Raw genomic sequence first — 144,179 nt, forward strand, 5'->3', positions numbered from 1 at the left:
TGAAATTCACATATTTTCAAGGGTCCAAAGACCACTTTAATGATTAGGTCACAATCCAGGGATTTATTCTCAATTTCTCCATATGTATATTTCTGAAATTACAAGTGCTTTAACTTGGAACTGGAGTTGTGGCTGGGTAGTAGGTTTTGACTGGGACTTTCCCATTTTTAGCAGAGTGCAGCTGCTTTTGATAGTCTGAAGATTCTGAAACCAAGTCCCACTTTCAGAATTGACGCCATGGTTGTGGTCACTACAGAAGCAGTCTGGATTTACAGTAGCTTTCTCAGAATCCGCAGGGTACTTACAGAGAAAAACAGAAAAGGACAAGTCTCTGGAGAGCTGGGATTTTCTTTGTATCCAGTAATAGGTATTAAGATACACACAGCATTCCCCCAGCTCATACAACTGTCTTGGAAACTAAACATCTGGGTGTGGCTCATTGGAAAGTCCATAAGGAGATTTATCTTCACATTCTCTTTACATGGATGGCATCTCAAAACAGCTATGTTAGGATGTAATAAAGAGTAAATCTCTGACTGAAGTACTGCTACAGTCAGAATGTAGTAGTTATTACCGTTCTGCTAATGTTTGATTTTAGCTTATTTTTTCTCTCAGGGGGCGCACTGAATATTAGGACTCATGGGACTATGAAGATGGAATGAGATAATCTGCAGAAAGCTCCCACAATGTAGAAAGAACCTGCCACATTAGCCCTTACTCCTTTAGGTTTATCAGTACCAGTTTAAGGAAGAAAAGAGAAACAAGGACATTGTTTGTAGTAAGCCCTCTGGTCCTTTAGGGCTGCCTCTGGAGGATGAAGATTCTGGTTTGCTTCCTAGTCTTTGCATTATGCCAGAATCAGCTATGGAATCTCAAAATGCACAAATTCTATCTCAAGCTCTCCAAATCAAAATTTCCAGGCTTGGGTTTGAGAAGTCCACCAAAATAACCACGTAGATAAGTGAACAACCAGGCAGGTAACATTGGATGGTAACATTGGGAATCTTCTAGGATTTTGCCTTTGCCAGTGGCAGTAAGTTTCCTGAATATAAACTCATTAGCACACTTATCCCAAATGACTGATAATGGATCTGAGTGACAATTAATAGTAAGCATTACACTGAACATCTGGTCCTCATTTGTTGGAGGTTCTGCATTCTCCAAATACCTATGTAAGTCAGTTTTCCATTACTGAAACAAAATACCAGAGCAAATTAACCCATAAAGAGGTTTATTTTGGATTGTATTTCTGGAAGTCTCACGCATGGTTAGTTGACCTGAATATTTGGTGCCTGTGTCAAGGCAGCACTTAATGGCAGAAGCCCAACTGCTCTCTTCACGATTAGAAGTAAAAGAGAAAGGAAGACCAAACTCTCTTTGAAAGCATGCCCTTCTTACCTGAAGATATCCCACTTCCCAGAGTTTATTGCCTTCTAGTAGCACCAAGCTGGAAACTCAGCCTTTACTACATGGACTTTTGGGGAGACACAGCACCAAAACTATAAAGAGTTGACCAGGAAAGCAATGACCCACAGGAAAGAGAGGTAGGTGATTCTGAGAGTCAGGGTCATTAAACATCATGAATGTGATACACCCAGCCTCCTCAGAAGTCATGCATAGTACAAAGAGAATAGCACATGGTCATAGGCTCAGATGAATCAACAGATTTTTATGTTTGGTTACATTCATCGCTAATGATGTAACCCTCACTGGCATCCTAAAACAAATCATTTTAAAACTATAAAATAAAGTAGATTATATTTTTCTACTTAAAAGAAATCACAATCTAAATGTCCAGAGTTACTAAGAATCATGGAAAAAATAGATACTTTTATACATGGCTAGTTAGTGGAAAATTAGTATAATCTTTTAGGGGGGCCTTTTGGCACAGAGTACTTGTAGCTGTTAGAGTATATGAAAAATAGTAGCAATTTCACATCCAAAAATAGAAACAGATCAATTTATTATTGCATATAGACACAATAAAGTGATTCATAGTTGTGTTTTAGGAAAAACCTTAATACACAAAAAATAGTTAAAATACACTCTAAAATTAAAAAATAGGCACACCTCTCTGGAAGAGTAATGGATGGGTGGAGCATGAGTAATTTTAACTTCCTCTTTTTACTAATCTACATGTTTGTTTTAAACCTTAATTCATATGCTAATTTTGTCATAAGAAAAAGCGAAACATTATTATAAAAGATTTAATCAACATAATTTGTCCTAAGGTTATATATGGATCACCATAATCACATTTTAGGTCATCTTCAGATATAGTATTGTATTGTATTATTTCTGTGAATAATGACTACCACCCATTACCACATTATCTGGACTAACAGACTCAAAGAGAGACTGTTTTTCTTCTCTTAGGTAAGGTATTTATTTTTTCTTAGGTGCACTGTTTCTTTTTTCTCCTCTTTAGGTACTTTGAGACAGGAGCTCTCCATGTAACTCAGGCTGGCTTTGAAATTCTCTGTATATTCCAGGCTAGTCTCAGGCTTATGGTGACCCTCCTGTTTCAATCTCTCCAGTGCTGAGATAATAGGTTAGTATTATCATGCCTTTTCAGAGGAGGCCATCTTCTTTCCAGTTTTGAAGTTTGTAGCTATTCACTCCAGATGCTGTCAAACAGCAACAATAATGAAGACATTTATCTAATAAACATTTGATGAGGACTTTCTTTGCCAGATTCTGAAAATATGCATTTGAACAATAGATCACTGCTTTAAAGAAGTCATTAGGGATGTTACAATGAGAGCAAATCACGGATGATTTCTTAGCTATAAGATAGTGGTATCCCAAATGAGAGAGCTTCTAATTTTGACTGGGGAGTCAGACATACGTTGTTAGGGAGGCCACTTTTAGACAGACTTTTAAGATAATGAGATGAGGAAGGAAGGAAGGAAGAAGAAAGGAAGGAAGGAAGGCAGGAAGGCAGGAAGGACATTTCTAGGAAGAATGAGCAGCCCACAGCCAGGCTGTGTGAAAAGACACAGTGTAGAATGTTAGGTCAGAGTGGTTGGCGCAAGACGTACTAGTGAGACAGGAAGAGAACAGAGATGGGAAAGGAAAATCGACTGGAGTGACAAGTTAGTGCTGGATAGTAAAACTTCTGGTGTGCCCTGTTACAAGATTTTAATCTTTGGAGCAATGGAAATTGACAGGGAAAGCGACTGATAAGATCAGTTTAAAGGACAGCACTGGGTGAGGCTTTAAGAATGGAAGCGATTAGGGTGAGAGGTCTGAGGCCTGAGGCAGAGCAGTTGGTTAGGAAGCTATCACTATCATCCATTATTGGGGAGAGATAACAAGGGTTTGACCTTAGTGAGTAGTTCTGGAAATGCCGTGGAAAGGCTTGATTTGAGAGCCCTCTAATCAATAGGGAGAAAAGTTCCACCACGCTTGTCAGGTTTAATTGTTTCTAATACATTTTCCATACATTTTCTGAGATGTAAATCTCTATACTGAACTCTGCCAGCTCAAACTTGATTAAATGCACCTGCATCTGACGAAGCCCAGTGGCTCCAAATTCCATTTGTATTGAGTGCATCACCCCCAAATGAGTAATTGCTGCAGTGTACAAAACAAAACCACCCCCGGCTCACATGTGCGCCTGTGATTCCTTAAGATGCAGGGAGAAGATGAAAACAGTCCCCAGTGTTGGTTTTTAAGAAAATGTCAGATGCAAAACATTCAGAGACATTCTCTATCTGACTCAATATGCCTTAGTTTTCAGCAAGACACCTTCAGAAATTATATAATATTTTTGATTGAGGTTGACTGTTGACTAATGGAGAAAATACAAGATTTGGATTCAGATAGGCCTGGGTTTGGAATAAATATGTAATGTTAGGAAGGTTAATTTTTTTAGTTCATTCACTCATGAAATTGAAATGTTTATATCATTTCTTCAGGACACTATAAGCACTATAAAGCATTGCACATCCTTGCTCTACAAAACTTCAAGAATTAGCTTTTTAGTCCAAGCCACTCTTGCAAAAATTTGTTCTTGGAAAACCATATGTTAAGGACTGTGTTTTTTCTGCTTATGACACCATAGGGAAGACAGTGATGAAACAAATTGAAACAAATGCTATTAGAAAAATAAACTGAAGATGCAGAGTCCAGAAATGTTTTCTTTGTGTGTGCGTGGTGTGTGTGTGTGTGTGCGTGTATGTTTGTGTTTCTTTGTAGTCTTGGCCTCCTGATAACTCTGATGTATGTTAGATACTCAAATTCAGCATCTATGTTTGAATGGTATGTTTCATTCTTTGGAAAGAAATAAAATATATGTATATTCTTATGATTTCAAGATTTGAGCCCTTGTCATGTAGAAGAGAAGATGTGTGTACATTGTTTTAATCATCAAAATAGAATAATTACTGAAGTGAATAAATAGAGAGTAAAACAGTATAATGAAAAGGAGTTGTTTTAACCCTGTTCAACAAGGCAACGTCCGGAGGCATCACCATCCCTGACCTCAAGCTCTATTATAGAGCTATAGTCCTGAAAACAGCTTGGTATTGGCACAAAAATAGACAGGTAGACCAATGGAATCGAATTGAAAATCCGGGTATTAACCCACACACGTACGAACATCTGATCTTTGACAAAGAAGCTAAAAATATACAATGGAATAAAGAAAGCATCTTCAACAAATGGTGCTGGCATAATTGGAGACTGGCATGTAGAAGAATGCGGATCGATCCATGTTTATCGCCATGCACAAAACTTAAGTCCAAATGGATCAAAGACCTCAACATAAATCCAGCCACACTGAACCTCATAGAAGAGAAAGTGGGTGGTACCCTTGAACGAATTGGTACAGGAGACAGCTTCCTGCACATAACACCAGTAGCACAGACAGTGAGATCCACAATTAATAAATGGGACCTCCTGAAACTGAGAAGCTTCTGTAAGGCAAAGGACACAGTCAGCAAGACAAAAAGGCAGCCCACAGAATGGGAAAAAATATTCACTAATCCCACATCTGACAGAGGGTTGATCTCCAAAATTTACAAAGAACTCAAGAAGCAAGTCTCCAAAACAGCAAAGGACCCAATTAAAAAGTGGGCTGCAGAACTAAATAGAGAGTTTTCAATAGAGGAGTCTAAAATGGCTGAGAGGCACTTGAGAAAGTGCTCAACATCCTTAGCCATCCGGGAAATGCAAATCAAAACAACTCTGAGATACCATCTCACTCCTGTCAGAATGGCTAAAATAAAAAACACCAATGACAATTTATGCTGGAGAGGATGTGGTGAAAGGGGGACACTCCTCCATTGCTGGTGGGAGTGCCAACTGGTTCAGCCACTTTGGAAAGCAGTATGGAGATTCCTCAGAAAAATGGGAATAAACCTACCACAAGACCCAGCAACTCCACTCTTAGACATATACCCAAAAGATGCCCATTCATACAACAAAGATGTCTGTTCCACTATGTTCATAGCCGCTTTATTTATAATAGCCAGACCTTGGAAGCAACCTAGATGTCCCTCACCCGAAGAGTGGATAGAGAAAATGTGGTACATCTACACAATGGAGTACTATTCAGCAGAAAAAATAATGGAATCATGAGATTCGCAGGCAAATGGATGACACTAGAAGAAACCATCCTGAGTGAGGTAACCCAGTCACAAAAAGAGAAACATGGCATGTACTCTCTCATATATGGATTTTAGACATAGATCTGGGGAGTGCCAGCCTACAATCCTATGGCCAGACAGTCTGGGAAACAGAAACTACATTTAGTGGCTGGTTAAGTACTGAGCTGAACTCAAGAAAGCCAGTATCAGAGAGGGAGGACTGATGATCAAAGGGATTAAGACTGGGCTGGTTTAACCCCCAGAAACAGCTGACCAGACAAAGGTTAACTCTTGAATCCCAGGCATCAGCCTGGGAATCCAGCATGGGACTGATCAAGACCCCCTGAATCTGGGTGTCAGTGAGGAGGCCTAGGTAATCTATTGAGCCTTGGGCAGCAGATCAGTACCCATCCCAAGTATGCACACGGACTTTGGACTCCCATAGAACAATGTGAGGTGCACTCTCACCCTGACCTCTTGGGGAAGGGTCTAGTCCCTGCCCTATATGAAATGACAGACTATGGACACCCCCATGGAGGGCCTCACCCTCCCTGGGGGAACGAGGGGATAACGGGGGGGGGGGATGGGGGAGGGCACGGGAGGAGGGGAGGGAAAGGGAGAGGGACCTGGAACTGACTTGTGAAGCAACCTTGTTTCTTATCTAAATTTTAAAAAAAAGAATAAAAAAAAGAAAAGGAGTTGTTTTTAAATAACTTTAAAATTTTTATATATTCTTTTAAAATTCATTTTACATTCCAACCACAGTTCTCCCTCCCACACCTCCTCCCAGCCCCCTTGCCTTCTAACACCTCTCCTCAAATGCCCCCCAGCTGACCCCCAGTCCACTCTCCTCATGGGTAAGGTCTCTCCTGAGGAATCAACAATAGTCTGGCACAATAGGTTGGGGTAGGGCCCAGTTTCTCTCCCATGCATTAAGGCTGAGGATGACATCCCACCATGGGGGGTGGGCTCCAACAAGCTAACTCATGTACCAGGTATGTATCATGGTCCTACTGCCAGGTGCCCCTCAGCTAGTACAAGCTTCACAACTCTCTCCCACATACGCAGGGCTTAGTTCGTTCCCCTGGAGTCTCCACAGTTTTAGGTCTAAAGTTCACCAGTTTCCACAAACTTGGTTCAGCTGACTCTGTAGATTTCTCCATCATGATCTTGACCTCCCTTGCTCATATGTTCTCTCCTCTCTCTCTCTTAGACTGGATTCCTGGAGCTCTACCTGGTTATTGGTTGTGGATTTCTGAATTTGGTTCCATCAATTACTGGATGAGGTCTCTCTCTATGATGGTAGTTGGGGTATTCATCAATCTGATTGGGGTAGGCCAATTCAGGTATCCTTTCTACTATTGTTAGGAGTCTTAATTGGGCTCCTCTTTGTGGATTCTTGGGAGTTACTCTAGCACCAGGTTTCTCCCTAAGCCTGTGGCTGTCTCTATTAAGATATCTCTTTCATTGCTTTTACACTGCACCCCCCCACCATCCCCTTCCCTCATGTTCTCATCCCCGCTCTGCACCCCCATACCTCCCCCTCAACCCCCAATATACCTCATAGATCTCACCTAATTTCTCTTCCCACAGTGATCCATGTGTCCTTCTTAGGGTCCTCCTTGTTACCTGTGGAGCTGTGGAATGTAGTCTGGTTATCCTTTACTTTATATCTAGTATTCACTAGAGTGAGGAGTGAATACATACCATGTTTGTCTTTCTGAGTCTAAGTTACATCACTTAGGATGGTTTTTGTCTAGTTCATCCATTTGCCTATAAATTTCATGAGGTCATCTTTTTTTTACAGTCAAGTAGTACTTCATTGTGTAAAATGTACCATATTTTCCTCATGCATTCTTTGGTGGAGGGAGATCTAGGTTGTTTCCAAGTTTGGGCTATTAGGAATAATGCTGCTGTGAACATAGTTGAGCAAGTCTCCTTGTGGTATGATTAAGTGTCCTTTGGGAGTATGCCCAAGAGTGGTATGGCTGGGTCTTGAGGTAGATTGATTCCCAATTTTCTGAGAAACCACCATTCTGATTTTCAAAATGGCTGTACAAGTTTGCACTCCCACCAGCAATGGAGGAGTATTCTTCTGACTCCACATCCTCTCCAGCATAAGCTGTTATCAGTATTTTTGATCTTAGCCATTCTGACAGGTATAAGATGGGACCTCAGAGTCATTTCTATTTGCATTTCCTTGATGACTAAGGGTGTTGAGCACTTCCTTAAGTGTCTTTTGGACATTTGAGATTCTTCTGGTGAGAATTCTCTGTTTAGCTCTGCACCTCATTTTTTCAATTGGGTTATTTTGTATATATTTTTAAAAATATATTTTGGAGATCAGCCCTCTGTCAGATGTGGACTTGGTGAAGATCTTTTCCCATTCTGTAGGCTGTAGTTTTGTTTTATCAACTGTGTCCTTTGCCTTATAGAAACTTTTCAATTTCAGGAGGTCCCATTTATTGATTGTTGCTTTCAGGGTCTGTTGATTTATGTTGAGGTCTTTAATCCAGGTGGATTTGAGTTTTGTGCATGGCTATAGATACGGGTCTGTTTGCAATCTTCTACATGTTGACATCCAGTTATGCCAGTACCATTTGTTAAAGATATTTTATTTTTTTGCTTCTTTGTCAAAATCAGGTGTTCATAGGTGCGTGGATTAATGTGTTTGACTTAGTTCCATTGATCCATCTGCCCGTTTTTATGCCAATACCAAGATGTTTTTATTGCTATAGCTGTATAGTAGAGTTTGAAGCCACGGATAGTGATGCTTCTGGAAGTTCCTTTATTGTACAGGGGTTGTTTCAGCTATTCTGGTTTTTTGTTTTTCCATATGAAGTATTGTTCTCTCAAGGTCTGTGAAGAATTGTGTTGGGATTTTGATGGGGATTACATTGATTGCTTTTAGTAAGATTGGCATTTTTATTATGTTGATCCTACATATCCAAGAGCATGGCAGATCTTTCCATTTTCTGATAACCTCTTCAATTTCATTTTTAGGGACTTAAAAGTTCCTGTCATACAGGTCTTTCACTTAGAGTTACCACAAGATATTTTATATTTGTGGCTATTGTAAAGGGTGATGTTTCTCTGATTTCTTTCTCAATCCGTTTATCATTTGCATGTAGGAGGGCTACTGATTCTTTTGAATTAATCTTGTAACCTGCCATATTACTACAGGTGTTTATCAACTGTAGGAGTTCCTGGATAGTTTTTGGGATTGCTTATGTAAACTATCATACCATCTGTTAATAGTGATAGTTTGACTTCTTCTTTTCCCCTTGATCTCCTTTGTTGTCTTATTGCTCTAGTTAGAACTTCAAGTACTATATTGGATAGACATGGAGAGAGTAGACTGTCTTGTTTTGTTTCTGATTTTAGTGGAATCATTTTAGTTTCTCTTCATTTAATTTGATATTGACTGTCGGCTTGCTGTATTTTGCTTTTATTATCTTTAGATATGTTCCTTGTTCCTTGATCTCTCTAAGACCTTTATATCATGAAGTGGGGTTGGATTTTGTTGAAGGCTTTTTCAGCATCTAATGAGATGATTATGTTGTTTTTCTTCTTTCAGTTTGTTTATATGGTGGGTTACACTGATAGATTTCCGTGTGTTGAACCAACCATGCATTTCTGGTAGGAAGTGTACTTGGTCATAGTGGATGATGTTTTTATGTGTTCTTGGATTTGGTTTGCCCGTATTTTATTGAGTATTTTTGCATCAATGTACATGAGAGAGATTGGTCTGGAGTTCTTCTTTGTTGTATCTTTAAGTGGTTTGGGTTCAGGGTTATTGTAGCCTCATAAAAGGAGTTTGGCATTGTTCCTTCTGTTTTTATTGTGTGGGACAATTTAAGGAGTATTGGAGTTAGCTCTTCTTTGCAATTCTAATAAAATTCTGCACTGAAATCATCTGGTCCTGAACTTTTTTGATTGGAAGATTTTTGATGTCTGTTTTATTTCCATAGGGCTTATAGGTCTATTAAATTGTTTATCTGGCCTTGATTTAATTTGGGTATATAGAACCTACCCAGAAAATTGTTCATTTGTCTTAAATTTTCCAGTTTTGTGGCATATAGGGTTTTGAAGTATGATATGATGATTCTCTGGATTTCCTCAATGTATGTTGTTATGTTTCTCTTTTCGTTTCTGATTTTGATATTCTTTCTCTTTCTTTTGGTTAGTTTGGAAAAGGGTTTGTCTATCTTGTTGATTTTCTCGAAGCACCAGTTCTTTGCTTTATTGATTCTTTGTATTGGTCTTTTTGTTTCTATTTTATTGATTTCAGCTCTCAATCTGGTTATTTCTGTCATGTACTTCTCCTGGCTGAATTTCTTTCTTTTTGTTCTAGAGCTTTCAGGGGTACTGTTAAATCTCAAGTGTGACTATTCTCTAATTTCTTTATGTGGGCACCTAGTGTTATGAACTATGCTTTCATAGTGTCCCATATGTTTGGGTATGTTGTATATTCATTTTCATTGAATTCTAAGAAAGATTTAATTTCCTTCTTTATTTCTTCCTTGACCCAGGGGTGATTCAGCTGGGAATTATTCAGTTTCCATGACTTTGTAGGCTTTCTAGAATTCGTTTTGTTGTTGAATTCTAATTCTAAGCCCTTGTGATCTGATAGGATACATGGAGTTATTTAAATTTTTTGTATCTGTGGAGATTTGCTTTATGACCAAGTGTGTGATCAATTTTAGAGAAGGTTCCATGGGTGCTGAGAAGATGAATCCTTTTGTGTTTGGATGGAATGTTCTATAGATGTCTCTTAAGGCCATCTGAGTCACAACATCTGTTAGATCCCTTATTTCTTTGTTAATTTTCTGTCTGGCAGACCTGTCCACTGGTGAGAGTGGGTCTTGAAGTCTCTCACCACTAGTGTGTGGGGTTTGATGTACAATTTAAGCTTTAGTAATATTTCTTTTACAAATATGGGTACCCTTGTATCTGGAGCATATATGTTCAAGATCGAGACTTCTTGATGCATTTTTTCCTGTGAAGAATATGAAATGTTGTTGGGGAAGTCCTTTGTCAATAAAGCACTGCTGGCCAATAGGAATCTAGATAGGTGGGACTAGGAGTCCAGGAGGACTCTGGGAAGGAGAAACACAGGAGAGTTGAGATGTAACGCCATGGGGTAGGAAGCTCGGAAACTTCTCCGGTAAGAGACATACTTAGATTAACAATTATGGGGTAATTACTTAAGTCAGAGCTAGCCAGTAAGAAACAAGCAAGGCCAACAGCTTCATAATTAATATAGCCTCCTGTGTGTTTATTTGGGACTGATGTGGCTCTAGAACCAGGCTGGCGGGAAGGCTTCTCTCAAGGAAAAAGCTCCTCTTTACAAAATATCCTTCATCAACTCTTTTGATTACCTTTAGTTTGAAGTCTATTTTGTTAGATATTAAAATAGCTACACCAGCTTGTTTCATAGATCCTTTTGTTTGGAGAGGCTTTTCCAAAATTTTACTCTGAGGAAATATCTGTATTTGAAGTTGAGGTGGGTTTCTTGTAAGCCACAGAAAGATGAATCCTGTTTTTGTGTTCATTCTGTTAGCCCATGTCTTTTTATAGGTGAGTTGAGTATATTGATATTAAGGGATATCAATGACCATTAATTGTTGATTTTTCCTTTTTTTTTTGGTGGTGGTGTGTGGGCGTTTCCTTTTTTAGGATTTTCTGGTATGGGATTATCTATTGCCTGTGCTTTCCTGGGTATCTCTAACCTCCTTGGGTTGGAGCTTCCCTCCTGGTAATTTCTGTAGGGATGGATTTGTGGATAGGTATTTTTAAAATCTGGTTTTGTCATGGAATATATTGTCTTCTCCATGTATGGTAATTGAAAGTTTTTCTGGGTGTAGTAATCTGCATTGGCATCCATGGTCTCTTAGAGTCTACATAATGTCTGTTCAGGATCTACTGGCTTTGAGAGTTTCCATTGAGAAGTTAGTTGCTATTCTGATGGGCCTGTCTTTATAGGTTATTTGACATTTTTCCTTTGCAACTCTTAATATTCTTTCTTTATTTTGTATATTTTGTGTTTTGATTATTATATGATGAGAGGACTTTTTGGGGGGTCTAGTTTATTTGGTGTTCTGTAAGCTTCTTATAACTTCATAGGCATTTCATTTTTTAGGTTGGGAAAGTTTTCCTCTATGATTTTGTTGAACATATTTTCTGTACCTTCGAGCTGATATTCTTCTTCTATCCCTATTATTTTTAGGTTTGGTTTTTTTCATGGTGTCCCAGATTTCCTGGACATTTTATGCTATCATTTTACTGGCTTTAATTTTTTGTTTGACTGATGAATCTATTTCCTCTATCATATTTCCAACACCTGAGATTCTGTCTTCTATCTCTTGCATTCTTTTGGTTATGCTTGCATCTGTAGTTACTTTTCATTTACCAAGATTTTCCATTTCCAGAATTCCCTCTGTTTGTGTTTCCTTTATTGTCTCCATTTCAGTTTTTATGTCTTGGACTTTTTATTGCTTTTTCTTGACTTTCTTTAAGGGATTTACTGATTTCTTCCATTTTTTGTCTTTTCCTCCATTTCTTTAAGAGAATTTTCAGTTCTTCTTTAGGGGCCTCCATTATCTTAATAAAGTTATCTTTTAAGGCCATTTTCTTCTGCTTTTTCTGTGTTGGGATGTTCAGTTATTACTGGCATTGTACCACTAGGTTCTGGTGTTGCCATATTGCTCTTTAGGTTGTTGAATGTATTCTTGACATCTACCTATCTCTTCTTCCCATTGGTGCAAGTATCTTTGCCTCTTGAGTCATGACTCTCAATCCTCTCTGTGTAGCAGATGTCTGTGTCCCAGGGAACACCTGAGGTCATGGGGTTTCCTGGATTTGGGGGTGGAAATGGGGGTGCTGTTTGTGTAGCCTGCCTGCAGGAATTATTTTTGCTGACCTGCTATTGTTGCTGAAATGGGTGCAGGAAGAGCCTGGGATTTAACTCCAGGACCTAGAGCTGAGAAGCTGTTTGGTCCAGATGGGAAGCTGGTTACTCACCTCTCAGTTCTCTCTGTGCAGTTGAAAAGAAGTTGTTTTTCATGAGGAAAACTTGTCCTCTCCCATTGGAAGAATTATACTTACCACACAATTCATTACAGCATCAGAAAAAGTAATCCTAAAATATATATGAGCACACAAAAGAGCCACAATAGTCAAAGCAATTTTTAATAACAATGAAAAAGGCTCAAAGTTCACACTTCCTCATTTCAAAATATATCACAAAACCACAGTAATCAGGACAGTACAAAGTTGTAGTAAAATCAGGTGTGTAGACCAATAGAACAGAATAGAGAGTCCAAGGAGAAAACCATGCATCTATCATCAAGTGATACCCGAAAAGTGCCAAGAGTACAAAATTGGGTTGGGTGAGTGTCTTTTTGAAATATTTATTTACATGTGGGAAAATAAAAATGAATCTTTATCTCATGCCATGAACAAAACACAACTCAGCATGGCCTCAAGACATGAAAGTAAGACACAAGCTGTCTTATTATTAGGAGAAAACATAAGGAAAGATCTTCCTTGCCTTGGTCTGGGAATTTATATACTTCCACAGTAAACTTACCTGAATAGCCTGACTACAAAACAGGCATTAGATATTTCTTTTTAAAAATAATTCATTTATTAGCACATAGTTAAATAATTTAGCCTCTAAGGTCATATTCAAGATTCCATTTGAAAATTAACATCAAGTTACATAATTGACATTTGCTCCTATTGAAAACTTGCACATATTACTGTGGTTATAGCTTAGCGTGGGGATGTTAAGCATCAAGAAGGATGAAGCAAGGTCATTAATGAGAACAACCTGGGTTCCAATGAGATTTTGAAGGTAGCCTGGGGCGCAGATCAAGATCCTTTGTGAAAAAAAGTATTTCATTGAAATCAAGCAAAGTCATGTCCTTTCCTGCTCTATTATAATTTCTCAAGGTGATTGCTTTTATTTTCAAAAAGTTACTCTGTGAGCATAAATCTTAATAACACCAATGGATTATATGAGCTTTCTAGTATAAAACATTTAGCTTTTTTTTGGCAAGCATGCCAGCTCTCAGTCAGACCTCTAGCTCACCTAATGTTCTTACTTCCCAAGTGATGTGTTGCTTGCTAATGTGGAGTTTGGCCGAGTGCATTTTCCACTAACATCACACTTATAGTAATCTATGATGATTAGCATTAGTTGTCAATTTGATGGGGATCTGGAATCACCTAGGACAGTGGTTCTCAACCTATGAGTCACGACCCACTCAGATGGTTGAACGACCCTTTCATGGGGGTCACATATCAGATATCCTGCATATCAGGTATTTACATTATGATTCATAGCAGTAGCAAAATCACAGTTACAAAGTAGCAATTAAATAGTTTTATGGTTGGGTGTTGGGACATGAGGAACTGCATTAAAGGGTCGCAGTGTTTGGTAAGTTGAGAACCACGGCTCTAGGAGATCGGCTTCTGAGGCATTACAGGGTGGGAGTGGCTGTCTTCTGTTCATTGATGTGGGAAGACCCATTTTGATTTCCAGCTGAGTACAGGCAGTTATTAGTCTCTGCTTCATGACGACAGACAATGTAGCCAGCCACATTAGACTTCTGCTGCTTTGACCTTCCATGCAATAATCGACTGTATCTCAACTCTGAGCCAAAGTGCAGCCTTCCACCCTCATGTTGCCTTTGTCAGAGCATTTTGTCAGAGGCAAATGGATAGAAACTGAAGCAGGAGTCTATTGTGAACCCTGTACATTCAGGGAGGCACGGCAGCATGGTTCTCTGTACCAGGCGCATGTGCTGTGCCATTTTGTGCAGTTTCTGATGCCAGCTGAGCTTTAAAAAGGTTCTGACATTTTTCATCTTACAGTTTCTCACTTCTGTGGGTTCTGATTTCATTTCAGGAAGACTTCCGGTAGGAAGATTTATTATCACCCCCCCCACAGGGTGTCTTCCTCTGCTGTGAGGCAGTGAGCCAGCAGCACAAACATAAAAATAAATATCCTGAGATTAAAAACACGTGTCCTTCTCTGACAAAACTATTGACTGCACATAGTCTCTTACTGGTATAAAAATTAGACATTTCTAAAACATAAAGACATACAAGTGACCAATGGGTAGATGAAGAATATTAGTTATCACTACACATGAATGAAATGCAAATTGAAATCCTAATGAGCACTGTTCAGGAGACCAAAGCATGGGGATCTCAAGTGTGAAGACAGTCTGAACTACATAAAGTTTACAACTAGTCCGCACTACACAGTGAGGCTGTGTCTCAAAAGCAAAGCAAAACCAAACCACACACATACACGCTTCTAATTCTCTTCCAGAATAAGTTCAATATCTTAGAACTAAATTCCTGTATAACTAACTGAGGAAGTTCTGGGACAGCAAAAGAGGAAAGAGAATGTACTTCAAAGGACCTTCACACATTAGCTGGCATCAGCTGGCAGGAGTTAGAACAATCACCAATAGAGCAGGGGAGCAACTGATCTATGAACACAATTCTGAACCAACAAGACTCACTCCATTGGGTGCAGTTTCTCTTGGCCCAAGACACAACATCCAAGCAAGAATCCTAGGAGACAGAAATGAAGCAAATTCAATGCTAGGTTGATTCTTAGCAAGACAAATGGTCATAGCAGCATAGGCATATAATTCCAGCTACTTGGAAGGTTGAGGCAGGAGTATGTCAAGTTCAAGGCCAACTTGAGTTACAGAGTGAATTCAAAGCTTGTCTGGGTGATTTAGGGAAACCCTACCTCAAAATAAAAAGTCAAATAGTTCTGGGGGTATAGCTCAGTGGATGAGTCCTTGCATAAGCTCATTTGTAAGGGCCTAGGTTTACTCTCTAGTTTCTCAACATAAACAAACCAATGAACAAACAAATAAGCAAACAACCATAATCAGATATCAACTGTTAAAAAGCCATTAACAAAACCATGGAAGATTGCAAGTATTGGCAAGAATGTGGACAAAAGAGACACTTTGTATGTTCATGGTGGGGATGAAATTTAATGGGGAATTATTGTTTCCATTATAGGAAACAGTATGATGGTTCCTAAAGAAGTTAAAAATAGAGCTGCCTTAGGGTTCACAAATTCCAGTATTGCATATAAATTCAAAACAAATAAGCTCAGTACATCAAAGTGAGGGCTTTTTTCTTGTCCATTTTAGCAATATTCATACCAGCCAAGATGTGCACACAACCTAAAAATGGATGATTAGAGGGTATATATGAGATATATGTGCATATAATATATGTAGTTTATATACACATATAATATATATATGCATATATATATATGATGGGGGCATTCTTCTGTATATATGCTTCTCTTATTGATTAATGAATAAAACACTGATTGGCCAAATAGGAAGTGATGTAGCTGGGCAGAAACTTGCTACTAGCTAACTATAGAGGTCTGGAGGTCTGTACAGACAGGAAGTGACATAGCTGGGCAGAATCAGGATATAAGCAGGGACAAACAGAACATTGCTCTCTTCTCTGTGGAGATGCTTAGCAGTCACCATGTGAGCTGCCAAAGGAGTTAGTGGTCCAGATCTTTCTCCTGCTATTAAGACAGAGCTAGCCAATAAGAAGCCCTAGTCATTGGCCATCAATTTTATAATTAATATAGCACCTGTGTATTTCTTTGGGAGCTGAGAAGGATGGTGGGATCAGCAGGGACAAAAAATCCCCTCATGTTACATTAATATTTTGGCCTTTAAAAAGAAAGAAAGTATGTCAGTTTCAATAATATGGGAGAACCTGTAAAGTCGGTGGAACAAGTCAGGCAGAGCGTGGTCAATACTATACAATCTCCTTTATTATGAAATCTAAGGTAGCTGAGATCATAGACAGCTGGAAGGTGATTGTTGGGAGTTGGGGATGAGGGAAGTGGTATTGTGGTCAAGAGGTTATACAAGATAAATAAGTTATAGAGATTCAGTATCCAACAAGGGAGCCATAATAGTCTCTCCCTTTGTATGCTGGATATGATCAAAGATATTCCATGGATGCCTGAAACTGGAAATAACTATGCATTCCACATATGCCATGCTTTCTAATCCTCCATACATTTAACTGAAAACTTAAGTCCAGGCAAAGATTAACAATAATAGTTCATAAAAGTGCATTATAACAATTCACTTAATAAAAGCATGAATCTCATGGAACACAAAAGCATGGATAGGGAAGGACCAAAGTTACTGCTGTTGACTGCACAGTGTATTGGTGACTTAACACAGTAGAAGTCTATTTTTCATGTCACAATTATATTCTTGTTTGCCATCTATCTCACCTTCAACTATGCCATGTGGACAAGGAGGCTCCCAAAGCCACAGAGCAGGGGGAGAAACCAAGGATTATTATAAGAATATTATGTTATGATTAATATTTCCCAAGTCATATTTTTACATAATCCCTTGAGGTTAAGAAAGTGATGCTCTCAAATTGCTATCTTCCTTCTGAGGAATGGGCACATTTAACCACATTTTGCTTTACAAGGATGGGATACAGACAAATTGCTTAAGATGATGTGGTACAGTGTAGGCTCCTGTACTGACCACAGCTGAAAAGATCCACCTCTCAGAAGGCAGTTAGAAATTGGTGGGAGGGGTGCTCACTCCCTCAACCTCAGGGGACTGTATGAAATATAATTCTGGAAATATGGTTTCTTTACTCTCTTTTCTTAAGGGTGCTTTGATATCCATTATTGTTTAGTGTCCCAAGTATGCTTTTTCTGTGGAAAAGCTGAGCATATCTGGGGCATTAATTGACAGTCTAGGAATGGAATCTGTTGCCTCCTTCATTTTGGAATTTTTATACCCTATTCCTCTGATGTATGTAAAAGATTCTCTGACTTACTCCTTTTTTTCCAACCTTCTAAGCTGTGCTCCTTCAAAAAGGTTCATTGACCATTTCTTTTTCAGTGCACAGAAGCCCTGTTCTCAGTCAGCAATCATCCCTAGACATCCAGCAAATGCAATGCAGCCACCTGCAACGAGGAAGAGGCTTAATGTGGGAAATGGCTACAGCAGAGCTAAAGTGTATGTTTTCAGGAGAATTTTACTTTTGCATCTGGTCCCTAAAAGATCCTGACTCAGCAATAAACACATTGTCGAGATTTTGTATTGTGGTCATCTCTACACACATGTATAGCTTTTTCTCTTGATTATCGTGAGAAAAAGCAAGACAAAATCCAGAACATGGTCTTTGCATGTGTCCAAGACTACTAAACAAGAACATGTGAATTTAATCAGACTCTTTTCTGATAAAAGTTAGCAACTGGAACTTGGCTTACTCAGGAAAGAAATAAGTTACTTGTTTCTTTTTCCCACAGCTGTGAGAAAATAAGCCTTCTACACCATGGAAGATGATTGAAAACATTTGCTCCTCAGTATTTCAGGCTTGCTGGTGGCAATGTAGAGCAAACACAGTCTCCACACAATGCTTTCCCACGCCTTACTCCTTCTCAGGAGGCTCTCAGAAGCAGGTGCCAATGTTCGAGATGTACTTTTTGTTTCAATTCACGGAGAAATGAATTTGCAGATATCCTAGAAAAATGCTAAAATATGCTTTCAGAGAATGGAGCACGTATCCCTATAAAATGATGGGTTTTAAATTTCTTTACTAATGTAGGTAGTTAATGTACTGTTTATTGTCAGCTTGATATAAACTAGAGTCACCTGGGAAGAGGGAACCTTCAATTGAGGAATTACTTCCATCAGACTGCCATGCATGTGAGACATTTCCTATTTATTTTATATGATATCTATATCTATGTCTCTATCTATCTATATATCTATCTATCTACCTACCTACTACCTACCTACCTATCTACCTACCTACTATCTATCTATCTATCTATCTATCTATCTATCTATCTATCTACTGAATGTGTGCCTAGTGTCTGGGGAGGCCAAAAGAGGCCACTGGATTTCCTGGAAGTGGAGTTATGAGGTTATAAGGGGTTGTAAACTGTGACGTGGGTACTGGGAACCAAACCAGGATCCTCTGCTGAGTCATCTCTCCAGCTCTCAAACATGAGACATTTTCTTAAGTGTTAGTTTATGTGGAAGGGTCCAGTTCATTGTGCGTGGTGCCATCCCCAGGCAGGTAGACCTGGGCTGTGTGTTGAGACAGGTGGCTGAGAAGGCCAGAAGACAGCATCCTCCATGGTCCTTGCTTCAGCTCCTGCCTCCAGGTTTCTGCCTTGAGTTTTGGCTTGATTTCCACCAATGATAAACTGCTACCTCAAAATATAAGATGAAATAAACTTTTTTAAAACCACAGCAACAGAAAGCAAACTGGGAAAGTTAGTAAATTCCTTTTGTCACTATTCAAACATAAATTGATAAATTCCCTGTAATATGGAACCCTCCAATAGTAAATAAAAGTGTGTGTGTGTGTTTTGCTGTGAATCCAACCCAAAAACTTTGCGCTAGACAAGTCCCTTACTTACATTAAACAACTTCATAATTTTTCTTGTCAGTACACTTATAGTAGATATTATGGGAATGGTAATCTGGAGGATAAGGTCCTTGGGGGACATGGTACATAGTGGGTAAGGGTGTGTGTGTGTGTGTGTGTGTGTGTGTGTGTGTGTGTGTGTGTGTCTGTTCTGTCTGTGCTGGGGAAGTCCAACCTTGTAATATGTTGTGGGAAGTCACAATGAGTCTCACATAACCCAAAGATCTCACTAGGCTCTTTCCTTTCTTTAGCCCATGGGCAATCTTTTGGGACTTAATTTTTGTAATAAGGTGCAATTTTTTATCCTTTTGTATTATTATCCTTCTATGGATATTGATTTTCCATTTAGCTAATTTCCTTGTTGATTTCTGGCGAGGGCCTGGTTAGAAATTTTAGTCTTCATAAACTTGATCGGGAGAATTTTTCCCAATTTTAAGGTTTTCCTCATTCCATCAAGTCTAGATGTCTGTATTTCTGTTTGACCCCCAGAGCTCACACCCCCTTTACTTCCAGCCTGTACCACATTGCATATCAGTTTCCCCATTCTTAATCCAGGTCAGAGGCTTGGAACTCCAATTGTTGGTCACATTAAATCCTCAGTGTCGTGTCTGAGAGTAAACTCAAATTTTTCCCCTGTGACAATGCTCAGTGTTGGCAAAAGTTGTGGTAGGATGAAGATGAGAGAAGCAGAAAGAGGGAAGCACTCACAAGTGTCTAGGGGCACTCACCGGTACACACATGCCAGGAACACATTGAGCCTTGAGGCCCTCGAGCATCACTGTCCTATTTTATAGAAATGATAACTAAAGACCGCAGGTCAGAGAGACCCCAGGTCAAACACTTCACATGCACTGAGTATAGCCCATCCTTCCATATGAGGTTCAGTGCTCCTCTGGACTCATAATGGTCTCTGTGGCAACTTTCTGTTTTGCTGGTCACACGTTAGGGTGGATGCAGGTTCCTTTTCTGTTTCTCGTAGGAGTAGAAGAGGTAAGATTCTTTCCACTGTTCTGCTAATTACAAGACCACATCACCGTCTTTGAAGTGAAATGGAATTTCTCAAAGTCAGGAATTTGTGAATGGAGGTCACCATCAGGGTTTGTTGGTGTCTGCAACTCTTCTGGAACTCTGAGCTATTGCCCTAGTGTTCCCAAGAATGATAGTAGCCTGAAGCATCTTTTGAAGCTTGTTTCTTGAACATGTACCTGCTGATTAATTAATTGAAGAGAGCCATTGGAGCACAAATAATCTCACCCTGAGTTAGTCATTCCTGGATGGGGAAGGGGGGAATCATGTTAACATTAACAGTTTCTATTCTGCCCGTGTCTCTGGAGCCCATTTCTCTGGCTCACAGAGCATGAGCTCATGGTTTAATTGGGTTAGAAATTAAATGAATGCTTTTTCCTTCTAAAAGAGAAGGAGGGCCGCCCCACACTAAGACTAACAATTAAAACTACAAGATGATACTTGGCAGGAGCATCAACAGTGAGGAACACACTAAGTGGAGAGGAACAAAGGCTTTATCTCCAGCCAAGAGCCTGAAAGTTGGTGAAGAGACAGATTCTGGTATTGAGAACTTTGGGTTGGGGGATATAGTGGGTTCACAGCAATCTATTTTACAGTGGTGAGAGAAAAAGGAGACTAAATTATGCTGTAGTCATGTGTTTTTGTTGTATAAAAATCAAAGACACTTCTGGATGGAATGCTTAGTTAGCTGAAATGATTCTAAAGTTCCTTCCAAATCTGAATTCTATGATGTCATATGAAACTCAACCCTACTCAGCTGCTGATCTTACACAGCACATTTTTCTCATGGTGTCTGTTATTTCTGGGAGTTCTCAGATGAGTGTGCCATGTATGTCCCAAATACAGTCTGTCAGCCACACACATTGAAGTGTCTGTTACTTATCCACCTTTAGTGCCTAAAAATCCTTCAGAGAAGCATTCTGTAATAATGCTTACTTTGTGTGTCAGTGTTCACCAAGGGGTGTCACCTTTTGGCAGTTTTGAAAGCTGCCAGCCCTAAGCAAAGCTGAGGAGAATGTGTTGTTTGAATGGCAGCAGGTTCCCAAGGGGGTGGGAGCATTTGACTTCTGCTCTTCATAGCTTCTCAGGTGCAGACCAAGGGGTCACATAAACAATACAATGAACTGACCCTTTTCAACTGCCTAGGGTATAATTTTCCAGAAGTTGGGATACACTAATGAACACATAGACACAGCCAAAAGCATCTTCGATAGTTATATATTTGCAAAAAATGTTTTATGTCTTAATACATCACTTCCGGCTGGGCAGTGGTGGCACATGCCTTTAATCCCAGCACTCAGGAGGCAGAGGCAGGCGGATCTCTGTGAGTTCGAGGCCGGGCTGGACAGACAACCTCCAAACAATACAGAGAAACCCTGTCTCATAAAAACAAAACAAAACAAAATACATCACGTCCATCCATATTCCCTTACTAATTCAGAAAAAGACATAGTGGGGGATGTGGGGATGGCACAGGGATAAAGTCCTCCTTTACAAGCACAAGGACCAAGCTTTATCTTTTGAACTTATGTAAAAATTGCAGGGCATGGTGGTGGCAAGTACTATTTCAGTACAGGAGAGGTGGAGACAGTTGGCTATTTAGGGATAGCTGGACAGCCAGCCTAGTCTGCTTGTCAAATTTCAGGAGAATGATAATATCTCAAAATAATGATGGATGACATCTGAGGAACAATACCCACGGTGGTTCTATGGCCACACACATGTACGTTCGTGTGTGCCCACGTGTACCAGCTCTCTCCCTATCTCCCCTCCTTACTTATTGGGCTACCAATGTATGGGAAATTCTATTTTAGTTGATAGGAATGTAACAAAGCATCAGACAGATAAAATTCCTGCCTTCTAACTCTTTATTGTGGCTTAAGAAATTTGATATAAGCCACCCTTAATTAAAATGAACAGTGTGTTAATTGGTTGCTCTGGGTAAATAAACCAAGTGCTGAGGGAGTGCTGAAGGAGAGGCTGGTGAGAGAGTTAGTAAGTCCCCTTAGAGGTGGTGATGCTTGACCCCTGAAGATGGTAAGGAAGTGAGCCACACAGATGTCTGAAAGAAGATGGGAAGCCTTTCAGAAGAGCTAATATGAAGATTCAGAGGCAAAAAGGTGACTGGAATAGGCCAGTGTGAAGGCCAATGGACCACAGTGCCGAGAGAGGAAGAGGGGGATCATGGGTGAGGCCAGCCAGATCTTGTATGGCCTGGTGTTTCTTGTTTTTTTGCTTTTTTTTTTAAGCATTTGGTTTCAGTGAGATAAGGAGGCTGAAGAGTCATAATGGTCTAACTCATGTTTCAACAAGAAAAGGAAAAGGGTTTGAAGTAGGGATTCCAAGAGAGCTGAGGAGACACCTGAGGTGAGAAGCGGTAGGGGCTCGCACAGAGGGATGAAGGGATGTGGGGAGAAGGCAAGTGATTTCCTTTCAGAGTTCACATTGCTGACTCTAAAACCACATATTGTAACAGTTGGTGTCTCTCACAATGTGAGGTTTTGATTTTGACAAGAGGAAATGAGTTAGGGTATGTAAACTGCAAAGTTGGTCCCTGGCATATGATAAGCATTTAATTAGTTCTAGTTATTGCTTATTGCCTATGTTTCCTACCATGGCTATTGATAAAGAGCCATTAGTCAAATCTCTGCATCCATATACACAATTAATTAAAGTAAAAATAGAGACAAAAACAGTGTAGTTGTAATTGAACCAGAAATTAGATTATTATTATAATTAAATCTTAATTCCATCTCTGTGCTATGTGAAAGGTAAAACAATGAAATGCCATAACTCATAAGGTTATGTCTAATAAGAGGCAATATCAACATCAGTTTTCAGGAGACTCAGGCCTGATCTTGGTGTGGAGTTCCTATTGATTTTCAGTGCAATGGACTAAATAGATGATGTCCTCACTGGCAACTCAGTAGGCAATGCAGAGATTTCTTTTATTGCCACATAGTAGAATTATTAAATAATAACTCAGTAAAGCCATTAGGAAGACAACATGGTACAACTAAAGGAACACTAGATTAGTTCTTAGAGGGACAGGATGTGAGTCCCAGCTGTGCTTATGTAAGTGAAAAATAACCTCTTTGAAACTCAGTTTCAGCACTGATAGACTGGACCCTAATCTAAGACCCTCTCTATCTACCTGGTTACCATGACTGTGGCTTGAATCCTTGAACCCCAACTAGAAAGGACATACACACACACACACACACACACACACACACACACACACACACACACACAGAGAGAGAGAGGGGGGAAAGCCACATCATGGATTGACATACCACAAGTAGCAAGAACATTTAGCCAGAAGCAGAACCACAGATGCCAAAAAGCAAGGTTAGAACAATTATGGACTTCCCCAGAGCTATTGGCTTTGATTGACCATGTCTTCATTCTCTTTTGACAGGTGTTGTTGCCTACATGCTGGGTTGGTTCTGAGACCTTAATGGTAGTTCCATCATGACATCAATTGTGTTAAGTTTTAGAGGCTTGTAACACCATGTCCCAGGGTTCTACAACATTCTGAAACTGGACCACCTGCAGGGGATCAAGTATTTAAACACATTACCCTGTGGGGGATAATTCACATTCAAAATATGGCAGGGCTTCAACATAAAAATTGTTGGGAGACACAATCCAGTTGATAACAACCTACTTTTTATATCACTGAAGATATTCTGTAACCATGCATAAATGTCCTTAGAGTCCCCCACTCCACCCCTGTCCTGGGGTTTCCTTCTTCCTTCACCAAATTCCCATAAATTCCTTAGGATGCCACCTCCTCCAGGAATCTCTGCAGGATCAGGCCCGCAGGCGTGTCAAATTCCTTGTTCTTTTAAAAAAAATTTAGCATGAATCCAAGTCCCTTTAACTGCAGCAATAAAAGCATTATTTTTATGGTTAAACTCTCAATCTTGGGGGAAAGAATTGCATCTACATGTACTTGTCTGTCCTCTGGTTAATCTCTCCAGTGTAGACTGACATTACAATAGATGTGCATTCAGAGTATCTGATTAACATATAACCTAGCATCTCATCAGTATGAAGACTCTCACTGGTAACCAAGGCAAGTATGCATAAAAGAAGACAGCTGTTGTTAAGCACGCTTGTCCAAAATGTGACTTCCTTGAGAGCATCCTTATCATCCACTGATACCTTTCTTCTATGCTGAATCCTTACCTGCTGATAGAAGTATCTTAACCCATATGAGAAAGGTTAACATGTGGTACCCAGAAAAGTCACAGTTTAGTTCAAAGTGATGTGCTGAGTTACAATGGTCATCATCTGCAGTCATAGGTCAGTTCATTTGGAGATTTCTTTCTAAATTCAAGTTGACCAAACTGTCCAAATTGTCCACACACAATGTCCATCCAAAAGCAGCCTTCAGCCCTATCTTCTGTTCTTTCTTGAGACTGAATATGAGTCTGAGGGAGTGAGCTGTGGTTTCATTGATGGGAGTTTGTAAAATTCAGTCCTAGGAGGACTGCTTGTATCTTAGTTTTGTTTTAAATGCAATCACCCTTGTTAGAAAATAATGGCAGGCCATTGCTTCCAGTGCTATGTACATGCTCCCTGACCATCTGGCAGCTCTCTAGGCTGCTGGTGGGATTAATGGACATCTTTCAAAAGCAGGTCAGCAGAGTGGATAATAGCTGTGGTCTAGAGTCAGCCTGCCATTTGTCAGCTATCTGTCCTTGAGTAGGCCTGTCTCATTCTGTCTGTAAAATGGAATTAATGATAACAGCTTCCCCAAGCACTGTTGTGATGATTCCATGGGTATGCAGAAAGGGCTTAGAACACATCCTGGGAAACATCAGCTACTTACCCACCAAGTGGTGGGTATTGGTATTTTCTGTGCCTTTGTGACAGACTCCCTCCCTGACTCCAGCCCATGATGGTGGACTTGCTTCCATAATTCTTTGCTCAACCCTGCTAGGTATTTCCCCATCCTGAACAGGAGGGTTTTGTTTTTGCTTTTGTTTTTGTTTTTGTTTTCACAAAAGTGTTTTTGTATAATGCAGTATACACTAGCCATTTCCCCCGATTTCATCTCCGAGTGTGAATCACCTTGTTCCAGTATGGACCCCTAACTGACCCAGATCTGAACTGAGATCTGTACTCAGTAACAAAGAAGTCTCTTTAGAGTGCAAATCCAACTGGCACTCCTCTGCTGAAAATGTTCAGTTTCCTTCTACTGCACTTGAAATCAAAGACCTTTCTGCATGGCTCCCAGACTCTACCTGATCTGGTTTGAGTCCCCAGTGGTACTCTTTCTGATCTTGACAGGCAGAACACAGCTCCACCGCAGAGTTTACCTGCTTAGTTCCTATGTCGGAATACTCTGTGGATCTATGCAGGTGTAGTGCCTGGTCATCCAGGCTTCAACTCAAACACAGGCAGAGAAGAGTCATCACCATGGCATGAGGAATCTGACTGCCTGGGTTGTTAGCTCATGTTTTACCACTTCCTGGCTGTGTGGCTGTGTGAAAGTTACTTGACTCCAGTTTTCTTACTTATTATAAAATGACGACAGGGGTTGGGGGTTTAACCCAGAGGAAGACTACGTGCCTATCATGATGTAAAACTGTGAGTTTTGATCTCCAGCAACGCAATAAAATAAAAAACCAAGAAACCATCCGAAAGGAATGAATATATATATATATATATATATATATATCTTCATTGTATTTTTCCTGTTTTCTTTTTTTTAGGTTTGATGCACTTCAAAAAAAGAGTGATCCAACAGTCAAACAGTCAATACCACTTAGGTTATGTTTAATGAGTGAAATTGTAATTTCACTCCCAGATTATTTTCAGATCCATTCCAAGTTACTACCTTTCCCGTGAATGCCACTTAAAATGAAAGCATGTTACTTTTATTTTCTGCATTCTAATTTTAGTGGACCCTTATTTGTTCATGGTAAGAAAAATTCTATCTGCCTGTTCGTTATGGAGCTGCCATTCATTCCTAGCTCTAAGAACAGTGTTAGCACATATCCTTAATTAACATTGAGCACTCAAAAGAATCTGAGTTCTACTCATGACTCTACTGGGGCAATTGTTTTTATCTAGAAGATGCTCAACATTTCTAGGCTCAGTTACATAATGCATAGTAATACCTACAGCTACTAGAGGTATTGCATAGTATAAATGCCTGAGTGTTAATGCTGATTATCTTTGGAAGATGGAATTACAAGGGATTTATTTTTCTATTTTGTTCATTTAAATTAGTTTAAAAACAATGAGTGTGGTCTTATTTTGTGATTAATAGCCATTCACAATTAAATAATGTTTGTGAAGGATTTAACAGAGTGCCCGATTCACTGCAGGCACTTAATTACCGTTTAATTTATAAATTTATTTATTTTATTACCATTTATTTTATAAGCCTGAAAAAGCTTCCTTCCTCAATGGCACAGGGCCATTGCCCAGTACCCCAGTCTGAAGCTTGGAGCTCACTTATTTTCACATCTTAAGAGGTGAGAGCTTGCTTGCTTCTCTCAGGCTTAATGCCTGTTAGCCCAGGGGCTTTTTCTTTCAGAACAGCACATTCTCAGCCTATAGATCCCAGGCTCACACCCTCCCTCTGGTTGTGGGAGGATGAACTTCTCACAGCCCTCAGTACACAGCATCCCACTCCTGACAGAATGCAGAGAATATTAATATGGCAAATTCCATTGTTGGTCACACCCCTCCACCCCGCCCTTTCATTGTTGAGGAAAGAGATTGTGCCCAGCTGCTGGAATTTAATCAGGAGCTATGCTGCACAGTCCTGGGAAATGGAGCTGTCTCAGAGCTGTGATTCTTCAGCTAGTGAATTTCCAGGATAAGAAGGAGGCTTGTTTACCAAGGCCCAAGCCTGGAGGATGGACCTATGCTAGGAAAGGGAGGTAGGTTACCTCTTCTTCAGGGCTGAAAGCAGCGGCTAACAATTCTGGAGGCCAGGAAACTAGAGTGAAAACTCATCTTTCAGCAGGAATCCTAGAGCTTTTCTCCTGTCAGACTATCTGTCCATGCAGCTGGCTCCAGCCACGCAGTCTGGGTCCTAAAGATCTGCTTTCTGTTTGGCTTCTTTGACTCTGTTTTTGAAGACCACCTTGAGTGAATGTGGAAGTCATTGCTTTTGTTCCAAGTAAACCAAGGAAAACTATCATCTTAAAGGTTCTGCAGGTTTGGCAGATGTGCCTCCTCAGAAAAGAGGAGGCATCTCAGGAGCCGCCAGTTTGAAGGACAGATGACTGCTAGATGATTCTGCAGCGCCAAGGTTGTGCTACTGTGCTCAAGAAGCACAGATGACGATAACTGGGATTTCATTGGTGTTCTGAATGCCACTAATCCTTCACTGTGAATCCAGGGGAAGATTCCAGAACAAGTCCAAGTACTGTTTTAATGTGTCTGGAAAAGGCAGAGGCTTGTCTCATAGGAGCTATTCATGGAGTCTGGATCACAGGGAAGAGAGATTTTTAGGCATAAATTCTGCATTCCCTTTTATGGCAGCTCCATTCATCCGCCCATCCATCTGTCCACCCCATAAAACCATCTATCCACCTATCCAACAGAGCAATTTTATATAGCTGCTGCATGCATAGTGGAAACTAGGCAGGTGGAGCATGTATGCATATGAGCCCCAGAGTCACACTCTGGGTCCACAGGCCGTCACTATGCATATGTTGGCTCACTTGTAAAACAGGGCTTAGAGTCTGTTCCATAGTTTTCTCGAGAAGAAAATGAAGTGATTTATGTTCCATGCTTGGGAAGTTTTACACATCCCAAATTCTTCATTAATAGTCAGTAGTGTCACTGTTTTTCAGTGCAAGACACAGAGAAATTAAGGTTATGGTGTCTGACCTTGGGCAGAGGGTGAATGCACACAGGGGGCATCTTGGCACAGACCAGGATTCAGATGATCTTCTCTGGAGCAAGGGGCTTTCCTTATAGGCCGTGAACTCCCCAGACTACTTCTGGTGGTGGCCTAACTGCAGTGGATCCAGTAGCTGACCGCACATTCTAGTGATACTCTCTTCCCATAAGTCTTGAAATGCCTGTGTTCTGCCACTTCTTACTATTTTTCCCCTAGGGTTTTCCTTTTCTTTAGTTTGAGATAAAACAAAATGAGTCACCTGAAGCTGGGACTGAAAAACAGCCTGGCACTGTCGTTTGAAAATAAATTCCCTTGTTTATGCAGCTTCTTGGTGAGCGATTCCCTTTCACCATGAGCCTTTACTGGAGAAATGATGGACGAGCTAGCTTCTCTCTCTGTGGTTTATCTTATGTCTGGGCCAAATTACTGTAGGAAATCCTGAATTATAATTTGTGTGATAATTAATTTATCTAATTATAAATTCCTCACAAGTCATAGCACTGGAGAGAAATTACTAACCAGCCCATTATATATAATATGCAGCTTTAAAAAAATGATAGCTAATAAGTCATCTGAGATACCCATTGGTGAAGTAACTTACTAATGGAAGTCTTGATTTTCTTTTATTGAGTATTCTTGCTTTGATGATAACTGTTCTTTATATTATATAAGTACAAGCCCTACTTTCATTTTCACATTACCCTTTATGGTAGGTGCTGTTATAATCAGGTGGAAAAAAGCCGAGGTATAAAGAGAGAAGAGACTTGCCTAAGGTCACACAGTAAGTGTATGGTAGGCCAGCATTGTCTACATTGGTTGGTATTAGATCCTTTCTCTGACAGAATACTTGAGCAGTCTCCCTTTCCTGAATACAACAAATGCACACAGTGGTCCACTCAATGAAAAAAAACACCCAAAAGAAGAACTATTAAATCTGGTTTCCTAAGAAGTCCTTTCTCTTACCTAAGGACAACAGCTTCCTTAAGTACTGTTTGGCTCCTCATTTCCTGCTTCCTCTCGTGGGATTTGGGTTTTAATCGGTTTTGCTTCTTCTCCCTATATGACTAAGATATTTTCTTTACTGTTCTTAAAACCTCAGATTATTTGGAAATGTGATCATCAATCACAGCAATTTAGGAGGAAGAAAGGAGAACAGGCCGTTGTCCTGGTGGTTGATAGAAGGTGGTCAGTACCTCCTTCTCATCTTCACTGGAGCCCATTCTACCCAGAGGCAAATCAAAGCTGTTCTCAAGCTTTCTTCAATCCACTGGCCAGGTTGGTCTGTTGCCTCAAAGAGAATCCCTGTTTTAATCCTGAGAAGAATAAATCCAGCACCTCATCTGCCCAGAATCTCTCTTTGTTGAAGTGAGGTCAGTCCCAGGTATTGATTGGTATGGCGCAGATCTCAAGGTGAAAGGCAAAAGCAGAGAGTGTGAAGGGGACAAACAATTCCTAGAGCACTTTGGATTTTAAAATGATCAATACGGGATTCACAGAAGCACAGCGATACTTCCTAGGTTGCAACTGTAGAGAATAAGAGACTGTGGAGTGCTCAGCCCTGAAGGGGACATCTACATCACCCCACTCCTGCCCCACCCCAAGGCTCAGAGACAATTGAAGAAGAGGGAGAAGGAATGATTATGGGACCCGAGGTCTCAGAGGACTGCTGTGAAACAGTATTTTCTGAACACGATGGGCCTTCTGCACAGGTGAACTCATAACCACTGTGTCTGTGTAAGATCAAACCAGTCAAAATTGCAACATGGATGGCTCCTGTTGCTCCACCCCTGACTGAATAGCTATTGGTAGCTGATAGTTGCCGGGGAGAGGAATACTGGATTTCTTAAGGGATACAAGCCAGGATGTGTTGTCCATGCTCCAGTGGATAACCCTGTGCCATGTACATACTTATAGTAGCAACTGAATGCAGTGATTTTAATAAAAGTACATGAAGTTGGGAGAGAAAGAGATGTGGAGGTGGGGATGGGGGGGAGATAGTTTTAGGGGAGGGGCTGGAGTGGATATTACATGTATGAAGTTCTCAAAGAATAAATAAAAATGTATTTAAAATCATTTGGAGAAATATCCTATGTTGATCTCTGGCTTCCACATGTACACACATGCACATATACACATATGAACGCTTCCTCTTCCCACACACTAAATGGCTACCATGATCTCAGAAACACATCCCAATTTCCTGGTGACTTCCAATGTGTACACAGTCTGTTCCCTGCTGGATCACCTCCTGGATGCTAAATTAATTTGTCTTCTGCTTTTTGCTGAGGTGAACACATTGACTACTTCAAGGAGATGGGAAATCTCAGAGGAGCTAGCAGGAAAGACACAAAGGTGCTGGCTTCCTTCAGGGCTTTCTGTTCACCTTGCCTGTTCAGGTCACTCCCAGGCCTGTGTTTCAGATGGAAATGAAACTATCCCTATTCTTTCTATTCTGGTTCATAACAGCAAAGTGTTTGGTGAGCTCTTTATCAAGGACTGACAGGTTGGTGCCAACCGAAGGAGGCCAAGCCCATTAATCACTACAACTGGATTGTGCCCTACCCTGGAGACTGTGCCTACCGCTTGTCATTTCCTGGCAGCTCCCCATTCTGGCACCCAGGCTGTTTGTAATTGAAAATCTCCAGCTTCTGTGACCTTCAAGAGTGGCATGAAAAATGACCAATTGGTCACAAGCATCTCTGTGTGGCAATTGAATTTTCAGGCCTCGCTTGAACCAAGGTGTGGTGGTTTAGCCAGAAAAGGTCTGTAGAGAAGGTCAACTCACAGACTGAGAGTCATTGGCATCCTCTTTACCTCATAGGCCAGTCCTGGAGGGGTGAAAATGATAGGGATGGATCCAGTTGCAGAGTTTTTATGCAAGGACTTAAACTGCACACTTCGGAAAGAGGAGCTAGCACACTTGTTTTAATGATGAACTTGAAAAGAAAGCAGTTCTCGAAGTTAGATTGTTTAATGGAGTAAGTTTTGGGGTCAACTCTTTAGATGAGCATTGGTGTTCTTATTCAACATACTTCTCCCAGCTGCTCTGTGTGACATTTCCAGGGCTTCCTTGCTCTCTGGCAATTGAGTAGATGTGGCAGATATTTAGAGACAAGGAGAACTGGGCAAGCCAGAAGCATCTGTTCTAGCGACTCTTGCTAGTAGCATCTCCAGAAGAGTCTGCATGTGTACTTTGACCCTCACCACTGGACCACTCAGCCAAAGTCTTGCCACTTTGTTTGGGTTAAAGTAACACCTTTCTCTTTCTTTCCATCTCTGGGGTTGAAAAAAACATCCTGCTGTTTGTTATTTTGCTTTTGTAACACTGACTGCTGTCTTTATTTATCTCTTTTAACTTGGTGGCATGGATGCCAGTTTCCTGATTGGGCTTTCCTTCTCAAATAGTGCATTGGCACAGTAAGTAGGAATGGACTAGATGACATACATTTAGTAGAAGCAATTGGAACCTTTGATCTTTGCTAAGGAGATCAAGCATCTACTCATTTCAGATTGGGTATGGAATACAGACCAAAGTGACCATGCCACAAAAGTCCAGCTTGATGAATGGATATCTTTATTGATTGTTTATAAAAATATGGGTGAGGAGTTACTTCTAGGAGCATGGATGACTCAGAGGCAGGTCATTATTGAAAAGCCCACCATAGTCTGGGTACCAATTCCTGAAAGTTGCATCACTGGAGGTCTCCACATGAGTTTCAGGCAGCTTATTTGATCAGACTGTCTTCTGTCCCCAGCAGGCCTTACTGCTTATATGACTTGGGAAGGGATCCTGTCACCGTGTATGTTTTAGGAACTTCCTGAAACTTGTGTGTTGTATATGCTGACTCTTGCGTGTTTTGTTTTACTTTCTGAGTCCTTACGAGACCCACCCCAGGATAGAATATTCCAATTCTGAGGACATTTCTATGTAAAGCATCTTTTCACATACCACACTTCCTCTGCCAGACAGGCATGTGAGGCATGAAAAGAAAGGGTTGTTGTGACTTCATGGATCCTATAGGGCACACATTTTTCTTCCCAAACAATGTTGGTTTAGGAATGTTTTGAGGAAGGATGAGAGCAAGATGGTGTTCATTTGGGAGAGTTACAAATTAGAGAAAGAATCAGAAACCAGGAGAAAAACAGCAAAGTCATTGGTGTATTGCAAGCTAATAGTCTCATTATCAGTCTAATCCACTCCTCTGCTGACGAAGCTAGTCAGAAAATAGCTAAAAGGTACTATCATCAATCTTAGAAAGACAGTTTCCAAAGCAGAGTGTCCCAAATACATTTCACATGTCCCCACACAATGATAGCACAGAGGCAACCTTAATTTTATATATTTGTTGCATACTCAGTTTGTGATTAAGTACAAATATAAAAAAGTCTGAAGACTCCATCCTTCAAAAGGCCTCTGTTCTGGTGACAGAGGTATGGTGAACTCACCCCAAACATCTTTTTATATGTACCATGCTGCCAATTAGGGTGAAGATCTTGAAGAGGACAGGGAAGGCTTACACTGGTTTAACTCTAGAAAATTGCATTAGAATCACAGTGCACTAAAGAATGGATACTTTATAGGTATTGTTCTACTTGATTGTTTCTCCAATCCTGAGGCTCTATGTCATTATTCCTACTTCACAGAGACCTGAGACTACAAGAAATGACATATTCCTTATTTACATACCTAGCAAGTAGTAAAATTTGACTTGATGCCTATTTTATTTAATTTTGATCTCATTACATTTCTACCACTTCCTTCTGTCCATATTAACTCTGCTGGATCCTGGATACTTTGTATTTAACCAGTAAAGATATTGAAGTAGGATGGAACCTCCAGGAGACAACCCTGGGGAATCTGTGTTACAGAGATGTGCAGAGTGTCGTGTAAAGGACTAGAGGCAAAGAGATGAGTCAGAGATGAGTTAGGGGGCTATGATGACATTCCAGATAAGATTAGTTGAGAATGGAAAAGAAAGACATTTAGGAAGAAGATTGTCTGGCAGGTCTGGTTGGCTGAATGAACAAAGAGGATGAAGGGAAAGGATGGGGAGAATGAGCTTGGATGACTCATAATTGAAATATATCTGACTGATTTTTGAAAATAAATACCTTCCCCACTCTAAAATTGAATACAAAATGTTGTCTTTTGTCCCCCTCCAGGTAGAAAATGTTTTGTGGTTATTAAATAAAGAGCTGAGTTGTATCTGTGATTTATGATCAGGATGGTTTGCCAATCTGTCGACTCCATGGGCCAGCAGAGCTGCACTTTAGCTGTAGTTTGCTTCCTGGTAAGCAAAAGGAGGCTGGCTCAAGTTCATGCTCAGGAAAATGCAGTGCCCCACAAAGAGGCTTCAAATTAGACTCTGAGTAGTGGTGGTGGGAGTGGTGGGAATTGTGAGTATTTCCTGTCATGATTGTGCTTAGGAGATTAATGCAAGTGGATCCAGAGGTCAAGGCCAAACTGGGCTGTTTAGTGAAACCCTGTGTCAAAAACCAAAATAGTGAAACAAACAAGCACGCAACAGAAGAGTGTTTCTAGGTTTAAGGTGAAGTAGCTACAGAAAGGACCTCGTAGCCTGAAGTTTAGGGCTCACCAAGAAAGAATTAAGTCTTCTGAGTAATGAGACTGAGTAAATCAGCTAATTCCTGTAGAGCCCAAACACAAAGATGATAACAAACAAATGTATAAACACAGGCTTATTGTTTAATATGTAGTCAATAAGAATTGATTAAGTGACAGCCCTGTAATTTGCTTATCAGGATGGGCAGTGTGTACTGTGGCATGTGATGTCCTGTTATTGTTAGGTGCCCATTGTTTTGAAGAGGTGAGCAAAAATACCTATCAAGGATCCAAGATAAAAAGCTGTAGGTCATAGTATAAAATCAATTCTATCCCCCTTAATAAAGGTGTGGGAGGAGCCACACAAGTGAGCTGATATGAATATTACTGTTTTCACTGGGGGGCTTCAGTGTGATTAGGTCTACCAGGAAGAAGAATCTGCTTATGAGAAGAAACACTAGTTAAGCTGGGGATAGTCTAGCCAAACCCCTCATTTCAGAGACCAGGAAATAGAAGCTGAAAGGAAAACTGCTCAACAGTGGTGCTGATAGACTTTTGGGAAGGGGTCAGGCTGAGCGATGCAGATTTTGACTGAGAGAGAGGAGAATTAAGAAAGGAGAATGCTGATACTGAATGTTTGAGTTTTGAGAAATTCTTTAGAGAAGAAAAGATATACTGAGTTGTGTATTTACTTAAACAAGGGACAAGAATAGTTCAGCATAAAGAAAGTCTAAGGAAAAGATTTGAGAAGCAAAAGACTAGCTAATATCAAGAATTGTCCCAAATGGGAGAAAATAAGATGCAAACAGTTTTTGGTTTTGCAATATGATCTTTAAAGGAACAGTGTTCATTAAGTGACCCGAATGGGAGGACAATAAAATGGTGGAGTGTACATGTTGGAGGTGATGTGTGTGGGATATGGCTGTATGTATTTGGTGTGTTTGGTATATAGAGTGTTTATGTGGTGTGTTTGTTTACTGTATGAAGAATGCATCTGTTGTATGTATATATTTGTTTGTGTAGTATGTGTATGGATGTGTGGTATGGAAGTTTGTATACGGTTTGTGGTATGTGTGTAGTATATGGTAAGTGCATGTAGTGTGTGTGAGAGTGTGTGTGCACAGGTGTGTGTGTGTACATGTGTATGTATGCATGTGTGTGTAGCATGCATTTTATTTTCTGATGAACACAGAAAATTATGTCTGAGTCTTCCAGCCCTGACCAGGAGGTAGAGACATCTGAAAGAGAAGACTCCTGCATATGATGGGTCCTGTCAGAGCAGAAGTTGAGGGTGCCTCACCTTGACACCATGGAAAATGCCCAAATCAGGAACTTAGAACCAAATGGGGATCTGATTTCTGAGAGGGGGAAGTTAAAAAGAGCTCCAGGCTTACACACAGAAGCACACACTGCAAGCTTAAGATATAGAGCTAGAGAATGAGAACAAGGCAAGGGCAAGACAACCAGCCAGAGCTGATTCTGGATGACCTGATTGCACACAGCAACTGCAACATCTGCAAACACAGAATTCTGGTGGAATTACCATGTGTGGAAATTGATGACACAGCATACACAGGAATCAGCATGCTGCATGCATAACCAAGTAATCAAGGATGCTAATTACAGTCCTAGAGACCATCATTTCCATTCAACGAGGTTCACACAGAAAGAAGGTAACAGTGTGTTAAGAAAACACAAGTAAGCAAGGAGTGCCCTCATGCACCATTTCTGTATATTCACCAACGACTTACGTTATATACAGCACCAAAGAAAAAAGGGAAGGCGGGGCACCTCATAGCTTACCTTTCAGTTCTCTCCTGCTCATTAGCATAATGGTAGGAGTGCACATTAGCAAGCTTAGAATGAAAACAGAGTTTTCACATTTGTATAGTGTTCCTACCCACCATCGCTTTATTCTTGCAAGAATATTAGATGCATATACAAACAAGTAAATATAAATTGTAATATCAATGATTTCATGTGTGAGTTCAGGTCTCATTTTTTCATTTAATGCTAACATTATACACTATAAAGATGGATGGATGAAAACTCACACCGATAATTACATTTTACTTTTTACTTAGAATGGCATGTAAAAGTTATCATGTTTAGTCAAAAGAGAGACTTGGAAGAAAGCAAAAGTTTTAATAACCTTCAAAAGCAGGTTTTATTTTTTATTTTTGATGGACTTTGAACACGGATCTATCCATTTACATTTTGCTATGTTTTAGGCAGTTCTGGGTGGTTGTAGCATGAGTTCTAATATATCTGATCAGTAAAATTTCAGAGTGAGAATTAGGGGGTGAAAGCTGAAAGATCAGAGAAGCAAAGCAGCCAACTACTAGTTCTTAACTTTACCACAGGTGATCCTGTCCTCAGACTGCCCCCTCAAACTGCATCCTCAGACTGACGGCCTCAGTCTGCACTGCTCCTCAGACTGCCTTCTTCAGATTGGGGCTTCAGACTGCCACGAGCGCCTGTCTCCTCCTGCCTTATATTCCTCTCTCTGCCCGGCCATATCCCTTCCTGTCTCCTCCTCCTTAGTGCATGTCGTTCCAAGTGCTGGGATCACCTTTGTGTGAGCTCTGTTTCTCTTTTAGACTGAATCAATCTTGTGTAGCCCAACTTGACCTTGAACTAATAGAGATCTGTCTGCTTCTGTTTCCTGACTGTTGCGATTAAAGGTGTGTGCCACCACTGCCTGGCCTCTATGGCTAACTGGTGTGGCTAGCTCTGCACTCTGATCTTCAGGGAAGCTTTATTTGGTGTAGCATAAACAAAATATCACCACACTGGGTGGAATGTTTGGCTATGTATATGTGACAGGGGTTAAAAGACAGTTCTAAGATCCCAATAAATTGATGAAGGTAAGTCTTGGTTAGATACTCAGGGGCTCACCGGACCCCAGCGTTGGTAGTAGTGGCTACTAGTGGGGAGTCCAATGAACGACAACACATAGGAAACTATGGTCTTTCTTTTGGCAGCTCTCACATACTCCACTACACCTAACACTTCTGCTTCTGTTATCCTGGAACCATTCCATGTCACATGACTGATATTTTTCTCATGTTACTCCTGTCAGATCTCAGGCTCCAAACGATGGTCCTTAAGATCAGGGAGTGCAGGCTGGTGGAGGGAGGGTGTCAGCTTGGCAGACCCTGCCTGTGCCTTCCTGCCTCCTGTAGTCCTGCTCTGTTCTCCATCAGTGATGGATTGCAGAGGACGTGACTCAGGGGCCTCCTCCCAGCTGCTTATAGTTTTGGTGTGCTTCTCTGTGCTGCTCTCACCTACCTAAAAGATGCTCAGGAGACTTATCCACCCCAATGTGGTTATAAACCCAACCCTCTGCTGCTGACCTTCAGGTAAAGAAGTAGGAGGAGTAGATTGCAGAAGGATGTAAGGTCCCTAAAAGCTGAGCAGATGGGTCACACTCTTGTGATAAATTTGAGTGGATTGATAGATGGCAGCTACTTAGCTACAGATGGAATTTGGGGGAATAAATAGGATTCTTAGAGCCTAGACAAAGCAGTGATGAGAAGAGGGTCTGGGAAATTGAAATTAATGAGAAATGGAAGCAATGGCCTAAGGAGAATAAATATAAATGTAAGAGAAAGCTCTAGACGTAGTGGCATTTAGATGTCAAGGCAGATTAGGTACAGAAGTGAAGAACGCCTGTGTGTTTCCTGAATGATTCCTGGGGAGATGCAAATAGTCTGCTTCCTTCAGACAGGGCACTGTGGCAGAGCAAAATAACCATTCCATCTCAGTCCAACTTGGTGAACCAATCAGCTTCCTGGGATTACTTAGAGAGCATCCATGAAGTACTGCCTAGAGGAGTGTGGGTGACTCCAAACAGTGGTGTCACCAGAAATTCTCACCCCAAGCATGAATGGCATCTTAGTGGCTGCACAGATAGGACATTCTACAGTTAACTTCTCATGTATTCTATTACACTCGTACATACAAGGTGGTAAGAGGGGTACAGGGGGGTGTCTGAGATCTCAGATGAGGGTCTGGTGTCTCTCCCCATCCCTTCCCTCTGTGAGGGAATGTCAGTGTCAAAAAGCCCTATCTTGAATGTATCTCCTGAGAAATCACAAATGCTTCTGGTGAAGAGGATAATGAAAGTTATCGTGCTTCAAGGATGGTGCTCCACAACCCAGCTAGAGAAAGAAAAGGTCAAATTAGATGATGACAACTAACATTATATTAGTTAGAATTAGCAATGGTGTTATTGGCCACGTGAGAAGTGTTACAGGGGAGTGATGTGGTAGATGCTGAGCACTGAGGAGTGGGAGTGGGAGGTGAGGAAAAGCCTGGAGCAAATATAGACTTTTCACGAGGTTTGACTTCAAAGGGAGAAAAGAAACAGGGTACAGTTAAAGCAGGACCTGGGATCCAAGGAGAGTGTTGGCTTTGAGGTTTAAAAGTGTTGTTTAGCAGATTTAAATAAGTGTCTGTGTGTGTGTGTGTGTGTGTGTGTGTGTGTGTGTATCACAGAGAGAGAGATAGAGAATTGTTCCAAAAATGCTTTCATATTTACTTGCTTATTTAGCCTTACAGTTAATTTAGAAATTATCACCCCACCCCCTATTTTCAGGTAGACCAACCAAATGAAACACAGCATTTGAATTGAATTCACTAAGATTACATGTCAGGAAATGAGAGAGATAAGCCTAAGCTCAGGTTCCAGTAGATAGTAAAGCTTCAGGAAGAAAAGTGGATCTCCATCAGTGAAATCCCTTGAGCTCACCAGACATTCAAGGTACTGTAATTAAGGTACCTCCAGCTTCCCCCCTCCAGCAGGGAGGGGCCATCTGCAGCTCCTACCAGACTGAGCTAAGGCTTTAATGAGCAGCAGCAAGCTGCTATTTCCTGCTTGTTTGCCTTGCAAGTTGCTCTCTTAATTCACATGGAGGGGAGGAAAGGGGGATGAATATTAAAAGCTCACATCAAGGGACCTAGGGATGCAGAGAGACAGGGACTTTGTCAGTATGCAGAGAGAGAAGCCGGGCTTTGACATGAGGCAAGAGCAGCAGCCCCAGATGTGCTGATCCCTGACAAGCCTGGCCTTGGGGAATGTTGCTCACCAGACAGCTTGGCTGCTGGGAAGGGTTTGTTTTGGAATCATCTGCCCTGTGTCAGCTCACCCTAAGAAGACAACAGAAAGAAAGAAAACATATTTGAGACCTTGAGAGAACTGTTTGTTCTGAGGGTGGAAGCAGGGTGAGCAGAGTGTCTCTGGTACAGGACAAGTACTGGGAAGGGCATTCTGGGTGGTCTGGATGGTAGCGGAGTAGGGAAGATGGATAGAAACGGCCTCACTGTTAGTGGTATCAGTATTTTCTTTGGCTCTTACTCAATTCTGGGGCTCAGGTTCTCCATGTTAACTTCCTAATTGGTGAAAATCTTGTACAGAGATGATAAATGATTGGATTTTTGTTGTTGTTGAAGCTGGTCAGTTTGGAGGAAGGAGTCAGGGGTGTTGGGTGAAGATCAAGGTTGTTGGCTGATCTGGCTGATCTGGGTTGTTTTCTGTTGCTGTGATAAAATACTGACAAAATCAACTTGGGGAGGAAAGGGCTTATTTAACTTCCATGTTTGGATGACAGCCCATCATTGGGGGAAGCCAAGGAAGGAACTCAAGCAAGTCAGGAACCTGGAGGCAAGAACTGAGGCCTGAACTGTAGAGGATCACTGCTTACCAGCGTGTTCAGTTTGCTTTATAATACTGAAAGGTTCAGGCGTTATACTGGCCTGCCCTGTCTCCTGGCAGAATGCACTCAGGCAGCACTCTGGTCAGCGCAGGGTTCCATGAGTCCTTTGTGCTGCATCGCGCCGGCCCCGGTTCCATCTTGTGCCTTCGTCCTTTTCTAGTTTTTAAACTTTTACAAAAGAACAACAAATACAACACAAGACCACCTTACCAGAGGTGGTACCACCCACAGTGGGCTGGACCTTCCCATATCAATCATTAATTAAGAAAATATCCCACAGACCTGCTTGCAGACAATCTGATGGAGACATTTTCTCAATTGCGTCTCCCTCTTCCCAGATGACTGTGTCAAACTAAAAATAAATTAACCAATACAGCGGCTTTTTGTTGAGGCAAAGATTTTATACCAAACACAAGATGACACACAGTTGGCTTCTCCAAGTTCTGTCACAGTGCATGGAGCACGGTAGTACATGAAAGATCATTCTTCTTTATTCGAATGACTATGGCAAAGCAATTCAACACGCATTTACTAAGTTGCCACTAAGAAGAGCCCAACAGGTCATGTAAGGAGCTTGTCACACTGGTCACAGCATGTGCCATTGGTGTATGTATAGCTATTCCTTTGAAACTTGTTTCCTGAGCAAGCCTTCAGCTAATTACTGGCATCATCTGTGACTCCCTGGGCCATACAGGTTTCCGAGGATGCAGGGCACTGCTCAGCCTGTGCAAAGCACATGTTTGGGATAAGGCAAGTTGATGCTTCTGGGAGAAGTTTTGAGTTAAGGGAGTTGGGGGATCAATCCCTCAACTTCCTGATCTTTTATACAGAACAACCCTAAATGTGTTCTTCATAGTCTGCTAGATGGTCCCCAAGAAACCGAGCATATTCCCTCAGTATACAAATATTGACTTCCTGACATTCCTCATTCCCAACTCCTATACCGATGCTTTTAGGGAATGTCTTCCAAATAAGGACTTGTAGTCAAATTGTTGTGCTCAAATTCTGAACCTCAAAATCACCAAGAAGCCCATTTCGATGCACAAGCAAAGAGTCTTTTATTGTAGTTGTTTAGCGAGTTAAACCCATTAGCTCAGGCATTTCTTCCATTTACCATGGTGGATGGCCAGAGAAAGACCCCAAGAAGCTGCAAGGCGGGGATCTTAAAGGGCAGTGTTTAGGGGTATGAAACAGTCTCAGGATTGATGCACTTCCAGGTTTGGATGACATGCCCTGTGTTGATTGGTCAACTGGTTGTTATGGCCCATAGGCCCTCCCAGGATGGTTGCTATGCTCTGCACATCACTGTTGTGCATTTGTTCATAAAGCACATCCAGAGCCATAAAGCACAGCCCTGCCAGCTAACTTCAGATTGGTTCCTTGCCACGAGGAGGGCATCTGACCTCCTAGTGACCAGAACAGGAGCGGCAATGTCTTGCAAACACATGTTAGCCTGTCATGGCTGCTAAAGCAGGGGGCTGGTCACTCCACAATGTTTGTGTTAAGGCCCAATTTTTGAAGAACATAACTTAAAAGGCACAAAGACAAATAGAAAGTATACTGTGTATAGAACAAATTGTACTGTGAAAGGACATTTTAGTAGGATTGGAAAAGATGAGAATTTGCATCAAATGTTAAGACGCAGGACCCAAGATCACAACTGAATATTTGCATAAGAGCCTTCTTAGGAGAAGGGCCCTCTCAAGATAGTGCTGTGCTAGGTTGAATGGTGTTCCTGCAGATATATGTCCACTCTAATCTCAGAACATGACCTCAATATTTAAAGATGGAAATTACTTAAGATAAGCATACCAAATTAGCACACTCCAAACCCAAGGACTGACCACTAAAGGTGGAAATAATACAAGGATATATACCCAGGAAAAAGCCCATGCAATGACAGAATAGAGTGATGTAGACATATGACAAAGAATTCAATTGGCTTCTAGAAACCTCCAGAAACCAAGAGGAAGTATACAAAAGGATTTTCCCCAGAGTCTTCATGGGAAGCATGGCCCAAGTGGTAGCTTGATTTTAAACTTTCAGCTTCTAGAACCATGAGAAAATAAATTTGTGTTGCTTTAAGCCATTGGGTTTGTAGTACTTTGTTATGGCAGCTTGTAGGAAACTAGTACAGAAATAAAAACACAATAGACAAGAAACGTGAGAAAAATAGAGGGTTATATATAAACTGTAATGTAAAAACAAGGTGATTTTTTTATTATTATGATTTTCCTTTCAGTTACCCATTTCTCTTGCCTGCCCACAGTGTTCATTAATTAGGTAAGCAACCCTAGAGGGAATCTAACAGGCGCTTTCTCCTTTCTTCTGCCTCACACAGGCAGCCCTAGGGGCTGAGTCTGCAGTCAAGTCTGTGTTTACTGCAGGCAGACGCCTGTTCTCTGAGCGCCAGGACTAGGAGGATGGAGGACTTCAGAGAGTACTGAAGGCACTGAGAAATGTCAGCCGAATGCTCTCACAGTGTGTAGGGAGAATGCTCTGCTGCCTAATAAGTTTTGAAAAAAATTAGTAGGAAACATCAAAGCAAATGGCTAGGAAATTGGATAAGAAGCACAAGGAAGAGGAGAATACATTAGGTTAAGAGAGGAAAAAGAATGAGTAGGGTGGGGGAGGGAGACAACTGAGCTCCCATCTTTCTCCAGGGCCAACTCACTGTTTCTCTTTTGCATAGCCGTGCCTCCCTTCCATGTTAGGCCTCTGTTTTCTTTGGTCAAAGGCTGTGTACACTCAAGGGCTGTCGGACATGCTTCAGTGAGAAATGCACTGTGCCTCCAAAGACTTTCACAGTTTGCTACCTCCATCTTTCTTCATTTGCTGACCAGTTCTCACAAAGCAAACAAAAGCCCAGGATTGTGCATGCAAGCAGCTTAGGGTGGTAACATGCTGTCTTAAATGTTGACTCAGAGCAGGTTTGGAGGGAGAAGAGGAAGAGAGAAGGCAGATTCAGTGCCCTCTGCCTCTTCTCAGAAACAAACCTGAATAGCCTTCTCACAGAAGCTAAGAACCTAGAACAAGCTAATCATGCCTTTCAACCTCCAAATTCCTGCTCCTCAGTAACTCTTTCTCCATACAGTGGCTGCACTTTCTATTTCCCAGAGGAGATCTTGCTTGAAGCACTCTTGGAAATAGGAATGGAAGTAAAGGTTGAATCTTACTGAAAACCCCTTAAGTAATTATTATGCAGGCCTCTCTGTTCTTTTGGGAGTGGAATCTTGTCTACACTGAAAAGGTCTCTGAGGCCTGCTGAGCCAGCAGGACACTAACCAGTGAAGATTCATGGTAAGGGCAGGGAAGAAATGCTACAAGGAGAAAGAACACCTCACAAGAGCCAGGCCTGACCTGGACCTGAAGACTGTAGAAGTAAGACAGTGGTGGGAATTAGGAGGCAGGAGTTTGGGCAGACATGGTAGGGGACTCCCCCTCTTAACTGACTACATACCTCCTGGACTTTCAAACTGGATTTGATTGTTTCTGATAAAGAAACCTCCTTTAGTTAAAGGATTCATTTACTCAGACACCCCGAAGCACTTTCTGGGCAGGACAAGGAATGCCCAACTTTGAGTGGGCATGAGCAACTTGACTACCATAGAAACCAGGTAAGGAAGCCAAGCCAGGTGAGTCAGTGACCTGCCTCCTCTTTCCTGTTTCTTGCAGGTGAGGCTTTGGCTACATCAGCCCAATAGAGCCAGTGGTATTGTGAAAAATGTTCCAGTGGAGGCAGGAGAAGACAGTAGTCACAAGCCTCAAGTGTGTTTCTTCCCTGGGCACACTGAATCATTGCACCAGCCCAGTTCTAACTCTCATATTCCTGTAAGCCCAGAACCTGTTTATACCCTCATCTTGGGCACTCCTTGACCCCCTCAGGAGCAGCTGGTAACATCTGAAAGGAGAGACAGGACCTCCTCCAAAAGCAGAGTTTCTTCACAAAGAACTGCCACAATGATGAGGAAAAGCATGAACTTCAGTGTCGGTGACATTGGAATTTTTCATTGCCTACATCTTTTGGGAGTTTGATGTTCTGAAGAATTTTAAAAATCCAGGTCACCCTTGAAGTCCTAGGAGACTTTGATCAGTCCTTCTCCCCAGGTACTTAATGAAAAATCTGTTTCTCTCCATTTTAGGCTACCATGAGGGGGCTAATGTCTTAGGACATCCCTTGAGGGATGTGTAGAGGCAGGGAAGACCTAGGGACTTCCAGAGAAGAGTCACTGATTTTTCAAATATCAAGCTGTTTACAAGGACACTAGGAGCCTGTGTGAGACCTCAGTTCTGCATTTCTAGTGAGTTCTTTTTTTTTTAAAGATTTGTTTATTCATGTATTTGTGTGTAATGAGTGCTCTGTCTGCATGCACACCAGAAAAAGGAACCTGATCCCATTACAGATGGTTGTGAGCCAACATGTGGTTTCTTGGAATCAAACTCAGGACCTTTGGAAGAACAGTCAAGTACTCTTAACCACTTAGTCATCTCTCCAGCCCTCTAGTGAGCCCCTAAGTCATGAGTTCACACACACACCACACACACACACACACACACACATACACACACACACACACTTTAAAGAGACAAATAGCAAATATTTCCAGCATTTTAGCTCACAAAGAGGCCGAATAGGAAGGGCCAGATTTCCAAGCACATTTTCTGTCTTTAGTGAAAAGCAGGTTTTCGCAGGATACACATCCTAAGTTAGCATGCTTATGCCACCTGCTTCCTTCAAATTTTGGAAACCGATTTTTTCTAATTTAAATGTGCACAGAATGCCCAGCTAAGGTTGCTTCATGATCTTCCAAGGGTGGTGACAGTGACTAACTCTACCATCTTGTGTGGCCTGATTGCAAAGGGATTCAACATGTATGAGTAAGGCACTGGGTTGTGAACTGTCCTGGTGCTAGAGCTGAAGACCAGAAGGCATACACGAAAAAGTCCTGAGCCAGGCATCATTTCTACAAGGCTGCCTAAGCAAGCCTCCTGTATAAATTTTACTCCATACTTTCTTGAGGAGCTGCTCTGAGACCTATCCTACCGGTTAGCTACCTGTGCTGGAGCACAAACCCCAACATAACCTCATCCATTTGGTATTATTTCTCTTTCTCTCCTTCTCTCTCTCACTCTCCCCCTCCCTTTCTGTCTCTCCCTCTCTGTTTCTCTCCCTCTCCCTCCTTTCCTCCCTCTTTCCTTCCCCCTCCCTCCCTCTCTCCCTCTTTCCATCTGTCTGTCTGTCTGTCTGTCTGTCTGTCTGTCTGTCTGTCTGCTCTCTCTCTCTCTCTCTCTCTCTCTCTCTCTCTCTCTCTCTCTCTCTCTCTCTCTCTCTCTCTGTGATTTCTGCCCTGACTTGAGAAATCATGTCAGGCTGAGGTTGCAATTACTCAAAGCCACTATCTCTGTGGCTAATGAAAGTCGACGGAACCACAGCAGGCCAGACTTGACTCTAAATCCTGCCCTACACAATGAAAACATTTTGGTACGTTGAACATATTCTGAGCAGAGAATGATAAGGTCCAACCAACTTGAGGACTTTTCGACTTCCTTGGCAAGGATTACGAAGAGCTGTTCTCCTGGGTAGACCACTGATGGTAGAGTGCAAGCTCTTCCTACCAGGGTGAAGTAGATGCACTTGTTTTTGCCCACAGAGGACCCGGGGGAGACTCACTGCAGATGGAAATCTTGACCTATGAATTTTTCAGTGGCATTTATACTTTTTATTTTTTCAGTCCAGGAGAGAACCCTCTTCCTTGAGGCTGAGTTGTTATGTTAAGTGACCCAAAGGAACCTGACCTGCTTTCACTAATTTTCTTTCCCCTGAAAATTTCTCCCTGTATTGGTAAGAGAATGCAGGCTGTGAATTTTATAGTCTTTGGAGAGGTTCTAGAGTCCTACCTATACCCATCCTTTGAATCCAGGCATTGCATACTTCTGAATGAGCACATCACCTTTTCCCTAAGTCTGCTTGTCCTAGATCAGTCACCATGCAGAAACAGACTTCTTCTGTGGAGGAGGAAGAGGTTAAGCAAAACAAAACAAAACACCCCACAAAAGAACCCCAAAGGCAACTAATGCTGTGATTTAATTACATGTATCATTTTAGCATTTTGATTAAGAATTTAGGTTTTAGATATCACCATGATGTTTACTAGTTGTGTGGCTATTACCACACTGATTTAAAAAAATTTAAATCACAGACATGTATTTAACATGAAAAGTAAGATGTTTCCTGAATAAGATTGTGACTTTCTCACCCCTAGGATTATCTCTCTGTGTATATTTTCATTAATTGCCTTTCTCATTGCTGTAAACAAATACTTGACAGAAGAAAACTCCAGGGAGGAAAGTTTTGTTTTGGTTCACAGTATACCATGTCAGGATAGGGATGGTGGTGGTCCCAGTTCATCCAGACTGAGGAGCCAGAGAGAGATGGATTCTGACACTTATGTTTTCTGTTTTACTTTTTTATTCAGTTCAGGACCTCAGCCCCATAGATGATGTGGTTCACAGTCAGGTTGGGTGTTCCCTCCTCATTCAAACTTTTCTGGATATACCCTCACAGGCATATCTTTTAGGTGATCTCAAACACAATCAACTGAAAATAAAGATTAATTATCACCATGTTCAGCTTGTGTTTTTTTAAGTGGATATGATAATATTAAAAAATCCTCCCATGGTTTGAATGGTTCTTTTAAGACTCAAATCTTCTATCTTGAAGGGAAGCTTGTTAAGACACTGGGAGGTGAAGCAGTCTACCCTCCATTAAGCTCAGGAAGTATGCAATGCAACAGCTTCAGGAAACCATTGAAACTGAGCAGATTCACTGGGCTCCTCCCTCCCCAAGTGTATATAACACTAATGACTGCTATGAACACTTGCAGACCAACCAAACTGCCCGGGAGAAGCAGAGAGCAGCTGAACTGTCTGAGAGGCTCAGATCAACTGAGTTACATGGAAAGAGTACTCTCCAGACCCTTGAGTTGCCTAAAGGTTGTGCAAGGGGGGCCAGGTTTTAAGCTTTTATGTGTTGTTACTCAAGCTGGGTGGCCTTTTGGTGACACAACTGTCTTTGAGTCATTTCTGCTCCTATATGTTACCCTTCACACATATTCTTGGAATATGGTTTATTGATGCTGCAACGATAAACGGCACACTTACTGAAAGTAAAAATAAGTATTTATTGTAGAAATTACTCACAAGAGACAAACAAGCAACCCAGATGAGCTGAGTAGTTTTCCGCTGCTGAACTAGAAGCCGGAAATCCGGAAAAAAAGAGGTAGACTTCCGCTGTTCAGTCTTTTATACCTTTCTCCGTAACACCCCTAGCCATGCCCAAAAGTGGGCTTGGCTAGTGACATAGTTCACCGCCTATGTCCATATATGTCTTTAGTCATGCCTAAAGTAGGTGTGGTTAGTGGTGCGGTAAACTGCCCTTTTATTACCTCATCTGTATGCGCCTCTAATAAGTCACATGGTTAACGGCGGAACACTGTTTCCTCCTACAGTTTATGTATCCTTACTTTGGTCTGTCATTGGTTCCTTACTTAGAGTGAGTAGAGATTTGTCCATGTATCCACAGGAATAGTTTCAATGAACACTAATGGTCATACACTATCAACTGTTCTTTTGTTATTATTTGATTTGCTCTTTTATCACTACAATATCTTGTGCATCTTTTTGTATTAGTATATAAATATATCTTTCTTTTAAAACTGGCAAATGTTATTCTGATACACTATAATTTAATAAAAGACTATTTGTTTAACTCTTCAGTTGTAGGAACATGGTCCACGAACAAAGTTGTGTGAGGAGATTTCTGAGATTAGTAAGAAAACTCCAAATAAGCAATACCAGAGTCTTGTGATCTCTGTTCTTCTATTACATGGGTTATTCTAAAATGCACCTCTGCGTCCCTCCTCAGTAGAACAGGTAATAGTTAGCTTACTTAAGATTATTTATTGCAGTTGGCTATTGTTGTTTACTTATAATTTAAATGCCTCTATGCAAGACATGTGCAGCTTGTCCTGCAATTGTACACTTTATTCCAGTGACTCTCCTTAACTTGGAGATTTTCTAAATAAAGTTGACTATTGGCTGTTGCATAAGACTTCAGTCTGCCTCATTTTTAGGCTCCACTCCCAGGTTCATATCACCAACTAGAGTGACAACATTCAATTATCAATTTTAAGGATAGTAATAGTACCTTCATAGGGCTGTTGTAAAGGTAGAATTAATTTCTATTTGTAAGGGATTTAATATAGTATTTACTGTATTTTTAAAAGCTCAATGATTATAATTCTGTGTAATTCACATCTCATGTCTACATCTGAAGAACTTGTAAAGGCATAAATAGAGGTAAAAATGAAAATAGAATGCACACCTAGCAGTAGCAGACAGACTGGAAATGCTCATATCACTGCAAAGTGGCCCACTATATCAAGTTCCCAGATGTTAAGAATCATCAGATTAGCCAATGTACAAGATTTATCTGAAAGATAAAATTTAATTTGGACCTCAATCTTTACTGAATTTTTTTATTAGTGTAACATGGATATAATTAGAGGCATGACATGGCTGGATTCTTGGTTTGTGGTATGACTAATTATCCTAGTGAAGGTTGTGATCATGATTTTGATATACTGTAATAATAATAATGGAAAACACACTTGGTATGTATTCCTAAAACATGGACTTAGCCTGGGTTCTGAAACTAACAGACCTAAGCCCATGTTTTAGAATTATATTTTATTTTTATTATCAACAAAAATGTTTCTCACACTTTTTATGAACATTAAATCATGGAAATCACTGCAGAAATCTTTACCAAGATCACTAAGTTCATGCTGCAGTTAGGCAGGAAGAGGACATAACTGTTCAGGCCACAGTTCCAAGAATTCAAAGAGAGGATGTGGCTCTTCTGCTGGGTTCTGAAATGCTCTCCCTCAGGTCATTTGAGCTGGTCTAAGCTTCTGGATGTGGAACACGAAGCATATTAGACACACAACTGCCTCCACATCCTTTGTAGTAGCTGAAGGGCCTCTGTATATAACCAAAGACAAGTACAGCCTGACCTTTTAGATGATAATTTCAGAAATTTCTATTCAAAATAAGAAAATTTTACCTACAAAGTTGAACAGAGAAAGGATGTTCCTAGTAGATTCTCTGAACTGGGGTGTGTGTGTGGGATGGTGTGGTGAGCAAAGTTGGGTGGCCACAGGCCTCTCACCTTAGGAAGGTGAGAATTGGTTGAGACAGCTTACCTCTGGATCTTCTGAGATTTTAGTAGTCAACCACACCATAAGTGGTTCTGAGAAACAGACACAGATTTATATTTACTGGCAATGGCATATTGCATGGAAGGAAAGAACTTGGGATCATTATTCTTTCAACTAGTTAAGATACTTTAATCATTTCTATACTACTATAAAAGAAATAAAAAGCCTGTATTTGTTATGGCTTATGCTATTCCAGTATCTGTGATCTTATTTGAAAACACCATCTTTACATATTACAGAGGTATCAAAATGAAGTCATCAGATTATGTACTAGAGCAGTAGGACTGATGCTTACATAATAATGGGCATGGACACAGAGTGTGACACACATAGGAAAGAGATGGTTTGATGACTCAGAGAGAATGCTCACACGCAGACAGAACAGCAAAGAGATACTCGAGGCTACCAGAAACCAGGAGGCTTCAAAGATATTTTTGCCCTAGCACCTCCAGTGCCATCTTGGCCCTGCCAATCCTGTAGTTCAGACTCCCAACCTTCAGAGCTATAAGGCAATAGATTTCCACTACTCCAAGGTATCTAATTTTAGTGCTTTGTTATGGAAGCCCTAGGAAACTGTAAACACACGTTCTTGTACTATGTGTTGTGGCAAAGAGGTATACATGTAGAAAAATGAATAGTCCCTGCCATTTTGGAGTTGATAAAATATTCTAAGTAAGCTAAGAAAATTTTCAATAAAGCTTAAACGTGACCAGAATAAATGATATGCCAAAACACATGGGAAAGAAAGCTTATACACAGTAGGAGAATAAAATCACAAAAAGAAGACATATGTTAAGCATTTTGGTTGTTAAAGATGTTCGAGGCTTCTTTAGCCTTGAATTGACTTGTTGCTGCAGTTTTACATTTCTGTTTAGAAGATAGATCAAAGTTTCAGATAATAAAAAGAGGTCTTAGCTGTTGTTGCCCTGACTCTCTGATAGGTTTGGTAATTGGTGGGAGATGGAGGAGAACTGTTTGCTTGTCTAGGCTTCAGGGCAGAGACAGGATGTGGGTTGGGTTTCCACCACATCTACTTTGTTTTCAAGTTCACAAGCCCTGTGGGCAACACCAGAATAACTCTGCCCACAGTTAGGGAGTAAGCTCAAGCACTGATGTGTATGTGGTATTTGTGTATGTGCGTGCGCACATGCATGTACATGGACACAGAAAACATTGAGAACCCAGAGCAAAGGTGAATAACTTTATTCTATATTTTATTTATTTATTTCATTTAAACTTCTTTTTAAACTTATTCTTTGCATCTTTCACATCATGCATCTTGATCCCATTCATTTCCTGGTCCTTTTGTATCTATCCACCCTCTGCCCTTGTACACCGCCCCCAAATAAAATTTAAGATAAAAAGGAAGAATCTCATCATGGAAGCTGTAGTGTATACAGTGAGTCATGCAGTAAACACTTTCATTCATATATCCTTACTTGAAAGTGTTCATTACAAAGTCACTGGCCTATTTTGATGCCTCTGGTTTTCTCTACACTACCATTGCTGGTCCCTCACTGGGACTCCTCTTGGGTATCCTATTGTTGCCCTGTGTCGTGGAAATCCTGCAGCTTTGGGTCTGCAGTACCAGCCACTTCATGTGCTCCAGCAGATCATAGATGGGGTGGATGTTGGGGTGGGTCAGTTCATAAGCCTGGTTCTGGGCCTGGGTAGTTGTAGGGTTGATCAGCCAGCTTGCTCATCCTTGTTCTTACCACCAGGGTGAGCTCTCCAGCATTGTCCTGACTAGTTCACCCCTTGCTGTAGCAAGGGGCAGGGTCAGTTGTCCTGTTTTCATGTCCTCAGGGTTTGTTTTTCCATACTTGCCCCATCAGGGCCAGCTCTACTGTGTTGCCTAGGGGAGGTACAGGGGTCACTCTCCCAAGTGCTGCAGCTGATGAGAGGCAGGGCCAACTCTTCCTCTCTTATGACCTCAGGGCCAGCAGAATTTTACTTTTTAGAAATGATTCCTCATACAGTCAACCTTCGGAGTTGTTCTTTTCATATGCAATCAAAATTATTGAATTCTAGAGTTGGAAGATGTTTGGGAAATGTAGATGAATGACCGCATTTTTCAAAGAAAAAAATATGCCTGATGCCTATTGGAAGTAAACATGGTGTTTATATGGCATTATTTCCCTCATGTTCAGGAAGGGGACATAAACCAAAGGGGGAAAGATGTGGGGCTATGGGATTATCCTTAAAGATAAAATGACTCTGTCTATGGGGAGATATGCTCCACTTTGTATCAGGTGCTTGTCACATCACATTTAGCTTTCCCTCCTTTTGGAAATAAGCAAGGAGTATGTGTAAGTGAGCAGAGAGAAAGCCAAAAATCTCATCTTTCCCATGAGAATAAAAGGAAGGAAACACATTGCTTATGTCTGTCTCTATGATTAGTTGTGGCCAACTAACAATGCCCAAATGTTTCTTCTAGTGGTGATAAATTCAATCCAGCAAAATTCAATCCAACAATTTCTCATTAAGGACTGATTCTTAGTTAGTCAGTGAATCATATTATGGACACTCTCTGCCTTCAAGAAGTTTATGAATTTATGTCAAATACTACAGAAGAGATGTAGTTGAAGGAATATGGGAAGCAAGGGCCAGTGAGATGGCTCAGCAGGTAAAAGTACTTGCCATTGAGTCTGATAACCTGAATTTTTATTTCTAGAATCAATACAGTAGAAGAGAATCAACTCTTTAATTCTTACAATTGTCGTCTGACCTCTAAATGACTCCATGACATGTATGAACTCACATACATACATGCTCATACACAAAATAAATAAATTGATATAAAATAAAAAGAGAAGTATGAACAGTTAAAGTTCTTAGTCATGGCTCATGGGAGAACTATGTAGGATACTGTAATAACACACTGATCACCAGAAAAAGTGCATATTTAAGTGTTTGAGATTGAGCCCAGGTACAGATGCTTCTATAATCTCCTCACATAGAATGGTCAATAACTGAATAACAATTGAAATAGGGTAGTAAGAGGACTGAGCCCCAGTCTTCACATAGCTCAAAATCAACCATAAAATTCCTCATGAAAGAGTACTTACCGAGCCCGTGTCCTCCTTCGTCTCATTTTGTTGACCTGATTGTCCCTAGTCAGTTCCATTCAATCTATAATCCAGGTATCCAATCTCTATCTTGGCATCAGGGATGAATTGAGTCCTACAGTGTTGATAGAATTCACATGGATTAGCCCATGGAACTGTGATTTTTAAGTAGAACAGAAAATAATAAACCATAACATGAAAAGGCAATTTTTGATATGACAGATGGGTGGTAGTTGAACGAGAACGTCAGTGCCAACATTGTCATGGACCACTAAGCACATAGCTTCTACATCTCAGGGTTCAGATTTGTAAGGCCACATAACATTAAAGTGATATTCAAGATTTCATGGATGACTTCCAGTAAACAGCAGAAGAAAGGATGAGTTTCTGGTGCAGCCTTGGATCCAGTTCCCAAACTACAGTCAAGTGTCTGTGATGCCGCTGTCCTTGGTGCTGAAACAAAGACTACTGTTTTTTGTTTTTGTTTGTTTTGTTTTTTGTTTTTTTCCCCCCCAGAATTGTATCTATTGTCTCAGGCAGTGCCTGAGGTTAGTGGTGGGACACAATGCTTCACTCTGCTTTCATAGGGAATGGGGTATATGCTAAAATGTACTAGATGTGTGCCTGTTGGCATTGATTACTAAGAGTGGCCTGGGAAGTTGATCTCTACAACTCTATGCTCCTCTGAGTCCTAACAAAGCATGTACACTTTTCAAGAACAGGTCTTATCATCTAGTGTTTAGAGTACAAATATCAACCCCATGCTGTTGCTATACAAAAGATGTGCTGTTGCTATTCCTTGTACGTGTGGCTGTCATGGTGTTTTGGTTGTGATTTGCATTTAAGGACATTAGGCTGACATGTTTAGAGATCGCCCTTACTACATAATAAGTCCTATCAGAACTTTTTTTATTTATATCAATATTTAATAAAACATTAGCATATGTTGGATATCCAGTGGATTCTTTGGAAATAAAAATAAACAACTAGCTTTTGATTATATGTTTAAAGAACCTAGAGCAAATTTATAAGTCTTGTTTTCTAGTAAAATTTATTTCATGTTATTTAGTCCTCTTTCTAATATATGCTAACAGATTAAATAGGCTAGAGAAATGATATCTAAAGTGGGGTATAGAGAGTATAACTTACCAGAATGGTCAATTAAATACTTGTTTTTTTACTTGAAAAAAAAGAATCTAGGCCCAAGATTATTAACTCAGGAAGATTACATTTTTCTCTATAGTGCCTCTTCTTAATAAGAAACCACATGGACTTGTGATGTGCATAGCATCCAACCCCGTCAAATGCTCGTTTCTTCACTGTCCTGTCTCCAGCATGATGGTGGAATGTTGGATAAGAAGCTAAAGGCAAAGAAAGTTACCCAATGGTTCTGGTATAACATTGTTGAAAGTCTGCATTCCTTTTCCTTTTCAATGTTTTGATCACAGAAACTTGGAGATTAGTACCTGCACCAAGCAGGGGAATATTTATAAACATGCAATAAAAGAGAGACTGAGAAACATTAAATGTTTAGCCAACAAAACAGTAATTTATAGCTTCTCTCAAAGAGGCAATTTAAGTTCCTTCCATTGCTCAGTAGCTGTCAAGGCACTGTTGAAATAAGCCTGATGTGTCTTGGCTGTTCTACTGGGACCTGTGGAGATTGGGGACCTTTAAATGAGGTTTCCTGATAGGAACCATTCCATCCCAGTAGTAGATATGCTTTTCTCTTTCATGGGAACGAACAGAAACAACTGAAACACTCAGCTTGCTGCTGCCTAGTGTTATTTATTCTAGATAAACCACATCTCTTGCCTTAAAGCCATTACAGCTTATAAGTTCTTCATTTTTGGTTATTACCTTGGCCTTTCTTACATTTAGGACTATTGCAGTGGGCTCCAGCACTAACCATAAACAGACCTATGTTATATTGTGTGCTTCTTACTTATTCATTTCCAATATTTAATGACAAAATTTCCCTTTATAGGTAGACTTTATTTCTTGTAGAGAATCTATGACAGGGCTCCAAAGTGACTTGGTCATGATGGGACTTCACAGTATTGTTGGAAGATTCTCTATAAAGTTGTGAAATGTTGAGTCATGATCAGGATAGTTTAAGACAAGAGGAGATTTATCATAAAGAAGTTCTTGACTGACAGTCAAGTCAGTGTTGTAGACAAGATAGCTGTAGTTTTAAGATACTGCCTATTGCTTTCAGATATTTAATTGGACTAAGCCTAGCTAAAGGAATATATTGTATTTCCATAAAAATTCAATGAGAGAGAGAGATGGGGAGAGAGAGAGAGAAAGAGAGAGAGAGAGAGATATGACAGGATGACAGGCAGAGAGTTTGGAGATTAAAGGAAGGCAAAGAAATAGATACCAGTTTCACCTTAATCTCATGAATTAAGAACAACAATTTCAAGGTTTTGAGACAAAAGTAAACTACACTTGTGTTTTAAGTATTAAGTATGAAAAATAAAGACACAGGCATTTATTTATCTAAAAATCCTTATTGATCCAGGTAGAGAATGATAAATACCACAAGTTCTCACTCATACATGGAAGTAAAAATAGTTAATTATCCTAGAAGTAGGTAGGTAGATTAGTGGTTAACAGAGGTTGATACATGAAGGAGATAGACAGACAAATATTAGCCAATAGTTAAGTTAATCTATCTATCTATCTATCTATCTATCTATCTATCTATCTAGAAAAGGAACGGTGTCATATACCTTTAATCTTAACATTTGGGAGACAGATGCAGGTGGATCATTGGAGTTTGAGGTTAGCTTGGTGTATTGAGTCATTTTATGTCCTGCCATCCAGCTCCCAAATAGTAACATGAAACTTATTATTAATTATGAATTATTGGCCTTAGCTTAGGGTTTAGAAAAAGCTAACTCTTATAACTTAAACTGATCCATTTCTGTTCATCTACCTTCTGTCATATACTGCCCATCCTTCTTCCTCAGTGTCTCCCATGCCTCAGTTCTCCTCTTCCTCTCTCTGTCTGGAGGTCCTGTCTATCTCTCTTGCCTAGTTATTGACTGTTCAGCTTTTTATTATACCAGTCACAGCAATACCTTTTCACAGTGTACAAATATCCCACACAGCTTGGTCTACATAGTGAGTTCCAGGCTAGCCAAGGATACACAGTGAAATGATTAACTTCTAGTTTTGTACACAGAGCAAGCATGGGAACTAATAGTAACAGCAACCTAGTATATTCAATAGCTAGAAAAGAGAATTTTGAATATTTCCAACTAGAAGAAATGATAAATATTTGATGTGATAGGATATATTCTGATTATCCCAATTTGACTGCTTCATCCTGCAACTTGTATTGAATTATTTTGTACCACATGGCACAAATGTGAATAATGATTGTGTCAATTAAAATTTTTGAAACTATAAAATTTGAATATACTGAGAGATACCATGGATTGTCACATGAAGAGCAAAGAGTACATAAAAACACAACAAGAAAGTGGCCAAAGACAAAGATTTAGGAGAAAAAAAAGACTACTGCTATCTTGATCTGGAGCTTTTGATCTGCAGATGCATGAGAAAATAAATCACTTGCTGCTTAAGCGAAAAATCAGACAAACAAAATCCCTATTGAGTTCCCTTGTTTCCTCTAATGGGCAAGCTAGCTCTCCTAGTTGCCATGGTTCCTGAACTCTTGGATCATACAAACCAGAAGTAGGATATATAAATTTCTGAGGTTACGCAGAGGAGAATACAGCATGTACCTCTTTAAGGGTTAGGAAAAGTAGTTTAGAAGAAATAAATTTTTAGTTGAGATTTAAAGTTCAGGTAGGAATGGAGGGTGATTGGAAATGTCAGATGATTATTTCAAGCAGAGAAAACATGCACAGTGGCCCACAAATGAAAAGCATATTTTAAATAAGAGATGTATAGTTTTCTAGAGCCCGCTGTTTGAGGCAGGAAGTCATAAAGCTGTAGCTGGAGAAATAAATAGGGACCAGATCATACACAGCCTTGGGTTTTGAACAGAAAAGCAGGGCCTACCCAAGAGGGGAGATACACACTTCATTTTTTACAGATTTTTATAATTTAAATTAGAAACAAGCTTGCTTCACATGTCAATCCCAGCTCCCTCTTCCTCCCTTCCTCTCCCACCCTCCCCAGCTTTCCAGCCCTCCCACACAATCCCCACTCCATTTCCCAGGAAGGGTAAGGTCCTTCATGGGGGATCTCCAGGGTCATTTCATTCATGGCAGGGCCTAGGCCCTCCCCCAAGAATCCAGTCTGAGAGAGCATCCCTCATTGTGGGATGGGCACCCAAAGTCCACTAGTATGCCAAGGATAAATACTGAGGGGAGATATATATCTTAAAGGCTGTTTATCAGAGAAATAGCATGAGCCCTGTACCCTTGAAAGACCTCTCAAGGTACTTTGTGAGGAGTAGAACGGAAGGGACAGCTATCCCAGCTGGGGGTGTATAACTATATTCACTTAGGCAAAAGCTAATGGTTTGAGGAACTATGAGTCATGGAATTGGTGGGTTTGACATATCCTTGGGAGTCAGACTATAAGATTAATTATGGGTTGAATGTAGAATGTGAGAGAAATGAGGAGGGAGTGAGGATGCTTCAAATTTCTGGCTCTTACTGCATCACACTTTCTTTTTGTGTGTGACTGACTCATCAAGCAATTGGATCCCAGTATTGAGTCTCTAAGTGGTTCATTTGGCTGAGTGATCTGAGGATGTATGTGTACCTTCCCACTCCCAGTACCCACTACTGTTCTCATCTCTGAATTCTGATTCTTATTTTCTCTCCTGAGACCTTACCTAAATTCCAGGAAGACCCAGAAAGGGGATAAGGAGTGATACAGGGGAAGACTAGGGAATTAAAGATGACCATGTGATTTAATTTGCTTTTTTTGTTTCCAAGAAAACAATCTGTCTTCTGACTTCAGTATTTGCTTGAGCTACAGGATAAATCCCCTGTCTATTTTAGTCTGCCACTTAGTGTCAATCTTGGGATACTTGGAGAAGTAAACAAATGTTTTCTGCATCGTAGAAGGCAAGGAAGACCTTGCCTTAACTATTCATTATTTCCTTCCTTTATGAACCCACAGTTCCTGTCTTGGGCATATTGGAAAGGGGAGCTGAGGAAAGCAGATCTGGCCTTGTGAAACATCCATTGTCCTCTTACTAGTTGGCTGAAAGTCTGTCAAAGGGTAAAACAAACATCGGAGTAGAACCATCGTCTGCTAATCAAGATGTGTAGGTGAAAGGAAAGTCTGGGGAGCAGGAGAGAGGTGCTTGACAGATAGCTCAGCTTTCCACAGACAGAGGGCACCTGGACCACTAGACAGAAGCCAAGGGATGCAAGAAGGCAATTAAACAGTACCCAGCTCAGGCTTCTGGCAGATCTGGACAGGGGATGCTTGGGAAGCCATCTTTTTAGATAGCACCTTCAAGCTGCTACAGTTATTTTAGGGAAAGCCGGGATGTTTCTCTAACCATTCCCTTTCTGACTTAGAAACAAGAGGATGTTGCTTTCAGCCTGCAGTGGAAACGACAGTGCAGTAGGAGGCATCACTTCTGGGAGTCTCAGAGGCTGACTAGATGGGTTCCAAAAGAGCCTTTCCACAAGCTGGGGTGGAGTGTGACAGAAGTGTGACAGAGACCCTTGTTTCCATCAGCTTTTCAAAATATTCCCAAGAAGTTTGATCTTGCTTGGCAGGAACTTTCTACCGGCTGTGCTGGTAAAATAAGGAGGACTCACCATTTTGAGCTGTTTTTCATCCTGGTGACACCTTTTGAAGAACTACATCATTAGCCAGGCTGGAAGTGGTTTTCAAAGATTTCTTTGCTCAGTCATGTGAGGCAGGGTTAGAGAGGCTGCTGCAGGGAGGGCAGTGACCTTGGAACCACGTGGAAGAACCCTCCTTGGGGATGCATTGTCTCCAGAGTTGGCAAGTGGTGAGACAGAGGTCCTCAGTGTCCCTGGAAAGAGCAGATCCTTTGTGGGTGCATCACCCCAAACAGGACTGGAAGAGTAGTAGCAACACTATTGATGTGGCTTGAGGTGCTTTATGGTGTTTAATCTTGCCTTTTGACTTCACCTTTATGTCTCATCAGACACTGACGAGCTCAGGTCTCTGTGAGAATGCGCTGATTGCAGAGATTTCAAGACCCAAATTCCTGGTTTCTATTCTTAAAATATTGACTTTTTAAAAAAGTGGATTTTTCAGTCAGACATGGAGGTTTGCATTTATTATGACAGCTGAGATATGAGTATTGTCCTCAGTGTTAAGGTAGCCTGGGATACAGGATGCATTCCAGATGAATCTGTGTTACAGAATGAGATCATATCTTGCCCCCTCTCTCCAAAAGAAGAGTGGAGGTCTCAGAGCTAGCTTTAGAGTTCCTGAATCTGATTATGTCAGGAAGCAACCACCTGCATTCTTAACAAGCCTCTGGAGGGCATAAAATGCACACAGACATTTGGAAAGTATTATGTTTGAGCATCTGTTCCTGAGCATTCTGTGCTCCTTGGCTCTCATTCTCTAGCCAGGGGACTTGGAGTGTGGGTGTGTGCCACAACAGCGGTGTTGAGAGTTCCCGCAGAGAAATGCAGGAAACCTAGGTCCAAAACAGAGACCACCTCAGGGTAGCAGCCAGGTCGCTGCTGGAGATTCAGAGGGAGCTGTCAGGCTCCTCAGCCAGCTGGGAGCTCATGCTCTGATTCTGAAATGTCAGGGCTTCTCAGGATGCCTCTCTGGAGAGCTGACTGCTCCCAAAGAATGAGATAATAATTGCACTGAAAATTCAGGAGAAGCAGAAGGCTTGTAGAACACATTGGGAATTTTAATCACTTTCTCAGAATGGCTTTGATTAACATCCCTTCTAGCCTTTCCTAGGTGTGTCCAAAGCCTCCCTCATTTTAGTTGACAGGTAATTAGTGCTCTGGCTGAGAAGGGAATGGCAAGCTGCTCAGATCAAGGAAGACAATGCACACAAAGACACTGCAGCAACTGTGGGGGCTGCGGCTGGAAAGGGAAGCTCCTGACCCCAATGCAGTTCAAACTGCTTTCACCCAGAGCCTCTCAAAGACCCATACACATCATGTCATCTGACACTATTGCTCAAGCTGTCTTCTTCCTGTCCAGAATGCATGGATGATCTGTGCTTTTGCTGCCCACAAACTCCACTCATTTTTCAAGGCTGATTTCATAGGAAATTGCTTGGGAGCAATCCCTTTCTCCCTGGCAGAATCAAGCACTCATGCTTTCCTATATTAAGGTGTTTTGAAGAAGGCTACATTTTCTGGCATGTAGTAACTACATGATAAATATCCCTTTCCTTTAGCTCACAGTTGTTTCATTCTTTGCATGTCTGTCTCCTCCAGCATAAGAAATGAGCCTCTTATTCTTGATATTCAACAATGACTACACAAAGCCTGGCTAATGAGTGCTCAACAAATGTTTGTTGAATTAAAACAGTAACATTAGTGAAATGAGATAACCTGGAAAATGGGAGAGGGAAGGAAATGACTTGCTGAGCTGGGAGCCCTCCAGGAACACCAGTTACTCTGAGTTCAACCAAGAGCTATATGATAAAAGGAATACTTCTTATTCTAATGCATAAACACTAAGAAACCCTCACCAGCATACCTATATTTTAATAGTATGCAGTCTTGTTCATCACTGGTGGTGTTTTGTGTTGCATTAGTTTAGTGTTCTAAAGGATACACTGACATGTCACTTTAGTCCTCAGTTGTTTCACCTGCAATGAGGGACACAGAAAGTCATGACCTTTTGAGTAATCCTGCCTTTTGTCCCCTCCCACACATCTTTAGAAGACAGGTGTCGGAGGGGTGTGTTTGTATAGTGTTTCAGAAACAGAGCCATTTGTTACAAGTGGGAAATAAGAAGGGTGGGCCTGGAGATGGAGAAGAGACTCATAGTTGCTTTCCTCTTGTTTTTCCTCAATTTTCTTTGATGCCACATGCCATGCTGACTTGTTCAAACCTGCAAAGAGAAGAAGAGAATAACATCCCTGCTAGCATACCGCAAAGGAGCTCTCTATTCAAGGCTTTGACCAACAGTTTTGGCATCACCAGGACCTTCTTAAAATGCGTATTCTTAGATGCAGGTGTGGTGGCACACACCTTTAATGCCAGCATGCAGAAGACTGAGGCAGAAGGATCTCTGTAAGTTTGAAGACAGTCTGGTATATATAGTAGGTTCTAGGCCATCCAGGTGAGACCCTCTCTCAAAACAAACAAACAAACAAACAAACAAACAAAACAAAACATACAAGAAACCCCAAACAAAGCTACAACAAACTCCTGGAATCTCAATCTCTGTCTAGACCTACTAAGTTAGAATATGTCTTTTAATAAGACCCACAAGTACAGGCATGGTGTAGCATAAAACATTTGTGAAGGTAAAGAGAAACAGACAAAAACATGCAAATGATGTTAAAAAGGTATTATGTTTACCAAGGTATGTGCGTGTGTGTATATATATGTATACAAAATTTTCCTTCAGTAGTTGGTGTTTGCTTCTTATAATGTGTTTGGAAGATAGTCCTAACCTCTATTTTCCCATGTTTATATAATAGTATCATTTTTGCCTAAATATTTGACTTACTTTACCATTGAACTATCTGGGACTACAGTTTCCTTCGTGGGAATATTTTCAAACATAGCTTCACGTTATCCCACTCATTATGCAGAGTTGCAGCTACTAAGGTTTTTTTATTGCTTCCCCCTTTTCAGAGGCTATGGTCAAGATGTAAGGTGAATAATTAGTAAAAATAAAAAGATTTTTTGTGTCAGGTACACATTTTAGTAATTTTCCATGTAAATTGTCAAACATTTGGCATGATTTTGTTTACTATATTGCCCACCTTTTCCTTTTACATGTGTAATATAGATAGGGATACCCTCTCATTCTTTCCTGAGATTAGAAATTAACATTTTCTCCTCTAGTTCTCTATCAATATTTGGATTGCTATTGTCGCCTAGAAAATTAACCTTAATGCTAGAAGCTGAAAACCACCCATTTAGTTTGTGGCTCAGAAGTTTTAGAATAGTTCAAGTGAACAACTGGAATCCTCAGTGGAGCTGTATTTAGCTGTCAGAGGGGTGTGGTCATGTCAGTCTCTAGGCTGGATATCCAAGATGGCTTCCTCAAAAAGCTGACTATTGATGCTGACTATGGGCTGCCAGCTTGCTCATCAGCTGTCTTCCTCCAGGGCAGGAATCTCAAGCGAATTCAGGTGGAAGTTAATTTCCCTGTTCTGATACAGTTTGGAAGTAAATAAGTGCCACATCCACCAAATCCTATTAGTCTTGAGCAAATCTTCAAAGCAAGCCTTGAATAAGGGGAGCTAGTACAGGCTTTGTCTTTTGATGAGAAAAATAGAGAAAAAGAAACCCATTCAAGTTGTTTAGCCTGGCCAATCAGTACAGGTGGTGGTGGGGATTATCAATTTCATTAATATTTTCAAATAATCAATGTTTTCATTGATTCTTAACTGCTTGACCATTTTTATGTAATTGATTTCTTATTATTTATTTCTATTAACTTTGAATTAAATTTTCTCTTTGATTTCAGCTTATTAATGTGGGTGTAAACTTGGGTCCCTGATTTTAAGGTTTCTTCTTGTTCTAATAATGGTATTTAAAGTATTTGAAGCTACAAAGTTCCAAAGCATTACAAGTTTGAAGAATTTGTAACTTACAAAATTGTAAAGATAACCACACACTCTTCATGTAGAGCCATTCAGTGAGCTATTTAAGGTTTCCAGAAGGCATAGGAGTTACATTTCCCAGGAGAGCCGACATTTTGCATGGAATGTTCTTCAAAGTCTGGTCAAGCAGTTAGAAATTCTGTGCCTGTAGAAAAGCTAGGATGCTTCAGATTCAGAGTTTAGTTACCTTGGGCTATCTTGGTCTGCTTTGAGTATTCCTTTATAGTCCAACTGTGTATATCACCTAGCAACATATATGATGTGTATATGTATATATGACCTTAACATTGTAAGTACTTTTGGCATGCATAAATAGACTCTAGCTTCACAAACTCAAAAGCTAAGAATGCCATCAGATAACATTTGAGGCCTATAACAAAAGATACCCTGTTTTGCTGTTACCTACTTGATGTATTCACCAATGTATTTGAAATGTGTGTCAATCTATGACTTACTTTGTTTAGTTACTCAGAAAACTTCACTGGAATTTTATATTTTTGGAACATGGAATTTGTGGTAACCTAAATTAGTATTCCTGGGCCATGGACACTAATATTTGGCTTCAGAATAACACTGTCTGTCTCCTTTAAGTAAGAACTCTTTTGTTTTCTGTTGTCATTGTTTGCTTGCTTGCCTTTTTAAAATGTAGACAGGGCTGAATATACCATTCTGTTTTCTAGTGTACAGACCAGGAGTAAAGGCCCAAATATTGTCTGTATTTAAGCCAACCTCGGCATTTAGGAGTGGAGTGATTCTGGCCAATTACTAAGCTATTTGTACTTCCATTTCTTCTCAAATAATACTATTTCCAGATTGTTGACAGACTGTGTGTAAAGTGCAAATGCATAACACTATATATCTCAAAGGTTAAGAAGTTTAAATAAGTTAAGGCTTGCAAAGCACTCAGCTTAGAACCAAAAAAAATTCTCAGTATCTTTGCTGCATTAACATAGGAGGACAAGAGAGGGCCTCATCATGCCATTGGAATGATTTTACCTAGTATGCGTCAAGCAGTAGTGCTGGACATTCGTTTTCTCATTTAAAATCACTCTAAAGCTTTCAAGACTTTAGGATTATAGCCATTAGTATGTTCTGTGTAATTTACAGCTACTTTTTGTGGCTCCCGAATCCATAAATTGCCCAGTGATTACTAAATCTCAAGTACCATTTAAATGCATTACATACAAATATCTCTAAGGTTTCCAAATTTGAGGGAGTCTCTAGACTAATTAGCTCCTGGTCTCCTTGAATGTAGGCCTGATCCTCAACTCATATTCTAGCTTCTTATAAATAATAGCTTGGCTAGTTTTCACTCCAAGCCTCTGGGGCTGCCTAATCTTTCCTCTGTTCACAGCTGACTGAAAATGCAGTTTTAAGCCTAAGCAGACAATAGAGCTCAGGTGTTAGAAATACAGTCCCAGCAACCAGACACAACTAAGTTGAGTCCTAAGCTACCCTTTGTTAACTGTGTGATTTTGACATCTGGTCGACCATCCTTTGACTTAGTACACAAATATTATAAGCAGTGGGTGTGATGCTAGGCTCTAGGCTCCATCCTGCACTACAGGGTAGGAAACAAGTAAGGAGAGAGAAGAATCTATCTAAGGAAACCTCATATCCTGGTGGCTCTACAGCTTTCTTATACAGTTGTCCTGAGCAAAATTGACATAATGCAGGTAACAAACTTAGCACAGTGTTCCTGGAACATACTTAAAAGGTTATACTATCAAAAAAATGAAAACTTGTTAAACTTCATATTTTCAAGATATTTTGTTTGACATAGTAGTGTAGAGAAGCTGCCTGACAGAACAGCATAATTTCTTCATATAGTCAGAAGGATTTTCTTTATTGGTCACTCTTTCAAAGACCAAAAGAGGAAAAGCATACCTAATATATTATAACATTTAAAAATATTTTTGACAGTATCTAAGATTACTAAGGTGAAATTTTACTTATATCTTAACCAAAAAGACAAGGATTATTGGTTAAGTATCCCTGCCAATCCTTCAGACAGATGTTCTACATGAAACTGAGAGTCACTGATGATTTCTGAAGCTCATTTTAAATCCAAATATTATTGTCCTAAATATGACCACATACATAATAGTAGTAGAGGATCAAGTAGATTAAGAATAATATATAGTCAGGCAGTGGTAGTGCACAACTTTAATCCCAGCACTTGGGAGGCAGAGGCAGGACGATCTCTGTGAGTTCAAGGCCAGCTTTGTAAAGCAAGTTCTAAGACAGCCAGGACTTTTACACAGGACTTTTAAACTCTCTCTCAAAACAAACAAACAAACAAACAAACAAACAAACAAACAAAAAACTAAAATGAAAAAAAGAAAGAAAGCAAAAAAGAATAATATGGAATGAACCATTTTACACTTCTTAAGAGAAACCACCTATACCTAGAGAGTTAGTACCCTTTACTCCCATTTATTATAGTGAATGGGCTTTACCATCATACTGTAAAATATTAGTCCTTTGAATCTGACTCTGCATTGTCGTCATTCCGGCAGTCACCTGTTTCTTCCTAGTAGGATATTGCCTTCTTAGAGGCAGGGACCATGTGCCACATCCTTATGTTTCTTGCTTGTATTATTATGTCTGGCACATAGTTGAAAATGACTGTATTTTGAATTGAACTGGAACATTTATTTTGAGTCATATTTGAACACATTATTGACAGTCTAAAATCAATTCTGTCTAACTTTCTTCTGGGTATATAGGAGCTACCAAAACCATCAAACCAATTTTGGCATATTTATTTTTAAAATACTTTTAATCGAAGTAAGCTAAACCCCAAGTTAAAAACTTTAGTTTAAATATTTTTGCAAATATTATGTCATCCCAAAGTAACAAGTTTATAATAGATTACTATAAAGATAACTAACACTAAAATAAAAAACGGAATCTACTGATAGTAGGCATGATTCCAATAGTGAAATTCAAAAACTATTATTTTAATATCTATTCCTTTTGTTTGGCTTATTAAATTACTTGGCATAAATATTAGATGATAGAATTTTACAGTATTTAGTTATAACAAAGAGACAGATATCATTTTCTATTTAAGGATATTGAGTAATTTTCAATTGAGTGCTAAATGAAGAGACTGACATCTGCTTAAGCCTTTTGATGATTATTTTAGGAAGATTAGTGAAGGGAGAATTAATAAAGTAGGAATAATTGCACTTTAATATGCAAATTGGGGAGCAGAGGCATAAACTGAAGAATTAAGGGCTAAAAGTAATTTGACAAATATTTATCGAGAACCTCTTCTATTGTCTATAGGACCACGTAGGTCCTACAGAAAAATAGAAGCCTGGTCTGTGGAATGGGCCTTTAAGTTGAGGGAACATCTCTTCAAAGAAGTCCTAATAAAGCTGAACCTCAAAATATAGGGATTTGGTTCTCACTACTTTGCTTCCTGGAGTTTTTTGGCATAACTAAAATTTGCTTAGTTCTTTTCCACTTCTGAGTTCCAGAAACTCAAAGAAATTAGGAGAGAACACATGGCCACACACAAAGCAGGTGCTGTTACATAACATTCCTCAGGGCTGAAACACCAGCTTTTCTTACATTTAACATAAACAAGAGAGGCTACTCAAATAACTCTTCCCTGAACAGAAAGTGTGTTCCAGGGTGACTATCGTGTTTCCAGTGAGAGTTGGCTGGCATCATCCCTGCTAAAATAAATAAATCAAAATAAGTGCTGCGACATAAAAATATTTTTCTGTCTCACCAGGCATCTACATAATATGAAAAGCAAAGTAGATGCTTCACAGTGTCTAGATTGGTGCCTGGTATAAAGCAGAATTAAATGCGTGTGTGTTGCACACCCCCACCATGCCTTCCTTCCTCGGCTACTTGGGGAAGTACATGGCCCTGCTTCTGAGACAGAATATAAGTAAGGCCCCTTATCATTTAGCATAGGCAGCTGGCCTCACCTCCTGCACATCTGGTATGTAAAGCATGTGAGTCTTCCTTTAATCAACAATTCAGAATAATAGCATTTCCGACTCTCATCAGAAAATCTGAACAGTAACTGATTGCAATGCAGCTCCTGCCAAATGTTCTCTGGGACAGTTGATGCTCCAGAGAAACTTACTAATGGATACGTTATCTATATGTGTTCTTCTCTAAGCTTTTTCTTTGAATTTAGAGGTCATTAAAATGTATCTGGACTGTATTATAGCAATTTTACATAAAATCATTTTCCAATTTGAAATGTTCTGCTCCTTTATCTGCTTTTTAGACACTATATACTAAAACTACATATTTAGCCTGGTACCATAGATCTGCAATAAATATTTGAATACTGGAATAATAAATATTTTGATGTATTTCTGGGTTTTCTCCTCCAATAAAGGCAAAAATGAAAAAAAGTCTATTAAATTTCCTTTATATCCTGTTTTTCTTTTGTGACCATTTCTTCCCTTCAGCCTTCACATCTAGCCTCTGTCTGTCAAGTTATAACATCTTTCTTTGTTTCTTAGACAGGAGTCTAAGTTTCTGCCACCTTGGTCCTAGTACAGTTAGTGGCCAAATACCTGCTTTTGTAATTGTTTGTACTCCTGTTTCCTTGCTGGCTTGACTGTGAGCTGTTTCAGGACATGCCTGTGCCTCCTTCATCTTTGGAACGGCAGCATATGGCACAGGGCCTTGCCCAAAGTAGGTTAATAAATGTTTGAATGTCAAAAGAAAGAATAAAGCAATTCAGTCTCACTTATATAACCAAATGAATATTTCTCCCTTGAATTTGGTTAACAGAGAAACTTACTTTCAGCACATTTTAATGGGTTCTTGCTTTATACAATATATATATCATGAGGTATCATCGTGGTTCCTGCCACTCAGATGATCTCCATCAGGCAAAGGAGACATACACAGCATGCCTATAAGCATATGCAAAGATATCTAGATTAAGTATTTAAATACCAGCATAACGAAGGTGAATAAGAGAGTGGCGGAGATGGAGATGACTCAACTAATTTCATTGTGAGTTAGAGATTTGTGTCTTGAGGTTGACTATAAATGAGTGGAATTTTAGCAGACAGGCATGGGTATGGGAAACTTATGCCATGTAGAGGAAATAGCTGTCATTTATGTATCAATTCATCCACTCATTCCACAAGATTTAATGGAGGACTGAGGTTTCTAGTAAGCAGACACTAGTTTCATCTTTATATTCATGAAGAATTAGTATGATCCTGGAACCTGATAACTTTTCAGTAGATACTTACTGCAAAATAGTTTATGATTAGAGAGGTAAGTAAGACAAGAAAAGACAGTTTAAACTGAAGTATGAAGGATCCAGTTCTGCTTGTGTGGGTACTCACTCAGGGTTCTTGACTTGAGGAAGGATACAGTCACACCTGGTTAGAGGTGAAGGATGGATTATAAGAGAAGAGTTAGGAGACACTGGGTACACTTTCTGTGTCTCCAGGCCACTTGCTTGTGCTTTTAAACCTAACCGAAGACCTTAGAGCATTTCCGGGAATTTCAATGACTTCCTGTTGAGGACAAAATACGCATGTTTATGCACACAAAACTCAGTAAGGTCATCAGTCTTGAGCTGGACATCAGCAAACTGGATGTAGAAGTCATCAAGCCTCACCCAACCATAGGGGTTTCACCCTATTCCTTTAGTGTTTCATTCCTAAAAAACAGGTTGAAAGCAAGGAAGCTAGACATGCTAGAAAAATTTACAACATAGAAGAGTAAGGGCCAGCAAAATGGTTCAGTGGGTAAAAGAACTTGCTGAGGAAGTTTGATATCCCTAGTCTGATCTTTGCAATCTCCCATAGAAAAGGGAAGCGCCTCCTGGAGGTTGTCCTCTGGTTTCCATATGAATGTGCTCACACTCACACATATATGTCATATACATACAATAATAAATGAAACAAAAATTTAAAAAGGAGGAAGAAAATAAGCAACAGAAACTCCCTTTAAAGAGAGCATCCCCAGAGACAAAAATGCTTAAAAAGCAACATAATGATTTAAAATGTGCTCATGCAAATTCATAATATAAACAAAACTGGCAATTTGAAAGAAGCAAAGAAGTTTTATTGAGAAAAGAACACAAAGATAAAATGATGTACACACTGGGAGATCCCAACATCGCCTAATAAAGACTGTGAAAGAGGGAGCAGAGAAAGTGAATAAAATAGAATCACCAAAGAAATATTTGATGGAGTTTTTCACATGTGTATAAGATGAGCATTTGTGTGTATATGTGTATTTGCTGCTATGTTAATGCATGTGTGTGCGTGGGTGCACTTGCTTATGTACACATGGCTCTGCAGTCTCAAAATTGATGTCAGTTGTCTTCCTCAATCAATCTCCACCTTATTCATGTATCCCTGGTTGGGATACATGTCTGCCTTAGTTTCAGGATTCCATCTCTGCTGGAATTATAGGGGCACCTGTTCAGCAACCCAACTTCTTATGTGGGTTCTGGGCTTCTACACTCTGTTCTTCATGCTTATACTGTAACTGTTTCTAAGCCATCTCCCATTATTGACAGCCTTTTGGAAAACAAAACCATAGATATTTAAATTAAAATTCCAAAAACCATTCCCTCAAAATATAACTTTTTTTTCTGAGACACGGTTTCTCTGTGGCTTTGGAGGCTGTCCTGGAACTAGCTCTTGTAGACCAGGTTGGGATTAAAGGCATGCACCACCACCACCCAGTCAAAATAAAACTTATTAAAAGGCCACACCAAAACATATACTTATGAAATTTCAGTACACTAGAGATAAAGAAAAGAGAAACATGTTCTAAAGGCAAAGGACAAGCTACTTACAGAACTTCAGTAGTTAGCACCTGTTTTAGAAACCAGACATTAGTGGAGAATTATTTTCAGTATTATAAAGAAACATTATTTCCTGCCTGGGAATATATGACTGGCCAAACCATTACTATGTACCACAGATATATTTTAAACAAAGAGTATTTTCAGCAAAGTTGCCTCCAATGTATTGTGTCTCAAAACCCTTAAGACAGCATTCTCCACCCAACAACAAAGACATGAAAAACACAGCAGAACGGATGCCATCAGGAGAGAAGTACAATGAATTCTCAGGCTGGATGTGAGGGTGTATGTGAAGGGGCTTTAAGGATAGTGGCTGTGTAACTGTTTCAGAAAGGAAGTTATCTACAGAGTGGGAGGACCAAAGGAGGGGGGGTACATCTTTAAGAAAAGCAATGGCATGCTCAGAAACTGGATCTGAGAAGCTGTTGAAGGAAAGAGGAAGGTTCAGCCAGTTACTGATAAACAGAGTACTACGAGAACTGAAAAAACCAGGAGGTCAGTGGCAACTATGCTAAAAACCTAAGGCTGCAAAAGGAAGCAATCAGAGGTTGGCACCCTGCTGTTGGATTCAGAAATGGGTATTGAGTACACGGTTCTGACGAGATAAATGTTGACTGTTTGTGCAAAGAAAATCACAGTGTAACTACAGAGAAGATCAAGAAGAAAAGCCGTGGCGAAGGCTTGCGGGGAGCTTGAGGAAATCAAATAGCCTTACACTGGGACATCAGCACACGAGTATATTGGAAAACCTTGGGCAAACACTACAAGCTTATTTATGTAGATTATGAAGATAAATACTAGCTGATACAGCTAAAAGAGTTGAAAATGGTTTCACCCCGACTGTGGAGACTGTGGAGGTTTTTTTGTTTTTTTGGCAGTGAGTGGCTCTAGAGGGTACAGTTCCAATCCCAGGATGCTGTCTCTGACTTACAATGGTTCAATTGTGTTACAGTGAAACCTAGTAAATAAAAACTGTGCTTTCAAGTTGACCTTTGTTTGGGCCCACAGACATAGGACAGTTTCTTAAAATGCTTGGTAGCATCATTAAGACTTGAAGCCCCAATATCATTCCTCATCATAGGTGATGGGTACTCAGCTATGAACTATGATACCAGTATTTTCTGTTTTCACATGCCATCATGTCTACAAAATACCCATCTGTGCATATACGGGGGGCATGCAGCAATTTGTTGTTAAACAGACTTTGTGTTAGATGATTTCACTCAAGGCTAACTCAGATGTTCCGAAGTTAATCTTATTAAGTTCTTTAAATGTCCTCTGGCTGAAGATATTCAAGCTATTGATGGATTTACCTGACTTCAACCTTGTTTGGAAGTCAAGGAGCAACTGAACTTCACAATTCAAGTTGTGCTCTCTATCTGTTGGGGACAGGACCAGGACTGGGTCAGGTTACTTTGGGATGGGGTTTGATCTACATGTTTTAAAAAAATTATAATTGCTTTCCTCTTACATGCATGTGTTTGATATTCTTTAGAAGTCTAAAATTAAAAAGGGAGAAGATTTGAGATGTGCAGTTTAGACAGAATCATCAAGATTTGGCAACTCGAGAGACAGGTAGATAAAAAGAAGAAAGCAGAGAATAATCTGCTAAATAAAGAAAGAAGAAAAGAAACAAGACAAAAACCACAACTAGGACAACATTAAATTCCCCAAACAGTACCATAAAAGTGAAAAACAAAACTTGCAGGGGACATGGTGGATAATTGCGCCACCTGCTGGTACATGATACAGACCTTGTGTCTCAGCCCCATGGTTCCTGCTGCTTCCTCATCTAAAAATGAGGGTGAGGATACCAACTCTACAACTCACTCTGGCTTCTGCTTTTATGAAATATAGTGAAAAAATTGCCGGAGTAGATATTCTTATGAAATTAGTATGTCCAAAGAAGAGGTTATGTTACCGAAAATTGATTTTGTTTTCAAAATTCTGTAAGTTATTTCCATGATCCTGGGAAAGACAGCTCTTCTTATAGATGTTGAGGGGGCTGGATGACATTTTCTTGATGGAGAGATGGATCTTGGATTTTAGGATCATTTTTGGAGACTCTCAGGCAAATTCTCCGGCCCAGAGGAGTAAGTGCAGGAGACGAGTACAGAGAGCAAGCAGCCTCCTTTTATTTGCCAGACTCAGGATGAGGCTCTTCCCTGCTTCATGACTCTGTCCCTGTAGTAGACAAACAATGGAGGCCTGAACGCAAGCTCTTCATTTAGTCCAGGGGGACTTCTCAGCAAAGATAGACCACATCTTGAGACTCAACCCAAGGTGAAACAGAGATGTCTGGAAGGAGAAGTAGTCTGGATGGAATGCGGAACAAATTTACTGCTGTCCATCTTTTACTCTAGCTCCAAGAAGGAGGGCCCCCATAGTGATCAGTCCCTAGTTGATCCTGCCTGCCATTTCACAGTCCCAGGTGAATCCAAATCCCTCTTCCCTCACTGCCATTTGGTTTCATGGAATTTACTAATAATGGCTACACTCAGACAGCAGCTCAGTAGACACCCCCACCAGGAGTGAGGTGCTGAGAGATGCACCTTTTGTTATTTTTCCATTAGGTGGATATCACCAAGTATTTACATAAACCTAGGCAAGTAGCCTAGTGCACACCTAACCTTTCAGGCATCCGTTCCAGAATGGGGAGGTCTTACCCATGCTGCAGATTTCTTCTGGAAAGGGATTCCCTCTCACAGGCAGCTTATCTAGAGTCTCTTTCCTTTTTTTTTTGTTTTCACATCAACTCACAGAATTAACAATGAGCTCAGAATCTCTTAAAGCACCCAGTATTTGCAGAATATTAGACCAAAATCGGGCCTGCTCTTTCTGCATTGGAAACTCTGCATTGTCCTTATGGTCTTGCTGCTGATGCAGCTCAGTGCATCTCAGGTCATCAGAAGTTACTCCACATCTGATATGAGCTCTCCTGGATGCTGGGTCTGTGTTCTTGCTTTCAGTGACTTCACAACTTCTGACATTTAACAATTCTTCTACAAGATCACAGTTAAATGGGACATGCCTGACTAGAGATAAATAGCCATCACTGGTTTTTTACTTCATGGTCCCTAATCATTTTAAATTTTGTTTCTAGGCCAGTCACTCACCGTGGTCACTTAAAGACAACATTAACACTAGATCCTGTTCAATCAGAGGCCACAGTGAACCAAACAACACATGGTTAAGTCAAGCCGTAAGAGAACATGATGCTCAAGTGTGATGAATGATGTCAGGGATAACACAGCACATTGTTCTCCGGAGCTCTTTATTTCTGTAAATAGAAGGAGTACACTGTAAGACAAAAAACACTACTAGGAGAAACACAAACCAATAGTAATTTAGTATAATTATGAAGAATTTTATATTTTATATAATTATATGAGGCTGGTGACATAGTAGCACTAATTGTACTTACCAGAAACACCTTAAACAGATGACCAATGCATTGCCTTAGGGTGTGATATCACTGAAGTTATGATGGCATTAGAGGAAAGAATATTTCAGCTTAAGTATAATATTGGCCCTAACATAAATGTGACCCACAACTGACTTAAATGTTATGTGATGCATGATTGCACTGTATTCCATGTACTATTCTCAGCAACTCCATTCAGAAAGCCATTTATATATACACACATTCACATTCAATATGTTTGTATGTGCATGTATATAACTATGTATGATCTTGTATTGTTTGGTCCATCACAGCCTCTAAATTTTACTTAGAGTCCAAATGAACAGGATTCACTGATGTTGTCAGTAAGAGCCAAATTGGCTCCTCAATCCAGTCTCCCCAATCTGGCACCAAGTCACAGGGAGAAACCAGTGAGGCACTTAGGGACACTGCACTCTAAACATCTCAGCAGGCTTGATCTGAGCTGGACAAACTGACCCTTTGTGTTTTAACCATAGGTAAAATACTTGCTCTAGCCTGGGCAGTGGTAGCTCATGCCTTTAATCTCAGCACTTCAGAGGGAGAGGCAGATTAATTTCTGTGAGTTTGAAGATAGCATGACTTACAGAGAGAGAGAGAGAGAGAGAGAGAGAGAGAGAGAGAGAGAGAGAGAGAGAGAGAGAGAGAGAGAGAGTGGGAGGGAGGGAGGGTAGGAGGGAGGGAGGGTAGGAGGGAGGGTGTGTTCTGGAACAGCTCTACATGGGAGACTCTGTCTCTGGAAAAAATATTTCCTCATCTCAGAGACTCTGAGCACTTTAAAAATTTAATGACTTATATCAGCTCCTCCTCCTTCTCCTCATGTCCAAAATTCATATTTTTCTTGGCAAATTTCTTCTCTTTCTTCATGATTCTGGTTGACTGACACTGTCCATGAGAAGCATTTTTTGGATCAGTTAGACAGTAAACCTGGAGACAAGATGAACATAATTTTGGGAGCCTGAGCTGCCCTCACATGCATGTATGAGAAAAGGGCACGTGGATCAGCTGAGCGATGGACCAAAGGAAGAACTCTGGAGTAACCACAGCTACCCACACTGTAAGAGAAACATTTTGGAGGTCAATCAGGCCACCAGATTTCTGGTGAAGTATTTAACATCATTGAACATGTCATAAATAAATTTAGCAGAGAAAAAGAAATAAAGGGGACATTCAGCTTCAATAGGATGCTGGGTTTCTCCGACCTCCTGGCTATTGATGCTCGCTTGCGAATGCTCTGGGATGAAGATATGTGGACTCCAGACACACGTCTTCTGGGTACTATGAATAACACTGCTATGAGCATGCAAATACAAGTGTCTCTTGGGCCTCTGATTTCTGGTTATTCTGGGTATACACTCAGAAATAGATAGATCATATGGTAATTCTATTTTAAATTTTTCTGAGTTATGCTGTGCTGTTTTCCATAGCATCTACACCATTTTACATCCCCATCAACAGAGAAACTGTGCTCCAATTTCTTCACATCCTTACTACTAACACATTTTTCTTTTCCTTTCTATATGGCAAGATTTTGCTAAGGAAGCCCAGGGTGGTCTTAAATTTGTGATCTTCCTGCCTTTGCCTCACAAATTCTAGGATTGAGGACTGTGATTAAGGGTGACTCAAACTATCTAACTGTGCCCCTGAAAGCATGAGAAACAATTGTTCCACGTGCCCCCCTCTTCTTGCAACTTCCTGCGGTTCTGTCCAATAGCCTCCAGTGAGAGAAAAGCACTGACTGTGACTCCAGAATAGGGTTAAGGTGGGTGGTGGAGTGAGCAGGAAGGGGCTCACAATGCATAGGAAACCGTCCTTTAGGAGTCTTCTAGTTTCTGGGACTGTCCTCTGTGATATGCTGTGGATATGCAAACAGATGTCATAAGATCATTCAAAATCATCATTCAGTCATCCTATTTGCAAGTCCCCATTCAGAGGGTCCGGCATGCACTCTAGACTGCAGAGTCTATATATAGAAGCTTTCCTATCAGGACCCTGGTAAACATAAAATGACATAGCTGCACTTAAACAACACATGACAGTATCTTTTCTAAATAATGAGCCTGACACATGGCAAGCACGCAGGAAATGTCATTATTCAACCAAGTAAATACACATTATCAGTACTGTGACTTCTGCTAGCAATCCCTATAATTTCCTGAGCAGGCTTGGCTCTTGTAAACCTTCTTACTGTTCTTGTTCTGACTCCAAAACTTTGAAGTTTCTTGTCTTTGTGGGGTCTGTTTCATCTACCTTCTCTTTGTTCCCATCAACTTCAGATAAGCTATGGCCACACCTGCAGCTCTTCCTTTCTCCCCACATTATTCCTGTGCCCTCCTTTCTCCTATTTTTCCTACCTCCCTTCTGGTACTCTTCTTTCCCACTGCACAAATTTCACGCCTCACAGATTCATGACTTTGAACCATGGCTCATGGGTCTATATAACCCTAACTAGCATGCCTGCACTGAGTAAGGGTTATGAATGATGAGCCATGAATGAGTTAATAATGAGTAGACATCAGTGACTCAATCAATCGCTGGCCATTTGTGAACAAGGTATGAGAAGAGAGTGCTCCCCAGGGAATCTTGCCTTGCCATCAGCCTGGTCTAGCAATTTGAATGGGACCTTAGTAGTTAAAAAAGTGTAGAGAATTTCTCTGCATATACATTGACCTAGATTTTACTGCCCCAATCACATGGAACTTCAGACAGATGAACTACAGCAGACATATGACGTAGATGAAATCTTCATAATAGAATATCCCAGAGCCTTCACCCACTGAAAACATCGATGATGTAAGACCACTCTGGCCAGCGTTCTGAGCAGTGGAGGCTCATATTCATTTCTCATGCTGTTTGCTGTCCCTGTAACTCTGGACCTGCTCCTAGCAGAGTCACACAAATTGTTATTACTAGTCTTGTAAGACACTGGACCCACCTTGCCTCATGAAGTTTATGCAAGGAGCTTGTTTCCTCATTTCACTTGGGATCAGCTGTCTTCAGATACAATGGCCAGTGTTCACTATCGTCTTCTTGGAAACATCTACCACAGTTGATGGGTCAATTTCTTGCTCTTTAACACATTCTTCACTTACTTTTGGTCTTGCTTCTGCTCATTACATCATCCATAATAGCCATTTTCTGTTTTGCTTTTAATAATGGCCTTCATACTGATTGGGGTATAGTATCTCATTGTAGACTTGATTTGCATTTTTTTGTGATGTTGAACATCATTTTGACATCTAAAAATAATAGAATATGATCCTTGTATTGTTTTAGTTTTAGAGAGAATGTGTAGGTATCACACCAATATTATTAAGCTATTTGTTTGTAATCTCAAATATTCTAAACATATCCCTCTTCATTTAATCCACCTTGATGGTTCTGTTGTGTTCATCAAAACCATATCCAAACCCACCCTAAGCTCTTAGTAAAAGGTTTGTTATGCACAAGTGTTTGCAATGTGGAATCAATGTCAAGATCACACATATTTTTTCATTACTAGTTCCTGTCCATGGATAATATAATGGACACAGTTCAGTTTTTACTGTGGATTTGAGATATTTTTTTCAGTCATTGAGAAGTCCATGATAATGAATTTCAAAAATTCCTGGGTGACCTTTTCTGATTTCTGTTACACAGTCCTTTCTCAGTCAAGCAAGGCACCATGAGGGTAAGCCTTATATTTGCTAGACCAGAATATGCATAAAATGATTTTAAGGTAATGGAAATCTGTTCAGAGTAGAGTTGAGGACAAATGTCTCCTTTGAAGCATCTAAAATTGAAAAGATTCTTTTTATTTTATTTTTAAATTTAAATTATATAAGAAACAAGGTTGCTTCACATGTCAATTCCAAGTCCTCTTTCCCACCCCTCCTCCCATGCCCTCCCACCAACCCCCCCAATATCCCCTCATTTCTCCAGGGAGGGTGAGGCCCTCCATGGGAGTGTCCATAGTCTGTCATTTCATCCAGGGCAGGGCCTAGATCCTCCCCCAAGAGTCCAGGGTGTGAGTGCATCTCTCATTGTTGGATGGGTGCCCAAAGATTATTTGTATACCCAGGATAAATACTGATCTACTACCCAAGGCTCAATAGATTACCTAGGCCTCCTCACTGACACCCACATTCAGGGGGTCTTGATAAGTCCCATGCTGGATTCTCAGCCATCAGTCTGAGATTCAAGAGCTAACCCTTGTAGGTCACCTGTTTCTGGGGGTTAAACCAGCCTAGTCTTAACCCCTTTGCTCATCAATCCTCTCTCTCTGTCACTGGATTTCTTGAGTACAGCTCATTGTTTAGCTGTGGAAGTCTGCCTCTGCTTCCATCAGCCATTGAATGAAGGTTCTGTTTCCCAGACTCTCTGGCCATGGGATTGTAGGCTGTCACTCCCCACATCTATGTCTAAAATCCATATATGAGAGAAGTACATGCCATGTTTCTCTTTTTTTTGTTTTTGTTTTATGAGACAAGGTTTCTCTGTATTGTTTTGGAGGCTGTTGGTCCAGCCTGGCCTCGAACTTACAGAGATTTGCCTGCCTCTGCCTCCCAAGTGCTGGGATTAAAGGCGTGCGCCACCACCGCCCGGCCATGTTTCTCTTTTTGTGACTGGGTTAACTCACTCAGGATGGTTCCTTCTAGTGCCAGCTATATGCCTGCAAATTTCAGGATTCCATTGTTTTTTTCTACTGAATAGTACTCCATTGTGTAAATGTATCACATTTTCTCTATCCACCCTTTGGTTGAGGGGTATCTAGGTTGCTTCCAAGTTCTGGCTATTACAAATAATGCTGCTATGAACATAGTGGAACAGACATCTTTGTTGTATGAATGGGCATCTTTTGGATATATGCCTAAGAGTGGAGTTGCTGGGTCTTGTGGTAGGTTTATTTCCATTTTCCTGAGGAATCTCCATGCTGATTTCCAAAGTGGCTGTACAAGTTGGCACTCTCTCCAACAGTGGAGGAATGTTCCCACTTCACCACAACCACTCCGGCATAAATTGTCTTTGGTGTTTTTGATTTTAGCAATCTAAAAGGAGTAAGATGGTATCTCAGAGTTGTTTTGATTTGCATTTCCCTGATGGCTAAGGATGTTGAGCACTTTCTCAAGTGCCTCTCAGCCATTTTAGACTCCTCTATTGAGAATTCTCTATTTAGTTCTGTATCCACTTTTTAATTGGATCCTTTGGAGATTTGCTTCTTGAGTTCTTTGTAAATTTTAGATATCAGCTCTCTGTCAGATGTGGGGTTAATGAATATCTTTTCCCATTCTGTGGGCTGCATTTTTGTCTTGCTGACTGTGTCCTTTGCCTATCAGTTTCAGGAGGTCCCATTTATTAATTGTTGACCTCACTGTCTGTGCTACTGGTGTTATGTTCAAGAAGCTGTCTCCTGTACCAATTCGTTCAAGGGTACCACCCACTTTCTCTTCTAAGAGGTTCAATGTGGCTGGATTTATGTTGAGGTCTTTGATCCATTTGGACTTAAGTTTTGTGCATGGTGATAGACATGGATCTATCCATATTCTTCTGCATGCCAACATCCAGTTATGCCAGCACCATTTGTTAAAGATGCTTTCTTTTTTCAATTGTATATTTTTAGCTTCTTTGTTGAAGATCAGATGTTCATACATGTATGGATTAATATCAGGGTGTTCAATTCTATTCCTTTGGTCTACCTGTATATTTTTTGTGCCAATACCAAACTGTTTTCAGGACTACAGCTCTATAATAGAGCTTGAGGTTGGGGATGGTGATGCCTCCAGATGTTGCTTTGTTTAGTAAGGTTGTTTTGCCTATCCTGGGTCTTTTGTTTTCCCATACATAATTGATTATTGTTCTTTGAAGGTCTGTGAAGAATTATGCTGGTATTTTAATGGGGATTGTATTGAATCTGTAGATTGCTTTTGGCAGGATTGTCATTTTTACTACATTGATCCTACCTACCCAAGAGCATGGGAGATCTTTCCATTTTCTGAGGGCTTCTTTAATTTCTTTCTTTAAAGACTCAAAGTTCTTGCAATACAGGTCTTTCACTTGTTTGTTTAGCATTACCCCAAAATATTTTATGTTGTTTGTGGCAATTGTAAAAGGTCATGTTTCTCTGATTTCTTTCTCAGCCATTTTATCATCTGTATATAGTAGGGCTACTGATTTTCTTGAGATTATCTTGTAGCCTGCCACATTGCTGAAGGTGTTAATCAGCTGTAAGAATTCCCTGGTAGAGTTCTTTGGGTCATTTGTGTAAACTATCATATCATCTGCAAATAGTGAGATTTTGAATTCTTCCTTTCCAATTTGTATCCCCTTGATCTCCTTTTGTTGTGGTATGGCTCTAGCTAGTACTTCAAGTCCAATATTGAAAAGGTATGGATAGAGTGGACAGCCTTATCTTGTTCATGATTTTAGAGGAATTTCATTGAGTTTCTGTCCATCTAGTTTGATGTTGGCTGTTGGTTTGCTGTATATAGCTTTTATTATGTTTAGGTATGTTCCTATTATCCCAGATCTCTCCAAGACCTTTATCATGAAGGGGTGTTGGATTTTGTCAAAGGCTTTTTCAGCATCTAGTGAGATGATCATGTGATTTTTGTTTTTTTAACTTGTGTATATGGTGGATTCCATTGATGGATTTTCGTGTGTTGAACCATCCCTGCATCCCTGGGATGAAACCTACTTGATCGTGGTGAATGATTGTTTTGATGTGTTCTTGGATCCGATTTGCCAGTATTTTATTGAGTATTTTTGCATCAATGTTCATGAGGGATATTGGTCTGAAGCTCTCTTTCTTAGTTGTGTCTTTGTGTGGCTTCAGGATCAAGGTTATTGAAGCCTCGCAGAAAGAGTTTGGCAAAGACCCTTCTGCTTCTATTTCATGGAATACTTTGAGAAGAATTGGTATAAGCTGTTCTACGAATTTCTGGTAGAATTCTGCACTGAGGCCATCTGGACCTGGACTTTTTTGGTTGGGAGACTTTTGATGACTGCTCCTATTTCCATAGGGGTTAGGTCTATTTAAATTGCTTATCTGTTCTTGATTTAATTTTGGCAAATGATATCTACCCAGAAATTTGTCCATTTCCTTTAAATTTTCGAATTTTGTGGAGTACAGGTTTCAAAGTATGACCTGATGATTCTCTGAATTTCCTCAAAGTCTGTTGTTATGTCCCCCTTTTCATTTCGGATTTTGGTAATTTGCATGTTCACACTCTGCTGTTTGGTAAGTTTGGACAAAGGTTTGTTTATTTTGTTGATTTTCTCAAAGAAACTAGTCTTTGTTGCATTGATTCTTTGTATTGTTTTCCTTGTTTCTACTTTATTGATTTCAGCCCTCAGTTTGATTATTTCCTGGCATCTACTCCTCCTGTGTGTGTTTGCTTCTTTGTGTTCTAAAGCTTTGAGCTGTGCTGTTAATTCTCTAGTCTAACTATTCTCCAGTTTCTTCATGTGGGCAGTTGGTGCTATGAACTTCCTTCGTAGCACTGCTTTCAAAGTGTCCCATGGGTTTGGGTATGTTGTGTTGTCATTCTCATTGAATTCTAAGAAGACTTTAATTCCTTTTTAAATTTCTTCTTTGACCCAGGGATATTGCAGTTGTGCATTATTCAATTTCCATGAGTTTGTAGGGTTTCTGCAATTTGTGTTGTTGTTGGATTCTAATTTTAATGCATGGTGGTCTGATAAAATGTATGGAGTTATTCCGATTTTTTTGTAGCTGCTGAGGTTTGATGTGCTGCCAAGTATGTGTTCAATTTTTGAGAAGGTTCAATGTGGTGGTGAGAAGAAGGTATATTCTTTTTTATGTGGATGGGATGTTCTATAGATGTCTGTTAGTCCCAATTGGGTCATAACTTCTATTAGACCCTTTGCTTCTTTATTGAGTTTCTGTCTGGTATTCCTGTCTAGTGGTGAGAGTGGGTTGTTGAAGTCTCCCACCATAAGTGTGCGGGACTTTATATGTGATTTGTGGTTTAGTAATATTTCTTTTACAAACGTGGATGCCTTTGTATTTGGGGCATAGATGTTCAGAATTTAAACTTCATCTTGGTGGATTTCGCCTGTTATGAGTATGTAATGACCTCTTTCAACTCTTTTGATTGATGTTATTTTAAAGTATAATTTTATAGATATGAAGATTGCTACCCCGCTTGCTTCTTGGGTCCATTTGATTGGAAAATCTTTTCCCAATCTTTAACTCTCAGGTAATGTCTGTCTTTGAGAATGAGGTGTGTTTCTTCTATGCAACAGAAGGATGGGTTCTGTCTTTGAATCCATTCTGCTAGCCTGTGTCATTTTATGGGTGAGTTAAGGCCATTAATATTGAAGGATATTAATGACCATTGATTGCTCATTCTTCTTTGATTTGGAATGGTTGCTGGTGGTGGCATTATGTGTGGAGTCCCATCCTCTTTTTCTTTTGGCCTTTGGTAAAGTGGGATTATCTAATGCCTATATTTTTCTGGTTGTAGTTAACTTCCTTGGGTTGGAGTTTTTGTTCCAGAACTTTCTGTAGGGCTGGGTTAGTGGATATGTATTGCTTGAATCTAGTTTTGTCATGGATTATCTTGTTGTCTCCATCTATAGTGATTGAGAGCTTTGCCGGGTATAATAGTCTGGGCTGGCATCCATGGTCTCTTAGTGTTGGTAGAATATCTATCCAGTACCTTCTGGCTTTCAGAGTTTCCATGGAGAAGTCAGGTGTAATTCTGATATGTTTGCCTTTATATGTTACTTGGCCTTTTTCCTTAGCTGCTCTTAATATTCTTTCTTTATTCTGTATATTTGGGGTCTTGATTATTATGTTTCAAGGGGACTTTTTTGAGGTCCACTCTGTTTGGTGTTCTGTAGGCTTCTTGTACCTTCATTGGCATGTCTTTCTTTAGTTTGGGAAATTTTTCTTCTATGATTTTGTTGAATATGTTTTCTGCCCCTTTGAGGTGGTTTTCTTCTCCTTCTTCTATACCGATTATTCTTGGGTTTGGTCTTTTCATGGTGTCCCATATTTCCTGGATGTTTTATGTTAAGGATTTGTTGGATTTAAGATTTTCTTTGGTTGATGAATCCATTTCTCCTAGTGTATCTTCAACACCTGGGATTCTCTCTTCCATCTCTTGTATTCTGTTGGATGCTTGTATCTGTAGTACCTGACTGTTTGCCCAGCTTTTCTATTTCCAGCCTTCCTTCAGATTGGGTTTTTTATTGTCTCTATTTCAGTTTTCAACCCGTGTACTGTTTGAATTGTTTCTTGCAATTTTCGGTTTATCTTTTCTTCCATTTGTTGCAGTTTATTAATTTTTTGGTTTGTTTCTTTCTTCCATTTCTTGCATTTTTGGGTTGTTTTTTCTTCCATTTATTGCATTTTTTGGTTTGCTTTTTCTTCCATTTCTTGCATTTTTTGGTTTGCTTCTTCTCCCATTTCTTTGAGAAATTTTCCTATATCCCCTTTTAGGGCCTCTATCATTTTCATGAAGTTGTTTTTAAGGTCATTCTCTTCTGCTTCATTTGCATTGGAATGTTGGAGTCTTGCTGGTATGGAGTGTCTAAAATCTGGTGGTGTCAAATTTATTTTTTTGTTGCTGAGTGTGTTTTTGTATTGTCTCTTTCCCATCTCTTCTTCTAGTGGGTGCAGAAAGAGCCCCTTACTGGTATGGTGGTTAGGGGACCAGAGTTCCCTTTTGTTGGGTGCAAGCAAGTCTAATACACTGGTAGTTTTCTCTTCCTGGTCCTAGTTCTGGTCCGTGGGTGGAGAAGAAGACCTGGGATCTGGGGTGCATGGCTCCTGCAGGGATGGGAGGCTTTGTGGGATCCCCAGGCACTGGAAGGCACATCTGGATGTGGGGTCTTGTTTACCTGGACCCGCTGGTTCCCTGGTCTCTTTGGTGAAAGAGAAGACCTGGGATTTGGGTGAAAAGATTCTTGATGGAGTAGCTGAAATAGAGCCAGCAAAACCTGAGACATACATTGTCAGTTCCCCAGCCTCCTATGAACAACCAGGAGTAAATACAGGCTCTGGAGAAGTAAATAATAGCTAGTTACAATATACAGTATATAGTATAGATAAGAAAATGAGTAATTTTTTCTGGGATTTGCTCCATGGTGTAACGTTTAGTGACACTGTGTTCTGAAGAAAGTGAGTTTAACAATAGCTCATTCATTTACAGCAGTAAACTTTGCTATAAAACAAAGAACTGTGGTAATATACCTATAACTTAAAACCTTGAAAGAGGAGCTTATTAGAATCACTGACAGTATTTGTTTGTTTTTGGTGTTTATATCAAAGAGATGTTTTTTTGAGACTGGAGAATAAATACAAATTAACAATAGAATGAGAACAAATGTCTGAGCAGACAGAGCATTTTCATCTTTTCAGAGGAATGACTCAAGGCCAGATACAAGGAACCCTGTTCTTTGTATTGTGTATCCTAAGTTGACTGACATAAGATTCACTGACTGACCATCATTCATATCAAGTTTTCCTTTTTTTGATTCTTGACAGTCACATGGATAAATGGTCTAAACCCATAATACATGAAACTTCTAAATCAAACTGTGTGCTAATTTACAAGAAATAAAACTGGCCTCTTATAGCACCATTATGCACTATTTTCAAGGCAAGCACTGCTCTGCCTTTTAACATATTTTTGTGTGGGTTGCAGTTTCTTTGCCTGACTTGGGCATTTGAAACCCTTTAGCAGGGCTGTACATGCTGGCCCATGAGTGTAACCTCAGCATGTGTGAAGCGAAAACAGGAGAATTGGGAGTTTGAAGTCAGCCTGGGCTATATAGAGAATGTGTTTCAAAAATCAAAACAACCAACTCCTTACCCCCATAACCCTTTAACAGAGGACTTGAAGCTCTCAGAAAATCTGATCTAAGCTGGGCGTTGGCAGCACATGCCTTTAATCCCAGCACTCAGGAGGCAGAGGCAGCCGGATCTCTGTGAGTTCCAGACCAGATTGGTCTACTGAGCGAGTTCCAGGACAGGCTGCAAAACAATACAGAGAAACCCCATCTTTAAAAACAAAACAAAATAAAAAAGAAAATATGATCTATAGAGTCCTCCTATAGAATCATAAATGGCCATGTTTGGAGTGAGGACACATGCTGCCAGGTCTTCATGGTATGGTGTGAGTGTGTGGAGGCATGTACAAGACAAAAATTACCAGAGTCATGATCTAGCTTTGCATCCTGACTGCACTGCTTTTACCATGAGACTCTGGATGAGCTAAACTCTCATATCCAAATCCTTTATATTTACAATGGTGATAAAAATGAGGCATTCTGATGAGGATGTATATGAGGATTCTGTGGAAATTCATACAAAGTTCTTAAAAATTGGGGTAGCATTTTGAAGTGCTAGAGATAGAATAATGAAAACTGCTCCCTAAAACTATGTACTTGTCAGGGAGAGAGAGGGCTTATTATGTTTTCTCCCATGGTAATTTTAATATACTCCTCCATATGGCTGATTACTATTAAGTAGATTATGGGACCTGAAACCCTTTTCCCAAATACATTGTTTTCTTCTGGGAACCTGAGGTTGACGCTACGGTGCTCCACTTAGCCTACTCCATCTCCCACCAAGGTATGACACTTTCTGACAGTGCACACTGAACCCTTCCCTACACTGACTCTCAGAGAAAGCAACTATTTTATTCAAAATCATGCCTCCAAGTCACAACAGGGCAGACATTTTATGACTCTACTTACAGGAGTCACTTACACACATAGTTACCAAGTCTACAGATAAATAAATTAGATTAGTGGTTACCAGGTTGGAGGCTGAACTTTTCAGAGATGATGATAACTGTACAATATTACCAAGATACCTCATGCCATGGGATTGTATTCTTATTAGTAGTAAGGTGGTAGATTTTGTTATGTGTGTTTTGTACAATAGTATCTACCACATAATTAAAAACAGAAGCATAGGTTGCACATATTAGAGGAACGTATAGCTAATTATGAGAATGAGGCTAAGCCTCGTATGTTTATGTTACCTTGGCAAGTGCTCCAACTAGGTCTTACAGCAATAGGAGGGAGGCACGCCTTTTGTGTTACACACTCTCTCTAGAAATGTCTCAGACATTGCCACAATGAATGTTTAGAAGATATGAACCTAAGATTAAACCTTGATAGCTTCTCAAAATGAAAATGGAAAGGAGAGAGACAAAGCTAAGATGGTCACCTGTGGCACAGTTGTTGATTTTAAGCAACAAATTTGAGGGCAGTGCCTATTGTGAGATGTGCCTGAAGGAAATCTTTTCTATGCATTGGAAGGGAAATCTTGTTGGAGCTCATTGAGGCCTCCTGACAATTGTCTTTACTTTCCTGACATTTTTGCTTCCAGCTTGGAGAGTCTTCCTCACTGGGAGTCTTGGGTAAGCAAATACTTGCAAAGAGGAAGCAGCTTTTCTGAGTGTTGAGGAAGTGGAAAGTTAAGTCTGATGCAGATTGTACTTGCTTCTCTTCCCACTGGACACTTGTCAAGAGTCCCCTCCTGAGGGCAACTAGCTCCATTTGCGACATTTCCTAAGATTATTTATTCATATCTATGTTCATTTGGTGATTCTTTCATTCTATAGATGTTTTCAACAAATGCTTACTGGGTACCTAACTCAAGTCACTGTGTTAGGAACTACAGCTGAGTGATCAATTCACTGTTAACACTTCCTTTTATGAGTGAGGATATAGACCTTGATTTGTTTTGCCCAACATAATAACCACTTAAAACTATTTAGTTTTTATTTAAACAATTAACTTTTTCAAGAATTTTATACATGAGTACTACATTTACATTATTTCCACCCCTCATCTCCCCTTTCCTCTTGTGTTCTCCCGACTCTCTCAAGTTCTTGACCACTATTATTGTTAAACAACACACACACACACACACACACACACACACACACACACACACTATTGACACCAGGGTGGGGACCACTGGGATTCCAATGGGACAACTACTCAATCAAAAGGAAGAACCAGGGGCTCTTTTATATTATCATATGAAAATCCTGAACCTTTGAAAACAACCCTTCCAAACTGAAGGGAGATTTCTTAAATGTAAGGACTGAATTGTGTATTACACGTTTATTTTCCTCTTTCCAATTAGAGCATATTGATTGTAAGAGTGAACATCTCCAGGAACAATTACATGGGTGTCTTGGGTCTTGTCTCCTACTCTGTCTACTCTGAGTGAGCCCAGAATGCCCAGAGATTTAAAGTCCATACAAAGGTAGATGATTCACGTCTAAGATGACTTGGACACTTCCTATGTATCTGAAGGCAACAAGCTCCATCAGAGCTCCTGACACCACACTGCCTTCCTACCTGCCCTTCTGCCTTCTTCCTTTTCTAAGTACGTGGTTGTACCTTCCATAATGCCTTAGTCAAAATCTAGAAGCAGTACCTGACCACACTTTTTCCTTCACTTTCACCTCTCCAGCCCTTAAGCTGCCACTTACAAAACGCCCTACAGACCTCCCTGCCCTGCCTTCCCTTTGAGGTGCTCCACACTCAAGCCCTACCATCTTTTCCTGGACAACCCCAGTAGCCTCCTATTTTCTATGTTTCCAAACTCCAGCCAACTTGAAATCAATGGGCAGTGATGACTGCTTGGCCTTGCTTCAAATTTAAAATGATAAGAAGTCAAAGCAATGACAGCAGGAAGAATACAAGTTAAATTAAAAAAAACAACTTCTTGTCAAAATAATGACTCGTGTGTGTGTGTGTGTGTGTGTGTGTGTGTGTGTGTGTGTGTTTGATATTGACTTGGAAGAAGCATAAGAAAAACTTATAGGCTGCTAGAAGCATTCTGTATCATGATGTAGATGTTGGTTATTTGGGTGCAAAATATATTTATGTAAGTTATACCTCAATTTTGAAAAGTAGAAAAAAATGGAAAGAAAAAGGAAAGGACTTTTTGCCAAGATTATAAAGGATTTTGGCAGAACATGAAGGGATGCTGTAAACTGGCTTTCCTGACTCTTTTTTAGAATAGGATGGAGTCCTAGCCCCCTAGGGGTGTGCAGTACCTTGAATTACAGATACATAATCAGAAATCACATTTGATCTACTCTGCTCTTCCTTTGCCTTTGCATTAGGTGCATCGTGATGAATATTTAATGTGTCACTTAACATTTCATCACAGAAGAGTATTTAAGGTCATTATGAATAACTAACATTTTGATTGGAGGATTGTTTGAGACTATCTAGTCTGGGCCAATCTCACTGTGGGACCAAATCTGTGAGATTCTTTGGGTTAAAAGCTATTGTCTACATGCCAAGCTTTTCCTGGATCTGCTCAAATGACGCAGTGTCCTTTAGCTTTAAAACAAGCTAGTCTCAATCATAGAGAATCCAGCAATAAAGAATAACAATTTTTATTTATGGAGTGACATAGTAACAAAATTATTTCCCAAGTTCAACTGTTGAATTATTTTCCCATTTCTCAAGACAATGGGAGATATTGACCAAGTGTCATGCACACAACGTGCAGACACAATCTAGATGTGTTGTCACCTCCCAGCAGGTGCCTATGTTATCTGTGTTGTATGGCATGGAAGTGACGGAGTTTTGAGTACAACGTGGTAGAGCAGCAGTTCACGTATGGGACCCAAAGCTGCATTGTTTGTGTTCAGTGGCTACAAGCTTCTAAATCTCTCTCTAATGTAGCCATAGGTAAGATGAGTATCAGATTTATAGGGCTGTTTTTATAATTTTGAGTTTTAATTATTTTTCATGTACTTTACATCAACAGCATATGATATGATACCTACAGATAAATAGACTGAAAATACACATCTATCCATCTGTCTATCTATCTATCATGTATCTATGTTTGTATGTGTGTATCTATCATTTATCTATGTATGTATCTAATCTAATATGTATCTATCTTCTATCTATCATCTATCATGCATCTATGTTTGTATGCATCTATCCTTTATCTATCTATGTATGTATCTATCTAATCTATCATGTATCTATGTATCCATGTATCATCTATGTATCTATTATGTATGTATGTATTTATGTATCTATCTATCTATCTGTCTATCTGTCTGTCTGTCTGTCTATCTATCATAGATACTGGTGAAAATTTCAGGTTTGGCTGACTCTGAGCCTATGTTTTAATCTACTCCTAGCCCTGTCCTTGAAGGCATTGCATCCTGGTGGAGGCATGTGGGCATTAGGGAATAGGAGATGGTGACTAGTCTCCTGGCACTGAGTATTATCTTCATGATGCAGTCCCAGGCTGAGGGCTTGGTAGTGGCATTGACAGAACAAGATCCAAGGTTTAACCTTGTCACCTCCCTCCTGTGTAATCCTGAGTATATCACTCATTTCTTGGCTACAAACTCCATAACTCTGTAGTAAGGAATTAGACTAAAGGGCCCCCAAAAGCCTTCTGACACTGGAACCTTGATATTTCCCAGCTCCAGTTCCTAAACAGCCTTTCCTGCTGCATTTCTCTGTTTGGTTAAGTGGCAGTGATGGGGGACTGGGGCTCATGTGCCACTGGTCTGTGAAGTGTCTGAAGGCATCTCAGATAACAAATGGATCTAGGCAGATCTTTCTTCCATGCTTGCCAGTATTGATTTCTTTCAAACGAAGAATCAATGCACTGCTAATATGGGAGATGCGGATATCACACAGTGTTCTTCCACAGTCTGCAGAGGGCAGCCCCTCACAATGCTGGCTGCTCCAGCTCTCTGTCTGTGTAAGTCTTCCTATGTGCTATGCTTCCTGTGTCATAAGGAACCAATTAAATTCCAGAAATGGGAAATGTGTGTGTGTGTGTATCTGAGAATAGAGCAGAATCAGACTAATTTGGCATCCCACACTTTCCATGACCTTGGAAGACAATCCCAGCAGTTAATCCTGCGTCCTTGTTCTTCATCCACATGCCATCCTGACGCTTGAGAAGGAATCATCAGACATGTCCCAAACAGCTGTTAGATTACAAAACAGTTCTGTAGGTGACTGTCTTCTATGAATAGACTATCTTCTGTTGCCGCTTTCAAAGGTAACAGAAGACACAGACACCGAGACACAGAGTAGCTCAGTATCTCCTCCAGAACAGGGCTGCACAGCAAGGGCAAGCTGGACCTTAAATACAGGGCTTTTGTGTCCCTACCAGGACATTTCTCCTTTAGCTTGTTGGAAGAGAGGCATCCTTTTATAATGTTTACCTGAGTTGTGACAGTGAAGCCAGAAAACTGTAGCACTTGGGAACTACTCTGGTCTTTCTTAACATAGTTGCAGGTAATACTTCCTGTCAATTAAATCTCCACAACACATCTGAGCGTGAAGAGTTCCATTGCTATCACCTTCTACTATAAACCCTTCTCTGACCTTTGTTTCCATGACCAACATATCTTTAAAATTAATTATGCTAAATTGAGAAGACAACTTCAGAAATAATACCACTTCATGCCAGTCCTCAAAGGACTACTCAAAAGCTCGATTACTAACTCTGAAGATAACCTTGAACTTGAACTTTTTGGAGGGTCTAGAATGTGATTATCTGGAATTAGAGAGGAAGACTCTTTCACTCTGATTCGTTTCATTTTCCCTTCCTTTGTATCACAGGGACACTCCCATTATCCAGGTACTAATGTGTTTCTCTTGCTTGGGATGATGTTCAGCTGATAGCCCAGTACTATCCTCTGCATCCTCTTCTATACCAAACAACAGAAATGTCTGAACATCAGAGATAGGAATTTCTGAATACATTCAGAAATTTTGGGGGCATGATATGGAGGGAGGGCTTTCAACAGAAACAATGTCTGAGAGTATAAATAAGATCCTGCCCTTCCCGGGCATTAGCTTCTGGAAACATTTCTTTGCTGTTTTGTGGTAGTGTTCTGCCCTCTGGTGTTCAATATATAGAAGCAATCTCATCTTAGCACTGATTTCTGAGAGCATTTGTTACTTGAGTCCCAAACTGGAACTGAGCTCTCTTGAAATAGGAAAAGACTGTTCCCACTGGTTCGCTTAAAACAGGGAAGAGAGGTGAACAATGCCATCAGACGGGAAGGAAACACTGGAGTGGGTGCCAGTCCTCCCTCACTCCCATGGTATCTCAGAGTGTGACTTAGGGATGGATGTTCCTGTGAGTAGTGTCAATGTGGCCGTTTTCTACCTTCCCTCTCTCCCTTGGTCATCTAGGCTCATTTTCTTGTGACCTGTTGGACCAGAACCTGTCAAGATGACCAAGAGAAGATCAAGCCTACTTAGGTAGATTCCATGCTATTGACTCATTGTAAAGTTAATAATGACCACAACTACCATAATGGTGATGTGGGCTGTCCTCCTGTGTTACTCTTATTGGTTGATGAATAAAGCTATTTTGGCCAATGAACAGGCAGCATTTAGCTAGTTGGGAATTCCGAACAAAGAGGCAGGAAAAAGAAATACAAAGAACAGACTTCATGTAGCTACCGGGAAGGTAGGATGCCTGGAAATTCTCTGATAAGATAAGGCCACATGGAGATACAAGATTAATAGTTATGTGTTAATAATTGAGAGAGAGAGAGAGAGAGAGACAGAGACAGAGACAGAGACAGAGACACACACACACACAGAGAGCGCTAGTAAGAAGTTTAAGCCAGTGATCAAAGAATTATAGTTAGATATTAAATGCCAGAGTGGTTATTTCATAGTGGCTGTGGGGGTCCGATTGGATGGAGAGAAACCATCCAGTGGAACTGAGACTAGATGGAGAAAATAATATACTTGTGAGAGATGTATGCTGAAGGACAAAACATTTTAGCCAGAATCAATCATGGTGAGTATTGCTAACAACAGTAGACTGTGCACTTGAAAACTATTGAGAGTAGGTTTCAAGTGCTCTCACTACTACAAGGTAAATATATGTAGTAATACATATACAATGGCTTGATTTAGCTATACCACATGGCTAAATTACCATGCTACACACAATAAATACATGTAATATTCACTTGTCAACAAAATTTACACACAACAAATTTATCTACAGTTTTTAGTCTGTGAGTCTGTGCTAGGCACATTCTAAGACAGCATCACATTCACTCATCTTCTACTCATGGCAGACAGAACCTGCAATAGTCCCTTTTACTGTCGAGGAAACAGAGAGGTTAACTTGTCACTCAGAAGCAATAGGCCTAGAATTTGAGCCTCACTCACCTGGCCACTCCTCCATTCTGCTTCTGCTATTTATCCTGACTCAAAACAGTGGCTAACAGAGGCATAGAGTCTGGATGAAAAGAAGAGATTAGACTTAGGGGCTGGCCCCGCCCCCAATTTTTGGATTCCTGGAATTAATCAAGGGAAGAAGCCTGGAGCCAGGGCTCTCTTTGATTTCGAATTTTCTGGGGAATATCAGCTGAGATGGGCTCCTTGAATGCCTATTTCTTCACAGAAGATTGAGATAGCAATGACTGACAGTCCCTAATCTGTAAATCTTTAGTTTATCATAGCAAGAGAGACCAGTGTTCAACAGTTTACACTGGGCTGCCACATGATAAGTGACGAATGTTGGATGGTTCAGTGGGTGGTAAGAAATTGTAATATACTATACTCTCTTTAAAATTGTTACTACATTTTACTTATTCCCTATCACCCTCTACCTCCCCCGTGTTTGTATGAGATATCTGTGTGTGTGTGTGAGAGAGGGGGGGGGAGGGAGGGAGGGAGGGAGGGAGGGAGGGAGAACATGTGGAGGTCAGAGTGTTGGTTTTCTCTTTCTACCATGTGTCCTGGGATCAGACTCAGGTTCAGGCTTGGTTGGAGGTACCTTTACCCATGAAGTCATCTTGTTTGGATATTATGTGCTTTTATATAGGGCACTTCATGTCATTGTCACATTTCTTGAAGCATAATTATCCTCATTGCCACCTCCATTTTACAGGCAGAGAATCAAGGCATGGAAGATTAAGTTACTGTCTTAAAGTGACACAGGATGGAGTAAGTATTTTGATCCAAGTAATACCTTCAGTGTCCAGACCCTTAGCCACCATGCTGTGCTGTCTTTCTGGCTTACGAGGAAGACAAAAACATGATAAGAGAAATAAAAAACACTGGTGAGCTCGCTAGATATGGACACACAATTTCTCACTGAAAGACTGGATGGGATTCAAGGATTCGAAGTGCAGACTTTTTGGCAGGAAGAGCCATAATATTTAACCTTTAGACCTTTGCCAGCTGTTGAACTAAGTGCTTTTTAGGTCTCGGAGTTCCTCCAAGAAGTAAATACTATGGTCATCACATTCTGCCAAAGAAATCTGAGCACAAAGATGCTAAGTAGCTTTTATAAGATCACTTAGCTAGTAAGTGACAGAACTGCAGTTTGAGCAAACGTAGCCTGTTCTTGTCTCTGGATTCCCAACCACTGTATTTTGTGCCTTAGAGACTTTGTTAGAATAAAAATGGATACCAGATATCCTACAAATATCTAGACTTATTCATATTTCATGGAAAAATCAGGCATTTTGATTTTATTTTATATGAAATTACAGGTTCTATTGGGAAATGTGTAAACCTTAGGAGGTGGGGTAGTGCTTAGGTCTTTGGGAAAGTGTCCTTTTTTGGTAATTTTTTCTTTTATTATTATTATTATTTTCATTTTAAATAGCTTGTTTTACATGTCACTCCCAGTTCCCTCTCCCTCCCCTCCTCCTGCATCCCCCCCACCATTCCCTCCAGCCTCCCATCCTATCGCCATTTCCGCCATTTCCTTCCACATAGGGGAATATCTAGAGTCTGTCATTTCACTCAGGGCAGGGTCCAGGCTGAGAGAACATCCCTTTTTGTGTTATGGACACATGATGTCTGTTTGTATGCCAGGGATAAACACTGATCCACTGCTCAGGTCCCCATAGGTTGCTCAGGCCTCCTCACTGACTCTCACATTCTGGGGTCTGGATCAGTCCTATGCTGGCCTCACAGCTGTCGGTCTGGGGTCCAAGAGCTCTCCATCTGTCTTGGCTGGCAAGATCTTCTGAACAGATGGGGAATACGGCCAGGGCTGGGGAAGAGTGGGAGTTGGGAAGAAGAGAGGGGGAGAAGAGGAAGAGAGAGTAGGTCATGGGGGAATGGGAAAGTATCCTTAAAGGGCACTGTGGGATCCCAGCTCTCTCTCCTCTACCCCTTTTACTTCCTGGTTCAGCAGTTTTGTTCCATTACACACTCTGTACCATTGCTACCCAGCATCTCCAAAGTCCTGGGTCTGTCCCATGCTGGATTTGAACATACAAACTTAGCCAAACAAACAAACAAACAAAAAGCACCCACCAACTTTTATCTTTAAAATTCTTTACTCCAGACATTTTGTTAAGGTGATGGAAAAGGTAATGTACAACAAGTATATAGTGTCACATTACTATATGAGAAATTATATCCTAGAGAGCAGTATGAGAGTGGGAAACACATTATCCAACTACTGAAGGATGAGGAAAGAAGTCTTAGTGAGACTGGATCCATTGGTCTCAGGTGGGGCCCATTCACCTCTGCTTCCCTTTCTTACATCTCTCCTTGAATTGGTTTGTCTCCCTTGGTCTTTGTGTGGTGCATGCAGAGATGTTCAGTTACTTTTTGTCTTTTATTATTACAGGCTTTTAACTGGAAGTGGGAAGATGATGGTCAAGATTAATAAATGATATTCCTAATAGGCTTTTCAATCTTCTTTCTCTGGTCAAGGTAATGCTATTTATTGATATTTTTAAGTCTGTATCTTTCATTCAGAGTAGTTTTATATTTGAAGATTAATTTTGTTCCCATGAGTACCAGATATCAAAGAATGCAGTGTGCATCTAAAACTTTGAGTATTAAAATTCCTTCTTAAAGATATACATTGACTCAATAGTCATGAGCTGGCATTAGATTTCTTGACTTAAGTTAAAATATTTCCCATTTCTGTTGGTCTTTATTGCTTTCTTGACACAGTATACCGTCAAGTGGAAAGAAGGAATCTTTTCCAAGATCAGATTGGCCTAAGGATAAGTCTTGAAGAGATTATATTGACTGATAATTTATGTAGAGTCCAGACCACTGTAGATTATATTGACTAATAATTTATGTAGAGAGTCCAGACCACTGTGGGCAGCACCGTCCATAGGCAGGTGGGCCTGAACTGTACAAGAAAGCTAGCTGAGTATGAGCCAGTGAGCAATTCAGCAAGCTACATTCTTTCCTGCTTTCTGCTTGAGTTCCTGCCCTGAATTTCTTCAGTGATAAACTGTGACCTGGAAGTGTAAGATGAAATAAACTCATTTCTTCCTTAGTTGTTTTAGTCAAAGTGTTTTATCACAGCAACAGAAAATCAAAATAGAACAGTATTTTAGCAAACTGAAACAATTATATGTAAGTAAATGCAGTGGTGTGAGAGTGAGTATAGACCATGAAACTAGACTGAGATGCCAAGGCAGGGGAATAAGAAGTATGAGGAAGGTTGGATAAGGGAGGGAGGAGAGAACAAATGGCCCATGTGGCATGAAAGCTGGAAGGTAAAGGGGAGGGATGAGTTAAAAGAAGAAGGGCAAAGAGAAAGAGCCAAAATAAAAATTGTTTGAAAAATGTAACAAAACTCAATAGTTTTATATTAATAAAAACATTGAGGAAACACACTAAATGTATTTAATGACTAATTAATAAGCTTTACTCTATAATATACAAAATACCAGCCTTGATCTCTCTTCTTTCTGAGAATATTACCCAGATAGACCCATAGTGAGGATGATTCTTTAAGAAAAGTCTATTTGTTCCTATCTCATTTCGTTACTGCCTTGGCATCTCCAGTCATCTGTGTTGTCTATGAAGGAGTTTGGGTATTCTTAGATGTGTAATTAAGGGAATAGGCTGTGTAGGATATTTGGAGTCTGGGTCAGGGATTTCTATTTGTTAAAGCTATGATTGTAAGAGATAGAATCTATCCAAAGGGAGTAACATTATAAGGAGGTGTTGCCTTGTTGGAGTAGGTGCGGTCTTGTGAAGGAAGTGTGTCACTGTGGAGGCAGGCTTTGAGGTCTCATATATGTTCAAGATACTGCCTCAGTTACTTCTCCAGCACCATGCCTGCCTAAAAACAACTATGTCCTACCATGATAATAATGGGCTGAACCTTTGAAACTATAAGAGAACCATCCCAATTGAATATTTTCCTTTGTAAGATTTGACATGGTTATGATGTCTTTAACAGCAATAGAAACATTAACCAAGACACATGATATTGAAAAGAGTATCTCTGCCGGGCGGTGGTGGCGCACGCCTTTAATCCCAGCACTCGGGAGGCAGAGGCAGGCGGATCTCTGTGAGTTCGAGGCCGGGCTGGACTGATAGCCTCCGAAACAATACAGAGAAACCCTGTCTTGTAAAAAAAAGAAAAAGAAAAAAGAAAAGAGTATCCCTAATAGGCAGTAACCAAAATGTTGTGTCATTGTCATTTTCTTCAGGGGTCAAGGTACAGAAGTGTGCTTACATCTCTGCTATTTAACAGAGGTTGTTCATGAACCTGAAATTGTGGAATTGTAAGTTAGTGGTAGGTGTTAGGAGCTAAACTCAGTAGTCATGGCTTGACTAATCAAAATTAGGAAGTCCTATACACTTGTTTACTAATTCTGGTTTCCTACACTTTTATTAATGTCATCTAATTTTAACATAACAAAGTTTAACGTGTCTATAGCTATAATGTAGAAGAATAAAAAATTTGAGAAACTTTTCACTTGTTAATAATTGTTCACCAAACACCAACTAAGAAAATAGTCTGTGTAGTCTTCTCCAGGGAGAGACACATGAACTGGTTATCCAATACTGAATGGTCAGTCCTAAAACATGCATGCAAGTAACAGTATACCATCTGAGCAGGTTATACTTGAATATTTAGGAACATATGTTGTAAGCAACAACAATTAATAAGAGGTCATGAATAGAAAAAAGAGTAAGGGGAGGTACATGGAAGGGTTTGGAGAGAGGAAAAGAAAGATGGACTGATGCAATTATATTATAAGTTAAAAAATAAAAAATGCTTTTTTAAAAAGAAAAAAATGAAAAGAAAAAGAAACCAGAACCTTTCCCCCAAGACAAATGGTCCTTTGGCCACAAGACTTGACCCATTGCATTAGTTTAGATGATTTGCATGAAAAGAAAATTTCAAAATTATTTAGAAATAGGGTTAATGATTTGGCAGTCAATAATCTGCAAGAAATGATTCCAGAATATATTTATTTAGCAATCACTGATGCCACCAAGAAGATTCAGGGCTTGTTATATCTATGTTCTTACTATGCCACTTCTGAAATAAGGCATTTGTGATTCATCTTAAAGTTAATTAAAACATATTGAATTTTCTCAGTGTTTGAAACACAGGATCTTGCTCATTCTAAGTAAACTCTCTCTAACTGATTTAAACTGCAGCCCACTGAAGAACTTTAGAAGAAAATATGTTTTGCATTTTATAAAGATCATTCTGGAATTTTGTAGGCAATATATTGATTTAATTTGACAGGATTATTCCCTCCAACAGATTGGGTGCTGGGGAGATGGCCCAATCTAAAGCACTTCCATGCAAGCATGAGAAACTGTGTTAAGATTCAGACAAAAACACAAAGCTGGACATGGCAGTGTGTGCCTGTAGCCTCAGGCCTGGACAAGAGATGGCAGATCCTGTGTGCCCACACAGTCTCGTTGGATTGGTGAGCTCCAGGTTAAAAAAAATGATGTGGAGAGTGACAGAGGAAGACATCTTAAATTAACCTTACACACACACACACACACACACACACACACACACACACACACACACTTTGTCCTGGATCTATATCTATACTTATGTCTACATATTCAATGATAGAATATATATGTGTGTATATATATACATATATATGTTATTAGAAGCCCCATTGTAAAGCAGGAAAACAAAGTTTTCAGTTATCAGAAATGAAAGACCAAGATTTAAGAGGGGAAGCAGGAGGCCAAAGGTGAGTAAGTGTAAGGAGAAGGCTCTTGGCCCAGTTGGATTCCTGCTGCCCTTCTCTGACCCAAAGAAACATGTAGATGCTATATTACTTATTAAGCTGTAGGCTAAGGTTTCTTAGTTGTCTAGCTGTGACTTAATTATTAACTCAATTCTATCAATCTGAGTATTCCTACGTGGTCTTCTCTTACTGGAGAAAGGTCCAGGGACGTGTTACTTCTCTGACGTCCTACATGTTGACCGCTCAGTGTGTCCACAGAAAAAAGAAGAGAAGCAATTTCCTGCTTGTCCCTGATTATATTTTGACTCTGCCTGCTATGTCACTTCCTGCCTGGATCACATGGTGACTTCTCTTTACTAAATTTCCCAGAATCCTCATTGACTTGTAGTCCCACTTATCTTGCTTCCCTATTGGTCAACAGTGCTTTATTCAACAACCAATAAGATAAACATACACAGAAGAACATTTGCAATCAAGTAAGTTCAGAGATGCTAGAATTATGAAATTCTGATAGCAGAGGTATGGCTGATGAGACCTAAGCCCTTTGCATGGCAAATAGTCATAAATGAATCATCTATATAAAGCTTGGACTTAACCTGTTTATGGAAGAAGAGATGAATGACCTCCATTTTAAAGTCTAGAGACAGCTCTAGAAAGTTTGGCAGTTTCTAGAAAGTATCACTATAAAAAGTTAGTGGAGAGAAGCTAATCTCCCAGGCTAACTCAGCATACATGGTCTCTTTGTGAATAAACTTTCTGTTCCTATGGCCAAACACCTGGGATAATCAACTTTTAATAAAGAAAGGCTTGTTTTAACTTACCGTTTCTGTCTGTGGTTTCTTGGCTGTATTGTGTTAGGCTTGAAATGGTATAGTTTATCATGGTGGGAGCTATATGATTGGATGAGGCCTCTTTAATGTATGACAGCCAAAAAACAAAAATAGAGAAATAAGCAGGAGCTTGGATATTAACAGCATGTCTCCAGTGATGCTTCATTTGACCCATCCTAAATACTACCCTCCCACCCCAATTTCACAGTCTGGGAGCAAGCATTTTGGACCTTTTGAAGGGCATTCAAGATCCAAACTTTTGCAAACTCTTCACTGCAAATCTTCTGAGTATGGAGACCCAGAGACAAGATACATTATATATTTCCTCTGTAATTACTGCAATCTATGGAATCATCAAAGGAATCACAAACTGTTCCAGATTATTCCTAGGTGCTAGAAAGCCTTCCATAGAAAATCATTTGTGGTAGCTCGAATGTAATTACTCCCATAAGCTCATAGGGAGTGGCACTGTTAGGAGGTGTGTCTTTGTTGGAGTAGGTACATTGGCCTTGTTGAAGGAAGTGTGCCACTGGAGGGAATCTTTGAGGTCTCATCTATGCTCAAGCCATGCCTATTGTCTCAGTTTGCTTCATGTTGTCTACATATCAAGATGTAAACTCTCAACTCCCTCTACAGCACCCTGTATGCCTGCATTCCACCATGTCCCACCATGATGATAATGGACTGAATCCCTCAACTGTAAGCCACCCTTTTAAATGTTTTCCTATATAAGAGTTGCCATGATACTGGTGTCTCTTCACATCAATAGAAACTCTAATTAAGACAATGTCAGTCTTGAATATGAGCCCATGGTTTAGAAAAATTATAGGTCCCATGCAAGAACAAGCTACTGTGAGAAGGAATGGTATAGATCATACAGAGAGTCTAACTTCAGGAGAACACATCAAGAAACTGGGCAAGTCTAAAGAAAAATAGGTGTGAACCCTGTAAGACAGAAGAATGCTTTGGAAAATGAACTAGGAAACTGAAGGGGAAAAAGATAAATTCTATATCAACCTGCCTCTACCTTAGAATCATGGAACATTTTAGAAAAGGGGACAGAAAAAATGTAGGAGTCAGAAGCTGTGGATAAGTGTTGTGACATATTGTCTTCCGGGTATGATATGACTGTTGCATGTAGGAATGCATAGTAGCTGTAGTTACAACACCCACAAAAGATCAAGCCAATTACAAGTTCTAGCCTTGAAGAAACAAGGAAGGCTTGGGGATGCATGAATCTCCCTGGGAAGAGGAAATAAAATAGGTATCATGGGTAGACTGGACTTGGGTGTGTATAATAACAGGATATATCAGGTTGTGGGAAGATGGAGGGAGAGAGTACTGGGAAGGACAACTGGAATTGTAGGACTAGAAACCTAGTAAACCTAGTGCAATGGAAACTTCCAGGAATATATGAGGGTGACTTTATCTAAGACACTTAGAAATGGAGGATAAGGAGTCTGAATAGGCCATCTCCTGTAACCAGATAAGACCTCCTTCAATTTGGCAGTTTCTTAGAAAATTAGTAATTGATCTACCTCAAGATCCAGATATACCTGTCTTGGGTATATAACCAAAGAATGCTCCATCATGCCACAAGGACACTTGCTCAACTATGTTCATAGTAGCATTATTTGTAATAGCCAGAAACTGGAAACAACCTAGTTGTTACTCAATGGAAGAATGGATAAGGAAAATATGGTACATTTAAACAGTGGAGTATTACTCAGCTGCTAAAAACTATGACATCATGATATTTGCAGGCCAATGGATGGACTAGAAAAACTCATCCTGTGCAAAGCAACCCAGGTCTGGAAAGACAAAGCATGGTATGTACTCATTTATAAGTGGCTATTAGGTGTAAAGTATAAACATGCTATAATCCACAGACCCAGAAAAGATATGTAGCAAGGAGGGAGGACTCAAAGGTGGATGCTTGTATCTCTCTGGGGAGGGAGAATAGAATAGATTTTGCAGATGGACTGCAGGTGGGTGGGGATGGGAATAGGGGGAATCAGATGGGGAGATAGAGGAGGAAAACACTGGAAGAGACAATTGGAAAGAGGGTGAGGTAGACACCTAGTGCAATGGAGACTCCCAAGAATCTACGAGAATGACCCTAGCTAAGACTCCTAACAGTAGTGGATACATAGACTGAATTGGCCATCTTCTGTAACCAAGGAAGACTTCCAGTGGAGGAACTGGGGCACCAACTGAACCACATAACCTTAAGCCTACAATTTGTCCTGCCTGCAAGATGTGCTAGGGTAAGGTGGCACAGTTGTGGGGCTGGCCAACAATGACTGGTCTAGTCTGAGATCCATGCCGTGAGGAAAGGGAGCCCACCCTGACACTGCATGGAAGCTAGGACTCAGAGGCTACATATCTCAGAGACCTAGGATAGAACCAAAATTACTGGCAAAGAAATCAATTTAAAGATGTCTAATGATATTCTGCTATACTCATAGGTTGTTACATAGCTAGCCCAATTGTCATTAGATACAGATGCAGAGACCCACAGTCAAACATTAGGTGGAGCTAGGGGAATCCTCTGGAAGAAAGGGATGAAAGATCAAGAGGGGTCAAGGACATGACAAGAAAACCCACAGAATCAACTATCCTGGGTACTTAAAAGCTCACAGAGACTGAACCAACAACCAGGGAGCCTGCATAGGACTGACTGAGGCCTTCGTTGTATATGTTACAGTTGTGTAGTTTAGTCTTCTTGTGGGACTGCTAATAGTGAGACCAGGGACTGCTTCTGACTCTGTTACCTGGTTCCTCTTACTGGGTTACCTTTTCTAGTCTTAGTATGATGGGAAGTGCCTAATTTTATTGCAACTTGATATGTCATGTTTGGTTGATATCTGTGGGTGGCCTGTCCTTTTCTGAATGTAAAGGAGAAGGAATGGTTGTAAGAAGTTGGGGGGAGATCTGGGGGAGAGATTGGGATCAAAGGAGGGAGAGAAAACTGTGGTCAGGATGTAATACATGAGAGAAGAATAAATTTAAAAATTAATTAAAAATGAAAAAAATCTAGCATGGGTGGGGGTGGAGCTCACAAGGCTCAATCTGTAGCTGAGGGGCTACTGGCCATTCATTGATGACTATTGAGTAAAGGAGAGTCAATATTTTTGCCTGTGACACCTAGTATATTCCTCTTGCCCCAATAGATGTCCCATATACATAAACATTTAGATACCACTAATTTGATTCAGTGGGATAAATAAATAGATAAAATTTTAATGTGAAGTTGGGAGGAAAATATATGCTGGTTCCTGAATGATGCCTGTTAAGTGGGCATGGAGATCGATATGATCAAAATACATTGTATACATATATGACATTTTCAAAAAATAAATAAAACTACTATTAAGTTAATTAAGGAAAGAAAAATGATAGACCAATATTTAATACTCATAGACTAATACAACTGCAGATAGAATTCATGAAAAGATACATGCTAGAATGCATCAAAATGTGAAGTTATGAAAAGCAAAGAGTCATAGACAGTAGAATGTAAAGTATCTGGAACTGGATTAAAAATTACAGGATATTTTATAACTTCAAAATGAATATGGGCTTTGTAATTTCATAGTGTAAAATAAATTGAAAGACATTCACAAAAAGGAAGCTATGTGACAATAAACAAATAATAAAAATATTGAATTTTCCTTATAATATATCAATTACTAAGTACTTCATGCATGCCAGTCCCAAGATATATATATATATATATATATATATATACATATATACATATATACATATATATATATGCATGACACTATCTTAAAGCCCTCCATCATATCCACTATTCTATTGCTGTGATGAAACACCATAACCAAGACACTACTTGTAAAAGAAAGCATTTAGTTGGGGACTTGCTTACAGTTTCAGAGGTTTAGTCCATTATCATCATGGCTGGCTCATGGTGGCACACAGGTAGGTATGGTACTAGAGAGGTAGCTGAGAGCTTCATCCTGATCCACAGGCAGAGAGAGAGAGAGAGAGAGAGAGAGAGAGAGAGAGAGAGAGAGAGAGAGAGAGAGAGAGAGAGAGAAACAGAGATGGAGACAGAAAGACAGAGAGAGAAAGAGACAGAGACACAGAGACAGACAGACAGGGAGAGGCTGAGACAAACAGAGACAGAGTCAGAGAGTCAAAGAGAGAGACAGAGAGAGACTGATTCTGGGCTTGGCATGAGCTTTTGAGACCTCAAAGCCTACCCCTACTGAGCTTGAGTCTTCAGTACCCTCCAGCCTCTGCCCTGTGCTTGAGAGTGTCTCAGACCCACTGGCACCCACCATAAGACCCATCAGAGTATTGGACCTGCTTGAACACACCGGAAGAGAACCTTAGACCCATACCCATCAGGAGAAGAAGAGACCCCATGAGCTCCCACTGAAAGAAGGGATGGGAAGATGGCAATATAAAAACACAGTCAACAACAGGAAAATGAGTATGAAACCACCAGTCTAGAGACTCTACACCAGCAAGACCTGAACGTTCCAACACAAGTGAAACAGAAAAGAATGACCTTCAAAACAATCTCATGAAAATGATAGAGGCCTTCAAAGAAGATATGAAAAATTCCCTTAAAGAAATAGAAGAAGAAAACAAACCAAAAAATGCAAGAAATCAACAAATCTCTAAAAGAAAGTCGGGTGTTGGTGGTACAGGCCTTTAATTCCAGCACTCAGGCGGCAGAGGCAGGCATATCTCTGTGAGTTTGAAGCCAGCCTGGTCTACAGAGTGAGTTACAGGACAGCTTCCAAAACAATACAGAGAAACACTGTCTCGAAAAACAAAACAAAACAAAAACAAACAAACAAAAAAGAATGCCAAGAAAAAGCAATCAAACAGATGAAGGAAACAATTCAAACAGTTCAAGACCTGAAAACCAAAATAGAGGCAATAAAGGAAACACAAACTGAGGGAATGTTGGAAGCAGAAAAGCTGAGTAAATGATCAGGAACTACAGATGTAAGCATAACCAACAGAAGACAAGAGATTGAAGACAGAATCTCAGGCACTGAAGATAAACTAGAGGAAACAGATTCATCAGCCAAAGATAATCTTAAATCCAACAAATCCTTAACACAAAATATTGGACACTGTGAAAAGGCCAAACCTAAGAATAATAGGTATAGATGAAGGCAAATAAGCCCAATTCAAAGGTGCAGAAAATATATTCAACAAAATCATAAAAGAAAACTTTTCCAATCTGAAGGAGGACATGTTTATGAAAGTACAAGAAGCTCATTGAATACCAAATAGACTGAACCAAAAAAAGTTCCCTTGTCATATAATAATCAAAACACCAAACATACAGAATAAAGAAAGAATATTAAGAGCAGTGAAGGAAAAAGGCCAAATAACATATAAAAGCAAACCTATCATACTTACACCTGACTTCTCCATGGAAACTTGAAAGCCAGAAGGTCCTGAATAGATGTTCTACAAACACTAAGAGACCACAGACTCCAGCCCAGAATAATATACCCAGCAAAACTCTCAATTATTGTAGATAGAGAAAACAAGATATTCCATGACAAAAGCAGATTTACACAATACGTATCTACAAATCCAGCCCTACAGAAAGTTATGGAAGGAAAACACCAACCTAAGGAAATTAACTACACTAACACTCATAGACAATAGATGATCTCATTTTACCAAATGTCATAAATAGGGGAAAAACTCACACACAATACCACCACCAATGTTTCAACATTCAAAAATCCATCAATGTAATCCACCATATAAACAAACTGCGAAAGGAAAACCACATGATCATCTCACTAGATGCTGAATGAAAAAGCCTTTAACAAAATCCAATACCAATTCATGCATGATAAAGGTCTTGGAGAGACTGGGGATAGCAGGAACATACCTAAACATGATAAAGGCAATATACAGCAAACCAACAACCAACATAAAACTAAATGGAGAGAAACTCAAGGCGATTCCTCTAAAGTCAGGAACAAGACAAGGTTGTCCACTCTCTCGATATCTCTTCAATATTGTGCTTGAAGTTCTTACTAGAACAATAAGACAACAAAAGGAGATAAAGGGGAAATAAATTGGAAAGGAAGAAGTCAAAATTTCATTATTTGCTGATGATATGATAGTCTATGTAAGTAACCTGAAGAATTCTATCAGGGAGCTCCTACAGCTGATAAACTCCTTCAGCAACGTGGCAGGATACAAGATTAACTCAAAAAAATCAGTAGCCCTACTATATATGTAGACAATAAAGGGGCTGAGAAAGAAATAAGAGAAACTCTACCCTTTACAACTGCCACAAACAACATAAAATATCTTGGGGTAACTCTAACCAAACAGGTGAAAGAACTGTAGGACAAGAACTTTGGGTCTTTAAAGAAAGAAATTAAAGAAGATACCAGAAAATGGAAAGATCTCCCATGCTCTTTGATAGGCAGGATCAACATAGTAAAAATGGCAACCTTACCAAAAGCAATCTACAGATTCAATGCAATCCTTATCAAAATCTCAGCACAATTCTTCACAGACCTTGAAAGAACAATTCCTAACTTTATATGGAAAAACAAAACACCCAGGATAGCCAAAACAACCCTGTACAATAAAGGAACTTTAGGAGGCATCACCATCTCTGACTTCAAGCACTACTATAGAGGTATAGTAATAAAAACAGCTTGATATTGGAACAAAAATATACAGGTAGAACAATGGAATCTAATTGAAGACCCTGATATTAATTCACATACCTATGAACACCTGATCTTTGACAAAGAAGCTAAAACAATGGAAAAAAGAAAGCATCTTCAACAAATGGTGCTGGCATAACTGTATGATGACATGTAGAAGACAGCAGATAGATCCATTTCTATCACCATGCACAGAATTTATGTCCAAATGGATAAAAGACCTCAACATCAATCCATCCACACTGAACTTCTTAGAAGAGAAAGTGGGAGGCGCCCTTGAATGAATTGGTACAGGAGACCACGTCCTGAACATAACACCAGTAATGCAGACACTAAGACCAACAGTTAATAAATGGAACCTCCTGAGATTGAGATTTTTCTGTAAGGCACAGGACACAGTCAACAAGACAGAAAGGCAGCCCACAGAATGGGAAAATGCATTCACCAACCCCATAACTGACTGAGGGCTCATCTCCAAAATTTACAAAGAACTCAAGAAGCAAGTCTCCAAAGCACTAAATAATCCAATTAAAAATTTGGATACAGAACTAAATAGAGAATTCTCAATAGAGAAGTCTAAAATTCTTGATAGACACTTAAGAAAGTGCTCAACATCCTTACCCTTCAGGGAAATACAAATCAAAACAACTTTGAGATACCATCTCACTCTTGTCAGAATGGATAAAATCAAAAAACACCAATGACAGATTATACTGGATTGGATGTGGAGAAAGGGGAACCTACCTTCAGTCTACCACAAGATTCATTGATTCCACTCTTAGGCATATACCCAAAAGATGCACATTTATACAATAAGGACATCTGTTCAACCTAGCAGCAACCTAGATGACCCTCAACTGAAGAGTGGATAGAGGAATGTAGTACATTTACACAATGGAGTACTACTCAGTGGAAAAAAACAATGGAATCTTGAAATTTTCAGGCAAATGGATGGCATTAGAAGAAACCATTCTGGGTGAGGTAACCCAGTCACAAAAAGACAAGCATGGTATGTACTCACTCATATATGGATTTTAGACATGAAGCAGGGGATTGCCAGCCTACAACCCCACTGCCAGAGAGTCTGAGAAACAGGGAACCCCATAAGAGAGATATACATGTACCCCAGAGAAGGGGAATAGGATGGGATCTCATGAGAGGTTTTGGAGCATGGGATGAGAGGAGGGGAGAGGAAGCTTGGAGAAAGAGAGGGGGAGAAGAGGACAGGAGAAGAGGACATGGGGAGCAGGAATGTTGAGTCAAGGAGGCACTATAGGTTTGAGAAGAGATCTGTCACTAGGGAGATTTTCAGAGATCTACAATGATGACATTAACTGGCAAACTAACCAACAGAGGAGAGGCTACCTTAAATACCCTTCCCCGATAATGAGATGACTACCATATATGCCATCCTAGAGCCTTCATTCATTGGCTGATAGAAGCAGAGACAGACACCCACAGCTAAACACTGAACTAAACTCCTGGAACCCAATTGTAGAGAGGGAGGAGTGATGAGCAAAGGAGTCAAGACCTGGCTGTGACCTGGCTGGTGTGGACCAAGGTCACAGAGACAGCTGACCTTGGTCCACATCACATCTTTACTGAGTGGCTAGAAAATCATGGCCCTTTGCCATAAAATATGTTACAGACTGGCATTCATGTTTCACTTCATCCTTTCCTCTTAGTAAAATACCTCCTAGTAGGTATTTTAAAACTATATTCTCCTTTGAATATATTCTTCTCAGCAATGCTAGGCCTGAGTCTTGAAGACCTTTAAGTAAAATAACAAAATTAAAAAGGCAAAGAATGGATCCAACATAATTTCATAATGTTTTGAGCTTTTGTGTGTGGTGCTATATCCAGATTTTCTAGAAAATTCATACAGAAAATATCATACATGCTCCAGGAAGCCTCAGGAAAGGCAAGAGCCATTGTCCCCTGGTTGGTTACAACTGTAGGCTAGCATGAAGTACCTTTTTTACTAAGACAGGATGTATCAACATTATAATACAATTTTGGAAAATTATGTAGCATTCTGGACTTGTAGAAACCAATAATTAGTACATGTGAAGCATAGTGTGTAAAATCCCACCTTTAAATGGGTTACAATCTTTTAAAGAACGTGATTTGTAGGTGTGTGTGTTAATTTCAGGGTTTCTGATTAGATTCTGTTGGTCTACCTGTCTTTTTTTGTGCCAATAACACACACACCTAGAGACACCTGATTTTTGACAAAGAAACTAAAATTATACAATGGAAAAAAGAAATCATCTTCAACAAATGGTGCTGGCATAAATAGATGCTGTCAGATAGATCCACATCTATCGCCATGTGCAAAACTTAAGTCCAAATGCATCAAAGATCTCAACATAAATCCAACCACATTGAAACTCTTAGAAGAGAAAGGGAGAAGTACCCTTGAATGAATTGGTACAGGATACCTCTTCCTGAACATAACACCAGTAGCACATACATTGAGATTGACAATTAATAAATGGGACCTCCTGAAATTGAGAATTTTCTGTAAGGCAAAGGACACAGTCAACAAGACAAAACAGCAGTCCACAGAATAGGAAAAGATATGAAAATGGAATTCAGTCTACCACAAGATTCATCGATTCCACTCTTAGGCATATACCTAAAGGATGCACATTCAGACAACAAGGACATCTGTTCAACTATGTTCATAGTAGCATTATTTTTAATAGCCAGAGCCTGGAAGAACCTAGACGCCCCTCAACTGAAGAATGGATAGAGAAAATGTGGTACATTTACACAATGGAGTACTACTCTGCCCCAAAACAATGGAATCTTGAAATTTTCAGACAAATGGATGGCACTAGAAGAAACCATCCTGAGTAAGGTAACCCAGTCACAGAAAGACAAACATGGTGTGTACTCACTCATATATGGATTCTAGACATAGAGCAAAGCATTTCCTGTCCACAGTTCACACCGCCAGAGAAGCTAGGAAACAAGGCAGACCCTAAGAGAGACATACATTGTACCCTGGAGAAAGGGAAAGGGACAAGATCTCCTGAGCAAATTGGGAGCATGGGGGAAGGGGAGAGGGAGAGAGGAGAAAAAGAAGGGGAAATAAGGAGGGGAGAGGAGGATATGGGGAAGCAGGAAGTTTGAGCTGGGGGAGTAATAGAGGAAAGCAGTATGAGAAATACCATAATAGAGGGATCCATTATAGGTTTGAGGTGAGATCTGGTACTAGTGAGATTTCCAGAGATCTACAAGGATGACACAACTAACATTTAAGCAATAGTGGAGAGGCTACCTTAAATGCCCTTCACTGATAGTGAGATTGATGACTACCTTATATGGCATCCTGAGTCTTCATCCAGTAGCTCATAGAAGCAGAAGCAGACACCCACAGCTAAACACTGAACTGAACTCCTGGAATCCAGTTTCAAAGAGAGAGAGAGGAGTGATGAGCAAAGTGAAGAGCAGGCTGGTGAAACCCACAGAGATAAACTGACCTGAACAAGGGTCAGCTCTTGGAACCCAGACTGATATCTGGGAAACCAGCATAGGACTGATCCAGTCCCCCCCTGAATGTGGGTGGGAGGAGGACTTGGCAATCTATGGTGCCTCTGGTAGTAGATAGGTATTTATCCCAAGAAAAAGAATAAACTTTGGGAACCCATTCCACAAAGAGGGATGCTCTCTCAGTCTTGACGCAATAGGGAAGGCCTAGGCTCTGCCCCAAATGATATGACAGACTTTGAAGATACACTATGGAAGGCCTCACCCTCCCTGGGGAGCAGAAGGGGAATGGGATAGGGGTCTAGTGAGGTTCAGGGGAGGAGGGGAAGGAGAGGGAACTGGGGTTGACATAATTAAAAAAAATGTGTTTCTAAAATTTTATATGATGCCACCAGATGGAGATAGAGTCAATGTCATATTTATACATAATGTTTTTCATTGTTTTAAAATAGATGAACCATGTGTTATGCATCTTACCTCAGTAAGTCTATTTAGCTATACTATTAATTATATTGCTAAGTCAACTAAGGAGTATATTATCACCATATTATAGATGAAGACACTAAAACTAAGAAATCTATTTTGTAATTTTAATTTTTGTTCATTATATCACCAACCACAGTTCCTTTTCCCCCTTCCTGCTCCTCCCACATCCCCTCCTCCACCTCTGATCCACTCTTCAGAAATGGGGAGTCAACAAAGCCTGGCATATAAATTTGAGGAAGGACCAAGGCCTTCCTTCCTGCATCAAGGCTGAGCAAGGTATCCCACCATAGGTAATTGGCTCCAAAAAGCCAGATCATGAACCAAGGATAGATCATGGTCCTATTTCCAGGGCCCTTCAGAAATGGTAAGGCCTCTCATGGGGAATCAACAAAGCCTGGCATATAAATTTGAGGAAGGACCAAGGCCTTCCTTCCTGCATCAAGGCTGAGCAAGGTATCCCACCATAGGTAATTGACTCCAAAAAGCCAGATCATGAACCAAGGATAGATCATGGTCCTGTTTCCAGGGCCCCCACAAATGGATCAACTCGCACAACTTTCAGCCACATATAGAGGGCCTAGGTGATTCCCATGCAGGCTCCCTAGCTGTTGCTCCAGAGTTCATGAGCTCCCACTAGCTTGGGTCAATTGTCTCTGTGGGTTTTCCCACAATGATCCATTGCTCAAATAATCCCTCCTCCCTCTCTTTGACTAGACTCGTGTAGCTCTGCTGAGTGCTTGGCTGTGGATCTCTGCATCTTCTTCCATCAGTTACTTGATGGTTATATGATGACTACACATGTCAATTAGGGTAGTCACCAATCTGATTATAGGAAGAGGTCAGTTCAGGCACCCTCTGTACTATATCTAGGAGTCTTAGCTGGGGTCATTCTTATGGATTCCTGGGAATTTCACTAGGTTTCTCCCTAACCTAATCTCTACCTTCTGGTTAGTTTGGATAAGGATTTGTTTATCTTGTTGATTTTCTCAAAGAACCAACTCTTCGTTCAAATGATTCTTTGTTTTGTTTTCTTTGTTTTTATTTTATTGATTTCAGCCCTCAATTTGATTATTTCTTTTACTCTCCTGGGTGAGTTTGTTTCCTTTAAAGTCACTAGTGTGGAAGTTCTCCAGTTTCTTTACATAGCCACTTTGTGCTATGACCTTTCCTTTCATCACTGCTTTCATAGTATTCATTGAATTCTGTGAAGTCTTTATTTTTTTATTCCTTCACCCAGGGTGATGTAATTGAACATTGTTCAATTTCCATGAGTTTGTAAGCTTTCTGAAATTTGTGTTGTTGTTGGATTCTAACTTTAGACCATGATGATCTAGTAAGATACAGGAGGTTATTCCAATTTTATTGTATCTGTTGAGGTTTGCTTTGCTTTGGAGTATGTAGTCAATTTTAGAGAGGGTTCCATGTGGAGCTGAGAAGAAGGTATATTCTTTTGTGTTTGGATGCAATATTCTATGTCTGTTAAATCCAATTGTGTAGTGACTTCTGTTAGTTCCTTTATTTGTTAAGTTTCTGTCTGGTAGTCCTGTCCAGTGGTGAGAGTGGGGTGTTAAAGTCTCTCACTATTAGTGTGTGGGGTTTTATGTGTGATTTACATTTTGGTAATGTTTCCTTTACAAAATGAGGGTGCCTTTGTATTTGGGGCATAGGTATTCAGAGTTGAGACTTTATCTTGATGGATTTTCTTTCTGTGATGAATCTGAAATGTCCTTGTCCATTTCTTTTAATTACTTTTAGTTTTAAGTATATTTTATTATGATAGCTACACCAGCTTGCTTCTTAGGCCTATTTGATTGGAAAAATATTTTTCCATCCTTTTACTCTGAGGCAATTTTTGTCTTTGAAGTTGAGGTGTGATTTTTGTATCTAGAAGAAGGATGACTTCTGTTTTTCTGTGCATTCTGTTAGCCTCTATCTTTTTATAGGTGAATTGAGTCCATTGATATTAAGGGATACTAATAACCAGTGATTGTTAATTCCTGTTACTTTTGGTTTTGTTGTTGTTGTTGGTAGTGTGCGTGTTTTTCCCTTCTTTGGGATTTGCTGGTGTTGGATAATACATTGCCTACTTTTGTGCATATAATTAACTTTGGGTTGGAGTTTTCTTTCTAGTACTTTCTGTAGGGCTGGATTTGTCAATAGGTATTGTTTAAATCTGATTTTGTCAGGGAATGTCTTGTTTTCTCTGTCTACAGTGATTGGAAAATTTGCTGGGTATAGCAGTGTGGGCTGGTATCAGTGATTTCCTAGTATCTGTATAATGTCTTTACAGGACCTTCTAGCTTTCAGAGTTTCCATTGGGAAGTCAGGTATTATTCTGATGGGATTGCCTTTATATATTAATTGGACATTTCCCTTTGCAGTTTTTAGTATTCTTTATCTTTATGTTTTAGTGTTTTGATTGTTATGTGGGAGGAAACTTTTTTGGTTCAGTATATTTAGTGTTCTGTAAGCTTCTTGTACCCTCAAAGGCATGTCCTTCTTTAGTTTGGGCAAGTTTTCTTCTACAATTTTGTTGAACGTATTTGTGTCTTTGAGATAGACGACTTCTTCTATCCCTATTATTCTTAGATTTGGTCTTTTTGTGATGTCCCAGATTTCCTGGATGTTTTGTGTTAAGACTTTGTTGGATTTAACATTTTCTTTGATCAGTTCATCTATTTATTCTGTTGTATCATCTACACCTGAGATTCTCTCTTCCATTTCTTGTATTCTGTTAGTGATGCTTGCACCTGTAGTACTTGTTCATTTGCACAATTTTTCCATTTCCAGAATTCTCTCTGTTTCTGTTCTTTTTTATTAAATTAGAAACAAGCTTGCTTCACATGTCAATCCCAGCTACCTCTCCCTCTCCCTCCCCTCCTCCCACCCACCAAACTCCCAATCCCCTACTCCATCACATCTCCTCTCCCCAGGGAGGGCGAGGCCCTCTATAGGGGATCTCCAAAGGCTGTAATAACATTCAGGACAGGGCCTAGGCCCTTCCTCAGAAGTCCAGGCTGAGAGAGCATCTCTCCATGTGGAATGGGCTCCCCAAGTCCATTTGTTTGCCAGGAATAAATACTGATCTACTACCTGAGGCCCCATTGTTAGCCAAGGCCTCCTCATGGACACCCACATTCCTCAGGAAAATGAGAATCAGTCTACCTCAAGACCCAGCAATTCCACTCTTAGGCATATACCCAAAAGATGCACATTCATACAATAAGGACATCTGTTCCACTGTATTCATAGTAGCATTATTTGTAATAGCCAGAACCTGGAGGCAACCTAGATGCCCCTCAACTGAAGAGTGGATAGAGAAAATGTGGCACATTTACACAATGGAGTACTGCTCAAAAACCCCAATGGAATATTGAAATTTGCAAGCAATTTATGAGTGAGGCAATCCAGTCACAAAAAGACAAACATGGTATGTACTCACTCATATATGGATTTTAGACATGGAACAGGGGAGTGCCAGCCTACAATCCCACTGACAGAATCTGGGAAACATGTAGGGCCCTAAGAGAGACATGCATGGTACCCCAGAGAAGGAGAATGAGGCAAGATCTCCTGAACAGATTGGGAGCATGGGGGGAGGTGATAGGGAGCTGGGAAAAAAAGAGGGGGAGAAGAGAAGGAAAGAGAACATGGGGGAGCAGGAAAGTTGAGTCAGGGTAAGAATATAGGAGAGCAGTATGAGAGATACCATAATAGATGGAGCCATTATAGGTTTGAGGAAAGATCTAGCACTAGTGAGATTTCCAGAGATCTACAAGGATGACACCAACTGGCAAACTAAGCAATAGTGGAGAGACTACTTTACATGCCCCTCCCTGATAATGAGTTCGACTACTTCCTTGTATGCTATCCCAGAACCTTCAACCAATGACTGATGGAAGCAGATGCAGACGCTAAACACTGAACTGAACTCCTGGAACCCAGTGACAGAGAGAGAGGACTGATGAGCAAAGGGGTCAAGACTAGGCTGGTTTAATCCACAGAAACAGCTGACCTGAACAAGAGGGAGCTCTTAGACCCCAGACTGATGGCTGGGAGGCCAGGATGGGGCTGATCCATAACCCCTGAATGTGGGTGTCAGTGAGGAGGCCTAGGCAATCTATGGGGCCTTGGGTAGTAGACCAGTATTTATCCCTGGCATACAAATGAACTTTGGGTGCCCCTCCCACAATGAGGGATGCTCTCTCAGCCTGGACTCTTGGGGGAGGGCCTAGGCCCTGCCCTGAACAAAATGTCAGACTATGGATATCGCCCATGGAGGGCCTCATCCTCCCTGAGGAACGGAGTGAGGATTGGTTGGGGAGCTGGGGGTGGTGGTGGGAGGGCGTGGGAGAAGGGGAGGTAGAGGGAGCTGTGACTGATATGTGAAGTGACCTTGTTTCTAATTTAAATTAAAAAAGATAAAAAAGAGTTGCTGTGGTAATTGTGTCTCTTTATAGCAATAGAAACTTTATCTAAGATATTTTCATTTTCAGAAAAAACTTTTAAAGCCCCCAAGTCCCTATACATGAAAGAAAGGGATTCTTGTGGATTAATTATCTTATTAATATGTAGGAATGATTATTGTCATTTTAGTTCATAAAATGTACTATTTTGTGGAAGTAGAAGAAACGATATCTTCTAAGAGATCAGAGATGTCAGTAATGTCTGCAGATTAAGGGGAGAAGTAAAGATTTGAATACTCACTGCAAATATGGGTAAAGACTGGCTTATGATCTATAAAAGCACTGCCAAATGACACAATGTCGGGTTGACCTAGTTTTGAAATGACACTGATACAGAATGCATGCTTGTGTTATATTCTACACCAACCAAAAGAAGAGTAGGTCTATGGTGTTGGATTAATGCCTATTAATCTGATGCTACAAGTGTTCTATCAGACAAAGTGCTGAGGATTCTGAAAAGACAGAGTTAATAGTAACACAGTTTTTCAACTGGAAAATTATGAAATTAAAAATTAGAGGGAAACATTAAGTTTTCAGAATAAGGGAAATAAAGAAAACTGCTGAATATAATTATCAAACCACAAGTACAATGGTAGTAAAAGGTGAGAAAACTTGAAGGACATAGAGCTTTAGTGATCATCATTTTAAAGATGGACAGTGTTTAAAATTCAGAAGTACAAAGTTAGTGTTGGAAATATAGGTCAAGAATATAGTATCTGTCTAGAAAAAAACGTCAAGGATTTGGAGGGGGTGTGTCACAAAATCTCAGCCTCAGTTGAAGAGCTATTTGCAGTTGATGGCTAGTAGGAGAGTTAGTTTCCTCCAGGGATGCAGCCATTGAGATCCTACCTATGCTCTATAACTGATGTGCACAGACACTACGTGGACTCAGTGAGTGAAAGAAAAGAAAAGAGCATATGAAGTTGATTGGGAAAATGTAACAGAGGAAGGAAAGAATTGAAAGGGAGTATGAGGAGTGGGTTTGGCCAAATTTTATGCTTAATTTACTAACATGATCATGTAATAAGTTCTCAACAACAACAAAAATATGGTGGTTGAAAAAAAGAGACTCTATAAAACGACATGCTATGATGTTTTGGCATTGAAGGGTTAATAAAATGACCTTTAGAACCACACTGGTAAGTCAATTGCTAAAACTTCATAGATGAAATAGTCAGGCCTCATCCTGCCTGACCCATGAGTTGTCTCCTTCAGGAATTCCAGGAGATTTTACTCTAAAATACAGGACGTGGAGAAACTCTACCTCTCCATTTCTGTGTTTATGTTTATTTGCAACAGGGCTATTTTTAGAGATGCTGAAACAATCTTAGAGTCATCGAAGAAGTGAAAAATATTATGGAGAAGGCATCTCACAACTCTGATATGCTGAACTGGTGAAGAACTCTTGTATGGAAGAAGAACCCTTTCATCCCCTTACTGTGTTGCTGGGTTATTTCCTGGAACCTTCTTTCCCCATGCTTGTGAGTTAGAGGGTGAAGATTGGTAAACTAAGCATGAATAGAGGTGTTGGTCTTTTAAAAATATCTCCAACATTGCTCAACCTGGTGTGAGAAAAGAGTTAAGCTAAGAGCTCTTAACAGTGGATAATCTTGGACTATGATAGTAAGGGGGTCATGATTTTATAATTAATCATGAGTTCCATGGACAGCTGTTTTAAAGTTTCATAATTTTCTCTTTGTTTAAGTTGGCCTGAAAGCCTAAGGGACATCATTAAAAGTCTAGAGTATTACATATCAGGGAAATACAGATTTGCTTAGACTTATCTGATCTTAATGAGAAATGGCCCAATAATTAAGATTTAGTATTCACTTCCTCCCTTGCTCACCGGTGGAGTTATAAAAAAAATCTAACTCCCTGTGGACAGTTTCTTTAGTTGCAAGAAGACAGGCCTCTGGGGAGAATGAACAATGAAACTGTTTCAGGTGAGAACTTTCCCTCCTCAGAGATGAAGGTTGTTATTTCTTTTTCAAATGAACATCCCCAGGAGCATAAAACTTGCACACATAGTTGCAGGTCCCGTAATTGCTGATACTCACACCCATGAGTAATGAGGCTGCTAGATCATGAGTCTTAGAGCTGGCCTCAGAGGAGGTGAGGAAATTGGGATATCTGGTTTCCCAGGAATGTATCACTTGCTGCAGCTAATAACTTCTAGGCAACTAGAATGGAATGTGGTCAAAAAGAATTTTTTTCAGATATCTGATATTGACAGCTATTTTTTAGGCAAAGAAGACCTCAAACTGGCCTGTCATGGGGTTGATGATGTCACAGTACAAATGCTCCATGCAGTCTTCTGACTCACTCCATCTGCTCACTATCCTCTAGCACAGTCTCTGAGTCATCTCTTTTTCCCCATGAATTTAGATTATACCTATGTCTTTGAATTTCTATTTTGGTAATGCCTCAAATTTAAACAGTACATAACTGGGGCTTTATTATGTGTCTTATGAATGTCAAGTCATTTAATGTATACAGTAGGCACACAACTATTCTCATTTTTCATATAAAGATTTTGAGGTTTAGTAGATCAAGTCACTGATTGAATGTTATAATTAATATGTGATAGAATCTATACTCCCCCAGACTCCAGGGTTCAAGCTTCTGACCACTCTTACCAGTTCTCTGTAACTAGACCAGGGAATTGGGATAAGAGTCAGCATCTGACCTTTAAATGTATTCCCAAGCCTACATTATGCTGCAGTTACTCTACAACCTACAGAGGTAGAGCCAATGAGAAACTGGGATGCCTTTCTCATAGGATCCTCTGAAGACAACAACAAAGACAGGTATGTGCCAGAAGTCTTGGAAATCTTCATATCCAGAAGGTGTCCTGTACAGTAGATAGAATATAAATACAAAATATTAAATTCAGCTCATAGTGTATTTAGGAGACAGCAGTGCTTTACAATACTGACTATTCCCACATTTTTAATAACTTATTTACTGGTGAGTTAGAGAAACTCTCTAAATGTTCTTAAAATTCTGTGCTTATATTTTCTAGCATAATAGTGAATCAAGAAAAAATTCAGGAGTGAAACACTGGATTTAAGATGACATAAAATTACAGGGTCCTTTGTATTTTTCTAATCCTCTGAGATTAACAAAAACTCCTCATTGTAAATTGGGTAGAAAGATATTGAGTCCATTGCTGTGGTGATATATTGCTTGTGATCTAATAAAGCCACTGGAGATCAGTTTGCAAAGCCAGTCATAGTAGTTAGCTATAGAAGCTGGGTAGTGGTGGTAAACACCTTTAACCCCAGGACCCAAGAGACGGGCAGATGGATCTCTCTGAGTTCAAGGCCACCCTAATGCACACAAGAGTGAAGAGTAACAAGTCATGCCCTTTATCCTAGCACTTTGAAGAGTGGAGACAGGAGTGACATTACTTGGTGGAGAAAGGAATGAAAGGAGGAGGAGACAGAAATTTAGAACCTTTTGCCTCTGAGGATTTATGGAGACAGAATTGCCATTTCAGCTTGATAGAGGTAAGATCTACTGTCTTGGTTGTTTTGCTTCTCTGATATTCAGCTTGAAACTTGAATCCCAACATCTGTCTCTTGGCTTTTTATTATTGTTGCTACATGTTGCAGATTAATTCTTTGAGTTTACTTTTCCTGAATATTTTATCTTTGTCACTTATGTCTATTAATCTACCTTAGGAGATGTACCTTCAGGTGGACCTTTTTGTTTACAATTTTATAAAATATAGTATATAATTAGCTGACCTTATTTTTTAGTACAGTTGTATGTAGCATCATTACTAGACCACTTTGCATGTCTTCTTGGGGGAGATATGAACAAACTTCTATTCCTTCAATATATACCAGCAATGACAAACCAATATAAATATTCTAATGAAGTCTAATAAAGTGATCCAGTAAGCTTACAGAAGTGACTACATCACTAGGAAGCCTATCTTAGTGTAGGTGATAACTCATATTAGCTGTATCCTTGGGGTCTGAGCATGACTTCCAGACAGGCTGGCTGGTGGGAGAGCATCCTCTCATTAGCAATGGTTTGACATTTTTATATCTTTGAGAAGGGACCTTACAAATCCTGTAAGATTTGGAAGTTTCCTGGCCTTTGTTTAATTATCATTCTGAGTCTTAGGATCAACATTTTCTCTCCAAGAAGTGTTTCAATTTGGATCAAATGGCTAAACAACATTCCACACCTTCCACCACGTCTTCTATTCTTTGTTCTTCCCCTTCCACCACTTTCCTGAGCCTGGGGGGTGATAAAGATTACACTATCCTTCTTATATGGCAGAGATTTGGGCCACCATGCCACAACATAAGTCACTTGTTCTTGGGAGCTTGTTTGGTCCTTGTTTTCGTACCTGGCTGCAGAAAGGAGACAGTGTTAGGCAAACAAATTCACCAAAAGTGTCTTAGTCAGTGTTCTACTGCTGTGAAGAGACACAATGACCAAAGCAACTCTTATAAGAGAAAATATTCAATTGGGGATTGCTTACAGTTTCAGAGGTTTAGCCCATTTTCATCATGGTGGGTAGCATGGTGGCATGTAGGCAAACATGATGCTGGAGAGGTAGCTGAGAATTCTACACCTGGGTCTACAGGTAGCAGGAAGAAAAAAGCAACACTTGGACCAGCTTTGGCTTTTGAAACTTAAAACCCACCCCCAGTGACACAATTCCTCCAAAAAGGTCACACCTATTCCAACAAGGCACTCCCTAATGACTAAGCATTCAGACATATGTTTCCATGGCACTATTCATATTCAAACCACCACACAAATTGTAGATATGTGCTACATACATTCCAGGGGTGCACTGTCCTAGGACAAGCTGATGCCCTGTTTTGTCATTTATGTTATCTGTGAATTGTTGCTTAGGTTCCAAAGCCTTCTAGCTCAATAGTAATTCACTTGACTTGGTATTTACTTTTGCCTTAGGAACTCTGACTCAACACAAATATTGTCATATTTGCCTTCAAGTGGTTTGTACAGGAATCCCTTATCTGCTTTGCTCTGCTTTTACCCATCTTGATTGCTTTAGGACTTTATGAAACCAGTGTACATGCTAGTTAAAGTCATTCAGATCTTCAAGAGCCTCTTGGAGCTCATAAGAAATATGTCCCATCACAGGGCTCATCAAATTCACTGAAGACCCATATCAGTAGCAAGTTAGATATTAAAGTAACTTCTTTTTTTAGATCTACTGTGAACACAGTCCTATCCAGCCCAGGGAAGTAGATATCAAATACTGCCTCTTTCCTCCCCCTATTGTTCTTGATATTCATGGGGACCATGGTTGGCTATAACTGAATATCACATCAGTTTATGGAAACTTTGCCTCAAGCATTATTTAGCTTTTCTGTCTTCATGGCACTACAACTGTTCCCATTAGGCCCCATGTCCCAAAGCCTCATGAACCAGGCTAGAAATGACATTTATTCCTTGTTTAAATGTTTCCCCAAATAGAAGCAGTTCATATGTAGGCAAACAGTTCCATGATTCTCATAGTTGCCTTTATTGGGCCATTGTTAAGTCATCTATTTGCATGCTGAGTCATGGATTTTTTTCCTTTCTCTTGGTTGAAGGCTAATGGGCATCTTCTATCATTTCTACCATCTTCTCATCCTCCTCATTATCTGACTCTTCCCATGGATTCAAATTTTTTATTCCAGATAGAGCTTTAGATATCCCTCATCCTCTTTTGCCCTTGTATTCTGCCAGTCACAAGAAAAGCAAGCCAGTACCTCCATGCCCCCTTCCCCTACTTTCCTTTCCAAATCAAAGGCCAATATGGACAATAGTATTCACATGTCTTTTTATTAAAATTCTTACCTTACACAGGGAAGTTCTTTTTGAGCAGAGAGTTTAGTCTCAATTGCATGATTTACTTCCTGCAACAAAGGCTATACAATAGCCATTAAAGCCTACACAGGATACATTATCTAAAATACTTTTAGAAATTGTAATATATTCTCTTGTCTATCAGCCAACTGGAGAACATTCCCAAATATGTGAAGCTCCCATAGTCTTATAGGAAGTGGCACTATTAGGAGTTGTAGCTTTGATGGAGTGGTTATGGCCTTTTTAAAGGAAGTGTATCACTGTGGGGGAAGGCTTTGAAGTTTCCTATGCTCAAGATACTGCTCAGTTTCTCAGCTGACTTCCTGTAGGACTCTCAGCTACTTCACCATGCTTCCATGCTGATAATGGACCAAACCACTGAAACTGTAAGCAAGCTATCCCAAATTAAATGTTTTCTTTTCAAGAGTTGCTCTGGTTATGTTGTCTCTTCACAACAATAAAACCCTAACTAAAACAGAAGTTGGTATCAGGAGTGGGGTATTTCTTTGGATTATGAAAACAGTTGATTACTTTAGGCATGGCTAAATGGACCATACTAGTAGAAATGTGGAAGACAATGGTGCTGACAGTATAGAGTCAGATGACTCAGCTCAAGAAGTTTCAGAGGAGAATATTAGTAAATGGCCTAGAAATCATTCTTGTGATATTTTGGTGAGGAATATGACCGCTTTTTACATTTGTTCTAAAAAATCTGACCAAGGCTAAATTTAAGAGTTTTGGATGGATGGTATTGACAAAGGAGATTTCCAGATAACCTAGCATTGACTCTTTAATGTGGTTATTAGTGATCACTATTATACAGATCTATAATGAAAATGAGTAAAATGAGCAAAAAATACAAAATGTACAGTTTGGAGGAGAAACAACACCAGGAAGTGTAATGAATCTAAGTCCAGTGCTCAAAGAAACAAAAAGTCTAAAGAAAAGCCTAATGTTAGATGTAATAAAGGCACTGGTGACTTCAGGACAAGACGTCACCCAGATAAGCTTGCAAACTGTAAAAAGAATAGCTTAAGCAGTGAAGGAAACTCAACAACAGAAAACCGATTCAAATGTATTGAACAGGTAACCAAGTTCCATCCCTAACAAGCAACAGAAGTTGGCAGCTTTGGCCATGTGGTTCTGACTGTAGAGTCAATGATATGAGAAAGGGGTTTTGTAATCTCTGTGCTTGGCTAATGTAAACCACTGAGGCCAGGCATGTGTCAGGAGTGTTCCTGCATAGAAGCCCCGAAAGACCATTATGTGACAGTGTGAAAGTAAAGCCTCCTTTTTCATTAGAGAACCCAAGATGATGGAGATGCCAGAGTCATAGGATACTTTCTAAGAAGTGCTGCTGACAGAGTATGAAACCAGTCCAAGACAGAGAAGTGTTCTGATACAATAATGCTGAAAGGCATTGGCAATCTTAAGAACAATTTGACAGCAAACATGGAGATACAGAGTTTGGAGTTTGTCCTGCTGGTGTTTGGTCTTGCTTCCATCACTATTGTAATGATAATGTATATTCTGTGCCATTGCATGTTGGGAGTATGTGTTCTGCTTTTTCATTTAGATTCCACAGGGGTTACAGTTCAAAGATTACCTTGAGTCTCACAAGAGACTTGTAGCTTCAGACTTTAAAACATTGTTGAGACTCTGATAAACTATGGTGATTTTTGAAGTTGGACAAAATGCAGTTTACAACATGATATGGCTATAAATCTATTGAGTCTAGGGAGTGGAATGTGCTGGTTTGAGTGAGAATGACACACACAGGCATATAGATTTGAGAGTAGCACTATTTGAAAGGTGTGGGTTTGCTGTCACTGGAGGTGTGTCAGTAGGGGTGGGTTTTGTGGTTTCAAAAAATCTCCTTTCAATCCCAGAATTCCTTTTAGCATATTAGAATGTAGCTCTTAGCTACTTCTCCAGTGCCATATCTGCCTGCATGCTATCATAGTTCCTGCCGTGATATAATGGACTAAACCTATGAAAATACAAGAAAGCCCTCAATAAATGCTTTTTTATAAGAGTTGCCATGGTCATGGTGTCTCCAGCAATAGAATATTGACTAAGAGAAACATGAACAAATGTCTATTTGATCCAGTAGAAAACCTTCAAAATACCAAGGATATGATTCCGTTGAAGCCTAACAGCAAAATCATTGTGTTTCTTGGGGCCACTTATAAGAGCTTCCTTCTGCTAGGACTTTCTTATAGAATCATGAGTGACTCAAAGGTAGATGCATAGCCATAAATCCCATTTCAGTAACTCCAGCACAAGCTGCATACAGCTCATCCAGCTGAAAATTCTCTTCTCAACAGCAATTTTGTTGCTTATAAACCATTGGGGGAAGGTCTTTGTGAATTTTGTTTGGGACCTTGTAAGTTTCACTACTTTGAGTCTCTCCTTCCCTTTCAGGATGAAATATTTGAATTTGTAGGTAATATGTGCACCACAGTTTTATTTGAAACTCATACCATTTCAGCTTGATTTGCTTCATCAGGATTTTTCTTATAGTTACCTCGGAAGGAGAGTGAAAATGAATGAAAGAACAGAAGGAAAAAAGCTTATAGCTGAGGTTGAACATTTCCTATTTTAAAGAATGGTATAAAACTGGCTTCAGGGGTAAGGCTAGAAAAAAATTAATTCCCAGCAATAAGATTGCTTTCATTATCTGTAGCTGGCTACATGAATCTCATGTTCAGTGTTAAAACTTGGTCCAGGAGCATACACTGACAAGTGTGAGCTATTAAAAGTACTGAATCTCCACTGCCTCCCATTCTTTTGATCCAATAGAGAAAATTCTTCTGCTTTGGTGTCTACCCTATGCACTGCAATACATTATGTTACTATTCTTCAAGACAAACCTCATTTTTTGTTTATGAGTAAAAAAGTTACTCATCAGCTCCAAACAGGTATGACTAATGGCTAGATTCATCTCCTTCCAGTCTCCCTCTCTACCTATTTTCAAACATTTGGTACGATTCTAAAACGTGCACTGTCAATTTAAAAATAATCTCTTATACATACTCACATGTGTGCTTTTTATTATCATGACTAAAACATATTGTAAAATGTATGAATAATAGTTTATCATATCCAGTTCCAAAGTTGACTGATCTGTATTTATATACTTTGACAGACATTTAACCCCTTCTATTGAAAATAGTTTTTTTCTCACATAATATATTCTTATTATGATTTTGCCTCCCTCTCTTACTCCTAGATTATCCATACTGCACCTCCCACCTGGATCCTTTCTATCTCTCATTAGAAAATGAACAGGCTTCTATGGGATTATCACATCATATGGTATAATATACCATATCATAAAACAAAAACTAATACATCAGAATTGGACAAAACAAACAGAAGGAAGGGAACCAAAAAACAAAGATCCATTCATTGACATACCCATGAATCCAATAAAAGCACTAAACTGGAAGTCATAATATATGAAAAGGACCTGTAGGGTAAAAGGAGAAAAGGAAAAAAAGCATACCACTTTCAGTTTCAGGATGGAGTTACATATAATTGAGTAGTTGGCCAAAGAGGCCCCATAGTAATTTCCAAACATCCCAGGCTGCTGCCAAAAATATAGGTTGCTCTCCCCAAACTGACAGTGAGGTCCCATTGCTGAAGACAACACCTCCACAACTCAATGAACATGGAGATGTCGAGCTGGTGTCTATATAGGGCCTTCACCCCTATGTTTCTAGCTTCTTTGGTACAAGAAAATATTCTGAAGACTAACAAAAGAGAAATACAAACACCAAGACAGGCACAAACCCTTAATCTACTATGATGTACTATCTGCAAGATAAGATAGACCAATTATAAAGCTTGTAGCAGCAATCAACTGATAATTGATTTAACTTAAGGCCAACTTTACAAGATGGAACCCCATACTCAACATTGTTTTGATAACCAAGAACCTGAGGCTAGATATCCCAGGAACCTAAGGCAAAACCAAATAGTACTGGTCTATAAAAAAGAAAAGAAGAGAAGAAAAGAGAAGAAAAATGCAATGATAAAATGAATCTGAATGATGTTCTGCTATACACATTGATCAGTGCCTTTTTTCAGTCATCATCATTGAAGATTCCTCCTGTGACAGATAGGAACAAATATAAAGAGTCACAACCAGACGTCACACATAGGGTGAGAGATCTTGGAACACTCACTCCTAAATGGCATGTCTCTATCAAGTCCCCCCCTCAGGGATCAGGAGACTCCATGGAAGAAGAGGCATAAAGAATTCGAGAGCCAGAGGGTGTGGAGGACTTAACAAAAACAAGACCCTCTAAATCAACACTAGCAAAGCTCATACAAACTGTAAGAGACTGAAGCAGCATGCACAGGGCCAGCACAGGTCTGCAACAGGTCCTTAGCATTTGTTTTCATTATGGCTTCAAGTCTAGTGTTTTTGGGGATGTCTGAGTGTTCAAACAAGCAGATCTATGACTCCTGTGTCATTTCTTGGGCTCTTTTTCTTTTGTTGTGTTGTTTTGTCCAACATCAACATGATAGTTTTGTTTTATTTTATTTTGTTTATTTTTTAAAATAATGGATGAATGAGTACCAACTAGTCATCAGGATAAATGTTAATAACTAAACTCTTAGTTATATCTGCTGAGAGAGGGAAAATTAGTTTTCTGCAATGGTGTGACACTGGGTATACCAATCACTCCAGGCAGGTCTCATGTTCAGTAGTAGTTGACCAACAAATAATAGACTGCACAAAAACAAAACAACAAAAACTAAACTAAAACAAAACAAAAAAGAGTAAAATAGATTTTTTTCTCACATATTATATACTGATTATGTTTTTTCTCTTTCTACTCTTCCCAGTTCTTCCCTACTGCTCCTCCCATCCAAATCCAACCATTTCTGTCTCTTATTAGAAGACAAGCAAATTTCTGTGGAAATGTAATACAGTATAATAGATACTATAAAAAATAAAAAGTAACATACCAGAATTGTACAAAACAAATGAACAGAAGGAAAAGAACACAAGAGAAGGCACAGGAAACAGATCTACTCATTTACATACTAAGGATTCTCATAAGAAAACAAAAACTGGAAGCCATAGTATATGTGCGAAGGACCTGTTGAATAAAAATAGAGAAGAAAATAAAAGTAAATAAAAAACCCAATAAGATAAAAAGTAAAAGTAAAGGAAGAGCCCTGGAATTACATTATGAGACAAAGAACCACCAAAGAGCTGTTGAGTTCATTTTCTGTTGGCCATCTATTGTTGGGCAGGCAGCCTAAACTAAAGAGTACTTTGTTTACCCAATGATACTCCCTTTAAGGAAATTAATTTGCATTTTCAAGTGGCTCTTAATTGGAGATAGCTTCTGGGTTAAGGACCCAACTGGTACAGCCCTGTACCATCCCTTTTCATGCTGTCTCAGTATTTGTGAGTTTATGTGTGCACTGATCATGTTGATTTACAGGGCTCTCTATTCTTGGTGTCCATAGGTGTGTGGATTTATGTATGGGTCTTAAGTTTGATTCCACTGATCAATGTGTCTGTTTTTGTGCCAATACCATGCAGGTTTTTTTTTATTACCATAGCTTTGTAGTACCATGAGAAATTGTGGGTAGTGATTCCTCCCACAGTTCTTTTCTTATTCAAGATAATTTTAGGTATATATTTTTGTGTGTTTCCATATGAATCTGAAAATTGTCCTTTTAAGATCTATGAAGAATTATGTTGGACTTTTATTGGGCATTGTATTGAATCTGTAGATTGCTTTTGATATGATAGTGATTTTTTTACTTTATTAATCTTACTAATCCATGGACATAAGCAATCTTTCCATTTCTGATGAACTCTTCAGTGTCTTTTTTCAATGTCTTAAAGCTTTTAATACACAAGCCTTACACTCTTTTGGTTAGGGATGCCTAAAGATACTTATTATTTGAGGTTATTGCGAAAGGTGTTGTTCTCCTGATTTCTCTCTCAGTCTGTTTGTCATTTGTTTATAGAAATGCTACTGATTTTGTGAGTTAATTTTGTATCCAGTTAATTTGCCAAGTTTCCTCATAGAGTTTTAGGGTCATGTATAAGATACCATGACTTCTTTCTTTCCAATTCATATACCCTTGATCAATGTTCATAAGAGAAACTAGTCTGTATTCTCTTTCTATGTTGATTCTTTATGTGGTTTGTATATGAGGGCAGCTGTGGCCCCATAAAACAAACTAGGCGATGTTCCTTCTGTTTCAATTTCATGAAATAATTTGGAAAGTATTAGCATTGACTTTAAATCTTCTTTACATGTCTGGAAGATTCTGTCCTAAAACCATCTGACCCTGGCTTTTTAAAAAGATTTTTAAAAAATTTAAATTAGAAACAAGATTGCTTCACATGTCAATCCCAGCTCCCTTTCCCCTCCCTCCTTCCCCATACCCTCAGCCTCTCCAGACCCCCACCTAATCCCCACTTTGCTCCCCAAGGAGGGTTAGGCCCTCCATGGGGGCTCTCTCAGAGACTGTCATTTCATTCGGGGCAGGGCCTAGGCCCTCCCCCAAGAGTCCAGGCTGAGAGAGCATCCCTCATTGTGGGAGGGGCACCCAAAGTCCATTTGTATGCCAGGGATAAATACTGATCTGCTATCCAAGGCCCCATGGATTGTCTAGGCCTCCTCATTGACACCCATATTCAAGGAGTCTGGATCAGTCCCATGATGGCCTCCCAGCCATCAGTCTGGGGTCCAAGAGCTCCCCCTTGTTCAGGTCAGCTGTTTCTGTGGATTAAATCAGCCCGGTCTTGATCCCTGTGCTCATCAGTCCTCCCTCTCTGTCACTGGTTTCCAGGAGTTCAGTTCAGTGTTCAGCCATGTGTGTCTGCCTCTGCTTCCCATCAGTCACTGAATGAAAGTTCTACGATGGTATAAAAGGAAATTGTCAAACTCATTATCTGGGAGGGGCATTTAAGGTAGCCTCTCCACTATTGCTTAGCTTGCCAGTTGGTGTCATCCTTATAGATCTCTGGAAATCTCACTAGTGCTAGATCTCTTCTCAAACCTCTAATGACTCCCTCTATTATGGTATCTCTCGTCCTGCTGTCCTCTGTTCTTCCTCCAACTCAACCTTCCTGCTCCCCCATGTTCTCCCCCCTCCTCTTCTCCCCCTCTCTTTTCCCTGGATTCCTCCCCCTTCCCTAGAGTTGTAAATCTGCTCAGGAGATCTTGGCTCATTCTCCTTTTCTGGGATAACATGCATATCTCTCTTAGGGTCCTACCTGTTTCCCAGAGTCTCTGGCAGTGAGATTGTAGCCTGGCACCCCCTGATCCATGTCTAAAATCCATAAATGAGTGGGTACATACCATGGTTGTCTTTTTGTGACTAGGTTACCTCACTCATGATGGTTTCTTCTAGTGCTGTCGATTTGCCTGCAAATTTCAAGATTCCATTTTTTTCTGATGAATAGTACTCCATTGTGTAAATGTACCACATTTTCTCTATCCACTCTTCAGTTGAGGGGCATTTAGGTTGCTTCCAGGTTATGGCTATTACAAATAGTTCTGCTGTGAATACAGTGGAACAGACATCCTTGTTGTATGAATGTTCAGCTTTTGGGTATATGACTAAGAGTAGAATTGCTGGGTCTTGTGATAGACTGATTACCATTTTCTCGAGGAATCTCCATACTGACTTCCAAAGTGGCTGTACAAATTGGAACTCCCACCAGCAGTGGAGAACTGTTTCTCTTTCTCCATATCCTCTCTAGCTGTGTTTTTATTTTATCCATTCTGACAGTAGTAAGATGGTATCTCATAGTTGTTTTGTTTTGCATTTCCCTGATGGCTAGGGATATTGAGCACTTTCTTAAGTGCCTCTCAGCCATTTTAGACTCCTCTAATGAGAATTCTCTAATTAGTTCTGTGCCCCACTTTTTAATTGGATTATTTGGTGTTTTGGTAACTAGCTACTTGAGTTCTTTGTATATTTTGGAAATCAGCCCTCTGTGAAATGTTGTGTTGATGAATATCTTTTCCCATTCTGTGGGCTGCTGATTTGTCTTGTTGACTGTGTCCTTTGCCTTACAGAAGCTTCTCAGTTTCAGGAGGTCCCATTTATTAATTGTCGATCTCAGAGTCTATGAAACTGGAGTTATGTTCAGGAAGTGTTCACCTTGTACCAGTTTGTTCAGGAGTACCTCTAACTTTCGCTTCTAACAGGTTCAGTGTGGCTGGATTTATGTTGCGGTCTCTGATCCATTTGGACTTAAGTTTTATGCACAGTGATAGAGATGGATCTATATGCAGTCTTCAGCATGCCAGCATCCAGCTATGCCAGCACCATTTTTTGAAGATGCTGTTTTTCATTGTATAATTTTAGTTTCTTTGCAAAGATCAGGTGATCATATATGTATGGGTTAGTATCAGGGTGTTCAATTCAATTCCATTGGTCTACCTGTCTATTTTTGTGCCAATACCAAGCTGTTTTCAGGACTATAGCTCTATAATAGAGCTTGACATCCGGGATCGTGATGCTCCCGAAATTTGCTTTGTTGCACACGGTTGTTTTGGCTATCCTGGGTCTTTTGTTTTTCCATATAAAGTTGAGAATTATTCTGTGAAGAATTGTGATGGGATTTTAATGGGGATTGAATTGAATCTGTAGATTGTTTTTGGCAAGATTACCATTTTTAATATGTTGATCCTACCTATCCAAGATCATGGGAGATCTTTCCATTTTCTGCTGTCTTCTTTAACCTCCAAAACAAAAAGAATGAGCAATAAAAGGTCATTTTTAATCCCTAAATATTAATGGTATTAACTCGCTCATAAAAAGGCACAGGCTAACAGACTAGATTCGAAGGCAGAATCCATCCTTCTGCTGCATACAAGAAACACACCTCAGCTTCAAAGACAGATGTTACCTCAGAGTTAACGGTTGGGAAAAGGTTTTCCAATCAAATGGACCCAAGAAACAAGCAAAGGTAGCAATCTCAATATCTAACAAACTAGACTTTAAACTGAAATCAATCAAAAGAGATAAAGGAGGTCATTTCTTATTCATCATAGGAGAAATCCACCAAGATGAAGTCTCGATTCTAAACATCTATGCCCCAAACACGAAGGCATCCACATTAGTAAAAGAAACATTACTAAAACTCAAACCACACACAAACCCTCACACACTTATAGTGGGAGATTTCAACACCCCACTGCCACCACTATACAGGACTACCTGAGAGAAACTTAACAAAGAAACAAAGGAACTAATAGAAGTTATGCCCTGGCCGGGCAGTAGTGGCACACACCTTTAATCCCAGCACTCGGGAGGCAGAGGCAGTCAGATCTCTGTGAGTTCGAGGCCAGGCTGGATCGACAGCTTCCAAAACAATACAGAGAAACCCTGTCTCGTAAAACCAAAAGAAAAATAGAAGTTATGACCCAACTGGGTTTGACAGACATCTATAGAACATTCCATCCAAACACTAATGAATATACCTTCTTCTCAGCACCATGTGGAACCTTCTCAAAAATTGACCACATACTTGGCAACATAGCAAACCTCAACAGGTACAAAAAATTGGAATAACCCCATGTATCTAATCAGACCACCATGCTTTAAAGTTAGAGTTCAACAACAACAACAACAATTGCAGAAACCCTACCTGAAAGGGAAGTCCTGTGTATATGTCAATAAAGCACTGTTAGCCAATAGGGAAACAAGATATGTGGGACTGGGTGTCAAGGAGTATTCTGGGAGGGAGAAACACAGGGAGTCATCATGTAGCTGTCATGGGGGTAAGAAGTCCGAACCACTTTCTCCAGTAAGAGAAATACTTGAATAACAATTCTGGAGTAAGTGCTTAAGTCAGAGATAGCCAGTAAGAAACAAGCAAACTGCCAACAGCTTCATAATTAACACAGCATTTTGTGTGTTATTTGGGGACTACAACATGGCAGAGCCCAGGCGACTGTGGGGGAAAAATCAAAGTGGCTGGCAAGGAAAAGGCTTCACTCAACACATACCAACTCATGGAAATAGAATAATGCACAATTTCATCACTCCTGGGTCAAAGGAGAACTAAAAACGAAATTAAAGACTTCCTAGAATTCAATGAGAATTGAGATCCAACATACCCAAGCTTATGGGATACTTCAAAAGCAGTGCTAAGAGGAAATTTCATAGCACTAAGTGCCCACATGAAGAAACTAGGTAATAGTCACGCTAGAGAACTAACAGCACAACTGAAAGATCTATAACAAAAAGAAATAAACTCACCCTGGAAGAGTAGACATCAAGAAATAATCAAATTGAGGGCTGAATTCAATAAAGTAGAATCTAGGAAAACAATAAAAACAATCAATGTAACAAAGAGTTGGTTCTTAGAGAAAATCAACAAGATAGACAAACCTTTGTCCAAACTCACCAAATGGCAGAATGTAAACATGCAAATTAACAAAATCAGAAATAAAAAGGAGGACATAACAGTGGACACTGTGGAAATCCAGAGAACCATCAGGTCATACTTTGAAAACCTGTACTCCATAAAATTCAAAAATTTAAGGGAAATGGACAACTTTCTGGATAGCTATCACTTGCCAAAATTAAATCAAGAACAGATGAGAAATTTAAATAGACCTATAACACCTAAGGAAATAGAATCAGTCATCAAAAGTCTCCCAACCAAAAAAAGCCCAGGGTCAGATGGCTTCAATGCAGAATTTTACCAGAAATTCAATGAACAGCTTATACCAATTCTCCTCAAAGTATTCCATGCAATATAAGCAGAAGGATCTTTGACAAACTCTTTTTATGAGGGTTCAATAACATTGATAACCAAGCCACACAAAGACACAACTTAGAAGGAGAAGTTCAGTCCAATTTCCCTCATGAACTTTGATGCAAAAATACTCAATAAAATACTGGCAAATTGGATCCAAGAACACATCAGAAAACTCATCCACCATGATAAAGTAGGCTTAATACCAGGGATGCAGGGATGGTTCAACATAGGAAAATCCATCAATGTAATCCACCATATAAACAAGCTGAGAGACAAAAATCACATGATCATCTCACTAGATGTTGAAAAGGCTTTTGACAAAATCCAACACCCCTTCATGATAAAAGGTCTTGGAGAGATCTGGGATAACAGGAACATACCTACACATAATAAAAGCTATCTACAGCAAACCAACAGCCAACATCAAGCTGAATGGAGAGAAACTCAAGGCAATTCTTCTAAAATCAGGAACAAGACAATGCTGTCCCTCTCCCCATACCTCTTCATACTCGAAGTTCTAGCTAGAGCAATAAGACAACAAAAGGAGATCAAGGGGATACAAATTGGAAAGGAAGAGGTCAAACTTTCACTATTTGCAGATGATATGATAGTTTACATAAGTGACCTAGGAAACTCTACCAGGGAACTCCTACAGCTGATTAACACCTTCAGCAAAGTGGCAGGATTTAAGATCAACTCAAGAAAATCAGTAGCCCTACTATATACAGATGATAAGAGGGCTGAGAATGAAATCAGGGAAACATCACTGTTTACAATTGCCATAAGCAACATAAAATACTTTGGGGTAATGCTAACCAAACAAGTGAAAGACGTGCATAGCAAGAACTTTGAGTCTTTAAAGAAAGAAATTAAAGAAGACACCAGAAAATGGAAAGATCTCCTATGCTCTTGGATAGGTAGGATCAATGTAGTAAAAATGTCAATCCTACCAAAAGCAATCTACAGACTCAATGCAGTCACCATGAAAATCCCAGTGCATTTACTCACAGACCTTAAAAGAACAATTCTCAACTTTATATGGAAAAACAAAAAACCCAGGATAGCCAAGACAACCCTGCTCAACAAAGGGACGTCTGGAGGCATCACCATTTCTGACTTCATGCTCTATTATTGAGCTATAGTCCTGAAAACAGCTTGGTATTGGCACAAAAATAAACAGGTGGACCAATGTAATCAAATAGAAAACCCTGATATTATCCCACACACCTATGAACCCTTGAGTTTTGACAACGAAGCTAAAATTATACAATGGAAAAAAGAAAGTATCTTCAACAAATGGTGCTGGCATCACTTGATATTGGCATGCAGAATACAGCAGATAGATCCATGTCTATTGCCATGCAAAAACTTAAGTCCAAATGAATCAAAGACCTCAACATAAATCCAACCACACTGTACCTCTTAGATAAGAAAGTGGGAGGTAGCCTTGAACAAATTGGTACAGGAGACTGCTTCCTGAACATAACAGCAGTAGCACAAACACTGAGATTGACAATTAGTAAATGAGACCTCCTGAAACTGAATAGCTTCTGTAAGGCAAAGGACACAGTCAAAAAGACAAAAGAGCAGCCCACAGAATGGGAAAAGACATTCATTAACCGCATATCTGACAGAGGGCTGATACCCAAAATTTACAAAGAACTCAAGAAGCAAGTCTCCAAAACACCAAAGGATCCAATCAAAAAGTGGGGGTCTTAAGTAAATAGAGAATTCTCAATAGAGAAATATACAATGGCTGAGAGACACTTAAGAAATTGCTCACTGTCCTTAGACATTAGGGAAATGCAAATCAGAACAACTCTGAGATACCATCTCACTCCTGTCAGAATGGCAAAATCAAAAACACCAATGACAATTTATGCTGGAGAGGATGTAGAGAGAGGGGAACACTCCTTCCCTGCTGGTGGGAGTGCCAACTCGTACAGCCACTTTGGAAATCAGTATGGAGATGCCTCAGGAAAATAGGAATCAATCTACTTCAAGACCCAGCAATTCCACTCTTAGGCATATACTCAAATATGCACATTCATACCACATGGGCGTCTGTTCCTCTATGTTCATAGCAGCATTATTTGTAATAGCCATAAGCTGGAAGCAATCTAAATGCCCTTCAGCTGAAGATTGGATAGAGAAAATCTGGTACATTTACACAATGGAGTACTACTCAGCAGAAAAAATGGAATCTTGAAATTTGCAGGCAAGTGGATGGCACTAGAAGAAATAATCCTGAGTGAGGTAACCCAGTCACAAAAAGACAACCATGGTACGTACTCACTCATTTATGGATTTTAGGCATGGATCAAGGGAGTGCCAGCCTACAATCCCACTGACAGAAAGTCTGCAAAACAGGAAGAATCCTAAGAGAGATAGATATTCATGGTACCCCAGAGAAGGGGAATGAGGCAAGATCTCCTGAGCAGATTGTGAACATGTGGGGAGGGAGCAGGAGCTGGGGGGAATTTGAGGGGAGAGAAGGACATGGGGGAGCAGGATGCTTGAGTCTGGGAAAGAATAGAGGAGAGCAGGATGAGAGGTACCATATCAGAGGGATTCATTATAGGTTTGAGGAGAGATCTGACACTAGTGAGATTACCAGAGATCTCCAAGGCCGACACCAACTGGCAAACGAAGCAAATGCCCATCCCTGATAATGAGTTTGATGACTACCTTATATGCCATCCTAGAATCTTCATTCAGTGACTGATGGAAGCAGAGGCAGACACCCACAGCTAAACATTGAACTGAACTCCTGGAACCCAGTGACAGAGAGGGAGGAATAATGAGCCATGGGTAATAGACTGATCTGGTGAAAGTCACAGAAACAGCTGACCTGAACAACCGGGAGTTCTTGGACCCCTGTCTGATGGCTGGGAGGCCAGTAATGGGACTGATCCAGACACCCTGAACATGTTTTTCAGTGAGGAGGCCCGGTCAATATATGGGGCCTTGGACAGTAGATCAGTATTTATTCCTGGCATACAAATGGATTTTAGGTGCTCCTCCCCCAATGAGGAATGCTCTCTCAGCCTGGACTCTTGGGGAAGGTCCTAGGCCGTGCTCTCAAAGAAATAACAGACTCTTGATATCCCCATGGAAGGACTCACCCTCCCAGGGGAATAGAGTGGGAATTGGGTGGGGGGCTGGAGGTGTGGGTGGGATGCAGGGAAAGAGGGGAGGGAGAGGGAGCTGGGATTGACAGATGAAGCAAGCTTTGTTGCTAATTTAAATAAAAACAACTAGAAAATGAAGAAATTAAAAACTTCCTAGAATTTAGTGGAAATGAATGCACAACATACTCAACGTTACAGGGCACTATGAAAGCAGTGCTTTGAGGAAAATTCATAGCACTAAGTACCTACATAAAGAATTTGAAGAAGTCTCACACTTGTGACTCAACTGAACACCTGAAAGCTCTAGAATACAAAGAATCAAACTCATGCAGGAGGAGTAAACAGCTGTAAATAATCAAACCGAGGGCTGAAATCAATAAAATAGAAATAAAGAGAACAATGGCTTGGTTCTTTGAGAAAATAAAAAAGATAGATAAACCCTTATTCAAATTAACAAAGGCAGAGAGAGAATATCCAAATTAACAGTATAAGAAATGAAAAGGAGGATATAACAACAGATAGTGAGAAAATCCAGAGAACCACTAGGTCATACTTAAAAGCCTGTACTTTACAAAATTGGAAAATCTAAAAGAAATGGACATTTTTCTTGATAGTACCACATACCAAAATTAAATCAGACCAGATAAACAATTCAAATAGACCTATAACCCCCAAAGAAATAGCAGAAGTCATTAAAATCTCCCAACCAAAAAAAAAACCCAACAAACAAAACACACACACACACACACAAACCCCAAAAGCCCAGGACCAGATAGCTTCAGTGTAGAATTTCAAAGAAGAGCTAATACAAACACTCCTCAAATTGTTTCCAAACAATTGAATCAGAAGAAACACTGCCAAACTCCATTTGTGAGGCTACAGCTACCCTGATACCCAAACCACACAAAAACACCTCAAAGAATGGGAACTACAGACTAATCTCCCTCATGAATGTTGATACAAAAATACTCAATAAAATATTGGCAAACCAAATCCAAGAACACATAAAAATAGTCACCCACCATGACTAATTAGGTTCCATCCCAGAGATGCAGGGTTGGTTCAACATCTGAAAAATCTGTCAATGTAATGCATCATATTAACAAACTGAAAGAAAAAAACATGATTATATCATTTTATATCATAAAAGCTTTTGACAAGTATCCAACACCCCTTCATGATAAAGATCTTGGAGATATCAGGGATACAGGGAACTTACCCAAACATAATAAAGTAATATACAACAAGCTAGTAGTCAACATCAAGTTGAATGGAGAGAAACTCAAAGTAATTCCACTAAAATCAGGAATAAGACATGGGTGTCTTTCTATCTCTATTCAAGATATACTCAAAGTTCTGCCTAGTGCAGTAAGACACCAAATGGTGATCAAGGGGATACAAATTGGAAAGTAAATCAAATTTTTGCTAGTTACAGATGATATGATAGTATACATAAGTGACCTCCAAAATTCTACCAGGGAGTTCCCACAGCTGAAAAACACCTTTGGTAATGTAGCAGGATACAAGCTTAACTAAAAATATCAGTAACCCTTCCATGTACAAATGAGAAAGACATCGGAGAAGCAACACCCTTTAAAATAGTCACAAATAATATAAAATATCTTGGGGGTAACTATAACTAAACAAGTGAAAGACCTGTATGGCAAGAACTTTAACTGTCTAAATAAATTGGAGAAGATATCAGAAAATGGAAAGATCTGCCATGCTTATGGAGAGGAAAGATTAACATGGTAAAAATGGCAATCTTACAAAAAGCAATCTACAGATTCAATTGAATCCTCATCAAAATTCCATCACAATTTTTCACAGACCCATGAAGAATTATTCTCAACTTCATATGGAAAAACAAAAAACCCAATATGGATAAAACAATTTTGTGCAACAAAGGAACTTCTAGAAGCACCACCATCCCTGACTTCAAGCTCTACTATAGAGCTATATCGTAATGAAACAACTTGGTATTAGCATAAAAGCAGATGTTAATTCATGGAATGGAATTGAATACTCTGAAATAAATGCACACACCTATGAATACCTGATTTTTGACAAAGAAGTCAAAATGATACAATGGAAAAAAAGAAGGTCTTCAACAAATGGTGCTGGCTTAACTGAAGGTCAACATGTAGAAGAATGCAAATAGATCCATATCAACTGACAGGCACAAAACTTAAGTCCAAGTGGATCAAAGACCTCAACATAAATCCAGTCATACTGAATTTAATAGAAGAGAAAGTGGGAAGTAGCCTTCAATGCATTAGCACAGGAGACCATTTCCTGAATATAGCACTATAGTTCAGACACTAAGAGCAGCAATCAATAAATGGGACCTCCTGAAACTGAAAGGCAAGGGACACAGTCAACAAGACAAAGTGGCAGCCTACAGAATGGGAAAAGATCTTCACTACCCCCACATCTGACAGAGGACTGGTCTCCAAAATGTTTTAGAATTCAAGAAACTAGACGTAGAAATACAAAATAATCCAATTAAAATGGGGGTACAGATGTAAACAGAGAATTGACTCTCTAATGGCTGAAAGACATTTAAGGAAGATCTCCACATCCTTAACTATCAGGGAAATGCAAGTCAAAATAGCTCTGAGATATCATCTTACACCTGTCAGAATGGCTAAGATAAAAAACAAACCTTATGACAGCTATATTGGAGAGGATGTGGAGTAAGTGGGGGGAAGTGGGAAGCAGGGGTGGGGGAACCTGGAGGAGAGGAGGGACGTGAAACTACATTAGGTATGTAAAACAAATGAAAAAGTTATTTAAATGAAATAAAACAAAATCGTAAAAACACATATGGTCAACTTATCAAAGGCTACACTCTTAGAGAAAGTAGACCTTTTCTTTCTGTTGCTAACAACAGCCAATCACCCCACAGCTATTGGTGGGATTGCACGGCCATCTCTCCTCACAGTGGAGTTAGATTTGATTTGAACTTATATGGGTTTTATTCATGCATTCATAAGCACTACGAGTTCTTATATGCAGCTACCTTTCTGTGTCCAGAAATTTGATCTTAGCCATCTGTCACCTCTGAGTCATACACCTTTTGCTCCCTCCTCCACAATGATTCCTGAGTCTTAAGAAGAGTGGAGTACATATTCCTTTCTGTGCTGAGCATTTTGCAGTCTCATACTTTATATACCTTAGCTAATTGTTATTTTTCTGTTAACACCTTCTACAGATAATAGAAACTTCTCAGACAGAGAAGCCAGAAATGCATTGATCTATGTGTATAATGATGTCATTAGGTGTCAGTTTAATGATACATTGATTCAATGGCATAACAGTAGTAGGCTGTCCCCTAAATCTTAGGCCTGTCTAGTCACAGTTTCTTGGCCTAATAATTTTGCCAGGTATGGATTTCTTCTTGTGAAGCAGTACTTGAAATCAAACACAAAAGTTGTTGATTACTCCCATGATTTTTTGTGCTAATATTATACCAATCAACATGTCTTTCCAGGTCACTGTTTTAGCTAGCAGACATCACAGCTGGATATAATTGATGATGAAGTGTGTTTCCCCCGGTAGCTTGCATAGCGCCTTTCATTATTATGAAATCTAGCCAGTAGGAGTGAGCCCTCCAGGGTTGTACCAGCTTGATTTTATCATGTTTGATGATTCAAGTATGTAGTGTAGTCAACAGTAGGGGCTTACCATCAAGTTCTGAAAGGTAACCAAGAGCAATGACAATAGTCTGTAATATTTGGGGAGTCTATGGGATCTCATTTTCCAAAAAGTGCAAAAGAAGTAACCTCTTCTTGATAATGGACTTTTTTATTTGTTAGCTTCTGGTATCTAGTGGTGTCATTGTTGCCCTATTAATAAAATAACTCAAGTGTGTGTGTGTGTGTGTGTGTGTGTGTGTGTGTGTGTGTGTTTTCCCCAATGCCAGTTTAACCCTTCCGGTTCCATTATTTCCTTTTAAACCCTTATACTAATTCATTCTATTTCTTCTCCCTTGAATCCCTCCTCATGAGTTCTTAGTAATTTACTCACCTCTATGAATATTTCAAATGAAATACACATATCTGAAGATTCAAAGGTAACATCTACAAAGGTGATAAAATATGTGACATTTGTCTTTCTGGGCCTCAGTTACCTCACTTAGAATAATTGTTTCAACTCCATCTATTCACTTATACTTTCATTTTACTAATAGATAAATAAATGCCTATTGTGTAAATATACCAAATTTTCATTATGCATTCAGCAATTGGTAGAGAGTTGAGCTGTTTTCATTTCCTAGCTATTGTGAGTAGAGCAGTGAATATGAATAAGAAGATCTTTCTAGTGTAGCATATATAATCAAGATGGGTATAGTTGGATCATATGAAAGATATATTTTTATCCTTGTGAAGAAGTTTCACAATGATTTTCACGGTGGTTACACCAGTTTGCATTACTAGCAGCAGTGAATAAAATAGTCCAGTAGTCCTTTCCTCCAACATCCACATCAGCATTTGTTATCAATTTTGTATTTCAGTTATCCTGATTAAAGTAAAAGGAAATCTCATTAAAATTTAATTTTAATTAAATTAGTTTTAAATTTCATTTTCCTGATAGCTAATATTTAACATCTTAAAGTGTTTCTCACTTGTTTTTTTTCTGTTTTATAAATTTTATTTAAATTAGAAGCAATCTTATTTTACATATCAATCCCAGTTCCTCTCTGTCTCATCCTCACATGCCACACACTGACACTATCATCCCACCCCCCATCCACTCCCCAGGGAAGGTGAGGCCTTCCAGGAGGGATCTTCAAAATCTGTCAAGTAATTTGGGGCAGTGCTTAGGCCCTCCCCTGTGTATCTAGGCTAAGAGATTATCCTTTTAAGAGAAATGGGTTCCCTGGACTCAGAATACATCCTGGTTTCACTGCCAGAGGCCCCATAGACTGTCCAGTGCTCCTAGCTGTCACCCACATTCTGGGGGCCTGATTTGGTCCTATGTTTGTTCCCCAGCTGTCTGACTGGGGTCCATGAGTTCCCACTTGTTCAGGTCAGCTGTTTCTGTGGGTTTTCCCAGCATGGTCTTGACACCTTTGTTGGTCACTCCTCCCTCTCTGAAACTGGATTCCAGGAGTTAGGCTCAGTGCTTACCTGTGGATTTCTGCTTCTGCTTCTATCAGCTACTGGAGGAAGGCTTTAGGATGGCATTTAAGGTCATCAGTCTCATTATAGGGGAAGGACATTTAAGGCTACCTCTCGGCTATTTGTTAGGTTCATAGTTGGGGTCATCCTTGTGGATTTCTGAACATTTTCCTTGTGCCAGATTTCTCTTTAAACCTATAGTGGCTCAGTCCATTGATGTGTCTATTTTATTGCTATCCTGTATTCCTGTTCCCACTCAATCTTCCTGATTCCTCATGTTCCTATTCCCCCTCCTCTTCTCCACACCTCTTTCTCCCACCTTCCTCCTACCTCCCCAAAGCTCCCAATTTGTTCAGGGGCTTTTGTTTGTTCTGCTTCACTGGGGGACCACATATGTCTCACTTATGGTCCTCCTTGTTTACTAGCTTCTCTGGAGGAGTGGACTGTAGGTTGGTAATCCTTTGCTCTATGTCTAATATTCATATATGAGTGAGTAAATACCATGCTTTTCTTTCTGTAACTGGGTTACCTCACTTAGAATGATTTCTTCTAGTTCCATCCATTTGCCTGTGAATTTCAATATTCCATTGTTTTTTTTTCTGCTGAGTAGTAGTCCATTTTGTAAATGTATCACATTTTCTGTATCATTCTTTGGTTAAGGGGCATCTCAGTGGCTTCCAGGTTCTGGCTATTACAAATAATGCTGCTATGAACATAGTGGAACAGACGTCCTTGTTGTATGAATGTCCATCCTTTGGGTATATGCCTAAGAGTGGAATTGCTAGATCTTGAGAAACCACCATACTGATTTCCAAAGTGGCTGTACAAGTTTGCACTCCCATCAGTAATGGAGAAGCATTCCCCTTTCTCCACATCCTCTCCAGCATGAGCTGTCATTGGTGTTTTTGATTTTAGCCATTCTAAGGGGTGTAAGATGATATCTCAGAGTTGGTCTGATTTACATTTCCCTGATGGCTAAGGATGTTGAGCAATTTCTTAAGTGTCTTTCAAACATTTTAGATTCCTCTATTAAGAATTCTCTATTTAGTTTTGTACCTGACTTTTTAATTGAATTGTTTGGTGTTTTGGTGACTAGTTTCTTGACCTATTTATATATGATCAGCTCTCTGTTTTATGTGGGGTTGCTTCACAGACCTTGAAAGGACAATATTCAACTTTATAAGAAAACAAAAGACCCAGGATAGCTAAAACAACCTTGTACAATAAAGGAACTTCAGGAGGCATCGCCATCCCTGATTTCAAGCTATACTACAGAGCAATAGTAATGAAAACAGCTTGGTATCGACAGAAAAACAGACTGGAAGATCAGTGGAATCAAATTGAAAACACTGATATTAACCCACACACCTATGAACACCTGATCTTTGACAAAGAAGCTAAAACTATACAATGGATAAAGGAAAGCATCTTCAACAAATGGTTCTGTCATAACCGGATGCTGACATGTAGAAAATTGCAGATAGATCCATATCTATTGCCATGCACAAAACTTAAGTCTAAATGAATCAAACACCCGCACATAAACCCAGCCACACTGAACATCTTAGAAGATAAAGTGGGAGGTACCCTTGAACAAATTGGCTTCCTGAACATAACGCCATTAGCACAGACACTGAGATTGACAATTAATAAGTGGGACTTCCTGAAACTGAGAAACTTCTGTAAGGCAAAAGACACAGTCAACAAAACAATACAGCAACCCATAGGATGGGAAAAGATCTTCACTAACCCCACAGTTATTTGTATTTCTTCATTTGCGAAGTGCGTGTTTAATTTTATTTCTCACTTTTTAATTGCCTTACTTGCTATTGCTGTGGAAAACACCATGACCAAAGGCAATTTGTGGAGGAAAGGGTTTATTACTTTTTACATTTTACAGTACATTATAGGAAGTCAGGGAAGGAACTCAATGCAGTAAGCTGGAGTCAGGAACTGAAACAGAGGCCTTAGAGGAACGCTTCTTACCGTCCTGATCCTCATGGCTTGTTCAGCCTACTCTCTCATAAAAACTAATACCACCTGTTTGGGGTAGCACTTCCCACCACAAGCTAGATCCTCCCATTAACATCAACCTCCATATCAACCATTATTCAAGAAAATGTCTTACAGACTTGTCTACATGTCAGTGTCATAGAGACATTTTCTCAAATGACCCTGGCTATGTCAAGTTGACAAAAAACTAAGCAGCACAATTGTTCCCTTGTCAACTTGACATACAAATACAACAGTGCTAAACAAATAACCTTTCTTTTCTTGTTCACATACAATATCTTATGGCAGTATCAAAATATAAAGCATATTTAAAAGTCCAACTCTTCTAAAATTTCCTAAACTTTAAAAATCCAAGTTCTCATAAAAATCTAATGTCTCTTTAAAAGTCCAAACTCTGGAATTTTACCTGTTAGCTGTTATGAATTAAAAAAGCAAGTTACATACTGCTTATTCTAAGAGGGAAGAACCAGGACACAGTCACAGCCAAAGCAAAACCAAACCAAAATTCAACAGACTAAATTAAATCCTGTCTCTCCATGCCTTGCATGTGGAATTCACTCATGATCTAGACTCCAAAAGGTTTAGGCAGACCCACTTCTCTGGCTCTGCCATTCATAGCACACATAACTTGTCTTGTAGACCCTAGGCAACTCCAGTTCCCAGTTACCACTGTGATTCTACTCTCCTGGCATTTCCAATATGCTGGTGTCTCCTTCAGCAAACATGGTCATGGTCTTTCTTCAGGGACTCAATCCCTGCTACATGTTCCAGACCTTGCTGCTCTCTATGACCCTTCCATTTGTGCAACTCCCATGCTTCCAAAAAGGTAAAACAGGAAACTGTTACACATTAACAAGTTCGGCTGCCAACCTGGGATGCAGCCTTGGACCTCTCTGTAAAATAACTTCTGTGTGCTAACCCAAAGAAAATACTTCCCAAAGCTATTTGCTTCAGTAATGCTGGTCTCTTAATCATAGATTATCTTTCAGCACATCATCTGAATTGCTCTCAAATTAGCTTCTAAGTTTCCACAAAACAACCAATTAAGCTGTATGCATTCAACAGCATTTCCATCCAAAGTTGTCACAAAACTACACAGTCATGTCTGTTGAAGAAATACCTTACAAACTTGGTACCGATGTCTGTTCTATTTTGCTTTATATGGTTATGATAAAAATCCCGTGACCCAAATCAACTTGGGGAGGAAAGGGTTTATTTGCCATATACTCCCCAATTATAGTTCATCACTAAGGGGAACTTGGGTAGGGGCTTGAAGAGGATCTTAGAGGCAGGGACTAAAGCAGAAGCTGTGAGGAATGCAGAATATTGGTTCACTCCCCATGGCTTGCTCAGCCTGTTCTTTAATACAACCATAGACTGTCTACCCAGGATGCCACTCTCCACAGTGGGCTATGTCCTCCCACATCAGTCATTAGTCAAGGAAATGTCTCCACAGACTTATCTACAAGCTAGTCTGATGAAAACTGTGTCTCATTACTATTCCTTCTTTTCAAATGATCCTAGCTTGTAATGAGTTGAAAAAAATCTAACCAGGATATCTTTTGAGTTCTTTACATATTCTAGATACTAACTCTTACTTATTATTACTATTGGTGTCCTGTTCAGATAGTCCTTCTAACGTAAATGAGTTCATGTATATCCCCCTACTTTCTTCTTTATCAAATTAAGGATATTGAATCTTATACTGCGGTCCTTGATCCATTTGCACTTGAGTTTTATGAGGAGTGAGAGATAAGAATCAAGTTTCATTCTTGTACCTGTAGCTATCCAGTCTACATTTCACCATTTGTTGAGGATGCTGTCTGTTTTGCAATATGCAGTTGTTAGCTTGTCAAAAATCAGGTGACTGCAGGACTATAGATTTATGTGCAGGTCCTCATTTCTATTCTACTAGTCAATGAATCCAATTTTATGACACTACAATGCTATTTTCATTACTGTATCTCTATAGTATTAATTGAAATTTGAGATAGTTGTATTTCCAGTTTTGTAGTTGTTTTTTAAGATTGTTTGGGCTATCCTGGGTTTTCATATTTCCATATGAAGTTTAAGATCATATTTTCAGTTTGTGTCAAGAATTGCCCTGGAAATTTGATGGGAATTGCTTTGAGTCTGTAGATTGCTTTTTAATTTAGGAGATCTTTCCATCTTCTGGAATAATTTTCAGTTTCCTTTTTCAGTGTCTTGAAGTTTTCATTGCACATGTTTTTCACTTTTTGCTTCCATTTTTCCTGAGGTATTTTTGAGGCAAAGGTAAATGATGTTGTTTACTTGACATCTTTCTTGATATATGAAGGAGACATATTTTTGGGTATTAATTTTAATTATGCTATTTTGATGAATGTGTCAGTTTAGTGGAATACTTACAATACTTTAAATATAGAATAATATCTTTTGCAAATAAAAATAGTTTGACTTATTCCTTTCCTGTTTCACTTATTTTATTGCCCCAACTAAGACTTCAAATAGTATTTTAAGAAGAATTAAGTAGAATGGACAGCATTGTCTTGTTCATGATTTCAATGGAAATTAATTGAATTTAATCTATTTAGGATGATGCTGGCTGTAAGTTTTTTGTGTATTGGATTTATTATGTTAAAATATATTTTCTGTATCTCTAACTTCTTGAGGACTTTTTTTATCATGAATGGATGTTGACTTTTTGCATTTTTTAAATTTAAATTAGAAACAACCTTGCTTGACATGTGAATCCCAGCTCCCTCTCCCTTCCCTCCTCGTCTGCTCCTTCAAAGCCACCATCCCACCACACTCAGCTTCCCAGGGAGGGTGAGGCCTTCCATGGGGGATCTTCAAAGTCTTTCATATCATCTCGGGCAGGGCCTAGGCCCTCTCCCATATGTCCAGGCTGCTGAGAGAGCATCCTTGCATGTGGAATGGGGTCCCAAAGTCCATTTGTACACAAGGGATAAATACTGGTCTACTGTCCGAGGCCCCATAGATTTCTGAGGCCTCCTCACTGACACCCACATTCAGGGGACCTGGATCAGTCTCATGCTGGCCTCTCAGTCACCAGTTTGGGGCCCATCAGCTACTTCTTGTTCAGGCCAGCTGCCTCTGTGGGTTTCACCAGCCGGGTCTTGACTCCTTTGCTCATCACTCCTCTGCAACTGGGTTCCAGGATTTCAGGTCAGTATTTAGCTGTGGGTGTCTGCCTCTGCTTTCATCAGCCACTGGATGAAGGCTCTAGGATGGCATATAAGGTAGACATCAATTTCATTATTGGGGGAGGGCATTTAAGATAGCCTCTCCACTATTGCTTAGATTGCCATTTGGTGTCATCCTTGAAGATCTCTGAAAATCTCATGAATGCCAGGTCTCTCATCAAACCTATAATGGCTACCTTTATTATGGTGTCTCTCATCCTACTCTCCTCTATTCTTCCCCTGACTGAGGGGAGAGGAAAGGAAGCTGGGAGAAAGAGAGGGTGAGAAGAGGAGGGGAGTGGATGTTAGATTTTGTCAATGGGTTTTATTTTTCTCTAATGAAATGATCATGTGGTTTCTGTCCTTTAGACTATTTGTGTGGTGGACTACACTGATTGATTTACATATGTTGAACCACCCCCAAGTCTACAGAAAAAGCCAATTGATCATGATGGGCAGTCTTTTTGATATAGTCTTTTTTTTGGTTTTATGAGACAGGGTTTCTCTGTATTGTTTCAGAGGCTATCGGTCCAGCCCGGCCTCGAACTCACAGAGATCCGCCTGCCTCTGCCTCCCAAGTGCTGGGATTAAAGGTGTGCGCCACCACCGCCCAGCTTGATATAGTCTTGAATTCAGTTTTCAAGTATTTTATTGAGAATTTTGTATTTATATTTGTCAGATATATTGATGTATAAATTTCTTGATTGTTGGGTCTTTGCCTGTTATGGATATTCTGGTGATAATTGTTTTGTAAAATGAATTTGAGAATGATCCATCATTTTATACTTTGTAGAATAGTTTAAGAGGTATTGGTGTTAGTTCTCTGAATCCTGTGCTTCTGGTAGTAGGGCTATTATTTAACATTACTGTTTCCATTTCACTGTAATAGGCCTATTTAAATTATTTATTTCATCTTGATTTAACTTTGGATGATAATAAATATCTAGAAATCCAATTTCTCTTAGATTTTACATTTTGGTGGAATATAAATTTTTAAAATATGTCATTATTACTCCTAAGTATTTGTTGTGATACCTCCCCTTTCAACTCCAATTTTATTTATTTATTTATTTATAGACATGATTTTTTTATTTTAAAAAGTCTTTTCTCATTTTACATACCAATTCCAGTTCCCATTCTTTCTCCTCCTCCTGCTGCTCTCCTCACCCTCCCCCACCTCACCCCACCCACTCCTCAGAGAGAGTAAGACTTCCCATGGGGAGTCAATGAAGTCTGGCACATCTGTGTCTTTGAGGCAGGACCAAAGCCCTCTCCCGTGTATTTAGACTGAGCAAGGTCTCCTTCCAAAGAGAATGGGTTCCAAAAAGCCAGTTCAAGCACTAGGGATATATCCTGGTCCCACTGCCAGTGGCCTCACAGACTGCCTAATCCATACAACTGTCACTCACATTTGGAGGGCCCAGTTAAGTTCCGTTCTGGTTCCCCAGCTGTCAGTCTGGAACCAGTGAGCTCATACTAGATTAGTTCATCTGTCTCTATGGCTATACAAAAATGGTCCTGACCACTTTGCTCATATTATCACTGTTCCCTTTCTTTTATTAGACTCTGGGAGCTTTGCCCAGTGCTTAGCTGTGAATCTCCACATATGTCTTTACCATCAACTCTAATTTTATTAATTTGGGTTAATTTTCTGTTACTTTGGTCATTTTGGCTAAAGTTTTGCCAATCTTGTTAATCTCTTCAAAGTATCAGCTCTGTTTCATTGATTATTTTGTGGGTTTTTTCTATTAATAATACAGTAATTTCAGTCCTGATTTTGAAAAAATCTCTTCACATCTACTTTTTCTTTTTTTTACCTTTTTCCACATTTAATATTTTTATTTGAACTAGAAACAATCTTATTTTACATAGTAATCCCAGTTCCCTCTGCCTCCCATCCTCCCATGCCTCCCTTCAACCTCCCCCCTCCAATCCCACTCCCTAACCACTCCCCATGGAGAGTGAGGCCTTCAATGGGGGATCATCAAAGTCTGTCACATCATTTGGGGTAGTATCTAGGCCCTCCCCAGCGTATTTAGGCTGAGAGAGTATCCCTCCATGGAGGAATGGGCTCCCAAAGTCCATTCATGCACTAGTAATAAATACTGGTTCTACTTCAAGAGGTCCTGTAGATTGCCCAGGTCTCCTAACTGTCACCCAAGTACAGGAGGCCTGGTTTTGTCCCATGCTGGTTCTGCAGCCATCAGGCTGGGTTCCATGAGCTCCCACTTGATTAGGTCAGCTGTTTCTGTGGGTTTCCACACATGGTCTTGACTCATTTGCTCATCACTCCTCCATCTCTATGACTGGATTCCAGGAGTTCGCTTCAGTGCTTAGCTGTGGATCTCTGCCTCTGCTTCTGTCAGCTACTGGATGAGAGCTCTAGAATGGCATTTAAGGTAGTCATTAATCTCATTATAGTGGAAGGGCACTATTGCTTAGATTCTTAGTTGGGGTCATCCTTGTGGATTTCTGGACATTTTCCTAGTGCCAGAATTCCCTTTAAAGCTAGAAATGCTGCCTCTATTAAGGTATATCTTTTCTTGATCTCTTCTAGTTATCCTCCAACTCAATCTCCCCGAACCCTTATGGT

The sequence above is a fragment of the Mesocricetus auratus genome, unplaced genomic scaffold, assembly GCF_017639785.1.
Source record: "Mesocricetus auratus isolate SY011 unplaced genomic scaffold, BCM_Maur_2.0 Super-Scaffold_100009, whole genome shotgun sequence".
Classification (NCBI taxonomy): domain Eukaryota; kingdom Metazoa; phylum Chordata; class Mammalia; order Rodentia; family Cricetidae; genus Mesocricetus; species Mesocricetus auratus.